This window comes from Balaenoptera acutorostrata, chromosome 9, assembly GCF_949987535.1.
Source record: "Balaenoptera acutorostrata chromosome 9, mBalAcu1.1, whole genome shotgun sequence".
NCBI lineage: Eukaryota > Metazoa > Chordata > Mammalia > Artiodactyla > Balaenopteridae > Balaenoptera > Balaenoptera acutorostrata.
The window spans coordinates 65,443,770-65,560,662 of NC_080072.1; the positions used below are offsets into that span (position 1 = coordinate 65,443,770).

Genomic DNA, 116,893 nt, shown 5'->3' on the forward strand with positions numbered 1-116,893 from the left:
AACCTTACACCTAAAGGAACTAGAGAAAGGAAAACAAACAAAATCCAAAGTTAGTAGAAGGAAAGAAACCTTAAAGATCAGAGCAGAAATAAATGAAATAGAAACAAAGAAAATAATAGCAAAGATCAATAAAGCTAAAAGCTGGTTCTTTGAGAAGATAAACAATATTGATAAACCATTAGCCAGATTCATTAAGAAAAAGAGGGAGAGGACTCAAATCAATAAAATTAGAAATGAAAAAGGAGGAGTTACAACAGACACCACACAAATACAAAGCATCCTAAGAGACTACTACAGGCAACTCTATGCCAATAAAATGGACAACCTGGAAGAAATGGACAAATTCTTAGAAAGGTATAACCTTCCGAGACTGAACCAGGAAGAAATAGAAAATATGAACAGACCAATCACAAGTAATGAAATTGAAACTGTGATTAAAATTCTTCCAACAAACAAAAGCCCAGAACCAGATGGCTTCACAGGCAAATTCTATCAAACATTTAGAGAAGAGCTAACACCCATCCTTCTCAAACTCTTCCAAAAAATTGCAGAGGAAGGAACACTCCCAAACTCATTCTATGAGGCCACCATCACCCTGATACCAAAACCAGACAAAGATACTACAAAAAAAAGAAAATTACAGACCAATATCACTGATGAATATAGATGCAAAAATCCTCAACAAAATACTAGCAAACAGAATTCAACAGCACATTAAAGGATCATACACCATGATCAAGTGGGATTTATCCCACGGATGCAAGGATTCTTCAATATACACAAATCAATCAGTATGATACACCATATTAACAAACTGAAGAATAAAAACCATATGATCATCTCAATAGATGCAGAAAAAGCTTTTGACACAATTCAACACCCATTTATGATAAAAACTCTCCAGAAAGTGGGCATAGAGGGAACCTACCTCAACATAATAAAGGCCATATACGATAAACCCACAGCAAACATCATTCTCAATGGTGAAAAACTGAAAGCATTTCCTCTAAGATCAGGAATGAGACAAGGATGTCCACTCCCACCACTATTATTCAACATAGTTTTGGAAGTCCTAGCCATGGCAATCAGAGAAGAAAAAGAAATAAAAGGAATACAAATTGGAAAAGAAGAAGTAAAACTGCACTGTTTGCAGATGACATGATACTATACATAAAGAATCCTAAGGATGTCACCAGAAAACTACTAGAGATAATCAATGAATTTGGTAAAGTTTCAGGATACAAAATTAATGCACAGAAATCTCTTGCATTCCTATACAGTAATGATGAAAAATCTGAAAGAGAAATTAAAGAAACACTGCCATTTATCACTGCAACAAAAAGAATGAAATACCTAGGAATAAACCTACCTAGGGAGACAAAAGACCTGTATGCAGAAGATTATAAGACACTGATGAAAGAAATTAAAGGTGATACAAACAGATGGAGAGATACACCATGTTCTTGGATTGGAAGAATCAATATTGTGAAAATGACTGTACTACCCAAATCAATCTACAGATTCAATGCAATCCCTATCAAATTACCAATGGCATTTTTTTACAGAACTAGAACAAAAAATCTTAAAATTTTTATGGAAACACAAAAGACCCTGAATAGCCAAAGCAGTTTTGAGGGAAAAAATGGAGCTGGAGGAATCAGACTCCCTGATTTCAGACTATACTACAAAGCTACAGTAATCAAGACAATATGGTACTGTCACAAAAACAGAAATATAGATCAATGGAACAGGATAGAAAGCCCAGAGATAAACCCATGCACCTATGGTCAACTAATCTATGACAAAGGAGGCAAGGATATACAATGGAGAAAAGACAGCCTCTTCAATAAGTGGTGCTGGGAAAACTGGACAGCTACATGTAAAAGAATGAAATTAGAACACTCCCTAATACCATACACAAAAATACACTCAAAATGGATTAGAGACCTAATTGTAAGACTGGACACTATCAAACTCTTAGAGGAAAACATAGGAAGAACACTCTTTGACATAAATCACAGCAAGATCTTTTTTGATCCACCTCCTAGAGTAATGGAAATAAAAATAAAAATAAACAAATGGGACCTAATGAAATTTAAAAGCTTTTGCAAAGCTTTTGCAAAAGCTGAGGAAACTACAAACAATTCAAAAAGACAACCCTCAAAATGGAAGAAAATATTTGCGAACGAAGCAACTGACAAAGGATTAATCTCCAAAATATATAAACAGCTCATGCAGCTCAATATTAAAAAAACAAACAACCCAATCAAAAAATGGGCAGAAGACCTGAATAGCCATTTCTCCAAAGAAGACATACAGATGGCCAAGAAGCACATGAAAAGCTGCTCAACATCACTAATTATTAGAGAAATGCAAATCAAAACTACAATGAGGTATCCCCCCACACCAGTTAGAATGGCCATCATCAGAAAATCTACAAATAATAGATGCTGGAGAGGGTGTGGAGAAATGGGAACCCTCTTGCACTGTTGGTGGGAATGTAAATTGATACAGCCACTATGGAGAACAGTATAGACGTTCCTTAAAAAATTAAAACTAGAACTACCATATGACCCAGCAATCCCACTACTGGGCATATACCCAGAGAAAACCATAATTCAAAAAGAGACATGCACCCCAATGTTCATTGCAGCACTATTTACAATAGCCAGGACATGGAAGCAACCTAAATGCCATCGACAGACGAATCGATAAAGAAGATGTGGTACACAATATAATGGAACATTACTCAGCCATAAAGAGGAATGAAATTGGGTCATTTGTAGAGACGTGGATGGATCTAGAGACTGATACAGAGAGAAGTAAGTCAGAAAGAGAAAAACAGATATCGTATATTAACGCATATATGTGGAACCTAAAAAAATGGTTCAGATGAACTGGTTTGCAGGGCAGAAATAGAGACACAGATGTAGAGAACAAACGTATGGACTTCAAGGGGGGAAAGTGGAGGGGTGGTGGTGTAATGAATTGGGAGATTGGGATTGACATATATACAGTAATATGTATAAAATGTATAACTAATAAGAAACTGCTGTATAAAAAAATAAATAAAATAAAATTCAAAATTAAAAGAAAATCAATATGCCAAAGCAGCATACTGCAGGTGGCATGTCCTGAACTCTTTCACCCCCCCGCCACTCTTCTCTTTGATTATAAATCCCCACCTATCCTTGCTGTATTCAGAGTTGAGCCCTGTCTCTCTCTCCTACTGTTATAGTCTTGACACTTATTACAATAGTCCTAAATAAAGTTCCTTACTGTTTTAACAAGTGTCAGAATAACTTTTTAACATTAGCAATAATGAACATTAACTAATTTCCATTTATTATCCCTGACTCATCAAATTTTTAAAATATCTCTCCAAGTTTTAATAAAACTAAATATTTTTAAAAATATTTTCTGCTTTGTTATGGATAACATGCATGCTGAAAGGCACTTTCCTTCCATATATCCTTTATCCAAATGTTCAGCACTTTTCTGATTTTATTAGTAGAAGGTGACTCCCACTGATCCCAGATACACAGAGTAATTTGGATTGGATATGCTTTAGTTAATTATCCTTTATTTGTAGAACTATATTCACAAACATCCTTATCAACAGATAAGTGGGGTATGTTTGTCTCTGTCCATGAAAATGTCATACCAAAGCACATCTTACTTTCTCAGTGGTGATTCCATACCAGTCTCATCTCTCTCTCACCAACTGAGGAGTGCTTAGCAGCGCCTGGCACATTAGGAGTTCAACAAGTGCAGTTACTGTTATTAAGATATGAACTTTAATTTTTTTAGCTTCGTTATTTTTCCTGAGTCTTCATTGCAAAAACTTCTTATTCTGCCCTGCGTTTGCTTTACCTTCCCTTGCTCATTCTCAACTGACTTCTCTCCTTCTCTCCAAGAGTGACTTGCAATCTGCAGTTAATGAAACAGAGATAATGATATTCTCTATGTTAAGGCATCATGCAGAAGTAGTTCTAGTACACTAGAATTTTATCGTGGGGCACTCTATACTGTTTATCCAACGGGTGATGTAATGAGGTCTAAAAGACAAAAAAATATATAATATCAAGTAAGTGATCAAGAAATATTAGGTCCCTTCCTATAGCTTCATTTTTACAGATGAGGACAATGAGGCCCAGAAATATAAGTTGTCACAGCTAAGTGCCAAAAAAGGGGGAGGGAGGGGGAACTGGCTTTTATTTCTTGTCATAGTTCTCCTTTTCTGGGCTATTCATTTGGTTATGTGTCTTAATCACCCATCTAACAAATCCACGAGGCTCACCAATGTATTTGGCACCTGTCAACCGCCCAGATGTGGTAACACAGCAAACATTTTGGTGAAGCATAACAGTTTTGTTGCCTTCCCCTAGAATTTTATTGTATCTGGTGTGCCAAAAAATATTGTCCGTCATTTGTCTCACAGTCTCATACATGCTTGGAGATGAGCATTGACCTTTTAGGCTTTGTCGTTGTTCAGGGCCTTGATAATCCTTTAACAGGTAAAAGAAGCACTTTGTAATGTTACTCATTGGAGTCTAGAATTATAATTTTTTTTAAAGGAATTCCTTTATTTTTATTATTTATTTATTTATTTATTTATGGCTGTGTTGGGTCTTCGTTTCTGTGCGAGGGCTTTCTCTAGTTGCGGCAAGCGGGGGCCACTCTTCATCGCGGTGCGCGGGCCTCTCACTATCGCGGCCTCTCGTTGCGGAGCACAAGCTCCAGATGCGCAGGCTCAGTAGTTGTGGCTCACGGGCCCAGTTGCTCCTTGGCATGTGGGATCTTCCCAGACCAGGGCTCGAACCCGTGTCCCCTGCATTAGCAGGCAGATTCTCAACCACTGCGCCACCAGGGAAGCCCTAGAATTATAATTTTATTATATTCCTACCTAAACCCTACCCAATATTGGTACCAATTGGACGAGGATAATCATTCATCGCAATAAACATTCACTAGAATAAATATTCATCAAGAAACTAGGAGGCATTCAGGGATTATGATTTTGTAGCGTTTAGAAATCCATCCTGGACTACGGAAACCCGGTGGAAGACTACCTGGTTCACAAACAAGATATCAAAGAGGAGGGGCTTGGAGGAGGCGGGTCCGGACAACCAAGCGCGAGAATACGCCCCAGCGCATGCGCACCCATTAGTGGGTAACTCCCATTTGCTAGGTAGGGGAGGAAAGTGAGAAGCAGTCTACAATTTTAAAATTTTTTTTCGCAAACGAAAATTAGATTGTGATCATTTCCGTGAATACTGTGAGAGCGTTATTCTCCGAGTTCAAGATTAAGGACACTTGGCATATACCGCTAAACCAAGAGGTGACTTCTCGTCTCGTCCCCCGTCTCCTGGGACATTGATAGGCTAGTCCATTCCACAGACTTTCGAGTCCTTGCAGCGGGTCGGGGATCGAAGGATTGGGCCAATTGCGGCTGAAACGTCTTTGGAAGGAGGAAGGGGGTGAGGGGGCATCCCTCTGAGTTCCGCCTCTCCTTTTTCGAGGCGGTGGTGGGGAAGGGGGACGTACGAAATATTGCCCTCGAAAGCCAAGGATCACACCTCTCCGTGCAAACTGCCGGGAGGGCGGCGGGAAAAGGGCAAGACGGGAGTGGGGAAAGGGAAGGATCCAGGAAGCCGCGCGGGAGGGCGCGCGCGCGCGCGCCCCTTTTTCAGCAGTGTGGCGGGGTCGCACGCACGCCCGCCTCGGCGGCTGGGCGCGGTTTGCGACAGTGGGGGGAGTGGTGGAGGTGGCGGCGGCAGTGGCAACTTTGCGGCAAGCTCCGGACGGGCTTGCTTGACGGCGGTGTGGCGGAGGCCCCGCCCTAGGCGGCAGGAACCTGGAGGGAGGCGGAGGAATATGTCCGAGAGGGAAGTGTCTACAGCGCCGGCGGGAACAGACATGCCTGCGGCCAAGAAGCAGAAGCTGAGCAGCGACGAGAACAGCAACCCGGACCTCTCTGGAGACGAGAATGTGAGTGCAGCACTGAGCAGTCCGGACGGGACTTTGCAGTGAAAGTTTCAAATTCTTTTTAAACTGTAGGCGCGGGGGCGGGCAGGCGGCTGTGGGGGGAGGGAGAGGTGTCACCCTCTACTCAGGAAAACGCGGGCGTGGAGGAGAGCATCGAACTTGTCTCTACGGGGATTTTGAGCTGCGGCCGAGAGCGAGCGGAAACTTGACGAAGGAGAGTGGTTTAAGAGAGAGAGTGGTGGTGGAGGTCAGAGGGCTCTGAGATCCTTTTGCGTGCATGCGGAGTGTCTGGGCCTTTAGGCAGATTTGGGGAGAGTGCGGATCTGAGATTCCAGTAGTTTAAAAGGCAAGTTAGAGGTTTTTCTAAGACAGTTGGAAGGAGGGGCCAGCGTGTGTTAATGGACTTTTAAAAAAGAATTTAGGGGCTGTGTCACTCTTAGACCCTTACCGACGGTCCAGGATGGGAAGAGTAGCTCTTAGACGTTAGAGATTTCGGTGACTCTTTTAAAGGGGCTTTTGTGTCCGCTCCTGTCTTGTCCGCGGAGAAGGGGCGTGCCTGACAGTCGGCTTCTCTTCAGGAGGAGGAAAATTGAGAGGGTCGTCTACTGACTTGGAGGGGGAAACGACCCTTGAGGAAGGAATGAGAAGGGACAGTTACTCTTTTGTGAGTTTTCACTAAGATAAAGGGGATGACCTGGAAGATTTTAGGCCACTGTGGTCAGGGTAGATGTCTTTAGGTGTGGGCTCGTGGCTTCGCATGTGTAAGGTGTTCTGGAATCAGATTTTTTTTTAAACTCTTAAATGGATCTTGGTAATACTCTAGTCCGTCCCAACAGTTGATCCCAGTGTTTTTAGGTGAGACGCCAGTAATGACCGAACTGACATTAATTTTCAGTTTCATGTTTTAAGTTTATATCCAATAAGGTCAGCAAAATGTCTTCACAGTTCATTCAACGAATTACTCTGAAATGTGAACTCTCCGAGGTAACAACATCTGATTATCTTTTTTAAACCTTTAAAGTGTTATAGGAGGGTGGTGTAAGTTCTTTTTTTTCTCAGTTTAGCTAGTTTTAAGAATAAATGTTTTATCTTACACACCCAGTTCCTAAGTTCTACATCACTGCATCACCGACTGAAGCATGTATATGGCATGGTGTCAAGACCAGAATTTTCACTGAACAGATGGGAAAGAATTCTTTTTGCAGATAGAAGAAAGATATTTGGGAGGTTGTCAGTTTGTGGGATTTGGACTTGAAATTTCTGGAAAGCTTAGGTGTTGAATGTTACTTTAAATCTGTTTTTTTTTTTTTCCTGTTTGTGCTTCCCAATCTTATTATATATTGGGATCTAACATTTTTGACCCTCTTCATTCCAGCCCTGGGTATCTGTTTTATTTCCACCTCTTCTTAAATTTGTCTGGCAGATTAGGTTAGTGACGAGGAGCACAAACTGGATCTGTTAGGTTAAAATCCCCCCTCTACTGCTTACCGGTTGCTTGGTCTTGAGCAAGGTGCTTGACCTAGTTGCCTTAGATTCTTATCTTAAAAATGGGGATAATAACGGTATTTACCTCATGGGATGTTTGTGAGGATTAAATGAGATAATATAGATAAAGTGCTGAAAAGAGTGCCTGCCCCTTAATAAGTACCATACAAGTGTTACTTACTATTCTTTTGTAATCACATTGTCTAGACTTATGTTTCTGGCCCTTCCACATATTAATCAGGCAGAAATGTAATGAAAATGTCAATAACCTATTAGACGGAGGAAAATTTCAGGGGACCAAATAAATTGAAAGGTTATATTCTTTTTACAGACCCTTAAGAGGAATGTACTCCTTGATGCATACTAAAGCTATTCAGAACTAGATGATTGGACTAAGCTGCTGTTTTGGTTCCTCCATTTGGCTGGGACTTTTAACCTTTTTTGTGCCTCGGACACCTTAATGAATCCTGTGAAACCTTCTCAGAATAATAGTTTCAAACGTATAAAATACAATATATAAGATTACAAACAAAATTAGTGATAAAATTATTAAAAAGTTACAGAATTTTTTAAAACAAATTTAAGATTTGTTTTAATAAAGTGCTTTAATGTGAAGTGCTTCTTTATTAGCACATTAAGTAACTAGGTCTAGCAGTGACTCTGATAGTAATGATGGGCATAGACAATTTTTGAGATCTGCAACAACTATAATGTGATATAAAAATACCTGATTTCATTGGTGAGAAAGTCACAGCTACAGTAACATTAGCATGTATGCTGCCTGCATTATAATAGAAGGAAGTAATAGATTTCACTTAAAGATAGTGAATATTAAAATGCAACTTTAAATTTATTTATGTATTTGTTTATATTGCCACGTAAGTTCACAGGTCCTCTGAATTGCATCCAGGGACCCAGATCTAGGACATAGGTTAAGGGAAGCGAGTAGAGAACTCTGTATAAAAATGAGTTCAGAAAAAGCTAACAAGGGCAGTGGTTTTACTCTTGAGGGAGCCAAATAATGACAGGAAGGCCAAAAGCAAGTGGAGGAAAGAATGTGATGTTTTTGAGTTGGAGTAGAGGTAGTCTGAGCGCTTGCTACTGTTAAAGTGAATCAAAGAATTGAAAGGACATTAAAATTTTTTTCAATTGAGGTATAATTGACTAATAACATATTATTTCTGATGCACAACATAATGGTTCGATATTTGTATACATTGCAAAATGATCAGCACAATAAATCTAGTTAACATCTGACCTATTTTAAGTTTGTTTTATATGTATCTGCCATTTTATTAACTTTTTCATATGACTGCAGAGTAGTTAGATTATGGAAGAACTGTTGTCTGGTAGTGAGATCAGAAGGCTGAATCTGGAGACATGTCTTTTGCTTAAGCAGCCTGTGGCAAGATTAAGGGCCAAATTACTATCCCTGTTTCCTTGTTGAGCAAATGCAGATGGTAGTGTCATATCTGTTGCATAGTACCAGTACCATTCTATATTTTGCGGAGGGACCAAGGTGGAAGTCAGCTTGTACACATATTAGATACTTAGGAAAGGTTTGAATTTAAGGATAAAATGAAAGCATTGTGACTGTATTTCATTTCCATTTGACTCTGTTTGATTTCCATTTGATCTTGATTTGCCTATTTCAAGAGATGGGTAAATTAAGTGGTTAAAAGTTTATACACATACACACACACACATACACATACATGTAATGTGCCCCAATTCTTAACAATGTTTTGTGTGGCTTCTTGATTAGCAGTTGGATTTTTAGAATGGAAAGAAGAATTTTCCAGACTGGGAAGAAGCTAGTGAATAAATGTCTAACCATTTTATTATTTCATTTCTCTAGTGTTGAAAGATAATTTTCAGAAAAAGAATAAATTTTCAGAAACATTTTACTCATGTGAGGGAACTGGGCAAGTGTAAGTCAAACGGTACAAATGTATATGGATTAAAGGAATGTAGAGATGAAATTGCAAATGGAGACAAAAACTTCTCTTCAGAGTGAAAGGGAAGACATTTTGAACCTCTACGTTTGGATTATGCACAGTGTAAGAGATGTAAGATTGTTCAAAGGCAGTGAAGGGGGCTAGAATCTGATAACATGGAAGAGCGTGCAGTAGTTACATAGTTTTCCAGTGAGACACAAAATTGTTTTCTACGCTAGGTTTTAACTGTGTAAATACAACTGAAAGGTAGGGAGAAATAGAGATTAACAGTGATTTCAGGACTTCCCCGGTGGTCCAGTGGGTAAGAATCTGAACTCCCAATGTGGGGGTCCGAGTTCAGTTTCCGGTCAAGGAACTAGATCCCACATGCATGCCACAACTAAGACCCTGGGCAGCCTAAATAAATAAATAAATAAATATTAAAGCAACAACAACAACAAAAAACCCAGTGATTTCAACCTAGGAACTGAACTCTTAAAGTTTTACATTTCTATATCTATAAAAGCTGATTATATTTACATTAAATTACAGTGTAGATATTGGGCATTACTGTGTGCCATCTATCCACTTCATTCTCTTTTTTCACCCTAGATAACCAGTATATTTTAGAATGATTTGTGTATTTTTTTTAAAAGCGTTCCATTTTGGTAGGAACCATTCATTTTGAAAAACCACCCCTAAGAACTACTGTATAATACCGTATAGTTTTTAAGTGAATTAATATGAATTTTTAATATACTTTTTGATACTCCAGTTAATTTTTAACGTTCTGTAATATCATAAAACCAACTTTAGGAAGCAGTAATTTAAAAATAACCTCTAAGACAATGGTTCCTAATAAGTGTTCTCATAGATGTTAATAGGCACTCCATGAAAAAAAGCTTCCTCTGGAATGAATTTAGTAACTACTGCCCTAAGGTGATATAGGTTTAAATAAATCTCTTTATTCCAAGGAACACTTTGGAATGTGTAATGAAAGGAGGTAGTGAAATCCTCTTCTCAGAGTAGAGGACCATTAATATAGCTTGTGGACTGGAAACAGGGTATAAATTAGGTGAATTTTCAAGGTTTCCTGCAGTCATTTCTACATTTGGAAGGATTTTACTTTACAGTGAGTTTTTGGAGCTCTGTTGTATGAGTATTTTAGAGCTATGAGTCAAATTTCACTTGTATATAGCACATAACATGTAGAACCTAAAAAAATTCTAAATGGTTTAAGTGTTATAAATAAGCAGAGTTTGAATGATAATCAGGATTTTCATCTAAAGTAGGAAGCACTAACACTGTAGCCTCAAACGGCCACCCACTCCCATGCTCCAAACTGAGCAGCAGTCAAATAAATTATGAAGACATGTAGGTCAGTCAGATTTAGGAGTCATAGCTTTTGGTTTTGAATCCCAGCAGCCCTAACCAGCAAGACACCATTTAGGCTCTCTAAGCAACACTTCCTTATCTAACAGTACCTTGTATGAAGAGCAGTAATGATGAAGTGAGGCAATGCAGTAAAGTGGCTGGCACAGACCAGTGCCTTGTTATTTAAAGGCAGTGTTATTCTTGCCATTAGCATCATCATGGTTAGCTTTTTTTGTTTATATTTTTGCTGAAATATCAAATATCCACAAATCCTAATGTGTTTGTGTTTTATTCTTGTTTGGAGACAAGAATAAATTTCTTCATTTCTTGCAGGATTTATTAATTAATTCTTTTAGGCCAGTCAGTAGCTACCCAGTATGAACTCATTTCCTAAGTACAGTATTGCTGTTTCATATAATTTTTTCTGATTTGCTGCTCATAGGATGATGCTGTCAGTATAGAAAGTGGTACAAACACTGAACGCCCTGATACACCTACAAATACGCCAAACGCGCCTGGAAGGAAAAGTTGGGGGAAGGGAAAATGGAAGTCAAAGAAATGCAAATATTCTTTCAAATGTGTAAATAGTCTCAAGGTATGTACAGAAAGACACAGTCTATGTGCTGAATGATGGGCTCCAGAGTTATTTCTCAGTGGTAAACATTTTATGCTCAAGATACTCTGTCAAGTTAAAAATATTATAAAATTATAATAACCTGAAGTTTTGTTTGTAGGGCAGACTGCATAGTTATTATAATCCATTCCACATTTGTTTAGCTTTTTTTTTGTTTGTTTTACATTAGATGGGTAGTACCTAGTATTGCATCTGGTTTTTCTTTACTGTTTTTATTGATTTTGAGAAATGTTACTCTTCATATTTTGGTAAAACTTAAAAGCATAAGCCACTTCCTGGTACCTGTTACTGAAAAAAACTGAATGTGACTCATTAACTTTGAGTTAACATAAATTGAAACAGATGTCTTACTTTGTGCAGTCTTTAAAAATTTAACTCTTTTATTTGTGATTGTTTTCAAAGAAAAAGTAGAAATTTAAAATTTTTTTGAATATTCAATATTTGGAAAAAATAATAGGTTGGAGTTATTTATATTACTGCCTTCCTCAATAATCTTTTTATTTTTAAAAAGGATTACTGATATTTACTTTAAATGTTTTACATGTATTCATTTCCTGTTTTTTAAATTTGGGGGTGTTTTTCCTGTGCTGAGCAAAAATATGCATTATATTATCTTATACATATGTTAGATAGATTCTTTTTAAAATATCTAAATATACTTTAAAGTCTTCGGAAAGCATAAGAAGCTATGGCTTTATGGAAATTATTTTCCTGTCTATGTAGCAAAATTCATTGCTCAGTGTGTCAAATTATACTGTCTTAAAAGGAGGAAAATTAATCTCAGTGGTGGTGGTTTTTTTTTTTTTTTCCTTCTTCTAAAGCAAAGTGTCCATTGTAGTTTCATGTTAATATTTAGGTATATTAACCTGTTTTTACGTAGTATATCTGGAAGGTGGTTTTAACTGCTATTTGGATATTTTGATTAAATATTTCCAAAGCCTAAAGCTATGGCTTTTTAAAGGATAAGAAATGAATGTTGTTATACTTTAAAAGTGAAAACAGTGCCTTAAAGTGAATATGAAAGTTACTATTAAACACCAGGAGATTGCCAGTATAATCCTAAGGCTGAAAAATAACTTTGTGAACAAAACTGAATACTTGTAGCACAGGGAACTCTGCTCAATATTCTGTGGTGGCCTAAATGGGAAAAGAATTTGAAAAAGCTGTATATGTATGGCTGAATCACTTTGCTGTGCACCTGAAACTAATACAACATTGTTAATCAACTCTACTCCAATGTAAAATAAAAATTTAAAAAAACCCTGAATACTTGTTTTTTGTACATCTCCTTATAGCCTCCTGGTAACTGTGACGTTACAGCCCACTGCCTCCCCTGGCCCCCACTGTTCAAGTATTCTTGTTCATTATAAAACTTCTTGGGTTGTTTTTCTTTTAGGACCCAAATTCAAGGTTATTTAAAGTTGTTTTTATAGAACTGTAGAAAGCAGTGATTTGAATGGAGTCTGATATGCTTCACTGTACGAGGGAAATTAAACCTAATAAAGTTTAATGAGTACTGGAGAAACTATATTAACTGTTAGGTTATTTGTTATTTCAGAAAAATAAATTGTGTCCTTATGTCCTAAGGGATTAAATGCCTTTGCCACAATTATCCATTTTATTTTGATTCAGAAGCGTGCAGTTGGGTTTAAGAATATAGAAGGCAACTATCAAAGTATTTTCATTGATGAATACTTGTTACCTAACCTCTGATTTAAATCTTTAATTGTTATAAAGCTTTATCATGCACCAGTATTTTAAAATGTGAAAACTGGACTAACAGATACCTTTTAAGTGTCAAAAGTCAGTTTATGTATGATATATAAAATTGCAGCTTGCATTTTAGAAAAAAGTTACAATGGGAATGGTCAGTTTAGTACCATTTTTGGTTTCTAAAATATATTAATTTTTCTTATTTCTTGGTTATTTTATAGGAAGATCATAATCAACCATTGTTTGGAGTTCAGTTTAACTGGCACAGTAAAGAAGGAGATCCATTAGTGTTTGCAACTGTAGGAAGCAACAGAGTGAGTGTTAAGGGGACTGTTTGGCATTTGGCTTATCAGAGTCTGGTGTTAATACAACATTGAAGTGTAATGATTTTGAAGTAAACTTTGTATAGCTGGTTTGACAATATTCCTTATGTAAAAGTGAAGCATTCTAGAAACTGACAAAATTAAAAGTAATATTCATGACTGAAAATATATCTTTATTTCATATATACTCCCAATTGTTCATGAAACAGGTTTCTATTTACATTTTGTACTCATAAATATTTTGTTTTGAGTGGCTGAAAAAATTGACCTTGCTTTTTAGAAGTGGCTGTAACAGTTGTTTGTCAATTTAGGGTAAGAAGTCTGTGATTTCTTAAAAATAATAAACATAATTAATTGCTCTCTGTAAATGGAAAGCGTAAATCCAGTGGATTTATGTAATAGTTACTGAAAATATTTTAATTATATGCAATAAACATTTGTTTTGAATTGTTTTTATTTTAGGAAGCCAGAGTATCTTGAACTGAGAGAATGCATGGAAAAAACCATGCTGGGCATGTTTTGATGTAAATGGTTATTTAACTTTTTAGTTAAACCTGGGGCTGAAACAGTGGATTGCAAAGACTTGTTTATTTCCATTCACTTCTAAATGAATGGGAAAAAGGATGATTCCCTAGTGCTTACCAGGGAGAATCAGGAGTTTTCTGTTTATCTGAAATCACTTCGGAAAAATTGTCCTCCGGATAAGTCTTTACTGTATTAGCTGACATTCTGCTTATTCATTAGTACTGTACTAAGAGTTATGAGAAATAACAGAGAAATAGATTGGCGTATTTGGAAAAGAAAGATGGAAGAAATTGACTAATTGGTATAGATTGACAATAAACAAAGTCACTTTTTTTACCTTTAGCACAAGAGGGGAGGGAAAGGAGGTGAATCTGAGAGGTGTTCCATAAGTTATTTTAATTGAGTGAAATTAAATTTTATGCTTCTTTAGTAATTGTGCTAAGCTTTTTAGAGAAATAAAAGACCATGGTTTTTAATGCACGCCGTTTCCTATATTTGTTTGCTGTTTTAGTGTTAGTATTCTGTTCTCAATCAAAACTAACTTGGGAGTTGTCAGCTGAGTATTTTTCAAATGTCAGCATATTTCCAAGCTTTTTTCCTTTTTTATTCTGAAAGTTTGAGGATCATACAAATACACATGCATCTATTCTGGGCTAGAACTTTGCTATTCCTGTTTTCTAAAAAGTAAAATTTGGCTTTAAGTAATTTCCTGGAAGTCTTTAAGGAAGTTTTAATTACATTTAAGGCTCTGTTGCTTTTACTGGTCATTGAAGTTATGAAAATTTGAAACTCAATACTCAAGTTGATAACCTGGGATAACAGGTTTTTTTGGTGTTTAGCCAAATATAGGTTATGATATGTAGCTTGACAACAACAATTCAGGGGGAAATTGATGTAGTTTGAAGAAGAAATTAAGGTTATTTTTTCCGAAAATTGGGAACATAATCCATTAATTCATTTGAATCCACTTTTAAGACATCACTGTAAGCCTGATTATACTTCACTAACTTCACCATCATATTAGTATAATTAGAATTAGTATAATTTGTGCTCCAGTATGCTTATTGTAATGTTCCAGGCTTTCTAACAAAAAGAATCCCTGTTCTCATTTAAAATGACATTGAATTATACATTACTGAATTATAAAAAGCTCTGCTGTTTGGACTTCTTTTTTTAAAAAAAGAAAGAAAAGTAAAACAAAATAATCTTTTAAGCCAACCTAGTTAGCATCCATATAAGGAATTTTTTTAGAATATTAATGTAGAAATTATCTTATTAATAGGTGATGATAGATGATTTAAAGGATCTTTATAGAGTTCTTATAGACTCTTATTAAGATTAATAACAGGTTATTGCTAACATGACTAAGCTGTAAGAAGAATGGAAAGAAATTTATAAAAAATTTAGTATTATAGAGTAAGCCTTCTGTATCTGTGGGTTCCACATCCGCAGATTCAACCAAGTGTGGATCAAAAATATTCAGAAAAGAAAATTCCAGAAAGTTCCAAAAGCAGAACTTGAATTTGCTTTGTGCTGGCAACTATTTATATAGCATTTACATTGTATTAGATGTCATAGTGGTCTAGAGATGACTTAAAGTATATGGGAGGATGTGTGAAGTTATATGCATACACTATGCCATTTTATATAAGGAACTTGAGCATCCTCGGATTTTGGTATCTGTGGGGAGTTCTGGAAGCAATCCCCGGCAGATACCAAGGGACAACTGTACATAATTGAATAAAGTGTATATATTATTAGAATATGTGACGAAAAGGCCACTGTATATCAGAAAGTTAATATTTGATGAGCAATGTCCATGAGAAAATTATTAGGCAAATTTTAGATTTTCTTTTTTTTTTTTTTTAATTTAATTAATTAATTTATTTTTGGTTGCATTGGGTCTTCGTTGCTGCGTGTGGGCTTTCTCTAGTTGTGGCGAGCAGGGGCTACTCTTTGTTGCGGTGTGCGGGCTTCTCATTGCAGTGGCTTCTCTTTTTGCAGAGTGCGGGCTCTAGGCACGCGGGCTTCAGTAGTTGTAGCACACGGGCTTCAGTACTTGTGGCTCCGGGCTCTAGAGCACAGGCTCAGTAGTTGTGGCGCACAGGCTTTGTTGCTCCATGGCATGTGGGATCTTCCTGAACCAGGGTTTGAACCTGTGTCCCCTGCATTGGCAGGCGGATTCTTAACCACTGCGCCACCAGGGAAGTCCTAGATTTTCTTTTTTTTTCTTTTTTTCTTTTTTTTAAAATTAATTAATTTATTTATGGCTGTGTTGGGTCTTCGCCTCTGTGCAAGGGCTTTCTCTAGTTGTGGCGAGTGGGGGCCACCCTTCATCGCGGTGCGCGGGCCTCTCACTGTCGCGGCCTCTCTTGTGGAGCACAAGCTCCACACACGCAGGCTCAGTAGTTGTGGCTCACGGGCCTAGTTGCTCCGCGGCATGTGGGATCTTCCCAGACCAGGGCTCAAACCCGTGTCCCCTGCACTGGCAAGCAGATTCTCAACCACTGTGCCACCAGGGAAGCCCTAGATTTTCTTATATGTAATTAATAATGCTCTAAAACTATCCAAAGACTTTATATCTTTAAAAGAGGATAAACCACGGGAATTCCCTGATGGTCCAGTGATTGGGACTCCCTGCCATAGGCCTGGGTTCAATCCCTGGTCAGGGAACTGGGATCCTGCAAGCCTTGTGGTGCAGCCAAAAAAAAAAAAAAAAGATAAACTACAATTTTAGGGAGTAGTTATACTTTACTGTGAGGTATTCAACTTTATTTACTTGGAAGAGTTGGTGCAATTACATGGATGAGATAAAAGTTGAAAACATTGGAAATAGAAACCATTATTATTACTGTAGTATTTAATATATTCTGGAAATTGTGTGATGCATTAGGCTTTACAATAGTTTCCTTAAGTTTAAAGGAGCTCTTTTAAAGCAGTAGTTTCTGTAGCAGCTTTGAGTTACATTTGTGACTAAAATATGTTCAAAAGCTGAAGAGTGTGTTTCTACATTTGAGATAAAATTTACTGTATTTTTGTTTTCATTAGGTTACCTTATATGAATGTCACTCACAAGGAGAAATCCGGTTGTTGCAATCTTATGTGGATGCTGATGTATCCTTTCCTGGGTTTTCAATATTGTTGGCTAAAGAAATTGACTTTCAATAAGTACCCCAAAACTTTTGTAAATTAGTTCTCTAAAGTTACATTGTCCTTTCTTAACTTTAACCAATGCTATTCCTTCACTGTCACCCAAAAGATTCTTAGTATCTAGTTTTCCTGATTCCTAGAAAGCCATTGTAGGGTGGATATGAAGGAGGACAGTGTGCGTGTCTGGAGATGAGCATTGGAAATCCTGTAATAGAAAATGATAGCAGAAACTTCCTGTTTCTTTGACCTTGCTTGGAATTTTATCATTTCAGGGCAGTTATATTGGTGAACTTGGGTTAATCAGAAGCTGTGCCTGGCAGTCATACCGAGTATTTGGTCATCAAAGCCTACAGGGAAAAAATAAACATGTGCAATTTGTTTAGGAAATACTGTAAAACATGGGTTTATGAAGAAAAAGCTTTAAAAAGCCAAAGGGTACAACAGTCAAAGTTTGGTGATAAGACTTCTTCCAGATCCATTTGAAAAAGCTAGCAAATAAGAAAAAGCAGGAACATTTAGTCTTCCCTTAGGTGATAAGAAAAGAAGTGACCTGTAGCCCGTATTGGGAAGGTCTCACACAGGAAAAGGTGGAAAACTGAACAGTTATTGATCTTTATCTAGAGGCACATAGAGTTACTGAGATAGAGCCAGGATCAGCAAATTACAGCCTATAGAGCTGGCCACCTGTTTTTGTAAATAAATTTTTATTTGGGACACAACCATGCCCATTCATTTACACATTGGCTATGGCTGCTTTCAAAAGACAGAGGTAAATAGTTGTGCAAACAGCAAAATAGTAATCAAATCTGAGTGGAAGGACTGGATTTGTTTGATCATTTGGTGTAGATTTTAGACCTAAAATCTCCATTGGTTAAACCTGGTAGTGTAAAGAAAAATGGGAACTTCTTTGTCAAAAACTTCAGCAGTTCTCTGGAGGTTTTTGTGAATAGTATTGTGATCATTGATGTGTTTGCTTTTCAAAAACAAATTATATTTCTTAACTGGCATTTCTTAGGCTGATGAGAACTTTTACACTTGTGCATGGACATATGATAGCAATACAAGCCATCCTCTGCTAGCTGTAGCTGGATCTAGAGGCATAATTAGGATAATTAATCCCATAACAATGCAATGCATAAAGGTGGGTTTTCTTGTTAAATTACAGATCTGCTTTTTGTTGAATGCACACCTGCAAAAGCTTGTCATGTTGAATTTAAAACAGAGTCAATGTCTGTGCAATTTCTAATTTGGTTTGTACTTTGCCTATTGCTTCATTTAGACAAGTCTCTTGAGACCTTTGTCACACTTGGGTAATGCAAATTAAGGAATAAATGGGAAAATTTTATCATTTGAACTATTTTCTTTTAAAATAATTTCTGTCCTTTTGTCTTGCTTTAGTCTGAGAGGCTTTAAATGAACAATAAGAAAAGAGTGAGCTCATTTTCCAAAATCCCCTAAATAGGGGGTATAGAGTCAAGAGCGCCTTGTAAAGAACTGAAAAGTGAAGCCTTGGAAGTTGATACTAAAAGAAATTTCACAAATCACTTTAACCTTGGGGGTACATTAGAATCATCTGATAATCTTTTAAATCCTTGCTGTGGCTCAGAATATCTGCAAATGGGACTTGAACATCTTTTATTTTTCCTTCAAGTTGGGTGCTTTTAATATGCAGCCAAGGTTGAGAACCGCTACTTCAAGTGAAACTATTTTTCCATTCTCCTAAGATTAATGAAAAAGAATTTATTGATTTTTATATGAAAGTTGAAGAAATGTTTTAAATTTATTATAGCACTATGTTGGCCATGGAAATGCTATCAATGAGCTGAAATTCCATCCAAGAGATCCAAATCTTCTCCTGTCAGTAAGTAAAGGTAAGAGAAGCATATGTTTCTTTAGTTCTATTATTTGGGAGTGAGTTTTTTATTTTAGGGACAAACTGTTCTCAAGAAAAAAGCCAAATTTAAAAAGAAGTAAGTTTTAGAAAAATCTTAGGCTACATTAGCATCTCCAAACCAAGAATTGGAGGATGGGACCTTGAAATACACTGTTAACATACAATGTAAATAAAATAATTGGTACTGAGGATTAAGTGTGTATTACCCTTATTTACCATATTGCATTATGATAGTTTTAGAACTTTATCTGCAATTGAATTATCATATTAAGCTTCATTAATTTTAAGTGGCAGATCACCAAAGTTATGACATTTTTAATAGTTTGAAGGTAGTTTTGCAAATGATCTTACCATTCTTTCCAATCATGTAGTAAGAAATAATGCATCTGAAGATCGATATTGCTTTTTTTTGACTCTCTCTATGTAAAACTTTTGTTTTATAAAGGATTCCCTGTAGAATTCCTTAAAATGCTAAGTTATCCAGCATAAGCTCTTTGAAATTTTTCCCTTATGTATAAAGAGAAAGCATTGCTTTGCTCTGTATGGCTATGTCAGCATTATAAGTTTATTCTGGGTTCAGACAGTCCTCTTAATCATTCTTAATCATTTCTGAGCTCTCTAAAATGATTTGGGTTGTTCTTATCTCTACATTCTGTTTTCGATTGCCCTTTCTCATTTCATTTCTACATTATTATTCTAGTCAAGTTTATTCTTTTAATGGCTTGTCACACCGATAACCTAACCCCCACAATCTGCTCATATTAAAAGATGTCCTCAAATTAAAACTCTTACATGAAACATGTTTCAGTGTGATTTTTCTTTAACTATCAAGGCTTGTTTGGAAATAGATACCTAAGAAGAGAGCTGATAACTTTTTCTCTTCTCTTAATAACATTAGCTGGGCTCAGGTATTCCTTTACAAGTAACATAGGCCATAATGCGTTACTTGTTCTTAATGTCACAACTTTTTAACCCTGTTCTTCCCCCACTGTGTCAGTAAGAGCATTTTTCAAACAGCTTTTCAAAATGAATAGGAATTTTTCTGTAAGTAATGCTCAAGGAAGGAAAAGGCAACCTATAGAAAGGAAAAAATATTTGCAAATTATCTATATTATAAGGAACTTGTATCAAGAGGTCATACAGCTCAGTAATAAAAAGACAACCAAATTAAAAACAGCCAAAGGTTTTGAATAGGCATCTTTCCAAAGAACTTGCACAAATGTCCAATAAGCACATAGAAAGGCACTCAGCATTATTAATCATTAGGGAAATGCAAATCAAAAACACAGTGATACAGGCGAATTCTATCAAACATTTAGAGAAGAGCTAACACCTATCCTTCTCAAACTCTTCCAAAATATAGCAGAGGGAGGAACACTCCCAAACTCATTCTACGAGGCCACCATCATCCTGATACCAAAACCAAAGATGTCACAACAAAAGAAAACTACAGGCCAATATCTCTGATGAACAAAGATGCAAAAATCCTCAACAAAATACTAGCAAACAGAATCCAACAGCACATTAAAAGGATCATACATCATGATCAAGTGGGGTTCATCCCAGGAATGCAAGAATTCTTCAATATACACAAATCAATCAATGTGATACACCATATTAAATTGAAGGAGAGAAACCATATGATAATCTCAATAGATGCAGAAAAAGCTTTTGACAAAATTCAACACCCATTTATGATAAAAACTCTCCAGAAAGTAGGCATAGAGGGAACCTACCTCAACATAATAAAGGCCATATATGACAAACCCACAGCCAACATCATTCTCAATGGTGAAAAATTGAAACCATTTCCTCTAAGATCAGGAACAAGATAAGGTTGCCCAGTCTCACCACTATTATTCAACATAGTTTTTGGAAGTTTTAGCCACAGCAATCAGAGAAGAAAAAGAAAAGGAATACAAATCAGAAAAGAAGAAGTAAAACTCACTGTTTGCAGATGACATGATACTATACATAGAGAATCCTAAAGATGCTACCAGAAAACTACTAGAGCTAATCAATGAATTTGGTAAAGTAGCAGGATACAAAATTAATGCACAGAAATCTCTTGCATTCCTATACACTAATGATGAACAATCTGAAAGAGAAATTAAGGAAACTCTCCCATTTACCACTGCAACAAAAAGAATAAAATACCTAGGAATAAACCTACCTAAGGAGACAAAAGAACTGTATGCATAAAACTGTAAGACACTGATGAAAGAAATTAAAGATGATACAAACAGGTGGAGAGATATCCTATGTTCTTGGATTGGAAGAATCAACATTGTGAAAATGACTATACTACCCAAAGCAATCTACAGATTCAGTGCAATCCCTATCAAACTACCAATGGCATTTTTCACAGAACTAGAACAAAAAATTTCTCAATTTGTATGGAAACACAAAAGACCCCAAATAGCCAAAGCAATCTTGAGAAAGCAAAACGGAGCTGGAGGAATCAGGCTCCCTGACTTCAGATTATACAACAAAGCTACAGTAATCAAGACAGTACGGTACTGGCACAAAAACAGAAATATAGATCAATGGAACAGGATAGAAAGCCCAGGGATAAACCCACGCACATATGGTCACTTTATCTTTGATAAAGGAGGCAAGAATATGCAATGGGGAAAAGACAGCCTCTTCAATAAGTGGTGCTGGGAAAACTGGACAGTTACATGTAAAAGAATGAAATTAGAAAAATGCCTAACACCGTACACAAAAATAAACTCAAAATGGATTAAAGACCTAAATGTAAGGCCAGACGCTATAAAGCTCTTAGAGGAAGACATAGGCAGAACACTCTATGACATAAATCACAGCAAGATCCTTTTTGACCCACCTCCTAGAGAAATGGAAATAAAAACAAAAATAAACAAATGGGACCCAATGAAACAAGCTTTTGCACAGCGAAGGAAGCCATAACAAGACGAAAAGACAACCCTCAGAATGGGAGAAAATATTTGCAAACGAAGTAGCTGACAAAGGATTACTCTTCAAAATATCCAAGCATCTCATGCAGCTCAATATCAAAAAAAAACAACCCAATTCAAAAGTGGGCAGAAGACCTAAATAGACATTTCTCCAAAGAAGATATACAGATTGCCAACAAACACATGAAAGGATGCTCAACATCGCTAATCATTAGTGAAATGCAAATCAAAACTACAATGAAGTATCACCTCAAGCCGGTCAGTATGGCCATCATCAAAAAATCTACAAACAATAAATGCTGGAGAGGGTGTGGAGAAAAGGAAACCCTCTTGCACTGTTGGTGGGAATGTAAATTGACATAGTCACTCTGGAGAACAGTATGGAGAGTCCTTAAAAAACTAAAAATAGAACTGCCATATGACCCAGCAATCCCACTAGGCATATACCCTGAGAAAACCATGATTCAGAAAGAGTCATGTACCACAATGTTCATTGCAGCACTATTTACAATAGCCAGGACATGGAAGCAACCTAAGTGTCCATCGACAGATGAATGGATAAAGAAGATGTGGCTCATATATACAATGGAATATTACTCAGCCATAAAAAGAAACGAAATTGAGTTATTTATAGTGAGGTGGGTGGACCTAGAGTCTGTCATACAAAGTGAGGTAAGTCAGAAAGAGAAAAACAAATACTGTATGCTAACACATGTATATGGAATCTAAAAAAGAAATGGTTCTGATGAACCTAGAGCAGGACAGGAATAAAGAAACAGACGTAGAAAATGGACTTGAGGACACGGGGAGGGGGAAGGGTAAGCTGGGATGAAGTGGGAGAGTAGCATTGACATATGTACACTGCCAAATGTAAAATTGATAGCTAGTGGGAAGCAGCTGCAAGGCACAGGGAGATCAGCTCGGTGCTTTGCAACCACCTAGAGGAGTGGGATGAGGAGGGTGGGAGGGAGACGCAAGAGGGAGGGGATATGGGGATATACGTGTGCATATAGCTGAATCACTTTGTTTTATAGCAGAAACTAACAACACTGTAAAGCAATTATACTCCAATAAAGATGTTAATAAAAAAATGATACCACTTCACACCTACTAGGATGACTATAATCAAAAAGACAGACAATAAAATGTTGACTAGGATATGGAGAAATTGGAACCCCCCTCATCCATTGCTGGTGGGAATGTAAAATGTAAGGACATTGAAAAACAGTCTGGCAGTCCTGAAAAGTTAAACATAGAATTACCACTCCTAGGTGTGTATGTCTTCAAGAGAAATGAAAATATATGTCTGCACAAAAACTTGGACACAAATTGGAATCAAGAAATCATTTTTGTAGCAATGTTAATTTCCACTAACACAATATATTATTGCCTCTTAGTGTTACCTGTGTAATATGTCAATATTCATGTACAGTATGGACATTGCTATATTTCAAGCTCTGCATAGTATTATATTTATGAATATTGCTGTCTGTTTATTTTGTTGCTGATGTTTAGTGGAAAATTAGATAGCTCAATTTATAGTTATAGCATGTTTGAAAGGTCTATAATACTCTAAAATTATGTCACTATGTATGTTTCAATCCTATTTTGGGATTTACTATAGAAATCTTATAAATCTACTTTGTCCTCTTCAATTTGTAAATGTGGATATGGTAGAGAGAAAAGCTAGTACCTTGTTCTATGGTATATGCAATAATCAAATTTAGGACCAGAGAAATATTTCTTTCTTATCTTGAAAGTATGAACTCATACCTAGTTAAATCTACAGGTGATATCAATATTTTAAGTTCCTATATGGTATGGATTCCTTCTTAATCTTTACTGTAAGTTTAGTCCAAACTTTGGTAGCTTTTTCTTCTTTAAAGAGCTTTTGAAAGTCCACAGTAAATGAATGATAAAAGTTCATATTAATTTTTTTATGTCTGTACTAGATCATGCTTTACGATTATGGAATATCCAAACGGACACTCTGGTGGCAATATTTGGAGGTGTAGAAGGGCACAGAGATGAAGTTCTAAGTGCTGTAAGTTGAAAGCTACAGGGCAGTGACCTTCAGGTGTACAAAGCTGTGAACAATACCCATAGAACTCTTTCCTTATAAGAAAGCATGTGGTTTGTTTCATCTAGTCTGGCAGACAGTTATTTCATTTACTTGTGACAGAGAAGGTTTTAACTTACAGATGAAGTAAAGCAAATAGGCTCTTTGTGTTTTATCTGTACTCAGTGCCTGGATTCTCATGAATGAGTACTATGAACTTGTTCTTTTCGTTTTTTAATCTAAAATCACCAAGTTAACTTTTGTTGTTTCTCAGTTATTAAAGGAAAAGGTTAACCTACTTGGTAATTAAGAAACTTTTTCATCTTTTATTTGAAGTTGAAATATAAGTTACTCATTTCTAGGAAGTGTTGTTCACACTGAGTTTTAGATAACTCTTCCCTTTGATGGCATGGTGTTATCTTTATACTTATGTATTATAATCTGTTGATCTATTGTAATGATATAAATGTTTTTAGTCAAGTTTCAGATTTTTATGTTATTTCAGGTTTACTTGTGTTCTGTGTAGAGCGTACTTATTTAGTAGCCTTATAGCTCATTTCTTTTCTTCTTTTTTTTTTAAACTATTTAAAGGGGCACCATATTTTGAAGCTTGTGACATTTTAATTGGAGGTACTAACTATTCCTATAGTTAGGGTTTGTATACTTTTGTGAGAATTATACCTACCTTAAAGGATTTTCTAGAACTTGCAACTTGGATTCTCTAGAAGTTGCAGTAGCAATCTCCACCTGGCTTTATGTGTGAAAAGACTACTGTCCTTCCTTAAAAACTAATGAGAGCTCCTGGCTCTAAGGGTGTCTTGTTGCTGTTGACAGTGAGGTTATTAGGAAAAGAGCAGCTACCAGACTTGTGGATTCAATAAACACCAAACCTAAAGCTCTCAGGCTGTGTAAAACAGTGTCCATGATTAATTCAAAGGTTGGATTAACAGAATATCTAGATTAGTGAGGAAAATACTCTCCTTAAATAGAACTCTCTACTGTTATTTCTTAAAATGAGAGCAGGAGTCTGTATCTCTTCTCTGTAACAATAGGAGTTCACTGCTAGAAGGATTGATGTGTGAGATTTTCCTTAACACATGTATGTACCATGTGCTAAATATCATCTCTGTGCCTCAGTGTCTTATCTATGAAATGAGGTGGAATAAGGTTATAATGGATGATCTGTTAGGAGCTTAGTAAAAATTAGTAAACAGCAAATGAAAAACTTTAAATATCTTATTTCCTTTTTTAGACATTTTTCCTTTATTCATTTAAAAAGTGAACTCTAAAACCAAGGTACCTGAAGTGTTGTGACTTAGGTGTACAAATAATCTAAAATTTCAATTGTTTAAGGACTCATAATTTCACATACAGATGTCGGTTTCATTGCTTGATCAGGGTTAGACAAAGAAAAGTAACATAACCATTTAGGTTTTTATGTCATAGAATAATTGTTTTAGCTCATCATTCGATTCACCTTCAAAATCAAGCAAAGGAAATATTTGAATAAAGATAATTGAATAGATAAAACTAAATTCAGTTTACTTTTTTGCCTTCCATATTATATAAGCTCATATATTGTGGTGGTGACACATCAGTTAAAATAAATCTCAAAAGCAGTAAAAACTTTGTGACTTATGGCCTACATATATGAAACCCAAAATGTTAGTATGGTGGTTTGAAATACAATTTTCACAATACTGGACATCAGATGAAAATTAGATAGCATAATTCGGGGAAATAATTTATATATTTAATTTAAGCTTTTCTGTTTTACATACAGGATTATGATCTTTTGGGTGAAAAAATAATGTCCTGTGGTATGGATCACTCTCTTAAACTTTGGAGGATCAATTCAAAGAGAATGATGAATGCAATTAAGGAATCTTATGATTATAACCCAAATAAAACTAACAGGTAACAGTTGTAGTACTTAAAACAATTTGCTATCTCATGCTGTTGAATAGCGTTTTACTTTTTCCAAAATTGTTGTATACGTCTCCAACACTGATTTTAGAATCCCCTTTTAATAACTTTAAGGTATAACTTATATGCCATAAAATTCACTGATTTTAAATGGAAGGCCTTTATTTTTGTCTAATATGTTTGTGGCTCATTTTTCAAAATCCCTTTCAGTTGTATTTTTATCTTAATTTAGTAGCACATTTCACTTACTTTTATTTAGGTATGCATGTGCTAATGTTATTAGCACTGCTTGTCAATACTGTAAGTTCTAATTCAAGACAGTAAATCATAATTTTTATTTTTATTTTTCACTCATAATGAAAGAGCTTTATTTTCAGTCCTTAAATTTCATATGCCTTGAAACTATTATATTGATTATGTTTCTAAGAAGATAAATTATTTGAAAACTCACACATCTGTGTAAGATGATTATATAAACAGAAGAAGTAAATCATAATTTTAAATGGGGTTCTTAGCTTTAATTCATGATAACATAATGCTTTCCTTTAAGTGATACTCACTTCATTAAATGGAGAAAATTCAAAAGCAGGAGCTTTGAACCAAGGGGAGGGACTAGCTGTGGGAACTTGGCAGTTTTCTTAGTATATTTTTTAAAAACCTCAACTCTTAATTCATTTACTATCTTTTTCAGAATCTTATCAAGCTATTATTAACACTTTCACTGTGACTATCATATGTTTGTAAATGTTAACTTTGTTTGCACTTTTCATTTTAGCAGAGTTAATTTTCTGGTTATCAAGCCAGATTATTAATAGATTGGTAGTTGAATTTGTAATTATCAGTAAATATTTTAATACACAGACATGCATCAGATCTCAAGCCTCTAAGAGTTAGTATGACTTCCAATTTTTATTTTAAAACACCAGGGCTTAGTATAATATTCAGTTTATGTTTTTATATTTTCTAGAGCTCTGAAATAAATAGAAGTTATATTTTACAGCTTACAGAAAATAACAGTGAATTATGCTGGTCTTCTTGAGAGAGGTTTAACCATAGATTATAATACATATTTGGCTAAAACGTAATTAATAAAATTATAGCAGTTAAGAATTTATATCAGATCATTAACAGCATTTTAATGTTTTAATAAAGAAAAAATCCAGGAGTTCCCTGGTGGCCTGCTGGTTAGGATTCCAGGCTTTCACTGTCATGGCCTGGGTTCAATCCCTGGTTGAGGAACTGAGATCCTGCAAACTGCAAAAAAAAAAAGAAAAAAAGAAAGAAAAGAAAAGATCCCAGAATTTGAATTGGAAAGAGTATTTGAAATGATTCAGCCCAACATCCTTTTTACATATGAGGGAAAAGCAAAGAGAGGACATGTGAGTTGCCCAAGACACAACTAATTCATGGTATATGATACTTCTGCAGTTACTTCAGTTTAAAAACTGAATCAGGGGCTTCCCTGGTGGCGCATTGGTTGAGAATCTGCCTGCCAATGCAGGGGACACACGGGTTTGAGAACTGGGCCGGGAGGATCCCACATGCCGTGGAGCAAGTAAGCCCGTGAGCCCCAACTGCGGAGCCTGTGCTCTAGAGCCCACGAGTCACAACTACTGAGCCCGTGTGCCACAACTACTGAGGCCCACACACCTAGAGCCCGTGCTCCGCAACAAAAGGAGCCACCACAATGAGAAGCCTGTGCACTGCAATGAAGAGTAGCCTCTGCTCGTCACGACCAGAGAAAAGCCTGCGTGCAGCAGCAAAGACCTAATACAGCCAAAAATAAAATAAATAAAAATAAATAAATAAAATAGAATCACTTACTAGATTAGAAATATTAGGTATACATTTAATTAACTTCAGAATTGGTAACAACTTCTCTAGTTTATGGTCTTCTCACAAACATTGTTAAGGAAAAGTTGCACCATATTTTACTTTTCTAAATACAGGAGAAGTTCTAACTAATAAATGTCAAATTCCTGTCAGATGTCACCTTCAGAAATTGTTGTTCTGGGCAGGATTCTCACCTAACTTTACCTTTAGCAGACTTTGAAATGATGTGTCATTGTTCCTAAAAGATAATTATCTTTTGAAATAATCTAGATGTGTTTACTTTCATAGACCATTAATGCTTAATTTTAAAGGATTGAGTAGGTAGCTTAGTATTTTCTATGAGAAATTTTCAGCTCTGTAATCAGGTGTTTTTGGTTATTGGTTAGGATAGCCAGAATTGAAGTGATTAATTTTGGCCTATATGTAGTAAGGCAGGAAGGTGCAATTTTTATAAATGAAATTTCATAGGATGAATACAAAATTCAGTTGAGAGCTAATAATGGCGTAAAATGTAGAAACAAAAATGGAATGAGATTTTAGCTCCGAGTAAACAGATAAGAAGGTATTTAGTTTTGTAGAAACACAAAAGAATTAGTATTCATATATTTTATTTTTCAAAGTTTTATAAATCCAAAAAGGAAAATTAGTGAGCTTTTGCTACACGTTTTTCTCTTAACTTTTGATATTTCCATTTCAGGCCATTTATTTCTCAGAAAATTCATTTTCCTGACTTTTCTACCAGAGACATACATAGAAATTATGTCGATTGTGTGCGATGGTTAGGTGATTTGATACTTTCCAAGGTATGGTAACTGCTGTTAAGCTGTATTTCCATTGTTTGTGTGAGTTGGAACTTTGCAGGGAGCACAGTTTTTTATGCAGTTGGTAAATTGGATAACAGATGGGAAATTGCTTTTTTTTTTTTTTTAAGTCTTATGATAACTTCAAAAGACTTGGAAATTTGTTTTAGACATAAAACATCCTGATGAATTATAATTTGTGTTCCAATAAGATGAAAAATGTTAACTTGCAAGTTGATACTGTTCTCTGATATCCAGTGTTATTGTAAAATAACCAATATCTAAAGCCAGTAGTGTGGTTGGTTTTTTTTGTTTTTTTTAATGTTTGTGTTCATTTCAGTAAACTTACATGTACAAAAACAGGCAGATGGAGTTGGTTCATGGGATGTAGTTTGCCAACCCCTGCTCTAGTATGTTGATACATATGTTTATATATATATTTTTTACTGATAATTTAGAGAAGTTGGTGGTGATGTCATCTGAACATTTAGGATTGTCAAATTTGGAGAAACTGCTATCTAGTTTCTTTTCTTGATACAGGTTTCAGGGCATTTCACATTTTCTTGGGCAGAGCCTGATTTATTTTTTCCTTGGCCATGAGGGTATAGTTTTACCTTTCTATTTTTTAACTTTTGATCTTGAAATTAGATTCACAGGAAGTTTCAAAGACAGTTCAGAGAGGTCCCATATTGCCCTTCACCCAATTTCCCCCATTGGTTATTACATCTTACATAGCTATAATACAATATCAAATCCAGGAAATTGACATTGTACAATGTGCGTGTGTAGTTCTATGTTATTTTATCACATGTGATTTTGTCATTTCAAGAATGTTACAGTATGGGACCTTTTAAGATTTTTTTTTTCACTCAGTATAATGCCATCCAAGTTGTTGTGTGTATCAATGGGTCTCCCTTTTTACTGCTGAGTAGTATCCCATGGAATGGATGTACCACAGTTTATTTAACCTTATGCATCTATTGTAGGACATTTTTATCCTTTCTAGTTTGGGCCTATTACAAATAAAGCTGCTATTGAACAATCGTGTATAGGTTTTTGTGTGGACTTAAGTTTTCACTTCTCTGGGATAAATGCCTAGAAGAGCAATTGCTAGGTCATGGTTAAGTTCGTTTAGTTTTTTAAGAACCTGCCAAACTATTTTCCAGAGTGGCCGTGCCATTTTACATTCCCACCAGCAATGTATGAAAGATCCAGTGTCTTCGAATCTTCGCCGGCATTTGGTATTGTCACTATTTTTTATTTTAGCTGTTCTGATAGGTGTGTAGTGATACATCATCGTGGTCTTAATTTGCATTTCCCTGATGGTTAGTGGTGTTGAACATCTTTTTCATGTGCTTATTTACCATCCATATATCCTTTCAATGATGTCTCTTCATATCTTCTCATTTTCTGATTGGATTGGTTTTTGTTTTGTTTTGTTTTTTACTGTGTTGAGTTTTGAGAGTTCTTCATATATTCTAAATATAAATCCTATGTCAGATAACTAGTTTGCAAATATTTTCTTCCAGTCTGTAGCTTGTCTTTTCATCCTCTTAACAGGGTCTTTTACAGAGCAAATGTTTTTAATTTTGATAAAGTTCAATTAATTTATTGATTTTTAAAAAAAATTATTATTTTATGGATCATGCTTTTGATATTGTGTTTAAACGCTCTTCACTGAGCCCTAGGTCCTAAAGATTTTCTCCTGTGTTTCCTTCAAAAAGTATTGTAATGGTTTATGTTAAATTTAATGGTCCATTTTAAGTTAATTTTTGTATGAGGTTTAGGTAGAAAGTTCATTTTTTGCCTGTAGTTATCCAGTTGTTCCAGCTCCGTTTGTTGAAAGCCTATCTTTCCTCCTTTGAATTGCTTTTGTACTTTTTTCAAAATTGTTTGGCCATACTTGTATGAGGCCGATTCTGGTTTTTCTATTCTGTTCCCTCTACCAGTACTACATACACAGGCTCGGTTACTCTAGCTCTATAATAAGTCTTGGAGTTGGTAGAGTGATTTCTTCCACTTTATTCTTTTTCAATATTATTTTAGCTATTCTGGTTGCTTTGTCTTTGCGTATAAATTTTAGAATAATCTTGTCTACATTTACTAAAAATCTCACTGGGATTTTTTTTGGGGGGCTGGGAGATTTTGATTGGAATTGTGTTAAACCTGTATATCAGTTTGGTGGGGAATTAATATCTTTACTCTACTTAGTCTTCTGGTCCTTGACTATGGTACGTCTCTCCATTTAGAGTGACTGTAATAAATGGTATTTCTGATTTCCATTTCTTTGTGTTCATTACTAGTATATAGAAATAAATTGATTTTTGTGTATTAATCTTGAATCCTTCAATCTGTTTGAACTACTTATAGTTCAGGAAGGTTTTTGTTTGTTTTTGGTTAATTACATGGGATTTTCTACATAGATCATAATTTCATCTGCAAATAAGGACAGTTTTTATATCTTCCTTTCTGAACTGTATTTTCCTTAATTTCCTTTTCTTGTCTTATTTCACTGGTAAGCTTCTAGTCCTGTGTTGAATAGCAGTGTTAAGAGCAGACATCCTAGGCTTGTTTCTGATGTTAAAGGGGGAAAGAATTCAGTCTTTCACAAGTATGTCTATCAACTATGATTTTTGTAGATGTTCTTTATCAAGTTGAGAGCTGTCCTTTTGCCTAATTATTTCAGAGTTTTATCATGAATGGGTGTTAAATTTTGTCAAATGCTTTTTCTGCATCAACTGATATGATCACTGGTTTTTCTTTTTTAGCCTGTTAATGCAGTGGATTGCACTGATTGTTTCTGAATATTGTATCACTGGAATAAGCTTACTTGGTCTTGCTGTATAATTCTTTTTATATGTTGCTGAATTCTATTTGCTAATATTTTGTTAAAGATTTTATATGTATTAATGAGATATGATATTGGTCTGAAGTTTTCTTATTTATATTGCCTTTGGTTTTGGTCTCAATAATACTGGCCTCTAGGCCTAGAAATTTTTGAGGAGGAGTTTAAAAATTAAACACTCAGTTTCCTTAAAAGTGAAAAGGTTATTCGAATGAACTGTTTCATATCGGGTGAATTGTGGTAGTTTGTGCTATTTGAGGAGTTAATCCATTCCATCTAATATAAAATTTATGTGTGGAGAGTTGTTTGTAGTATTCCCTTATTATCCTTTTGATATCTACAAGGTCTCTAGTGATAGCCCCTGTTTCATTCCTGAAATTAGTAATTTATGTCTTCTCTTCTGTCACTCTTTTTAAGGGTTTGTCAAATTTTTTTCTGTTATCTCCTGTCTTCCTTCTTTCCTTTAGTTTGCTGTGAGTTGTTTTTGTTCTTCTATTTTTACGACGGGAGCTTAGATTATTTAGTTGAGACTTTTCTAATGTAAGCATTTAGTGCTATAAATTTCCCTGTCAGCACTGCTTTAGCTGCATCTTATAAAAATTTTGATATGAAGTGTGTTGTGTAGTTTCTAGGTGCTAGGAAATTTTCTTGTTATCGTTCTCTTATTGATTCTAGTTTGATTCCATTTTGGTCAGAATATACTCTTTATGATTTTGATTCTTTTAAATTTTTTGAGATTTGTTTTATGACCCTGTTTTGGGTATGTTCCATGGGAGCTTGAAAAGAATGTATACTCTGCTGTTGGGTGGAGTGTTCTATAAATGTCAGTTAGATCCTGTCAGTTGACAGTGTGGTTGAATTCTTCTGTGTCTTTGTTGATTTTCTGTCCACTATTCTGTCTAATAATTAATAAATTATTGAGAAATAATTGTTGAAGTCTTCAACTGTAATTGTGGCTTTTTCCCTTTCTCCTTTCAGTTCTGTTAACATTTTGCAGCTCTGTTGGTTGGTGTATACACATTTGGTATTGCTTTGTCTTGGTAGCTTGACCCTCTTATCATTATGTAAGGTCCATCTCTGTCTCTGGTAAATTTTTTGCTTTGATGGCTCCTTTGTCTTACAGTAGTATAGCCATTCCTGCTTTCCTTTAATTAATGGTATATCTTTTTCAAACCTTTTTTTTTTTTTTAGTTTATTTATTTATTTTTGGCTGTGTCGGGTCTTGGTTGCTATGCGCGGGCTTTTTCTAGTTGCAGCGAGTGGGGGCTACTCTTCGTTGCAGTGCACGGCCTTTTCATTGCGGTGGCTTCTTTTGTTGTGGAGCATGGGCTCTAGGGTGCATGGGCTTCAGTAGTTGTGGCACACAGGCTCAGTAGTTGTGGCTCACGGGCTCTAGAGCGCAGGCTCAGTAGTTGTTGCGCACGGGCTTAGTTGCTCCACAGCATGTGGGATCTTCCCGGACCAGGGCTCGAACCTGTGTTCTCTGCATTGGCAGGTGGATTCTTAACCACTGCACCACCAGGCAAGTCCCATCTTTTTCAAACCTTTTACCTTTAATCTACATGTATTGTTATACCTGAAGTGAGTTTCTTAAAGACAGCATATAGTTGGGTCATATTTTTTTAATTCACTTTGCCAAACTGTGTTTTAGCTAGTATATTCAGACCATTTATATTTGAGCCTTAACTAACCAATTATTACATTAAGTTTACCATTTAATTTTCTTTCATTCTTTTCATTTCTCTGGGTTTTTTCACCTATGTGCACATATTTTAGAATTCCAATTTGATTTATCTATACTACTTTTGAGTATATTTCTTTGTGTAGGTATTTGCTCTGGGTGTTACTATATATATATATATGATATATATGTGATCAGTCAGTATATCAGCATTTTACCACTTCAAGTGAAGTATAGGAAGCTTACCTCTCTCTTTCTCCTCCACTTATAATTGTCTCAAATATTCCCTTTACAATTGAGAACTTCATCAAAGAGTATTACAATTTTTGCTTCAACCGCCAAACAGAATTTTAAAACTCAAGAAGAAGCAGAATGTTGTGTTTACTCATTTTGCTTTTTCTGTTGTTCATTCCTCCTTTCTGATATTCCAAGATTCCTTCTTATATCATTTCCTTTCTGTTCATCAAACTTCCTGTAGCCATTCTTTTAGAATGGTGACAAATTCTTTTAGTTTTTCTTAGTCTGAGGATGTCCTCATTTCCCCTTCATTCCTGAAGCATATATTCACTGAATATATGATTTTGTGTTGATGGTTCTTTTCTTTAAACATTTGAAAAATGTTGTTCCCCCTCTTTCTGGTCTCTGTCATTTGTAATGAGACATCTGCCATCATTGAATTGTTTTTTTCCTATAGGTAAGGTGTTCTTTCAGGATTTTTTTTTTCTTCGTCTTTAGTTTTCAGAAATTTGAATGTGATATGCCTGATATTGATTTCTTTGAGTTTATCTTTTTTGAGGTTCACTCACCATCTCGAATCTGTAGTAGGTTTGTCTTTGGGGGACATAATTTGTCCCAGATTTGGGAACTTTTCAGACATTATTCAAATTCTTATTTAGCCCCACTTTCTTCCCCCTCTCCTTTAGGAACTCTAATGATGTGAATATTATAATTTTTGTTTGGTCCCTGAGACTCTATTATTTAATAAGTCTGTTTTCTTTTGTCCAAATTGGGTAATTTCTATGTTCTAACTTTAAATTTACTGACTCTTTCATCTCTCTTTTTTTGCTGGTGAGCCCTTCAGTTGTTTTTTATTTTGGTTATAGTTTTTTTAGTTCTAAAATTTACATGTGATTCTTATCTTTTATTTCTTTGCTGAAACTTTTTTATTGTTTTAAATGTGTTTGTAATTTCTCATTGAAGCATTTTTATGATAGCTGCTTTAAAATCCTTGTCAGATAGTTCTAACATCTATGTCATCTCAGTGTTGGTATCTCTTGATAATCTTTTCTCATTAAAGTTGAGATTTTTACATTTCTTGGTATGACAAGTGAATTTTGATTAAGATATTGATATTTTGGTTACTGTTAGGAAACTCTGGATCTTACTGATATTTAAGCAGGCTTCCTTTGATAAATTTTCAGCTGGGGAAGGGGAGTGCTGCTTCATTATTGGCAGGTGGCAAGGGAAGTTCAGGTTCCCCACTTGGTTGACTTGGTGATGATGTCTCTTTACTACTGGGGTGGGAGTTCAGGCTTTTCACTGGGCCTCAGGTGATACCACCCTAGCAAGAGGGGTTGGGAGGCCTCAGTACTGCTCCCTGAGTGGTCTCCACTGACACTGAGAGTGGTGGGTGGTTGTGAACGTTCTGACTCTCTGCTAGGCTTCCTCTAATACCACCCCAGGCAGAGGAGGAGGAGGAGAGTCACCTCATTACCATGAGGGGTAGGGAGGAGACAGGGTGTTACGTATTTGAAGTGTTTAGTTATCATCTGAGAAGGGACCCCACTGGGACTTTGCTGGTCCACATGTGTGGACGGGTCCACTGTTTTTTCTGTGGTATTAAGTGTTTACCTGAAAATTTTCTTTCATGCTAGGTTGCCACTTTCCTGGTCCTTTGCAGAGAGTAGGCTTTTGTTGGGGCTTTTTTTTTTTTTTTTTGGTCTTCACTTGTTAGCTTTGTTGAGTTGCTACCTTCTCTAGCATCCAGTCTGGGATACATAAAGAGGCAAAAGAAAACCAAGCAACTCAATGTCCTTCATGTCCCAGGGCCCCTAACCAGTCTGCCTCCTCCCTACCCTTCAGACTTTTAAGCTGTACTTGACGAGATAAATAGGAAAAAGTACCTCTACTTCATCTGTTTTGGAAGCAGAATTTAAAAAGGAGTAGCTCTAAAATTTCTGCTCTTAGAACTTAATCAGATGATACAGGAAAGGATTTCTGCATTTTAGATGGGAAGCTGAACTGAATATTGGTGGTCTCAACTCTGGCTCCACATTAGAACTATTGGGAGGACATTGCAAAAATAGATTCCTAGGCTTCATCCCCAGATATTCTAAATCTGGCATAAGGACCTGGGAATTTGTAATGTTTAAAAACTCTCTAGATGATTTTCTAGTACAGCCATCCATTAGTGCAATTATTTAGTTCTCCATGAGGGAACTCCACTGATTAAGGATCCTTTACCAGTATAGTCAGTAAGAAGCACTTAAAGAAGTGTTTTACATTCTGCTGCTTTGGCCTCCCCTCTCAGAGTTTGTGATTCAGTAGGGTTGGGGTCAAGCTGAATTTTTAAAGAAAGCTGTACAGTCTATATCAATCCAATTGTGTACTTAGTTAAGAGTCATCAGACTAGGTGATCTCTAAGATACTTTACAATAAAGAACTTGTATAACAGATCCATATCCCTGGGATTTTATATAATCCAAAAAGGGGAGAGAAGAAAAAAAGCATATTGTCCACTCCCTAATCTCCCCGTGACCTCACAGAGCTACCACATGGGGCTGTTAGGCTGTATCCTGTAAAGTTCCAGGAGGCATTCTTTGCCTGCACCAGGATTTCTCAGTCCTGGCCCTGTGGACGTTGGGTAAGACAGTTCTTTTTTGTGGCAGGAGCTGTTCTTTGCCTTGCAAAGTGTTCAGCATCTCTGGCCTTTATTAACTAGAAGCCAGAGACATTGCCAAATATCCCTTAGCCAGCAAATCACTGACCTACACAGGAATATAAATAGTGCCCTCTGTTTTGCATTTTTTCCCTCCCATTCTATTCTTTACCACTTGCTGCTTAAAGAGAATGTATGTAAAGGTTCAGTGTTGCAGGACCGGGAAGGTGTAACTCAGCCTATTTTAATCCCATCCCCTTATCAGTGTCTTGATATTGAACCACTGCTTTTATTGCCTTCTGTATAATCTGATCTCTAAGGCCCCTTCTATGAATTCATTAGCTTTCCTGTGACATCTCTTGAGCACCTATCATGTAGTGCAGACAGAAGGATTAATAGTTAACCAGATACAAAGGGAACCACGGGGGTTTAGAAGTGGAATGGGGAAAGATGAAACTAGCGAAGTAAGCAGGGGCCATATTGAAGAGCTGTGTATTCTAATACAGTGTTTGTAATTTTACGTTTGCTATAAAATACTTCAAGTCTCTGGATGCCGAAGTATCTAAAGCTGAATTTGTTTTGGTTTGGAAGAGAAATTGTGACTTCAAAAATGAATATTCTAGACAGTGTAATGCTTTTGTACTGTCAAAATCTGTTGATAATCAGACTTCTTGTCCGTAAGTGTGGATACTGACTCTGTAAATATAAATGAATGTATATCGCTGGACTCAGTAGATGGATAACCAGGTTCTAAGAGCTGTGAGTTCTGAAATGATAGTAGAGAAAAAGCTTTGTTTTTAATGTTTAAAATTCAGTTCTTTGATTAACATTTCTTTTTTTCTCATTTCTGTCTTTTTTAAAGTCTTGTGAAAATGCCATTGTATGCTGGAAACCTGGCAAAATGGAAGATGATATAGATAAAATTAAACCCAGTGAGTCTAATGTGACTATTCTTGGGCGATTTGATTACAGCCAGTGTGACATTTGGTACATGAGGTTTTCTATGGATTTCTGGCAAAAGGTAGCAACATATTTTTACATTGTGAAATTATTTGACTTAAAACCATGGCAATTTTAGTTTTCTCTGTAGTGTACCTGTATTCTATTACCTCTAAGTTTAATCTACCTTGATTTTTTTGTATTAATTGCTTTGGCCTTTGATGTTATTTATTCTACCCTTGTGGCTCTGCACACCATCTGCAGTGCTTATTATAAATAAAATCGACAGGTGTCAATGGTGGCAGTTAGGTGTTTACTTTCCGTAACATCTGTTACTAAGATTTATTGTTTTGGATTAGGGTGTTAATCTTTTTATATAGAAAACCAACGTGGAAGATAGAGACAAAATATTAGTTATCTAAAATTTTTTAAAAATTTGGTGTTAGAATTTTGTGATAACAAATTACTTGGGTATTTATTTCTATATGAAAGCTTTGGAAATTTCCTATGGCTTTTACTACAGTTCTTTAAGGCAGAATAAAGAGTACATGCTAACTATGTAAATAAATTGTAAAGTTCTTTGTAAATTTGCAAAATAACCTCCTTATTTTACTCAAGACATCTTTGTGAAGCATTAGTTGCTCTTATCCTCATTTACACAATATAGGAAATATAAGATGCAAAGAAATAACTAAGAAGGTTGCCATAGGCTGGAGCTGATGTTTTTCTGAAATAAGAAAGATGTCTTAGGATTGTTTGAAATCTTTATAGCTTATTTTAATAATTTGATTTTTTTTTAATATATTTATACAGATGCTTGCATTGGGCAATCAGGTTGGCAAACTTTATGTTTGGGATTTAGAAGTAGAAGATCCTCATAAAGCCAAGTAAGTATTTAGAAATTCCTCTTCATAATTTCTGACTTTTTCTCCAAAGTGTTATGTCAGCACAGAGGAAGGCATTGCAAGTATCAATTACATCCTTAAATCATTTGTAACATTTACATTCTCAGAGTATTGTAAAGTATTTCTTTTTTATTCTAATAATGATTGTTTTTCCCAAGTACTTTGGTAATAAGTTATTTCTCTTTTTTAAGATAAGTCACATGGTGCCTCTTGGATTTAAAATATACCCAAATTTTATGAAATTTGAGATTGGGCTCTTAGTGAAGTGTATTCTGGTTTCAAGTGCTTTCTATATGACTTGGAACATCTATTCATTTTCTGATTCATTGTTTTAAGTTAGATACTGACAGCATTTTATATGCATGGTATTTAACCTGTTGTCATGTTTTCTCCCTAGATGCACAACACTGACTCATCATAAATGTGGTGCTGCTATTCGACAAACCAGTTTTAGCAGGGATAGCAGCATTCTTATAGCTGTTTGTGATGATGCCAGTATTTGGCGCTGGGACCGACTTCGATAAAATACTTTTTCTCAATCAAAATTAGAGTGTGTTTTCTGTGTACAGTAGAACTAACGTATCTTGCTAGTAAGGGCACATAGAGCATTTAGAGTTGTCTTTCAGCGTTCAATCAAGCTGAGCTGAATGTAGTGATGTTTACATTGTTTACACTCTTTGTACTGTCTCCTGCTCAGACTCTACTGCTTTTAATAAAAATTTATTTTTGTAAAGCTGTGTTGTATTTTAGTTTATTTTGTTTTGTTCATTGTGATGAAAAGAAATGTTGAAAGTAATAAAATTACACCTTATCTTTTTGCAGTGATTATTATTGTTTTATTTGTGTAACTGGAGAAAGCTATATAATATAGTGATTAAGTATAAGCTCTAGAACAAACTGAATTTTAATCTTGGCTCTGCCACTAACTGACCTTGGGTAAGTAAAAGAATCAAGTGATTTAATACATGTGAAGCAATTAGAACAGTACTTGACTACACTAAACCCTTATCTTTATTGGAAATTGTATTTCCTATGGTTTTATATTTCTTAATGATTTCTTCTATAATAATTTTGTAATAAGTAAATTCTGTAAGAGTTGTGACATGTAATGTTGTAATAACCTATCTTTATAGTTAAAAAATATTATTGCCATTCGATTTACAACTTGGTCATTAGTAATCTTAGGGAAATACTATCAGTAGAGCAAGGGAGGAGAGGACATAGAAGGTTAAATGCAGCGGGTTGAAAAATGAAAGAAATGGGGAGTACGTTTGTATAGTGAGTTATTGTCCCCTTTTCTAGAAGGGTATTGGTTAAGAGAAATAAGTAAATTGAGGATATCATAGGGTTGAAAGTAGTTGGTGGGTTTTCCTGGTGGCACAGTGGTTAAGAATCCACCTGCCAGTGCAGGGGACACAGGTTTGAGCCCTGGGCCGGGAAGATCCCACATGCTGTGGAGCAGCTAAGCCCGTGCACCACAACTACTGAGCCTGCATTCTAGAGCCTCTGAGCCACAACTACCGAGGCTGCGTGTCACAACTACTGAAGCCCGTGCGCCTAGAGCCTGTGCTCCGTAACAAGAGAAGCCACCGCAATGAGAAGCCCACGCACAACAACGAAGAGTAGCCCCTGCTCGCCACAACTAGAGGAAGCCCGCGCACAGCAACAAAGACCCAACGCAGCCATCAATCAATCAATCAATAAAAATTTATTTTAAAAAAAAAGTAGTTGGTGATTTTTGTCCCAAACATAGGGTGCTTTGTACGCAGTGGCAAGAACAGAATTAAAGGGACTTCCCTGGTGGCGCAGTGGTTAACCTGTTGTGATTTGTAGAAAATGACTATCATTTTGGAATTGAACTGGTGGATTTCTAAAGAGATTCTTGGTGTTTTGTGGTTATTTTCTGATGCAGAGCAAGACTTCAGATGAATAAAAGCAGACTCATTTCACCTTCCTTGCTTCAGTTACCCCAGGCTGATGTGAAATGTAAAACGTTGGGTGATTTCTGTTCTGTTTTGTGTAATGAGTGAGTGTGTATTTGTGTTTAATTCTAAAACCATTTAATCATGGGTTGTCAGAAAATCATTGTGAGTAATGTATAGCACTCTATTGGCCATTATTTGATTTTTTTTAATGCAAAATTACTTTTTAAACCACTAAAATTTTGTATAAAAAAACGTTTGATTTATCATTCTGAAAGACTGATTGCAAATCAAGGTTTTAATAATCCCAGTTCTGAGTAGCTACCTATGTTGCTGTATTGTTTTCCCTCAAATCCCTGAAAATAGCTGGCTGCAACAGGGTTTGTAATTCTTGGAAGTCAAAACCCTTTGTGAAGGGCCTTCTAAAATAATAATTTATTACCTTTGCCTTAAAATGTGAGCTCCTAGTAGACAGGAGAGAATCACTTATTTATAAACTTAATTGGCCAGGTGTGCAAAGCATTGCATTAATTAGGTCCCTGTATAAACCTGTGCCATGCAATGGTTCCCAGATGCTGGTCGGTGGAAAGAGTGAGTGCACCAGAATCATTAGGGAGCATATGACTGATCTCTGAGCCCCAACCTGAGAGATTTGAATTCAGTATTTTTTAAAAAACTCACCCAGATGATTCTGCTGCACAGATTATGCTTATTTTAACCCAGCCCCATACAACTTTCCACAGTCACTTGAAACTTCTCTGTGGCTAACTAGTATCTCTCAAACTCATGTTCAAGGCTACTGTTGGGAGTGGTGGAGAATTGTTAACAGTTCTTCTGTTGGGTCACCTCTGTGTCTGGGATTTAGCATTGTTTCTGTCCCAGTTCTCAGATGGGGGCCTGATTCAGCTTCCTGCCAGGCCTCCCCTCTTTCTACGGCCTTTCTCTAGTCTTCTGGGCCACAACCAAGATCAGGACATCCAAGAGAGACAGCTGTGAACAAACTGGGACTTGACAGGGGCTGTTCAAGACCCCATATAGACTGGAGTCTCTCTCTCCTTCCTGGCCAGGGCCCCTCACTTAGCCAATGCCCTTTCTCTTTTCTTCTGGTGGCCTTGCCAGGCTTTGGCAGAGGCTTTCCGGGTAGCTGAGCTGTTTTTCTGCATTCACATTGTAGGGGCTCAGTTAAATGTTTGCCCTCTGGAAAGAGATTCTACCTTTCCCAGTTAACTGCCTTTCTTCCACTTCCCTTCATAATATCTTGGTAGAAACTCTTATTTTAGCATCCCACTGAAATGCGTGCACTGTTGTGTTTTCCTATGTTATGAAATCAGTGCCAGAGTAAAAGCTATTGAAACAGAGAAGTGTTTCCTTATGTTTTTAATCTCAATCTCAACACACTGGCTCACACTAGGCCCTCAATGGGATGTTGAATGAAAAACGAGCTAAGAAATCTTTGCTTAAATGAATTTCTGATGGGTTTCGGGCATATGGAAAAACACACACACACACACACAATAGAGAGATGAACACCACTAGGCCTTATGTAAAGCTGTCCTGGGAAAAGAGAGGGAAGATTTGTGCCTTATTGGCCTTGATATTCTAACCCCTAGCACATACAGTTTCTGGCTTCTTATAATATTTTCTTTAGTAGTGTTTTCCAAATTCTAACATGCATCAGAATCATCTGGAAGGTTTGTTAAATCACGCATCGTTGTGCCCCATCCCAGAGTGTCTGATTCAGTACGTTTGGGGTGGGGCACAGAGAATCTGCATTTTTAACAAGTTCATGGGTCTGTTGATGCCGCTGGCCCAAGGACCACACTTTGAAAACCACTGAATTTTCAATAGTAGTAGCTATACTATTAGTTGAGTACTGACTATTTTATTCCCTACCAAGGAACTATGCTAAGTTCCTTATAGGAGTTATTTTATTTACCATTCAACAACCTCATGAAGTATAAATTATTGTCCCAGTTTTACAGACAAGGAATCTGAGGACTAAAGCTGTTAAATACCTAGCACAGTGTCGTAAGTGGCAGGGCTGAGATTTGAACTAATTTCTAACTGCAGGGTCCCTGTTTATAGCCATGGTGATAGACGAAATAGTTTATATGTCTTAAGTAAATACGTGACAATGTGCAGGCCAGTAACTTCTCAGATGGATGTCCAGTCATATCTACCCCCAGACAGCCACTAAACATCAGCTCTATGAGAGCAAGGGGCCCGATCATCCTTATTTCTTGTTTTATCTCTAGAGCCTGGAAAACAAGCTCTCACATAGTAAGTGCACAATAAATGGATAATTGTTTTAAAAAATTAGTGCATATTTAAAGTTTCTAGTTTTGGCACAAAACCCTTTTGTGAATGAAGGAGGAACATGTTCACATGTACAGACTGAGTGTTCAGATTCTTGAGTTGGGCTGGTGGGTATTCTTCCCAGCTTAAGACCTCTGAACTAGCAGAGCTCCAGTACGTAAGAGATTGTACAGGTCAGTGTTTCTCAAAGTGTGGTTCCTGGACCAGCAGCATCAGCATCTCTTGGGAACTTGCCTAAGGGCTGTCAGACTTAGAATGAAGTACAGGATACCAAATTAAATTTGAATTTCAGATAATAATGCAATACTTGGGACATACTTATAACTAAAAATCATTCACCATTTAACTGAAATTCACATTTAAGATATACGGGGCATCGTGTATTTTATTTGGCAACCCTAACTTCTTAGAAATTAAAATTCTCAGCCCTACTCCAGACCTACTGAAAAACTCAGGTGAGGCCTAGCCATAAATGTTTTAACATACCCTACAGGTGATTCTGACAAACCTTAAAGTTTGAAAACCACTGCCTTAGGCAGTGCCTGTTTACGTAAAGCAGGGCTCAGCCAAATCTGGCCAGCTGTCTGTTCTTGTGGTTTTTTTTTTTTTTTTGGCTGCGTCGGGTCTTAGTTGTGGCACGCGGGATCTTCATTGCAGGACCTTTCGTTGCAGCACACGGGCTCTTTGTTGCAGTGTGCGGGCTTCTCTCTAGTTGTGGCGCACCGGCTCCAGAGCACATGGGCTCAGTAGCTGCGGTGCCCAGGCTCAGTAGTTGTGGTGCGTGGGCTCTCTAGCTGTGGCACACGGGCTCAGTAGTTGTGACACACGGGCTCTCTAGTTGTGGCGCATGGGCTCTAGAGTGCATGGGCTCAGTAGTTGTGGCATGTGGGCTTAGTTGCCCAGCAGCATGTGGGATCTTAGTTTCCTGACCAGGGATTGAACCCGTGTCCCCTGTATTGGAAGGTGGATTCTTAACCACTGGACTACCAGGGAAGTCCTTGTCTGTTCTTGTTAATAAAGCTTTTAGGACAGAGCCACAGCCATTCCTTTTACTTATTTTACTTATTCTTTTATGTATGTACTTATTGAGTTTCCTGCCCTCTTGGAATTTTTATTCTAGTTGTGGGTGGTTAATTATATCTTCAGCTATAATTAACAATGAAGCCAGCTAAAACTGGCTTAAACAATAAAGGAATATATTATCTTGCATAACCAGAAGTACAGAGGTAGGGCAGTCTCCCAGGCTGGTTGGTTCCACAATTCTTGGTGTTATAAAGGCATGTCAGCACAGAGACCTTATGGCTTAGGAAGCCCAAAACATGTACTATCTGACCTTTTACAGAAAACATTTGCTTGACCCTGAACTAAAGAGAACTTTCTCTGTTTATAGAGCATGTTCTCAGCTTTGTCTAACAGGTGCTGGAAGCTGGGACAGGACAGACACTGAGGTTCTGAATATGGAAAAGTCCCTTCTCCTGGGCTTCCCCGTAGGCATTGCTGTGGTCTTTAGCTCCTTGTGGGGAAGGTGGAGGGGAAGGCAGCAGAGGAGAGGCTGATGAGCCGATAAAGGAGAGTACCTAGCGCCCAGAACACCTAGTTGTGTGCACCCCCTGCTGGAAAGTTGGCAGAATTCAGTATCATAGAACATTTATTCAACAAACGTGTAGAGAGGATCTACTGTACGCCAGGTACTGGGGAGCAAACATAGAGTCCTGTTCTTGAAGAGCTCACAGTCAAGAAGAGTCAGGCTCCCTAATTAGATGTTTATACTATCTAGTCAAGTGTCAACCGCGGATGTATTTAATGATCATTGATATACTTTCATTCATTCAGTAAATAACTATGAAATGCTTACTAGGGGGTAGATGCTGGGCTTGGCACTGGAGATACAGTGGCAAACAAAACAGACATGGTCCCTGCCCTCTCGGAGCTTATATTCTAGTAAGAGTTGTGTTAATTATAACATCAGCCATAGGTAACAACAAAGTCAATTAAAATTGGCTTAAGCAATAGAAAAAAATATATTATTTTGCATGACCATAAGTACAGAGGTAGGACATTGGCTCCAGGGCTGGTTGGTTTAACAGCATAAGACATTAATAAAGACTCAAGTTATTTTCATCTCTTTGCTCTTCCTGAGTGTGCTTTTTTACTTAGGTTGTTCTCAGGTTGTTTCAAGATGATTGCTACAACTCTAGGTGTCACTTTCAGATATATCAATGTAGAGGGAGAAAGTGACCATCTTTTCGTGTGACTTTCTTAAGACCAAGAAACCTTTCTCAGAAGCCCCCAGCAGACTTCCTCCCAAGTGCCATTGACCAGAATTGGGTTATGGGACTGATCCTAAACCAATCACTGCCAAGGGAATGGAAATTTGTTGATTAGATTAAGCAGGGTCTTCTTCTGGGGCTCCTGAGTCTCATGGAGGAGGGGTGCCTTCCTGAACAAAATTGGGGTTAACAAGGAAGAAGGGGGGAAATGGATATTAAATAGATAACTACCAGTATTTGTTACAGGGAAGGAAAATTAATAAATAAAAAGTAATCACAGACAGTGAAAGAACTATACAGAAGTTAGCTTTTGCTGCATAACAAAACATCTCAAATTTATTTATCTCATGATTCTATTTGGGCTGAGCTCAGCTGAGTGGTTCTTCTGGTCTTGACTGGGTTCATTCATGTGTCTGGTCAACTTTCAGTCAGGTAGCTCTGCTCCTGGGGTTTGACTGGTTGTTGGCTGAGGCAATGGGGCCAGGTGTCTCTCCTTATCCAGCAAGCTATCCTTGGCTTGTTCCTGTGGTAGACTGGCAAAGTTCCAAGGACTAGAGCAGCCACTTGCAAATATTTTTGAGGCCTGGGCATGGAAAGGGCACAACATCACTTCTGTTGCATTCTTTTGGTCAAATCAAGTAAGAAGGCCACGAGGGTAAAGAAACAGACTCTGTCTGGAAAGTCATACTGCAAGGTCATGGACACAGGGAGAGGAAGTATTTGCTTTTTTGCAATCTACCACAGGTGATAAGATGAGTAACAGGAGAAAGCCATTCAGATCTCCCTTCAGGACAGAACTATCATTTGGAAAGTTTCAAATCACCAATATGTCTTTTTCTGAGCGGAAATTCTTGTACCATATGATTGTTATTGATGATTTTCTGACAGCATTGGTTAGAAGAGGATTTTAGCTATCCACACTTCCTCTTCCTTTTTTCCCATCTTCTTTTTAAATTTATTTTATTGAAGTATAGTTGATTTACAATGTTGTGTTAATTTCTGTGTTAATCATAGCAAAGTGATTAAGTTATACATACATGCATACATATATATGTATATTCTTTTTCATACTCTTTTCCATTGTTCTTCCATCTTCTTAATGTAGTTAAATAATTTCTAGTTAACCCACATTTGGAGTTTTTATTAAGATAGTGTTGGTAGGCTAATAATGCCCTCCCCAAATAGTCAGGACCTGTGAATGTTACTTCATATGGCAAAAGAGATTTTGCCAATATGATTAAGCTAAGGATCTTGAGATATGGAAAATTATTTTGAATTATTTCATTGGACTTTAAATGCAATCACAAATATCCTTATAAGAGGGAAGGAGAGTGATATCTGACAGAGGAGAAGGCAATGTGAGGACTGAAGCAAGATGCTACACCGCTGACTTTGAAGATGGAATAAGCCAGGAACTCAGCTCTAGAATCTGGAAGAGGCAAGAAAACAGATTCTCCCCTAGAGCATCTGGAAGAAGTGCAGCCCTCATGGCAACTTGTTTGCAGCCAGGTGAAACTGATTTCAGACTTCTGAATGTGTGCTGTTTTAAGCCACCAAATTTGTAGCATTTTGTTACAGCAGCCATATGGGACAAATACATTCATGTAAATATTGTTCTGTGCTAAGTCATTTTATTGGCACTGGCCTAAATAATGGCCTCTTTTTCAGCTTTAGTTTGAATATCTGACTTAGGCTAAGTCTTCATCCATCCACCAGCTCCATGAAACACCTCTCTGTATAACTTTGCATGTTGTCAGACATGTCAAATAATCTATTCATTTTTTTGAGGATTCCTGAATTGGGTGCTCTTTGCATAATTTCCTGGGACTTCTGTTTGCCATTACCTTTGACATTCTATCACTCTCCTTAGTGGAAACTCTTGTGTTCTGAATCTTGTCTCATGTCTTCCTCTTTATTGGTTTCTTCCCTTGTTTGGGAGGAGCACATCCAGTAACTTACTGAGAAAGGACATATGGGAGGTAATTTTTTTTTTTTAGACTTTGCAGGTCCAAAAATATCTTTAGTTTGCCCTTTACTTGATTGTAATTTTGGCTGGATATTGAATTCGATATAGAAATAATTTACACTCAGAATTTTGAAGGTACCTTTCCTTTGTCTTTCAGTGTTCAGTGTTGCTGTACAGAGGTCAATTCACTTTGGCCTGCAATCATTGTACATAATTTTTTCTTTTACCTTCATGGAATCTCTATTTAGTTCCATATTCTGAAATTTCATGAGGATGAGCCTTGGTGTGGGTTTTTTACTCATATTGCTGGGTAGTCCGTGAGCCTCTTCTTTCTGGAGACTCATGTTCTACAGTTCTGGGATTTTTTTTTTTTAAGAAAATAGTATTTATTTGATAATTTATTGTCCAGTGTTTTCTTTATTCTCTCAGGAATTCCCATTAGGTCAAATATTGAACCTCTTGTATTGATCTTCTAATTTTATCATTTTTCTCTTCATTTCCCTTTCTTTCTTTCCCTCTCTTCTCTGGGAGAGTTCCTTGACTTTATCTTACAACACTTCTAAACTCTAAAAACTGTCTTTTCAGCCCTCATATTTTCAAGTTCCATGGGTTCTTTCTTGTTCTCTGATTTTCCTTTTATAGCATTCAATTTTTGTTTCAATGACACACTCTATTTCTCTCTCTGGATAATACCTACAGCATTTTTTTTTTTTTGCTCCTTGTATTGTTTTGTTTCTACTGAATTCATTCCCCTGCCCCTGCTGCCCCGACTATTTATTTGCCTTGGTCTTTCTCTTTCATGATAGCGATTTTCCTCAAATGTGTGTTGATCCTTAGTGGCATATTCCATTTATAAGCAAAAAATGTGGGGAATTCCCTGGTGGTCCAGTGGTTAGGACTCTGCACCCCCCATTGCAGGGGGCATGGGTTTGATCCCTGGGCGGGGAACTAAGATCCCATAAGCTGCACAGCACAGCCCAAAAAAAGCAAAAAACTGTGAGGAGGCTGTTATTTGGGAATAGAATGTTTCACTATTATTAGGCAGCCTGTCAGTTTTGTCACTGGAGATTTCAAGATATCTGTAGCTCTGGGGTGGTCACTTTTTCCTGAGAAGGATGCTTCAGTCTCCTACCTGGCAAATATGAGCCTTGATGTCAGTGTTGTGGAGGAGGGGGGGAGACTTTCATGTAATCCCCCTGTCCCCACTCCAGGACCACCCACTTGCTCATAGGTACTTTTGCATGAGCTGTTTTGTTTTGTTTTGTTTTTGATACTATTGTAATGGTACTGATTTTATTTAATTAATTAATTAATTTCTTTTAAAGTGAAAGAAGGTTTATTCAGGGAGATACATACTCCACAGACAGAGTGTGGGCCATCTCAGAAGGTGAGAGGCCAAATGGTACTGATTTTAAAAATAGTTTTCTTGAAATATAATTCACATACCATACAATTCATTCAAGATGTATAATTCAATGGTTTTTAGTATATTCACAGATATATGCAAACATCACTAGTGTCAATTTCAGATCATTTTCATCACCTCAAAAAGTCTAGAGGAGGGGGAATTGGGCAATTGTTCAACAGGCATAGAGTTTCAGTTTTACAAGATGAGAAAATCCTAGAGATCTGCTGCACAACAAGGTGATATAGTTAATACTACTGTACTGTACACTTAAAAAACTGTTAAGATGGTTAAAAAAAAAAACATGCTCTTTAGCTATCTGTCACCCCCATCTCCACATCCTCACCTACCCCAGCCCTAAGCAATCACTAATCTACTTTCCGTCTCTATAGATTTCTCTATTCTAAATATTTCATATGGGTGGAATCATATATAATAACATGAATAATTTTCCATTGTACAATGTACCACATTTTGTTTATCCATTCATCCATTGATGGACATTTGTCTCCACCTTTTGGGTATTATGAATAATGTTGCTATAATCATTCATATACAAGTTTTTGTGTGAACATCTGTTTTCATTTCTCTTGAGTATATACCTAGGAGTAGAATCACAGGGTCATATGGTGGCTCTATGTTTATTTATTTTTTTTATAACCTTTATTGGAGTATAATTGCTTCACAATGCTGTGTTAGTTTCTGTTGTACAACAAAGTGAATCAGCCATATGCATACATATATCCCCATGTCCTCTCCCTCTTGTGTCTCCCTCCCACCCTCCCTATCCCACTCCTCTAGGTCTTCGCAAAGCAACGAGCTGATCTTCCTGTGCTATGCTGCTGCTTCCCGCTAGCTATCTATTTTACATTTGGTAGTACATCTATGTTTAATCATTTGAGGAACTGTCAGTCTGTTTTCCAAAGCAGCTGCACCATTTTACATTCCCACAAGCAGTGTATGAGGGTTCCAATATCCTTGCTTCTGACTTTATGATTCTAGCCATTGGAGTGAATGTGAAGTGTACTCATTGTGGTTTTGATTTGCATTTCCCTGAGGACTAGTGATGTCCAGCATCTTTTCATATGCTTATTGGCCATTTGTGTATCTTCCTTGGAGAAATGTCTATTCAGATGTTTACAGTGGGTTGAATAGTGTCCTCCCCCAAATTCATGTCAGTCTGGTACCAGTGAATGTGATCTTTTTAGAAATAGGGTCTTTGCAGACGTAATCAATTTAAGTTGAGGCCATACTGGATTAGGGTGAATCCTAAATATAATGACTGGGTTTGTAAAAGAAGAGACCCATATACACAGAGGGAGGAACACAATATGAAATAGAGGCAGAGTTTGGAATGATGAGTCTTAAATCAAGGAATGCCAAGGACTACTGGCAACCCCTAGTAGTTAGAAGAGAGGCATGGAATAGATTCTTCCTCAGAGTTTCCACAGGGCACATGGCCCTCCCAACACCTATCTTGACTTTTAGCCTCCAGAATTGTAAGAGAATAAACTTATGTTGTTTTAAGTTACCTAGTTTGTGGTAATTTGTTATGGCAGCTTTAGGAAATTAATACAAGATCCTTTGTCCATTTAAAAATTGGGTTGTGTTTTTAAGCTGTAAAAGTTCTTTATCTATCCTGGATACAAGTCCCTTATCAGATCTATGATTTGCAAATATTTTCTCCCATTCTGTGGTTGTCTTTTCACTTTTTTGATGGTTTCCTTGGAAGCACTAGAGTTTTTAATTTTTATGAAGTTCAGATGATCTATTTTTTTCTTTTTTTTGCTTATGTTTTTGGTGTCATATCTAAGAATCCTTTGCCAAATCCAAAGTCATGAAGATTTACCCCTATGTTTTCTTCAAAGAGTTTTATAGTTTTAGTTTTTACATTTAGACCTTTGATCAATTTTGAATTAATTTTTATATATGGCATGAGGCTTTTCTTTTGCATGTAGCTATCCAGTTGTCTCGGAATCTTTGTTGAAAAGACTTTTCTTTCCCCCATTGAATGGTCTTGGCACCCTTGTTGAAAAATCAGTGGACCGTAGACCATATAATATATTTCTGGACTCTCAATTCTATTCCATTGATTTACGTATTTATTTCTGTCTCAATACTACACTGTCTTCATTATCATTGCTTTGCAATAACTTTTGAAGTTGAGAAGTGTTAATCATCCTAGTTTGTTCTTTTCTTTTTTTTTTTCCAAGATTGTTTTGGCTATTCTGGGTCTCCCTTCTTATACATTTTAGAATCAAGTGGTCAATTTCTACAAAAAAGTCAGCTGAGATTCTGATAGTGCATTGAATTGATAGACCAATTTAGGGAATACTGCCATCTTAACAATGTTAAGTCTGCAGACCCATGAACATGGGATGTTTTTCCATTTATTCAGATCTTTAATTTCTTATTTTTTATAGTTTCCGGAGTATGAGTTTTATGCTTTCCTTCTTAAATTTATTCCTAAGTATTTTACTTTTTGGTGCTATTGTTAATGGAATTGTCTTCTTATTTTTATTTTTGGATTGTTCATTCTAAGTGTTTAGAAATATAACTGAATTTTGTATATTGATCTGGTATCTTACAACCTTGCTGAACTTGTTTATTACTTCTAATAGTTTTTAGTGGATTCCTTAGGATTTTCTATATGCAAGCTCATGTCACAAATAGAGATAGTTTTATTTCTTAATTTCCAATCTGGATGCCTTTTATTTCTTTTTCTTGCCTCATTGCTTTGGCTGGAATCTCCAATACAATGTTGAATAGAAGTGCCTGGAGAAGACATCTTTGTTTTGTTACTGATCTTAGGAGGAAAGCATACAACTTTCACCATTAAGTATGATGTTAGCTATGGGATTTTTATAGATGCTCTTTATCAGGTTGAGGAAGTTCCCTTCTATTCTTGGTTAATTGAATTTTTTTTTTTAATCATGAAAGAGTTTTGTATTATTACATGAGTTTTTACAAAGTGACCCTCATCCCTTATGGATGACTTAATAAGAGATATCTCTCTCTGCATGGATGATATAGAAAAAGGCACCCCCATCCTCCAAGTGGATGTTTTAGAAAAGCCACCCCCACTTTGGGTGGCACAGTACTACGTTAGTGTGTTTGACTTGGTGAGCCAACTGCTCCTCTCTCACCCAGGCACTCTTATTCAGGACCTAATCTGTACATAGTGGCCTTGCCCCACAACACCTTTTTTCAGTATCTGGTTTCCTAGTCCCTGGGGCCTCTCTGATTCACTTTTTTTCCAGAGATTTCATACCAATGGCTGAGGTGTTGATGAGAGTAAGACACAAAATCTTACATCAGTTTTAAGCAATCTACATGTTTCAGTCTACTGCCTTACCCCTGCCTTCTGTGGGCCCTGGCATCTCCAATTCCTGAACTTCTCTGGTACTTATTATCTTTCTCTATAGGTACTTAAGTTTGACCTTCCTCTGCTCTGCTAAGTCACTTGTCTTTCTTCTATCCACTTTCCACTGATATCTTTGTGATTTGGAGTTATAGATATCGCTTAGGTCAAAGAAGATAGAGTTTGTGCTCTTATTTCTTTCTTACTTTTTTAATTGTATTTTTTTTAATTTTTAAATTTTATACAGCAGGTTCTTATTAGTTATTAATTTTATACACATCAGTGTATACATGTCAACCCCAATTGCCCAATTCATCATACCCCCACCACCCCTACGGCTTTCCCCCCTTGGTTTCCATATGTTTGTTCTCTACATCTGTGTCTCAATTTCTGTGCTGCAAACCAGTTCATCTGTACCGTTTTTCTAGGTTCCACATATATGTGTTAATATACGATATTTGTTTTTCTCTTTCTGACTTACTTCACTCTGTATGACAGTCTCTAGATCCATCCACGTCTCAACAAATAACCCAATTTCGTTCCTTTTCATGGCTGAGTAATATTCCATTGTATATATGTACCACTTCTTCTTTACCCATTTGTCTGCCGATGGGCATTTAGGTTGCTTCCATGACCTGGCTATTGTAAATAGTGCTGCAATGAACATTGGAGTGCACGTGTCTTTTTGAATTATGGTTTTCTCTGGGTATATGCCCAGTAGTGGGATTGCTGGATCATATGGTAATTCTATTTTTAGTTTTTTAAGGAACCTCCATACTGTTCTCCATAGTGGCTGTATCAATTTACATCCCCACCAACAGTGCAAGAGGGTTCCCTTTTCTTCGCACCCTCTCCAGCATTTGTTGTTTGTAGATTTTTTGATGATGCCCATTCTAACTGGTGTGAGGTGATACCTCATTGTAGTTTTGATTTGCATTTCTCTAATAATTAGTGATGTTGAGCAGTTTTTCATGTACTTCTTGGCCATCTGTATGTCTTCTTTGGAGAAATGTCTATTTAGGTCTTCAGCCCATTTTTGGATTGGGTTGTTTGTTTTTTTAATATTGAGCTGCATGAGCTGTTTATATATTTTGGAGATTAATCCTTTGTTGATTAGTTTGCAAATATTCTCTCCCATTCTGAGGGCTGTCTTTTTGTCTTGTTTATGGTTTCCTTTGCTGTGCAAAAGTTTTTAAGTTTCATTAGGTCCCATTTGTTTATTTTTGGTTTTACTTCCATTACTCTAGGAGGTGGGTCAAAAAGGATCTTGCTGTGATTTATGTCATAGAGTGTTCTGCCTATGTTTTCCTCTAAGAGTTTGATAGTGCCCAGTCTTACATTTAGGTCTTTAATCCATTTTGAATTTATTTTTGTGTATGGTGTTAGGGAGTGTTATAATTTCATTCTGTTACATGTAGCTGTCCAGTTTTCCCAGCACCACTTATTGAAGAGGCTGTCTTTTCTCCATTGTATATCTTTGCCTCCTTTGTCATAGATTAGTTGACCATAGGTGCATGGGCTTATCTCTGGGCTTTCTCTCTTGTTCCATTGATCTATGTTTCTGTTTTTGTGCCAATACCATATTGTCTTGATTTCTGTGGCTTTGTAGTATAGTCTGAAGTCAGGGAGTCTGATTCCTCCAGCTCCGTTTTTTTCCCTCAAGACTGCTTTGGCTATTCGGGGTCTTTTGTGTCTCCATACAAATTTTAAGATTTTTTGTTCTAGTTCCGTAAAAAATGCCATTGGTAATTTGATAGGGATTGCATTGAATCTGTAGATTGCTTTGGGTAGTATAGTCATTTTCACAATATTGATTCTTCCAATCCAAGAACATGGTATATCTCTCCATCTGTTGGTATCATCTTTAACTTCTTTCATCAGTGTCTTATAGTTTTCTGCACACAAGTCTTTTGTCTCCCTAGGTAGGTTTATTCCTAGGTATTTTATTCTTTGTGTTGCAATGGTAAATGGGAGTGTTTCCTTAATTTCTCTTTCAGATTTTTCATCATTAGTGTATAGGAATGCAAGAGATTTCTGTGCATTAATTGTGTATCCTGCAACTTTACCAAATTCATTGATTCGCTCTAGTAGTTTTCTGGTAGCATCTTTAGGATTCTCTATGTATAGTATCATGTCATCTGCAAACAGTGACAGTTTTACTTCTTCTTTTTCAATTTGTATTCCTTTTATTTCTTTTTCTTCTCTGATTGCCGTGGCTAGGACTTCCAAAACTATGTTGAATAATAGTGGTGAGAGTGGACATCCTTTTCTTGTTCCTGATCTTAGAGAAAATGCTTTCACTTTTTCACCATTGAGAAGGATGTTTGCTGTGGGTTTGTCGTACATGGCCTTTATTATGTTGAGGTAGGTTCCCTCTATGCCCACTTTCTGGAGAGTTTTTATCATAAATGCGTGTTGAATTTTGTCAAAAGCTTTTTCTGCATCTATTGAGATGATCATATGGTTTTTATTCTTCAATTTGTTAATATGGTGTATCACATTGATTGATTTGCATATATTGAAGAATCCTTGCATCCCTGGGATAAATCCCACTTGATCATAGTGTATGATCCTTTTAATGTGTTGCTGGATTCTGTTTGCTAGTATTCTGTTGAGGATTTTTGCATGTGTATTCATGAGTGATATTGGTCTGTAATTTTTTTTTGTCCTAGGTAAAATTTCCCAAGTTTTCTATGAATCTCCTTAACAATATAAGTGGATTTCAGCTTTGGTTAAAATATCAATGTGAATGGGAGAAATCACTATTCTATATCTACCTATTCTTATTTCAGAGAGCTCTGATTATTGGAGAGGTATTTTCCTCTGAAACACTTTTCTTCACTTCCATACATTGTATCTATTTCTGCTCTCTTTAGTTACAAAGAACTTTTGTATTTAAAAATAATATAGGTTGGTGAATAGAAGGCTGGCTTTCATAGTCTGGAGAAAGGATACTAAACTCACTGTCTCTAATTCTTTGTCCAATCTGAAGTAAATATTTGAGCCAGTTGGGAGGATGTAAGAAATTTCCAAGTGAATATTACAGGCAGATAAAACAAGTTGCGTTAAGCACAGAAAGGCTGAAAAATACAAGTTGCTCAGAGAATACAAATACATAGAATACATACTTACGGTATGTAAAGGAAAAAACCCTGTCTTCTTCCCATGTTTCTCCTTTACTCTCACACTACTACCATACTCACAATACTTCTAAAACCAGATGTGTGTCGGTTTTCCCTACACCGAGCAATTCTGTGACACCAGCTTGGTGTCCTACAATTTAACTCAATCTTGACACTGTCAACCTGGAGACAGCACCTGGAGATAGCATCAGATCCCACAGGTTAAGGGCTCAGTCCCACAAGACTGCCCCTACTTCAGATGCCAATTGCAAGTAGTTAAGTGCCCAGGTTATCTACAACTTCTGTCCAACACGGCTATAATTGGAGGTTCCCATTACCTCCCCCCCTTGGATTTGATTATTGGCTAGAACAACTCACAGAACTCAGGGAAACATGTTTACCAATTTATTAAAGGATATGATAAAGGATACAGATGAACAACCAGATGAACAGATACATAGGCAAGGTGTGGGAGTGCAGGAGCTTCTCTCCTGGTGGAGTTGGGGTGCGTCATCCTTCTGGTACGTGGATGTGTTCATCAACCTGGAAGCTCTCCAGGCCTCATACTCTTGGGATTTTATGGATGCTTCCTCATGTAGTCATGATCAATTAACTCCATCTCCAGCCCCTCTCCCCTCTCTATAGGATGTGGGGAGGGGCTGAAAATTCCAAGCTTCTAATCAGGCTTCATCTTTCTGGTGACCAGCCCCCATCTAGGAGCCACCCAGAAGCCCACCGGAGTCCCCTCATTAGAACAAAAGATGCTCCTAGTGCTCTTATCACTTGGTAATTTACAGGGGTTTCAGGAGCCCTGTGTCAGGTACATGAGGCAGAGACCAATATATTTATTTACTATTTCATAGTAAGGTGGGTATAAAGACATGAAAAGTTAGTCAGGAAAAGTAATAATGCTAAATGCTAACAGTTTATTAAGCTATATTCTGGCTACTACTTAGTACTTTACACGTAATAACCTTCATTACAACCTTATTATTATCCTGTTTTACAGATGGGGAAAAGGAGGCATGGCAGTGTTAGGGTAACTGGCCTAATATTTTACAGCTAATAAATGACAGAGATGGGCTCTGAATCCAAGCAGTTTGTCTGCCCCTCATGAAATGGTCTCATAATGAGTGGCCTTTTTATTCTGAAGATTCTGGGACTTCTTAGGTAGAAAGTTGGAGATATTGGTAGAAAGATCCTCTTCTATCTATTCATCTTTGGCTTTCTCAAAGGAGCATCTGAGACAAGATAGGTGGTCCAAGTTTATGGAGCCAGAGTGGAGACCAGAGGACTGTTCCAACATTCTGATCTTCCACATATAACCTGGGGTTAGGAGGACAGACTTGCTGGTGGCTGGTGGACTAAGCTCAGATATTTCAAGTTGGCCAGAGACCTTCAGGGAGGAGATATCTTACCTTCCTATCCAAGAGGAAAAGGAACTGAAGCTGTGAAAGGGAGAATGAGTACTGGTGGCAGTCAGTATTTGATGCCAGTTCTTCTTTTCTGCAAATGCATAGAGGGAAAAAAAGACATTTTACAATTAAACAGCCATTAGTTAAGTACTGCCAGGTTCTAAGTGGTTATTTATAAATTCATCTGACCCTCACAGCAACCCTAGGGGACAGGCACATTTATTATTCTTATTTTACAAATGGCGCCATTAAAGCACAAAGATATTATTATATAACTTGCTTAGTGTTGTTTGTTTTCGGCAAATTAATGGAGGAGTGAGGCTGGAAAGAACTACAATAAAGTTGTCATTAAGTACAAAACAGCTGATTCAAAATCAGTACTTTTCAGCTGCTGTGTAGCAGAAAGAACCCTGGATTTGAATCAGCGTTTGGATTCAAGCCCCATCCCTGAGTGCTGTGTAAAGATTTGGGGCTGGTCACTCTGGGCAATTTTCTCGCCTACAAAATGCAGATAATAATACCTACCTCCTAGGGTTTTTGTAAGGATCTAGCAAAATGACTGTAAAAGCGCACTGTAATCTCTAAAATGTTAGGCAAACGTGAGAAACGTTTCCTCCCGGTTCTGGATTCGTAAATTTGGGATACGGACTACCAATCCCAACAGGCAAATCCTCCGCGCTCCCTTACCGGAAACCGGCGCAGGCCCTTCTGGGACTTGTAGTTTTATACGGGATCTGGCCCGCCTTTCCCGTTTCGTAAGGGCGGCGCGGTGTGAGCCCCGGAACTAGTCGTCGCCTGAGAGGCGTTCTGGTTAGGAAAGAGAGGTCAGAGGTCGCGGGGGCAGAAGGCGTTTCTGCCGCTGGCCTAGTCGTTATGTAGCGGAGGGGTAGGCACCCCCCGTCACGTTCTGGAAGGTTCTTGGGCTCGACTAGGGCAGTAGCCCCAGGACTTCTAGTCCCCGGCTTCGGGTCCCTGCCGGCTGAGCGGAGCCGCCGCCGCCATGTTTGGCTGCTTGGTGGCGGGGAGGCTGGTGAGGATGGGGCCGGGTGGTCTCAGGAAGGGGGCAGGACCCCGAGGGCGAGGCCCCGGGAAGGGGAGGGTGCGTTGGTGCGCGGGATGCGGGGAAACCCCCTCACGTCTAGTTGACTGCTGAGAGTTTGAGGGTGGGGAGTGGGACCCTGGGATGTTCGCTCTCCTTTCCCCCCAGCGCTTTCCAGAGTAGCAGTCACACCATTAGCTGCCATTTATCGAGTGTGCATTATCTTAGGCAATGCACGCCTTTTGTCTATTCCTAGTCATCTCAGCCATCTCTGTAGCGCTTATTTGGCCCTGCAAACTTAACCGTAACTTGTGAGATGGTGGTTCTCATTCTCATTTTGCAGGTGAGGGACTTAAGCTCAGTTGGCAGTGGAAATACTCGCCTGAGCTCATAAAGTGAGTTCGAGGTAAATGTGGTGTTTGAATCTAGTCTGTAGCGTCCTGTTTGTCGAAGATGAAGGTACTCGGGCAAAGTATAACTGCTGGGTCCTTTTGGAAGGGCCCTAATAAAAATATGCTTAACGTAATTGGAAATTGGCTGATAGAAACGCCTGAAACTTAAAGCATGAGATGACCCCAGAAGGAGGTGAGCAGCGAATTTCCTTATTGGTAAAAAGAGATTACCTTCCTTGATGAATTGTTAGGTAAATGAGTTAAGTACCTGGGATTGTTCCAGAAGAATCTGGAGGGTGAATCTTGCTTGCCTCCGTAGAAGCCACTCAGAAATCCATTTCAGACCTGATTCCTTTCACCTAGAATTCTTTCTCTTTATTTTTTTTCTCCCTGCTTTATTAAATGTTGCAGCCCCTTTGTTGAATTTTTTCATCAATTTTTGATAATATAGTGTGTACACAGTTCTAAGGAACCACAGAGATAAATTGGAGATGGCTATCCTCAGATTTATTGTCTGTCCCTTGAATGACTGGGAGGCCCCTTTTGGTGATGGTGGTAATTGATAATACTGGTGGGATAACTTTGTATTACTCCTGCTCCGGATAGGAAGAATGAAAGGACCAGCCTGGGATTGAGTGTGGGACGAATTTCGTTAACGAATAACATTTAAAATGTGTGTGTTTTTCTAAAGAATAGGAAGGCCCTATGGAATCTGTGTTGTCAACTACTTTGCAAGGAATTTAGTTATAGCAATGCCTGTGTCTATTTACCTAACACCTAACCTACGTAATGGATATCCAGTAGGGGTTCCTTCATGACAAGATTTTCTTTGATGGTGTTTGACTTTTTAATTCTGGAGTATTTGAACTTGTTAATCAAAATGAAGGGCAAATAGACCTAGTGATGCCTCAACGTTTAACTACATTATTCTTTTACTAGAAAAATTCACCTAATCTAAAGTTATGGACTCAGTAAAAGATGTACCCTTTTTCCTAAGGTCGAGGATTAGTGTGTCATAATACAGATTAACAGAATGTCTGGTGTCTTTGACAGAGTTGACATTTAAGAAATATTTATTTTACCTGATGATTATTTCAAGACTTGTAGATACCATGATTTTATGTGCCTTTTAAGATTATGCATGCCAAAAACTGGTAAAATTGAATTTAATACTAATATAGGCATTTTGGTTTATATTTATGTTCTTTCTTTCTTTGTTTTATCCTCTGTATTTAAACCGGAGGGTTTAATAATTTGGGGATTACAAATATATTTCAGTGAGTAGGCAAAATGACAAATAATGAATCTGCAAATAATGAGGATTGACTGTAATAACTTCTGAATTTCTTACCCATTTTAATTACCCGAGGTTCTTTACCTTCAAACTAGAAGATAAAGCTTTGGTGGCATGGTGTTTTGAACAGCCTTTCATTTTTATAACATTCTGAAGCTGTAGTGATTTATTTATGTAAGTAAAATCCTTTCAGGGCACTTCTGAAATAATTTAGTTATGTTTTTGAAAGATTACATTCATTAAATCATTTTAAGGCTAAATGTATATTTTTAGATTTTTCTATTAAAATAAGCACTCTTTTTGGTGTTTTTGGTAATTCCGTAATTAGAGTATCAGATTGATCCAATGTTATACTTGATATAATGACTATAATTGACTATATTTGGTAACAGAGTTTACAGCAATACTAAAAGGGCCATAGAAACTTATCAAACTATTGAACTAAGGTGAGTTTCTTATATTCTAGGTGCAAACAGCTGCACAGCAAGTGGCAGAGGATAAGTTTGTTTTTGACTTGCCTGATTATGAAAATATCAACCATGTTGTGGTTTTTATGCTGGGAACAGTCCCATTTCCTGAGGGAATGGGAGGATCTGTCTACTTTTCCTATCCTGATTCAAATGGAATGCCGGTATGGCAACTCCTAGGATTTGTCACAAATGGGAAACCAAGTGCCATCTTCAAAATTTCAGGTCTTAAATCTGGTAAGAATAATATATTAAAATAGTTTCATAATTAAACTTTTTTCTTAAATAGCATAACATAGAATGTGGCTTTTTTTACTTTTCATTATATTTTCTGATTGCTGAAGTAATATGTAACATTATTTAAAAAAAAAAAAAAAAAATCAGGGACTTCCCTGGCAGTCCAGTAGTTAAGATTCCATGCTTCCACTGCAGAGGGCACAGGTTCCATCCCTGGTCAGGGAACTAAGATCCTGCATGCTGTGAGCATGGCACGGCCGGAAAAAAAGAAAATCAGATGGTACTGACACATTTGAAAAATGGTAAGTGAAGAGACCTCACACTCACACTCCCATCCATCCTCTGCCTCTGGAGAGAACCACTCACTGTGGTTTTCTTTGTATGCTATATACCTTTGTAAAGGGATTTTTCTGAATTAGTGGGTGTTTTAATAAAAATGAGAGGAATCGTCTCATAATTTGTAATATGCACATCAGTGTTTAAATAAACAGATAAACCAAGTAGACTTATATAGGAAATACAATGAGAGTCCATTTTTTCTACGAAGTTTTTTGAGCTCTTAGATTTGATTACCCCTTCAGTGTTCTTCTGTTGGTTGTATTGACATTGCAGGTGTTAGATCTTACAGGGACAATCCTTGCTTTGATGCTTGAGGTATTTTGTTTAGAAATTGAGAATGAAACTAGGTAGCATTTACTCCCATTGAATATCTGGTTCCTTTGAAAGTCTAGATAAAAACAGACATGAAAAGTCTTAGGTTATAAATATGTATTCTCCTGGAAATAATCTGTAAAGTCCAAGGCAAAGTTATATTTAGGTAACATGTTTATATATTTAACAAACATTTTGGTATCACTATAATGATTAAGTTCTTGCCTGAGATCACTCATATTCTTAAAAAGGAAGATAGTTCTATGGACCAATATTTAGAAGGGTGAGAAGTAATTGTGGATGTTTGTACAAAGTGCTGAGAGAGAATAGGTAAGGGACAATTAACTCTTAAGTAGGTTGGGGAAAATTTCTGGGAGGAGATGATATTGGACCTTTTGAGAAGATAAGTAGGAGTTTGTCAGGCCTCTGAGAGGCCTATTGGGCATTCTTTCCTAGGTAGAGGTAATATGGGTATAATGATGAAAGTTTGACATCGTGGTATGCTCAGAACGGCACAAGGTATGGTGTATAGGATAGGCAGGCACAGATCATGAAAAGCTGAAAAGCTTATGTATCACACTGACTCATTTGAATTTAATAGGCTAGCAATTTTTAACATGCTTAGATCACAGACCTATTTGATAGTGTCATAAAAAGTATGTGTTATATAAGCATAGTATAAATACTAAAAAATTTGCATGTACTCTGAAGCCCATCCATGTGTCCCTCCCCATAAAGAACTGTCCCTGTAGGTATAGAGGAGCCAGTGAACAATTTCAAGTAAGGGAATGATATGATCAAATTTAATTTTTATCCTAAGGACTGTGAAGAATGAACTGGAGCAGTTCTGGCCAGATGATGAACTGTTAGCTGCTGTTATTTATGTAGTTGGAATTCTACAAGAAGAAATGGGAAAGAGTAATATTTAAAGCTAAAAATTGTTTAGATTGATGATAAATACTAATCTCTAGATTTAAGAACCAGGACAGATTCTTACAGTCCTTCTCTGTGGGGGTTCCCTGAGATAATTATCCCTAATCCCTAAGGCAGTGGTTCTTAAAGCATGGGTCCCTGACCAGCAGCATCAGCATTACCTGGAAACTTGTTAGAAATGCACATTTGTGGTAGGACCCCAGACCTACTGAATCAGAAAGAGTCATTATCAAATCACTTTTTCTCTTTTCTGTAGCTGCACCTAAAAATAGAAAAAATAAGTAGAAAAAAAATGTGGACAACTCAATACACTTTAGTGAAGTTAAATATAAAGAGAAAGTAATAAAGGAACCAGAGAGAGAAGACAAGTCATTAATAACTGAACAGCAATGAGTCAGTTTAGCAGATTTATGAACAGCATGAATAGAGGTCAAAAGTCAATAGATGAGTATCTTCAAGGTGCCAAGGAAAAATAAAATAACCCTCAAAGCTATCATTGTAAAGTGAAGGAGAAATAAATGTGTTTTCATGTGGAGATGTAGAGTTTACTACTAATAGACCATTACTGAAAGAACTGCTGAAGGTAGTTGTACTTTAATAGGAAGGAACTGAATCCCTGAATGTAGAAGGGTATGCAAGACTCAAAGTTAGCAAAGAAATTGGTAAACATATAGACAAATCAGGACAACCTGATTACATAAAACAATACAACAAATAAATGCACAAGAATTAAATACTGTACTGGAAAACAGTGCATATGATAGTAGGGGTAGTGATCTGAGTAAGCTTTCTAAGGTCCTGTGGTTTAGAAGGAGTAATAAAATTGATTCTACTTTCAAGTAATCCTGTTAAAATTTTAAGGAAAACTTAAAAAAAAAGAAAAAGAGGGGAAAATACATGGTATGTGAAAAACAAAATGAGATGGTAGAAATAATTTTACATATATCAGTTATCAAAATAAATCTAAACAGACTAAACTTACCAGAGAAAGCATGGAGACTCCAGGATGGGATTTTTTTTTAAAGGCAGCAAACTAATAATTATAGTGATGTTTATCAGTAACACGTCTAAAATATTCTAACACAAGGAACCCCCCAAAAAGCTGTTATAGGTGTATTTTAGAAAAATGGGACTAAGGCAAAAGCATTATCAAGGATTAAGAGGTTCATTCACTAGGAATGAAATAATTCACTAGGAAGACTTAAATATTTCTAGGAAAAAGTGAATGTCATGAATTTGTGTGTATATAAAACATAACTTCAAATATAAAAAAAAATTGACTTTACAATGATAAGTGGACAACCTTACAATCAATATTTTAATATACCTCTTGATAATTAATACATCAAGTAAATAAAATACTAGTAAAGAAGGAAAATTTGAATAAAGAATTAACAAACTTGAGCTAATGGACACTATAGAACCCTGAAACTAATAATTAGATCATACACACTTTTTAAGTACACAGAACATTTATGAAATTTGACCACATGCCAAGTCATGAAGCAAGCTGTAGCAAATGGGAGATTATCAGTATGCAACCCACAATGCAGTATAATTACAAATCAAAAGATTAAACATTGCCATGTTTAGAAATTCAAAAATATTTTAACTAATGGGTCATAGAAGAAATGACCATGGAAATTAAACTTCCACAGAAACCAAAGCAAAATAAAACATCGCATATCAAACCTTTTGAATGCAGGTAAGGTAGTACTAAAGAGATTAACTCTTAGGCTTAAATGTGTGTATATGAAAAGAGATTGAAATGAGTGGGCTAAGTATTGAACATAGCAACTCAAAGAGAGTAGATGAAAAAATGGTAATGCTAAGAATAGAAATTAGTGACAGAAAGCAAAGAAATGATAGAGGGCCTTAATGAAATAAAATTCTGATTCTTTGAAAAGACTAATAAAATGATGAGCTATTGAAAAGATATATTTAGGAAAAAGAAGACACAATGTTATTGAAAATGTGAAAATGGAGACATAACTATAACTGTAGTAGAGACTAAGTAAAATTTACAAGAAATTTTATGCCAATACATTTGAGAACAACAAAGGAACTGATGAAATTGGTTATTTTCTAGAAAAATATACTAAAGAAAACTGACTCAAATAAATTTAAATCACGAATAGATACAATATCAATAAAGAAATTAAAATGAGTAATTAAAAATATAACTCTCCCGATGTGAATGGACCTAGAGTCTGTCATATAGAGTGAGGTAAGCTGGAAAGAGAAAAACAAATATCATATATTAACGCATATATGTGGAATCTAGAAAAACGGTACAGATGAAACTATTTGTAGGGTAGGAATAGAGACGTAGACGAAGAGAATGGGCATGTGGACACAGTGGGGGAAGGGGAGAGTGGGACGAATTGGGAGATTAGGTTTGACATAAATACACTACCATGTGTAAAATAGGTAACTAGTGGGAACCTGCTGTATAGCTCAGGGAGCTCAGCGTGGTGCTCTGTGACGACCTAGATGGGTGGGATTGGGGGGGTTGGGAGGGAGGTCCAAGAGGGAGGAGATATACATATACATATAGCTGATTCACTTCATTGTACAGCAGAAAAAAACACAACATTGTAAAGCAGTTTTACTCCAATTTAAAAAAAAAATACCTCTCCCTTTCACATACAACTATTAGACCCAGATGGTTTACAAAGTTCCACTATACCTTTATGAAACAGATTGTTCATATCTCATATAAAGTGTCAGAGAATAGGAAAAGAAGCAAAGTTACCCTAAGTTTAGTTTTTTTTTTTGAATTCTTTTTTTTTTTTTTTTTTTTTATTTTATTTATTTTATTTTTTTTTGGCTGTGTTGGGTCTTCGTTGCTGCGCACATGCTTTCTCTAGTTGCGGCGAGTGGGGGCTACTCTTCCTTGCGGTGCACGGGTTTCTCATTGCAGTGGCCTCTCCTGTTGCGGAGCATGGGCTCTAGGTGCGCGGGCCCCAGTAGCTGTGGCTCGCGGGCTCTAGAGCACAGGCTCAGCAGTTGTGGCACACGGGCCCAGTTGCTCTGCGGCATGTGGGATCTTCCCGGACCAGGGCTCGAACCCGTGTCTCCTGCATTGGCAGGCGGATTCTTAACCACTGCACCACCAGGGAAGCCCCTAAGTTTAGATTTTGACGCTAATATAACCTCCTTATCAAAAAGGACAAGAGCAATATGAAAGAGGAAATTTGGCCTAAGCCAGTTTTATTTATTTTGGATTTTTATATCTTTGTATGTATACAAGTTACAAAGTGAATTTAATAAGATATCTTTATTTTTAAAAACTTCATTATAGAAAATTCAAGATGTACAAAAGCAGACCAAATGGAATATTGAACCCTTCTCTAGTCATCACGCAGCTTCAAAAATGACCAACTCATAACTGAATCACTTTGTTGTACACCTGAACACTTAAAAACAAATAATTTCTTAATATCGGATTGAACATTTAATCAGTGTTCAGATTTCCAATGGTCTCAGAAGTCTTATGTTTATATATTTAAAGTTTTAAAATATTTTCAGTCAGCATCTGAATAGTAAAGTCCCTACATTGCAATTAATTGGTTGATAGATCTCTCAAGTATTTTTTATAAAAATCAAAGATTTAATGTATTCTGTCTCTATTTCCAGTAAATTATCTGGATTTAGAGGTTTGATCAGATTTCATTCAAATGCATTTTAAAAATTTTTTGGCAAGTTTATTATAGGCAATGGTGTGTTCTTTGATCAGGAAGTGTATTTTATATATATGTATACACACACACACACACACACACACATATATAGTTATCTCTTTGGGAAATTAGCAGCCATTTATATGCAATGCTTAGATTAGCTAATTCAAAATGATAATATTCTAATTGTCATTTATTAGCTGTAAAGAGACACTTGCTATGGGTAGCGTCATTATAAGGCAGGATAAATGCTTGATTATTAATATATCAGTGTTCAAAAAATGAGTTGATACCCTAACGTACTCTGGAAGTAATAAGTTTTTTTTTAAAGAATTATGATATCATTGATGTGTGTGTGTGTATTTATTTATATTTGATGTGTTCTAACCATTTGTGTATCATCAGGATCCATTGGACCTAATTTTAATTTTTCAGTTTCTCTTTTAGGCAGATATTGATATTTCATGACTTTTATTCTTTCTAAAGAAATCCCTCAAAGAACAGGGAAAATTAAGTTTTTTTGTGACTAACAATTTTAATAGCTTTATTGAGTTATAATTTACATACAGTAATTCGCATATATTTAAAGTATACAGTTTGGTAATTTTTGATATATGTATACACCTGTAAAACCATTACCACAATCAAGATAATGAACATATCCATCATCCCTAAAAGTTTCCTAGTGCTCCTTTGTAATCCCCTCTCCTATTTCCTCCTCCACCCCAGGAAACTACTGATCTGCTTTCTGTCACTATAAAATAGTTTGCATTTTCTAGGGTTTTCTTTCACTCAGCATGATTACTTTTACAGTCATCCATGTTGTAGTATGACTCACTACAATAGTAATTCATTCCTATTTATTTCTGGGTAGTTGTGTGGTATACCACCATTTGTGTATCCATTCACCTGTTGATGGACATTTGGATTGTTTCAGTTTTTGGCTCATAAAAATAAAGCCGCTATGAACATTTGTGTATAAGTCTATATGGACATATGGTTTCATTTCTCTTAGATAAATATTTGAGAGTGGAATGGCTGGATCATAATGGTACTTCTGTGTTAAACTCTTTAAGAAACTGCCAAACTATTTTGCAACATGGTGGTTCCATTTTACATTTCAATCTGCAGTATATGAAAGTTCCACTTCCTCCCTGTCCTTGTCAACGCATGGTCAGTTTTACGTGTTCTAATAGATATATAGAGGTATCCCATTAGGTTTTAAATTTGCATTTCCCTAATGACTAATGATACTGAGCATTTTTTGAAGTGCTTATTTGCTTTCTCTGTATCTTCCTTGGTGAAGTGTTTATTCAAATCTTTTGCCTTTTTTTTTAAATTGCGTTGTTTTCTTATTGAGTTTATTTTATTTTATTTTATTTTTTTGGCTGCACTGGGTCTTCGTTGCTGCTTGCGGGCTTTGTCTAGTTGCTGCAAGCCGGGGCTACTCTTCGTTGTGGTGCACGAGCTTCTCATTGTGGTGGCTTCTCATTGTGGAGCATGGGCTCTAGGCCTGCGGGCTCAGTAGTTGCGGCATGTGGGCCCTAGAGCATGCAGGCTTCAGTAGTTGCAGTGTGTGGACCCAGTAGTTGTGGCATGCGGGCCCTAGAGCACGTGGGCTTCAGTAGTTGCAGCACACGGGCTCCATGGCACACGGGCTTTAGTAGTTGTGGCTCGCGGGTTCTAGTGCACAGGCTCGGTAGTTGTGGCTCATGGGCTCAGTTGCTCCATTGCATGTGGGATCTTCCTGGACCAGGGATCGAACCCATGTTCCCTGCATTGGCAGGCAGATTCTTAACCACTGTGCCACCAGGGAAGTCCCCTCTTACTGAGTTTTGAGAGTTCTCTATATATTCTTGATACAAGTTATTTATAAGATATGTGATTTGACATGTTTTTCTAGTTTTTGAATTGTCTTTTCTCTTTATGGTGTCTTTTATAGAGCATATGTTTTTGTGTGTTTTTTTGTTTTGTCTTTTTGCAGACATCTGGTTTATTGATTTGTTCCCTTGCATCTTTTTAAAAATTATTTTATTGAAGTATAGTTGATTTACTTAGAGCATGTTTTTAATTTCGGTGAAGTTCAGTTTTTCAGTTTGTTCTTCTCTGGATTGTGCTTTTAGTGTTGCATCTAAGAAATCTTTGCCTTACCCAAGGTTACAAAAGTGTTCTCCTAGATGTTTTTAGTTTTAGACTTTACATTTGTATCTGGGATCCAATTTGAATGAATTTTCGTATTTAGTGCAAGGTATGGACTGAAGTTTGATTTTTTTTTTTTTGCAAGTGGATATCAAACTGTTCCAACACCATTTGTTAAAAAGAGGAAGTAATGACATATTTTTCTGCATTCATCATCAAATACATTCACTTGATACTCACTTGGGAGCTCTCAAAGTACTCCATTTTAAAATAAAACATAAAGTACATAAATGAATATTTATATAGATGTTTATATGAATATATATTGATTTAAAAAGGAAAGAGAAATGGAAATAGATACTGTTATACAGTTTTTTAAACAAATTACTAGTTGGAAAGCATGCTAGAAAATTAAATGGATACTGGTAGATATTAATAGTAATAAGCGATACAGGCGGAGGAGCAACTAACTTGGGACAAGAGAGAGAGATTTTTGGTTTGGGTGTGAGGAACCTTTGGAACATGATAGCAATGCCTTAAACATAAAGTGGTGGGTTTTGTTTGTGTAGCAATAGGCTAGTAGCCAGCCAGCTATTAACCTTTGCATAGTTGGAAAGTGCAGGCTTATTTTGTATCCAGACTCATATGCATTGATTAAGGTTAATATTGGCCACCATCTAGTATACCAGGACCCACTGGTTGTTTTTGGAGACATACTAATTAAATTGTCAATTTAATTGTCCTTACCTTACCTTACCTTCTCTTCTCTTTGCTCTAGCTTTGCCAACATTTTGAGTTGGGAAAGGGGTGCAACATCTCTTTTTCATTTATGATCATCACTATATTCCCTGAAGGAGATGCCTTGGAAATAGTGAAAAGTACTTTCTTCTGTCATTTTTGCACTGCCTTTGGCTGTCTTTTCCCTTTTCTCTTGTGACACCCAAAAGGTTGGGGGCAGTGGGCATAACATTCTGAGATCATAAAAACCCAGACACAAAAAGAAAATCCCACAAGGGCTCAGAGGCAAAGAACATACAAATCAATTTTCACTGCAAAGTAAAGGAGCTGTTACAGTGGAGGATTACTGGACTGAATGTCAATATTATGACATAGTATGAGTGTGTTTCATGTTTGGTAATTGCAATCATTGTTGCTTTTGTTGTGGTCATCCATGTACAATGCTTGGTGTCAGTCTATTTACCTCTTGTAAAAATAAAATACAGTGTGTGTGTGTGTGTGTGTGTGTGTGTGTGTGTGTGTAAAAAAAAAATGGTGAACATACCATTTGGGAAAACTATGAGTAAGAATTTTACCTGATTACAGAAATTTTAGCATCGATGACAAAGAACTAATAAATTCTTTTATAGCAGTTATAAACTGATCACCAGATACATTAAGTTCTATCAACATACCTGTGGTGGAGAGTCCTAGTCACCCACCAAAATACAGTTGTGGCTAGACCTATGGCTACCCAGCTACATCCTACATTTCTCAGTCTCCCTTTCAGTTGGTTGTAATTATGTGACTAAGTTCTCACCAATGAAGTGTGAGTGCCTGCATTATGTTCCACTCCCTGATCTGGGCCTTAAAACACTGAGACTGTGCACCCTTCTGTGATTTCTTCTCTTTCTGCTATGCTGGGAAACAAAGACAGTGCCCTAAAGGATGGTGGAGAGCAAGAAGGAAGACATCCCTGTCCTACTGTGAAAAATTCTGAGAAACAATGGTAAAAAGGTCACGAAAATTAATACTAATTGAAGATATATTCTTTGCCCTTAAGGAACTTATTATCTGGAATAAGGAACAAAAGACAAATACATTAAAAAAAATTACAATGTGACATACAAGTTACATTCATGATGATTTAGCACAGTCTATATGATTAAGAGATGTAAAAGTAAAAGAAGAGGTGAAGTAATCTCAGATGCCTCATAGAGAAGAATCAGACCATTTTAGGGAGAAGGAAAACTATGCACAATATGAACAAACACACAAAGATAGGGGATGTATGTTAGAACACCATAGGAAGAGCTGTCTAGCCAAAACAGAAAAAAAAAAAAAAAAACCAGACATTTCCTTATTGTGTTATTTCATCCAATCTGGAGAAAATTCAGCAATCAAAAATGAGTTAATACAGTTGCTCTAACCAAAACTTTAACAATAATAATTACTCAGTGACATATTTTCTGTTGTGGAGTTAGCTAAAACAGTCTAAAATCCAGTCCCAGAGTAATACTTAATCCATTATAGGAAAATGGATTTATTTCCATTATGATAAAAGTAATTCTTTTATTCTCCTGCCTTTTAAAAAATAAATTATTTCTCATCATTTCCATTATAACATGGATTTTTTTTAAAATTAATTAATTAATTATTGGCTGTGCTGGGTCTTCCTTTCTGTGCGAGGGCTTTCTCTAGTTGCGGCGAGCGGGGGGCCACTCTTCATCGCGGTGCGCGGGCCTCTCACTGTCATGGCCTCTCTTGTTGCGGAGAACGAGCTCCAGACGCGCAGGCTCAGTAGTAGTTGTGGCTCACGGGCCTAGTTGCTCCGCAGCATGTGGGATCTTCCTAGACCAGGGCTCGAACCCGTGTCCCCTGCATTGGCAGGCAGATTCTCAACCACTGCACCACCAGGGAAGCCCTATAACATGGCTTTTGATAGCTTTATCTATGAAAACAAAATGAAATTTCAAGGCAGTATTTTTAATGAGTAAAGCACAATGCTTTATTAAAGGAAAAACAGCTTAAAATATTTAGAGACTTACTGATTATCAACATTAAACAAATTATAAAATGCTGTTAAAATGTTTTGGGTGGTTCTTTCCAAGTGTGTTTGGAAAATGTGCTTTTCGGATGTTTAAAGTATTAGAATTCTTAATTTATACAGAAAAGATTAGACTTTTTATTCATATTAGGGAATTTTGTATTATTGAAATATAAGAATAGGTGGACTTGTAATGGATTTATATTTTTGAACCTTTGAGATGCCCTTAATAAGTTTTATTACATTGAGCAAACCTAGCTAACTAGCACATCAGGGTGGAAGAGAGACTTGCTGAAGTAACTTTAGGCAGTTGTGATTGAACTGAGAATTTATTAAGTAAGAAATCTAGAAGAATTTTACGGGAGTAGGGAGGGTAGAAGGTTAGTTGAAGTGAAGCAAATTTCATGTTAAACTTTGGCAGTATTTGTGGTTCTCTGCTGGTTGATGAACAGATTTCTTAATTTCGCACAGAAAGGTTTTGGTCAGAGAAGGTCGGGACTGCTCTGTTGAGAGAATTGCAGTTGGTAGGACATCTTAAAACAAGTTACTGTGAGTTTTATTTTGCTTGAGAGAAGATTCTTTGTAGCTCTTGGGTTCTGAAAAGGAGTTATACGATGAATATACTTTTAGGCTGATGATGGAACAATCTGGGGTGATGGTTGAGAATTAGGATAGGACTAAACTTGAAAATATAGAAGGGAGGGTTTGATGTTAAGAAACAAGAAGAAACTTCCCTTCTTCCTTCCTCCCTCCATGGGATCTAGAAATCCTAAAAAAAAGTAAATAAATAAAAGACACAAGCTTAGGAGATACAGTTTGGTGGTTAGAGACTTGGGGAAGTTTAAATGAGTCTCTTGCAATTTTTACCTTTAGATGCTGTGCTTGGTGTTTAGTGCGGAAGAGACATTTAATCAAAAACTTAGTAAAAATCATGAAATACTGGGAGTATTAATTATATAAAGAGATTCTTTGCTTTACAGAAATTGTATGCAAACTCAAATTAGCACATAAAAGGGAATATTAACAAAATTAAAATTTGTATGGAACTTATATTTTAAAAAGTGGGTAACTGTATGTCTTTTGCTATATCATGATTTTTAAGTTGTCTGTTTACATTGTGAATGCTTGGGAAATATACTAGAAATTACTGTAGACATTTCCATTAAACAGGTTACAGAAGAAAAAAGTACTTGCTTAGGTAAAGACTGTTGTATATCAACTTCATTCTTAGCACATACATTTCAAATTGATGACTGCTTTCATTCAGGGTCTCCGTATCTGTGTGTGAATATTAAGATCACTCCAAGACAGTATTCAAAGGAAGCAGGTTACTGAGCTGAGATAATTGAAAGTGGCTCTATAGAAGATTAGACTGGAGCATGAACTTGAAGTATGAATAGGTTTGGATGGGATGGAAGTGGGAGGATGGGAATTGCATTTGGAAATCATCAGTCATGAAAGTAGTAGTATACACTGCACCTTCAAGTGACAGTGAGGAGGAGACTTTTAAAGGTAGCATGATAGACTTCTATTTGGGACGTGTGGGGCGAGGGGTAAGGTTTAAAGGTAAAGTGGAGCTGTTGTGTGCTGGTTATGCTATGGGGGGTTTACATTTTTTTCTGGCAGGCAAGTGTTTGAGCAAGAGAATGATACTTTAAAAAATGATGTTTTAGTAAAATCATCGTCTAGGATGGGTTGGAGAGTCTTGTTGAGATTAGAGCCAGAGCAGCCAATTAGGAAAATTTTATAATGTTTGAAGGATGAAGAAAAGGGTAACATTGAATATCTGCTCATGCAATGCATTGTACTAGGCTTTCATGTGTATTATCTATTTAATCTTTATTATTAGCTTCTGGTTTTCAAGAGACTGGATGTCAGAGAAATTAAATATTTTGCTAGCATTTGGTGTTGTCATACAATTGATTTTTGTATATTGACTTTGTATCCTGGAGGTTGAAGGAAAGGGTAACACATTGAATATCTTGCTAAACTCCCTTATTAATAGTTCTAGTTGCATCCTAGAATTTTCTATATAGATGAACATCTATGAAAAAGACTTTCATAGATTGGAAAGACTTTCTTTCCAATATTTTGCCAAATTTTATGCCTTTCATTTCTTTTTATTGCCTTATTGCATTGCCCAGACCTTTGAGCATCATGTTGAATAGAAGTAGTAAGGATGCAGTGAGGCAAGAAAAAGAAAAGAAACATAACAGTTGTTCTCTCTTCCTCTGTTTTATGAGTGTCTAAGATTGAAAATGAATTGCCCCTTTCATCAATATGAAATACCCTTTATTATGGTAATGCTTCTGTCTTGAAGTCTACTTTGTCTAAAATTTATATAGCTTCTCCAGCGTTCTTTCTCTCCAGTGTTCACATGCTGTATTTTTCCTGTATTTTTACTTTGAGATAAATCTAGGTATCTCTTGTAAACAGTGTGTAGTTAGGTGCTGCCTTTTTTTTTGGCCTCTGTCTCTGCCTTTTAAATGAGGTGGTTAGACCATTAATGTTTAATGTTACTGATATGGTTAGGTTTAAGTTTTTATCTTGGGGTTTTTTTTTTTCCTTTTTTTCCACCTTCTTTTGGATCGAGTATTTTTTTTTTTTTTAAATCACAAGAAACTCTTTTTTTTTTAAATTTTTATTTATTTATTTATATTTATTTTTGGCTGTGTTGGGTCTTCGTTTCTGTGCAAGGGCTTTCTCTAGTTGCGGTGAGCGGGGGCCACTCTTCATCACGGTGCGCAGGCCTCTCACTGTCGCGGCCTCTCTTGCTGCGGAGAACAAGCACCAGACGCGCAGGCTCAGTAGTAGTTGTGGCTCACGGGCCTAGTTGCTCCGCATCATGTGGGATCTTCCTAGACCAGGGCTCAAACCCGTGTCCCCTGCATTGGCAGGCAGATTCTCAACCACTGCGCCACCAGGGAAGCCCGGATCGAGTATTTTTAAAATCCCTATTTCTTCTATTGGGTTTTTACTTTTACCTTTGCATTTTTTTTTAGTGGTTCCTCTATGGATTATTAAATGAATCGTTAACTTTTTACACTGTACCATGAATTAATATTAACAAAATAAACATCTGTGTTTGACAACTATGAACCTGGATTTGGTCATTTTTATAGCGTGTCATCTCCACTTTTCCTTGCTATGTCAGCCCACTTAGTGAAATTCTGAATATGACAATGAAAACTTTAGGGCAAAAATCACATTTTGGTGATTTATTTTGAATTAAAAATATTTATCTCCATTCTCACCATCTCCATACTGAAGTTAAACATTGCATCTCTTAGTAGCATGTGAGAGAATCAGATATGTATAATAGGAAGCCAAAAGATCTGTTATAAATACTCTACATTATTTCCCCAAAGTTCAGAATTTTCACATCCTTCAGAGTTGAATAGCAGAGGCAAAAGGATTATTTGCTCACCTTTGCTTTGACTTAATCTCATCCAGAGAAACATTTCATGGTTTGTACTGGGAATTTTCTCAGTGGACTGCATCTTTAATTTTCTTAATGAAGTCTTTTGGGAGATAGGCTTCTTTTTTGATGTATGTCCAATTTTGATGTATGTCCATCTCATTAACACAAAAGGTATCTGTAATTAGAATTAGAAACTCATTTTCCACATAATTTTAGTATTTCTAGTTCTATGATATTAAGTATTATCAGGTCTCACAGTACTTTTTGAATTTTTTTCACAGTAATTTTGGAAAGTGTTTCTTAAAATGTCTTACCTGAGTTCTGAAGTTGATATCTAGCCTTAGTAGCATTATTAAACTGTAAGATGCACAAAAGAACTCAGCATTCACATAGTAGGTCAGCTGAGTGCTGGTGTTCACTTATAACAACTTAAACATCTGTTAAAACCTGTTATATATGAATAATTAGATGCCAGGTAATGTTAACATGAGCACAGTATCTTTTAAATTAAAGTTTAAATTTTTAATTCTGAACTTGGAAGGTGGAAGCAGTTTCTTTTGCCAAAAATATGTAACTGATAGAATTTATATTATTCATATTTATACATGTTTATATGCATATGTCCGTCAAAGGTAATTATTTGTAGAGTTCATATCCTATTTGAAGAGTTTGTTTAAGCCACATCCACATATTCTTTCATACACGTACTTAAGTTCAACTTAAAACCTTCCTTTTCTCTGTAGGTTAACTATTTTAAAGTGTTTCAAGATACAATGAGGAAATGGCTCAATGCCTCAGTTCAGGGAGAATTCCAGTGACATCTGCAGTGGAGAATTATGTGGAGAATGGGAAACGGAAGAGGCCAAGATTGGAAGAGCAGGTGGGGGAGTAGGACATTAGGTCAGATATAATAAAAACACTTATGTGGAACTTAAATACTTTTTATTGTGTCTTTAGCACTTTAATATGTGATTGTACTTAATAGAAGAATAAGAAATAGTTGATTAAATCACCTGTGGTATAAAGAGGGATTATATATTTATATGAATAAAATAGAGTAATGAATGCAGTAGAGCTTTGTAGAACACTCTTGTTATGAGAAAAGGCTGATATTTTGTGTTTTAGGTACCTGAACTATGCACCTTATGGTGGGGTTTTACCTTTTTTCTGTTTTTTGTTTTTTTTGGCCAGGGCCCTACTGTGAGGTAGTGTTAGTTTGGAATAAAATTCTGAAAGTATCACTTCTGATACTTAAAAAAATTTTTTTGCACTAGGGAATTAAAGCAACTTTATTTTGAAATAATTTTAAAATTAGAGAAAAATTACAAGAATAGTGTAAAGAATTTTTTATATTCTTCTCCCATATTCATTAATTTTGTTACTCTTTATTTATCATTCTCTGGATATTTTTTTTTTCCTGAAACTTTTGAGAATAAGTTGTAGATATCATACCCCGTTACTCCTAAATACATCAGCATATATTTCCTAGAACAAGGATATTCTTTTATAATCACAGTATAATGATCAAATTCAACAAATTTAACATTAATACAATACCTTGTCTGGTATACATTCTGCATTAAAGTTTTGCCAGTTTTCCCAATAATGCCTTTTATAGCAGTTTCCTGCTCCCTCCATCTAGGGTCCAGTCAGTATTGTAATTGCATTTAATTGTCACACTTCTTTAGTCTTTAATCTGACACATTGCTCAGCCTTTCTTTGTCTTTCATGGCAGTGACATTAAAAATATCTATGAAAAGAAGGCTTAGCACCAAAAAGGAATTTTTAAGAAATGTTAAAATTAGAGTTTGTTATAAATCATCACTTAACTTTCTTCTTTATAGTTCTGCTCTTTTCTTTTTGGGCTTGCTGCCATATTTTAATGTCATTGCTTTGGCTTCTACACATGACATCTACAGTCTCTCATTTCATCTAGCTCAGTTGCCAAGAAGAAACTTTTAAACTTATTCTAGTTTTTATTTTAAGATTGGGTTGAGCTTGTCAAGGGGATTAGAAAGGACAAAACAACACCTCAAGATACTACTATTAGTCTGTTTGCATGCGGTGGAACTAGAGCCAGAATGGGAACCTTTTACTTCCTGACGTTTCTTGATTTCCTTTCTTGAATGGCTTATTGTGAAGTAAGTAATTAATAAAAAGCAGTTAAGAGTTCATACTACAGAATTTGGTGTAAACAGGATAATGGACGGGAATGAGCATCAACCTTGGAGTTTGCTAGACCCATTTGAATTCCAGTGATACTCATGACTAGCTGGGTAGTCTTGACCAAGTTCTTTAAGCCTTAGAGGAGAATCCAGGTAAAACGGGGATAATAATACCTACAGTGCATGTGTTTTGCGGAGCATTAGAGATAATGCAAAATGCATAATAGTGCCTGGCACATAGTTGGTGCTCAAGGAATGGTTATTACGTTTTTATAAAATCATAGTCAGCTCTAGGAGGGATCTTAAAAATCACCCGGATAATGAAACCTATTCAGAAAGGTTAAGTAATTGTTACTGACTTATTAGAGTGTAAGCTCCTTGAGAGTAGGGACTGTTTGTATCTTTTACCTTGTGTTCTTTAGAGTGTATAGAGCACAGTGATGGACTTTAGGTACTTCGTAAATATTGATAGTTTAAATACATTTCAGACATCCAAATTCTAGACATATTACAATGTCAGGTAAGTTATTTTTGTCTGGTTTAAAATACTTACTACTGATAGACCTTTGGAAGTCACATAGCTCTTAGAATATGCATGATTAAAAAATGTAATTTCAGGCTTGTCCGGCTATCAATAGAAATAAAGCAGAGGTTTTAAGGATATATATATATACACATATATATGATTTCTAAATATTTATATTCAATACTAAGAGGATTTTCAGCAGGCATAATTAGGTTGTTTTTCTGTAGCTTTTTAGCATATGTCATGTTCAAATGCCACTTCATAGTGAATTGCTTATTTTTGGCATAACAGTTTTCTTTAGTCTTCATCCCTGCTGCTGTGCACACCAAAAGTATCTTAACCAGTGGACTCACTTTTAGTTTTTTGGTTTCTTTTTGGGAGCACTTATAACTCTTAGAAAGATTGATATTTCATGAGTTTTATTCTTCTGTAGAGGTCTTCCAGAGAAAACATTTACTTATATATTTTTTAAACTCATTCTATCTTGCAGTTACCATAGGGGTCCACTGGACCATTTTATAAATTTAATGTGCATTTGAGGATATTAGTGATCTTATTTTGTCTATATCTTGAAACATTTTGCTGTTTCATCCAAGGAATTATTTCATCGTTACTCATTAATTCTCAACTGTGGAAGAAAAGAAAGGCTGAAACAATAAGAAAAAGGAAAAATGATGGAATTACTTGAAGCAGAGGTTGGCAAACATTTTTGTAAAGCTTAAGATAGTAAATATTCTAGGCTTTGTGTACTACATATGGTCTCTGTGACATATTCTTCTTTAAACAACCCTTTAAAAATGTAAAAACTATTGTATGACCTATCCTAGGTCATACAAATATAGGTTATGGGCCAGATTTAGCATGTGCACCTTAGTTTGCTATTGCCTTATCCTACGGTTTTCATATTGCATTGTCCAAAGGATTATGTCATGTTTTAAGAAGTGTAAAAGGAGACTGGAGACACCATCTTCATTGTCTGCTTTTTGCTTTTATTGGACAGAATTAGGAATTAATAATTTTTCATATTTTGTTCATGATGGCAAAGAGAAGAAAATTGATAGGGGAACAAGTTTCACAATTTTGTGTGAATCAGAAAATGAATACAGGGACTTCCCTGGTGGCGCAGTGGTTAAAAATCTGCCTGCCAATTCAGGGGACATGGGTTGGAGCCCTGGTCTGGGAAGATCCCACATGCCACGGAGCAGCTAAGCCCATGAGCCACAACTACTGAACCTGTGCTCTAGAGCCCGCGAGCCATAACTACTGAGCCCGTGTGCCACAAGTACTGAAGCCCACGTGCCTAAAGCCCATGCTCTGCAACAAGAGAAGCCACCGCAGTGAGAAACCTGCACACCACAACGAAGAGTAGTACCCACTCGCCGCAACTAGAGAAAGCCCGTGCGCAGCAACGAAGACCCAACGCAGCCAAAAATAAATAAATAAATAAGTAAATAAATAAATTTATTTTTAAAAAAAGAAAATGAATACAATGAGGCAAATAGCAGCATTCTAGACTCATGATGGTGGTGAAGTTGATCATATAAGCAAAATCTCAAGATTGAATCTTCAGATTATGGTCTCTTAGGTGAATTTTCTCAAATAAAAAAATGGATGATTGAACAGTATATTTCTAAGGACCAAAAGAAAATATGGTATTCTTATCCATTTAGTCATTCAGCAAGGAGGAATTAATCACGTAGTATTTCGTGACAAAATCTTGGACATGTGGTAAAAGGATGTGTGCTGGTATTCTTTCATCTCTTATGTTTGGGCTCCAAATTTGATTGGATACAGTTTGTAAGTGGACATTGCTGAAAGTGGGTGTGTATACAAAGGTGATGAGAAGATAATGTAGAAATGAATGAAATTAATTGGATTGATTCTAAATAATGTTTATAAGTCTAAAAATGACAATGTTTTGCAAATTACAGATCAAAGAAGATGGCCATTCTTTCTTCAATAAATTATGAGCCATTAAAAGTTTCAAAATTTCAAGGTTTCAAGTATTACACTTTGACAATGCAATTGCCAGAAGAAAGACCAGAAGTGATGATAAGCTTGAATCTATTAGAGATGTGTTTAAAATCAGGAGTCAGATTTATAAAATGGATATGTTCTACATTTATTAGTGACACTTGAGGAACAGTTGTATTCAGAGAACATGGCCCATTTTGGCTATTTATAACTTAAAAGCCAGGCAAATGTGGGAAATCTGGAATGGATGTTTGAGTTTGCTGTACTTTAGTACTTATTAAAATTCTAATAAGGTTTTTTAATATCTCTTTATTCTTCTGAACATTTTTTGTGAAATGAAGTGTATATAGTTTTAAAAAGAGTCACACCCAGATAGTAAATGATGATGACTGCTTTTCCTTGTATACTGACAGTAAAGCACTAGTTTCCTGTAGGATTTTCTCCTCTGAGTTGTGCCTTGTGTTAGGCTAGTGAAGAGGGATACTTTGAGAAACAACCTTAAAAGATTTGCTGCTGCTTTTACTATTGGAATGTTACTGAGAACTTTCTGTAATGTATGTTCTTTTTTAAAGACCAGGTCAGATGTTTTACTTTCCCTGCTGTTTTTGTTTTTTAATTTTTTGGTTATAAGACTCAGTGTAACTGATCATGTTTTTCTTTTTACTTTGGCTGTCAGGAATTCATATCCAAAATTAAACACTCACTGTAAGTTTGTACATTATGTTCCAATGTTTCTTTCCAATATTTTATGGTTTGCAAACAAGAACCTTTGTACTTGGAGGGTATCAATTACTGTGTCAAGCCCGTTTTGAGAATAAGATTGACTAAAGGAATGGTTTAACTGCACAGTAGATTTCTTTGAAAATATAGATTAAAGATTACTGAAGACTGAGGGGTTTTTTGTTTTTCCCATCTTAAGTTGTCTTAGTCCCAGAGAGCTTTAAAATAAAAGAGTCAGAATATTTCCTTAGCCCCAATTTTTACAACAGATCTTAGAGAGTTTTCCTTAGGGCTTCACTCATTTGCCAAGAGCTTGTGTGTGATAAAGGATGGAGGTTAGAGATGACAGGGCTTTCTGCTTGGGCCGATCACTCTCTGGGTAGTTATAACTAAGGCAGTAGTAGGTTGTATTGAACTACTTTCCTTGATTGAGATCGTTGGAGCCTGTTATACAGGCAAATAGCAGTACGTTTTCTGGACTTAGCATAATTCTAGGCTTAAAACAATTAAAATGATGGAGTAAGGAACTCCAAAAGTTCATCCCTCCATAAAAACAACAACAACAAAAACTGGCAAAAATTCTCAGAATCAACTTTTTCAGGACTCTGGAAACTAACCAAAGACTTGTCGAAACCACAGGGACATTTAATCAAGATAAAACACTGAACCTCTGTAAGAACAGTGAACTTTGTGGCAGTTAATCTACCCTGATCCCAACCCTTGTTCCTCAGCTCAGTGGTAGCCTTGAAAATAACAGACCATGTTCTTGGTACTGGTACTGATACCAGAGGGAGCAGAATGGACCTTATTCACAATTAATTGTAATTAACTTGTTTTGTTCTGTGGTTCCCCGGAAGACTGATTTAAAAGGCTCGCCTTTATCTCTTTTAACTTGGAATTCTTCCACTGCTAAAATGACTTTCTGCATGTTTGTCAAAAATGTTTACAGGTAAATGTATTAGTCACTGCTGCCTGAGGCAGTGACAATGGTTGGGGCAAATAACAGACTAACCAAAAAGCTTGGAAGGAAAGGCTGGGAATAAGATACTTTGGGGAACAAGGGTTTTGAAATTCTCCTGGGGATTCCTGGGAATCTAAAAGACCACATGGGTGTCCAGGGCTGTGCACATGCTTGGGAAAGACCTAAGAAGGTCCTAAGCTCTTCCTGCTGGCTGACCTTGAAGGCATGAGTATTTTTTTAAATAAATTTATTTATTTATTTATTTATTTATTTATGGCTGCGTTGGGTCTTTGTTGCTGCGCAGGGGCTTTCTCTAGTTGTGGCGAGTGGGGGCTACTCCTTGTAGTGGTGTGCGGGCTTCTCATTGCAGTGGCTTCTCTTGTTGCAGAGCACAGGCTCTAGGCGCGCAGCCTTCAGTAGTTGTGGCGCACGGGCTTAGTTGCTCCACGGCATGCGGGATCTTCCCAGACCAGGGCTCGAACCTGTGTCCGCTGCACTGGCAGGTAGATTCTTAACCACTGCACCACAAGGGAAGCCTGAAGATGTGAGCATTGAAGGCATGTCTCAACACACAAAGCCCACCTACAAACACTGGGAGAATTTTTTGGTTCCAGGCTTCTAAGGAAATCTCCATTCACTAGCTAACCACTAACCTAATAGAACAGAGACTTCAGTGGTCACAAATGACAAAAAATACAGACTTTATAGTATTAGTTCAGAAAAATCTTTAAACAAGGAAACAGCCACAACAAACAGTAGCAATAAACCCTAAGGAGAGGTGAAACATCTGATTGCTGGAGTTGTCACATTATTCAATATCCAGTTTTCAACAAAATGCTATGAAGCATGCAAGAAACAAGGCCCTTTCACAGAAGAAATGAATAGAAACTGTTCCTAGGAAGTATAGACATTGGACTTAATAGTCAAAGACTTTAAGGAAGCTGTCTCAAATATTCTTGAAGAGCTAAAGGAAATCAGGAGAATGATGTATCATCAAATAGAAGATACCAATAGAAAAAATTTTTAAAGGAAATAAGTTATGGAGTGGAAAAGTACAGTAACTGAAATGAAAATTTGACTAGAGGGTTTCAGAAGCAGATTTGAGTAGGTGCAAGAAAGAATCAGTGAATTTGAAGATAGGTAAAATATCTAATTTGAAGAGCAGAAAGAAAAAAGAATGAAAAATGAACAGAGCCTTAGAGACCTGTGAGACACCATCAGGCATGCCAACATACGCATAATGGGAGTCACAGAAGAAGAGGAGAGAAGGGGTAGAAAGAATATTTGAAGAAATAATTGCCCTAACACTCTAAATTTGATGAAAAACATTAATCTACACACTTAAGCAGCTCAGCAAACTCAAGTAGGATAAACTTCACTCCAAGACATGATAAACTGCCCAAGACAGAGCATCTTGAAAGTGGCAGGGGAAGCAGCTCATCACATGCAAGGGTCCTTACTAGATTATGGCTGGTTTCTTGTCAGAAACATTTAGTCCAGAGGCAGTGGGATGACATGTTTAAAGTACTGAAAGAAAAAAGGTCAATCAAGAGTTATCTAGCCATCAGAAATGGAGAAATGAAGACGTTCCCAGATAAACAGAAATTGGAATAGTGGCTAGAGGACTTACCCTGTAGGAAATGCTAAAGGGAGTCCTTCAGGCTGAAATGAGAGGACCTGGGATAGTAATTCAAATTCATGTTAAGTAAAAAAGAACACAGCTAAAGGTAACTATACGGGTAATTATAAAAGCCTTAATACATACATTGTAACTTTGCTTTTTTTCCTATCTGATATAAAAGACAGTGGCATAAAACAAAAACTCTTAAGTCTGCTTATGGGCATACTAGGTATAAAGATGTAATTAGTGACAATAACAACATAAGGGAGAGAAGCAGTTACATAGGAGCAAAGTTTTTGTATACTGTTGAAATTAAATTGGTATTAATCCAAACTAGAGTTGTTCTATGTTAAGATGTTAATTGTAGTCCCCAGTGCAACCATTTAAAGAATATAAAAAATATATATATAGTAAAGGAAATGATAAGGGAATTAAAATGATACTCTGGCAAGTATCTATTTAACATGAAATTCAGCCCTTCAATTAAAAGGTAGAGATTTGCAGAGGGATTAAAAAACATGATACAGCTATTGATTCAAAGATATAAATTGGTTGAAAGTAAAGGATGAAAAAAAATTATGCAGACTGAAACCAAAGGGTCACTCTATCAAAAAGATACAATTACAAACTTTTGTGTACCTAATAGAGCCTCATGAAGCAGAAATAGACAGAGGTGAAAGGAGAAATAATCAGTTCAACAATAATAGTTGGAAACTTCAATACCTTACTTTCAATATGGATAGAACAACTAGACAGAGGATCATCAAGGAAACAGAAGACTTGAAAAACACTATAAACCAACTAGACCTAATAGACTTATATAGAACATTCTATGCAACAAAAGCAGAATATACATTCTACTCAAGTGCCTATGGAACATTTCCTTGAATAGCCGTATGTTAGGCCACAAAACAAGTCTTAGCATATTTTAAAAGATTGAAATCATGCAAAGTATGTTCTCCGACCACATTGGTAGAAATTAGAAGTAACAGAAGTAAACCTGGAAAATTCACAAATATGTGGAAATTAAGTAAAACAAATAATTTCAAAATACCAAAAATATCTTAAACCAGTCATGTTTAGTGAAGTGTGTGTATTTTTAAAGCACAGAAAAATACAGTTATGTTTGTATTCATATGCTTGAAAATTTAATGAGTTTTAATACTTGCAGTAAGTGTTCTAGTTATTAGGAATGTGTGTTGTCCTAGAGTTTTGTTCTGTAGTATTTGTTTAGACATTTTATAGTCATATAAAAAGAGCAGGTAAACCAAAAATCTATTCATTGTATGATTTTTTTTTCTTTCATTAGACTAACTTCTGATTATGTCTTATGTGGATTAATAAAACTGGTCTATTTTTTCATGTATACGTTAGCTGACACTTAGAGGCTCAGATATATCAAATATACATTTGATATATTTTATATATTTATGATGTATTATATATTTTACTTGTAAATAAATATATTGTAAAGGCGAAAATTACTATTTTCTGAATAAGCTGCAAATTTCTTTATTGCCTATCTGATAACAGATCATCAGGTGTTGAGTGGGGTGATTTATGACATTTAATAAAATATGCCATGTCGTTATCAGTATTATTGGCAATGAAAGCTCTTTCTTTAGTGGAATAATCAGAAAATATTAAAACTAATTCTAAAAATCTTTAAAAATATCCTTCCCTCAGAGTTAGCATTGAGAATCTTTTATCTAATTAATGCTCATTTATTTATTTTTCTCTTATTCTCTTAATTTCCATTTCTAGCTGCAATAATTTTGTAAGTTTTAGAAGAGTAACAGCTGTTTTTCCGGTGGGGAAAATTTCGGTTTTCTTAATTATTTGTTAATGTGGTAAAAGCTAGGCATCCTTTTACATTTATCTGAGAAGAGACAAACTTTCATGTAACAGAACTTTTTAGTGCATATAGATCAGAGGTTCTTCACATCTTTTTTTTTTTTTTTTTTTTTTAATTTTATAGCTACTTTATTTATTTATTTCTTTATTTTTGGCTGTGTTGGGTCTTCAGTTCGTGCGAGGGCTTTCTCTAGTTACGGCAAGTGGGGGCCACTCTTCATCGCGGTGCAGGGACCGCTCTTCATCGCGGTGCGCGGGCCTCTCACTATCGCGGCCCCTCCCGTTGCGGGGCACAGGCTCCAGACGCGCAGGCTCAGTAGTTGTGGCTCACGGGCCCAGCTGCTCCGTGGCATGTGGGATCTTCCCAGACCAGGGCTCGAACCCGTGTCCCCTGCATTAGCAGGCAGATTCTCAACCACTGCGCCACCAGGGAAGCCCTCTTCACATCTTTATAAAGGAATTTGTGTGTATACAAGTTAAATTTAAAATATGTGGCACATGTTAATTTTTTTCAGGAGAAGGAAGCCAGCACCCTTTTGGAGCCATGAATATTGTCCGAACTCCATCTGTTGCTCAGATTGGAATTTCAGTGGAATTATTGGACAGTCTGGCTCAGCAGACTCCTGTAGGTAATGCTGCTGTGTCTTCAGTTGACTCATTTACTCAGGTAATGGAATGTACATTTCATTATTTTCTAAAATAATTTAAAAATCACATTCTGTACTTCAGAAATTAGCCTGGTGGTAGAATTCATGTAAAAATGAAGGTAAACACATATGACATAAGTTATTGGCTTCCATGAATATTTTCAGTTTGTCTCCCTCTCTATAGGTATTTTAAAATTTATAAATGCTTTGATGAGACTTAAGTTTTTATAGTGATAAAATAGCTCAAAGTGATTTTTTAAAATGGGTTTAAATATTAGCTTTTCCTCTTTTCCTCCCACAATTAGTATGCTAGGCTGTGAGTATACAGTTGTAAACCTGATAAGCAAGATCCTTGTCCTCGTGGAGCTTAAAGTGACACAATTCCATAAGGGTTGACTTTTAACCTGTCTGGCAGAGGCCTGAAGGGGAGAATGATCTAGGCAGAGTTATAGCTATTACAAAGGCCCTGTTATGTTTGAAGAATAAAGTGACACTTCGTGTCTGGAGTAGAGTGAACAAGGGTGAGAGATGGGAGATGAGGTTGGAGATTATGGGGGAGGTGGCTGCAGGATAAATCATATGCGACCTCATTGGCTTTTGTAAAGATTTTGGCTTATATTCTGTTTGGAAGAGAAAACATAAGAGAGTTTTGAGCAAGAGAGTAATATGATCTAACTTATATTTTTAAAGGATCACTTTTGCATCTTTGGAGAGAAACGGTAGTGAGGCAAAGAGGGAAGGAGGAAGATCAGTTAGGAGGCTCTTGTGAAAATCTAGGTGAGAGATTTTAATGACTTGAACCAGGAAGTATGGGGAAGTAGAAATGGAGGTGATGAAAAGTAGTTGATTTCTGGAGATAATTTGAAGATGGGGCCAATAGTGTTTCATGTTGTGGATCACATGTGAGGTCTGAGATAGAGACATCAACTATGGCTCCAAGGGTGTTGGATCCAGGAAGAAGAACACAGGAATATTGTGAAAAGAACAAGTATGGTCTGGGAGTGGAATCAGGAGTTGAATTTTGATTGTACTATGTTTGGGGTGCCTGTTAGATATCCAGCTGGAGAAGACAAGTTTAGAGTTCAAGAGAAGTAAAAATCTGGGAGTCATCAGTGTAGAGGTGGTATTTAAAGTTGGGAAGGGGATGTGATCACTGAGAAGTAACTGTAAATAGAAAAATTGGCCAGTGACAGAGCTTGGGGCCATTTCAAAGTTGAGATGCTTAAGAGATAAGGAGAAATAAAAGGAAAGGAGCAGCCTGAAGTAGGAGGAGACCCCAAAAGTGCTGTTTTGGAAGCCAAGCAAAGACTGGATTTTAAGAAGGAAGAAGTGATCAATAGTATTCACTGCTGATGGGTCAAGTAAGATGAAGGCTAAGAATTAACCATTGGATTCAGCAAGGTAGAAGTCATTACAGATTTTGACAAGAGTTCATAGAGGTGGAAAGGGAGTTTGCAGCGAGGTTGAGTGAATTGGAGAGGAGGAAATGCAAACAGTGAATATAGATGACTCTTGACGAGTGTTGTCATAAAGGACAGCAGATGAATGGTCTGGTTGCTTGAGGGGGCTATGGGGACAAGGAATTTTTTTTTTCTTTCTGTTTTTAATCAGAGATATTATATCGTGTTTGACAGGAATGAAACATTAGTGAGAGAAAAATTGTTGATGCAGGAGAGTGGGGAGGCTTGTGAAAGTGGTGTCCTTGAGTAGGAAATAAGACCGTATTGGGAGGTTTTCGATAGGGTAATGGACAGTGTTTATAGTAATGGATATATGGGCACAGACAGACACAGAAGGTTGGTAAGTGTGCTGATGAGAAGTTGTGCAAGTTCTCTCTCTCGATTCCTTCTCTTTGCTCAGTGAAATAGGAAGCAAGGTCATCAGCTAAGATTGAGGGGAAAGGAAGTATTGGAAATCTAAACCGAAAGGATTATTAAACAAGTCCTCTAGGAGAGGAGGAGGTTGAATGGACTAGGGAAACCTTCTGGGCTTGCTGGGCAGCACATTTTTGAGGATTGTGGCCATGAATTTAAGCGCTGACTTGTCATATGATCTCTTGAGAATGGGCCAAATTAAAGAATGGCAGGGGCTTCCCTGGTGGCGCAGTGGTTGAGAATCTGCCTGCCAATGCAGGGGACACGGGTTGGAGCCCTGGTCTGGGAAGATCCCACATGCCGTGGGGCAACTGGGCCCATGAGCCGCAATTATTGAGCCTGCCCGTCTGGAGCCTGTGCTCCGCAACAAGAGAGGCCGCGATGGTGAGAGGCCCGCGCACCGCGATGAGGAGTGGCCCCCGCTTGCCACAACTGGAGAAAGCCCTTGCACAGAAACGAAGACCCAACACAGCCATAAATAAAGAAATAAATAAAGAAATAAAGAATGGCAGAGTCTGGGTTTTAAAAATTTTGTCAGTAATTTAAAAAATAAACCATGCTGAAAAAAGCAAGTTGTAAAACAATACTTAGTGTCCCATATAGATTGTATTTGAAAAATGTCTGGAAAATACATGACAAAGTGATGTTATCCCTGGGGAGGGGCAAGAAGACTTTTTACTCTATAATTATCAATTATTTGAGCTTTTTAATGAAGCATATGTATTTTTTATTAAACGTTTTACTATGAAATATTTTAATATATAGAAAAGTGCATTCCACAAATATTTATTGTATACCTATTGTGTGCGAGGCATTTTTTTTTTTAATTATTAGCACGTTTATTTATTTATTTATTTATTTATTTATGGCTGTGTTGGGTCTTCGCTTCTGTGTGAGGGCTTTCTCTAGCTGCGGCAAGGGGGGGCCACTCTTCATCGCGGTGCGCGGGCCTCTCACCATCGCGGCCTCTCTCGTTGCGGAGCACAGGCTCCAGACGCGCAGGCTCAGTAGTTGTGGCTCACGGGCCTAGTTGCTCCACGGCATGTGGGATCTTCCCAGACCAGGGCTCGAACCCGTGTCCCCTGCATTAGCAGGCAGATTCTCAACCACCGCGCCACCAGGGAAGCCCCGCGAGGCATTTTTTAAGAACAAACAGATAAAAATAGGTAGACAAAATAAAATAATACCCGTCCTTATAGAGCTCTCTTTATAGTGGGGTATATTTGAAGACTTCCATGTGTCTTCCACCTAGATTTAACTGTTACATTTTGCTATATTTGCTACTAATTAAAAAATTATATAAAGTGTTACAGATACAGCCCACTGCTCTCTGCTTCTCTTCTTCCCTTTCCTCTCCAGGTAGCTACTCTTCTAACTTTATATATCTTTCCTATCTGTATTTCAGTACTTAAAAAAATTTTTTCATATTTATTCACAAAACATGTATAGTACTATTTGTATGTGTGTTTAAACATGTTTCTAATTTATGCTCTTAGTTATTCTTACTTCACTTTAGTTTTTATCAGTAGTACATGGTTTAGAAAGTCAAATGGTTTTACATGTAAAACAGCTGTCCTCTATTATACCTTTTATATTCTGCTTTATTCTGCCTCTCAGCAGCAGTCACTTTCAACCTCCCCCTCATATTTTTTCCCTCTTTCTTCTTGTATTTATTTCCATGTGTCAGAAGAAACTTGATTAATCTTTTTTTTTTTTTTTTTTTTTTTTTAAATTTTTTTTTTTTTATTTATTTATTTATTTATTTATTTTTGGCTGTGCTGGGTCTTCGGTTCGTGCGAGGGCTTTCTCTAGTTGCGGCAAGTGGGGGCCACTCTTCATCGCGGTGCGGGGACCGCTCTTCATCGCGGTGCGCGGGCCTTTCACTATCGCGGCCCCTCCCGTTGCGGGGCACAGGCTCCAGACGCGCAGGCTCAGCAGCTGTGGCTCACGGGCCCAGCCGCTCCGTGGCATGTGGGATCTTCCCAGACCAGGGCTCGAACCCGTGTCTCCTGCATTAGCAGGCAGATTCTCAACCACTGCGCCACCAGGGAAGCCCTGATTAATCTTTATTAATTTATTTGTTATAGGTATTTTCCATTGACTTACCAATGCATAACATGATTTAGCTCTCTTAATCCTCTGTTCTCCAAAATACACAGATATCGTTTCTCCCCACCTTTCCAATATAGATTTTCATTAAGTTAGTATTCAAAGTTTTCAGTATTATGACCTGGTAAATGTTTTTCAAAACTGAGCCAGGTATAGTGCTATGATTATATTTCTTGTTCTGTATAACTTTTCATTTATCCTGGTTAATAAATTTCTCATTTTTTTTCCTTTGCATTGATTTCTGTATTTCCATTTCTAATAATTTATGCCCAAACTCTGCCAATTGTAAATTCCCATTCAATATATTTAAATATAGCAATTTAAAATTTGTCTTGGAAACATTCCTCTTGGAACTCTCTTTTTTGTTCCACTGTGGACTGATTATTCTCTGGGTCTGTTGCATAGCTGTTGTTAAGGTATTGTTTTCTTTCACCATTACTCCAGAAATTCCTTTTATTTCTTTTCTGTGTTGAATCTCTTTTTTTCTGGTTCTTCTGTTTTTCCTTCTTGTTATTTACCCTTTCATATGTTTTTAAAATGGATATAAATGTTTGTATCATACTGCACAAACTTCTACAACTTACTATTGTTCACTCAGCATTATTTTTAAAGATTTATCTGTGTTGACACATGGAATCGATTTAGTTTGTTTTAATTGTCATATGTCATATGTACGAATGAGCCGCAGTTTGTTTTTCCATTTCCATATTGGTAGATGTTTTTATACATTCTTAGTAATATTTATCAGACCTTAAATTTTTGCCAAATTTGATAGGTGAAATTAGAATATTACTATTGTTTTGGTTTGTTTTTTGGACTGGTGGTGAAGCTGAGCATCTTTTCAGATTTTTGGCCTGCATTTGTATTTTCTTTTATAGGAATTGACTGTTTATATAATTTTCCCCAATTTTCTATTGTGTTATTTTTGACACTTTTTAATTTTAGCTTTTTGGGAAAGGCCTTTATGTGTTCTGGATAATAATCCTTTGTTGTATATGTTGTAAATTTTTTCTCCTACCTTGTCTTTTAGTATTGTTTTATGGTGTCTTTTGCATACAGACATAATATATTTTTCTGTAGACAAGTTTTATCAGTTGTTTCCTTTATGATTTGTGGGTTTTTTGTATTTGAGAAATTCTTCCCTATGCTGATATGTAAAGATGTTATGTTCTCTTATAGTTCTTAAGGCTTTTAACGTTTTACTTTTTGAATTGTGTTTGTGTGTGGTATGGGAAGGGATCTAAACTCATTTTCCCCCCTATGGAAAACTAGTTGTTCTAGTCCCATTAAATGAATAGTTAGTCCACATTTTTTTTTATTCTGAATAATAGCATCTTTGTTATATATCATGTGTCACATATGCTTAGGTTTGTTTCTGGGCTCTGTCTTTTATTCCAGTTAGTTTATTTGCCTGTCCCTTTGCCAGGAAAAATCGTAATATCTGGAAGGCCAAGTCCCTCCTCCTAGTCATCAAAATAGGCTTAGGTATTTTTCATTATAATTTTAGTGTCAGCTTGTCAAGTGCCATGAAAAATCTTGTTGGAATTTAGTTGAAAATAACATTGGATTTATAGGTTTAATGTGCCTTTATCACATTAAGTATTCCCATCCGTGAACATATTGTATCTTTCCACTCGACATGGGGTATATAAGTCCTTTCATTTGTTTTCTTTCTTATCTCTCAAGACAGTCTTAAAATATTTTCCACAGAAGTCTTAACTATTAGCTTGTCTTAGCATTTCCCCTAGGTATCTTACAGACTTTGTTTCTGTCATGAATTGGATCTTCTTAAAGTTACATTTAAAAATGTTTTTTGCTTCTATGGAGGGTTGCTGTTGATTTTTTTTCTCCTGATACTGATCTTTTAGTTAGTGATCTTATTGGTTCAACTCTGATATTGGTTCAAGTACCTTAACAGTAGAGTCTCTTGGACTAAACTACCTCGATATTATTAAACAAACAAAAACCCTAATAAGATGTTTCTTCCATGTAGAAAAGAGACAGCAAGAACCTTCATGGCTAGTGTTGTGTTTCGGAGAAAGTGATGTTGGGAAGATTATTTTTGAGTGAATAAAAGGTAGTATTATCGTTAGTAGTTCATTAATTTTGGGGTTTAGTGCTTAAACCCATTTGATTCTCAAGGAATGTGAATCAGTTTACTTCTTGCTTCTACGAAGGAGTCTTGGAGGTTGTTAGTGGATTTGCCCATTTGAGGGTCAGTGAGAACAAACAGACCAGGAAATAGAAATGGAATCGTGTTACCTTTCTCTTCTTTGTAATTGATGGCAAGTAACCAGTTGTTCCTTTTTTATACTTAAGTTTTTATCTTTCTGGTAAGAAAAAGACTTCTTGGATATGGTTACTATTTTATATGAGAGAATAGGTTGATTTGATGAGGGTGGTATTTGAGGAGAGGGGCATCTCCAAAGGTGGAGATAAAAGGAGATATTTTGAATGAAAAAACATCTTTTCTTTTTTTTTCCCAAAATGAATATGTTATAAACTTTAAAATATTTGATAATCATAGAAATTCTTTGCGATATAAAGAAAGTACTAAAGGCAGATTATGATTTTGTGGCATAATGTCATTTTATGACTTGCCTTAATGTTCAGCATTAGACTGTCTCAGAACTCACAGTCCTTAAACCAAGTTAATATGACAACATTTTTAATTAAAAATATTAAGGTCTAAATGGAGTATTTAGTGTAATCCATTAATCTATTTATTATTAACTTTTAGTTCACCCAAAAGATGTTAGACAACTTCTACAATTTTGCTTCATCGTTTGCTGTCTCTCAGGCCCAGATGACACCAAGTCCATCTGACATGTTCATTCCGGCAAATGTGGTTCTGAAATGGTATGGGGCATTTTGTAGCTCTCATATTAAGGCTTCTAGTAACCTACAAAAAATGTGTATTTTTTGCTTGTGAATGTATTTCTTCTTTGACATTTAAACATATTCTTTTATTGTGGACATCAGCATATATTAACATTTGCATACAATTAAAAAGTATGCACTTTAGAGTTCACATTAGGAATAATTTTTACCCCAAATAATATTTTGTTATATAGTAGCCATTTTGGCTTTATAAAGACAGGAAAATAAAATTGCTTATGTTTTAGGGACCACAATTAAGGGCTTTACATTTTTTTATATTTTGAATTGTAAGTACTGTATATGAGGCTTGAAATATCAATGAAATTTTTTTTCATAAGTAGAAAGTCTTGATCTAAAATAAACATGTATAAAACATCAGAGTGGTTTATACTGCACCCTGTACATGAATCTATTTCTTCAGCTTTTCTATGTTTCTGTTTTATAGATATTTCTTTTCACTTTGAATATCCCAGTGTTGGGGAGATACATAAGGAGAGTTTGTTGAGAAGTGGTAGCATGGTATAGCATGGATTGTACTAGAATGTATTAGGTTTGAGCTTTGTAATAATGTAGCTTTGTGACCTTGAGCAAATTATTCTCATCTATGAAATGAGGGAGAAGGAGTTAGATTTCATTTTTTCTTAGGTCCCTTCTAGCTCTCAGATTTGCAGAAGATAAAAAAATTAATAAAATTTATTATGATTTGTGCTTTCTGATACAGCCAGTTAAATCACTATGCTTGCTGTCTTTTATAAATTAATAATTAAGCTCCCAGATTAACTTTTAACTTTCTAAGTTTTTAATCTTAGCATTTTAGAAATGACATGTAAAGTTATTTGCTTTTTGATGAGTCATTTGTCAGATTATGAAAGATTCTAATTAAATTTCTTATAAATATGTTTTTCTTTTGTAGGTATGAAAACTTTCAAAGACGACTGGCACAGAACCCTCTCTTTTGGAAAACATAATTTGAATAAAATAATTTTTAATGGATTCTGAAATTTGTCATATTTTAAAGATAATCATTCTATTTGAAAGCATGAAGTCAAAAGGATCATGAAGCCTAAGTTTAAAAACTGCTTAGTGACTATGAAGCTTAATTAAAATCTTTATAAAAAATTAAAAACATTGAGAAATGAAAATATGTTCATCATTAATGACTTTTTTCCCTTAAGCTGAAAATATTCAGAGGCAAAACATTTTGTTTTGGCTATGATTCATTTTTTACTTAAAAATAAAGCATAGTCACAATAGTGTGCCAAATGCATTGCATTTATAATCTTTCATTTATATTTACAGTGGTTTGCTAGAATAGTTAACTTAAAATCAACTATATCAAAATTTGGGGACTTTTGGAAAAATATATCAAATATACATTTTTACATATGGAGAAATTATTTTCAGTTAGTATTTCTTTAGACTAAAAGTTTTTTCAGAGGAATTCCCTGGCAGTCCAGTGGTTAGGACTAGGCGCTTACACTGCCGTAGCCTGGGCTCTATCCCTGGTTGGGGAACTAAGATCCCACAGGCTGCGTGGTGCAGTCAAAAAAAAAAAAAAGTTTTTTCAATTAACAGATTGGTTGTCACTTTTTATATCTGCAAATTCATACGTTTTTGATTAACAAAATTGCCATAATACTGATCAGGTTTTGTTTAATATTGGTAATGTTACACATTTGTGTATAGACTATAGGATTCATTACTTCTTTGTATGAAGGTAAAGCCTTTGTGTCTCATTCAAAGGGAACCCTTTGACTTTTACTGGTGATGCCCATTGACCAGAAACCACCAGGATCTCACCAGTCCAGTGATCTTTGTAGAGATACAACAGGAAGTATTAACTAAAAACAAAGTGTCCCTTGGCTTGCCAAGAGGATATAAAGACAGTGTGATTGTCCATGACAGTCCTGGGTAGTGTTTTTTTTATTATTAATTAATTAATTAATTATGGCTGCGTTGGGTCTTTGTTGCTGTGTGTGGACTTTTCTCTAGTTGTGGTGCACGGGCTTCTCATTGCGGTGGCTTCTCTTGTTGCAGAGCACGGGCTCTAGGCGTGCAGGCTTCAGTAGTTGTGGCTCGTGGGCTCTAGAGCACAGGCTCAGAAGTTGTGGCGCACGGGCTTAGTTGCTCAGCGGCATGTGAGATCTTCCCAGACCAGGGCTCGAACCCATGTGGCCTGCATTGGCAGGCGGATTTTTAACCACTGTGCCACCAGGGAAGTCCCCTGCGTAGTGTATTTAAACTGGTTTGTTGGGCTTTCACAGCAGAGGATGAGGCAAAATTTGGACCACTTTTCTAATTGTATTATTCTTGCTGCTGGAGTAGTAGTCTTGCACAGTATGCATAAAGAGATTCAGTTATCACTTCTGAGAGCTCTCCCGAGCAGCCAATACCTGCTTCATTTTGGAAGTCTCTTGTTACCCTTCTAAAGGATACATGCTACACTGGAGAGAAAAGGGCTTTAAATATCAGAAAGCCTCTTAATTATTCCATACACCCAAGGTAGGTTTGGGTGTAGGAGGTGGGCAAAAGCCTGGTGTTGATGTTGCAGTTCCTGGTGAGTTATGGATAATATCAGGAATATAGATTTTTATCTATATTTTATCACAACAGGAGTAAGCCAATAATTGTTTCCTTGTGGTGGGCACATTCTCAGTGGAGCTTAGTTTCTTCATAGACGTCTGGAAAATCTTGGAGAAAATGACCAGTGCAGTGAGAATAACTCCAGCATTTGTTCCTCCCTTGGTGACGTTGGTTCTGCTGACAGTGCTATAATGATTATAGCGGAAGTATTTTGCTGACTTGGAGTAAAGTTCCAATTTTTACAATAATGAAGACTGGGGCTAATGGTGTGAGGAAAGTTCAAATATCAGAAGGAGCCTTTAGGAGGAAATTGGTCTCAGGAGTTTAAAGGAACAACCATTAAATCTTCTACAGTGGAATTTAGCAGGTTCAGAGTCAAATTTCACCGTAAAAGATTTAATAGCGGGCTTCCCTGGTGGCGCAGTGGTTGAGAATCTGCCTGCCAATGCAGGGGACACAGGTTCGAGCCCTGGTCTGGGAAGATCCCACATGCCGCGGAGCAGCTGGGCCCGTGAGCCACAATTACTGAGCCTGCGCGTCTGGAGCCTGTGCTCCGCAACAAGAGAGACCACGATAGTGAGAGGCCCGCGCACCGCGATGAAGAGTGGCCCCCGCTTGCCACAACTAGAGAAAGCCCTCGCACAGAAATGAAGACCCAACACAGCCATAAATAAATAAATAAATAAATAAAAATTAAAAAAAAAAAAGATTTAATAGCTATTCTTTTAAACTCCTGAGGAGACCAATTTCCTCCTAAAGGTCTGTCCCTTCTGCCATGTGAGGATATATGGAGACCTCTGTGACCTGGAAGAGGGCCCTCAGCTGACCATGCTGACACCTTGATCTTGGGCTTCCAGCCTCCAGAAATGTAAGAAACAAATTTTGGTTGATTATGTGAGTCTGGTATTTCGTTACAGCAGCTTGAAGGGACAAAGACACATTGAAGCATTTTATTAACAAATTTTACTTGCACATAGTTTAACCTAGGAAGGCTGAACTCTGGATTTGTCAATTTCTTTTTCTTTTAAGTTTGATTTTTAAAAAGGGCTTTTAGAATAGTTTTGAATTTATTAAAATTTGGAGAATGCCAAACAAACTTAATTTTTCCTATTATCATTTTTTCCATAAAGTGAAGGAAACTCAAGAGAGTTTAGGCAAAAAAGACATCTTAACAGTGTTATTATGCCTCAATATGGGAAAGGCAAAATCAGAGAGAGTGGTCAGAGGAGACAAGATATGAACATGAGTCAAAAATATCCAAAGCCAAGAAATAGTCTCAGTCAATATCTATACTTAGTATACTGGGAAAAATAGTAACACCATTTACCATCTGTGCCCAATGGATCCACTTTTAAAAATGCTTCTAAGTCACTTTTTGAATAATTTACTGAACAAAAAAAAAGAATAGTAAGGGACTTTATTAGAATTTTAAATAATGAGAAAATAGCAAGCTTAAACATGTGTTTCATATTTTCATAGTTTCATGATATTTGCACCTGATAAGGGCATTGTCTTCTGAGTTTAACTAACTATACTTGAGTTGTCATGTATGAACTGGGAACATATCCATCTTGTAAATGCTGATTCTAGATTTCAAATACATGTCTAATAGATTCTACCTTATCATTATGTTTTGGTTCTTGTATTGTCAAAATGCAATACATGAAGAATTAATTGAAAACTGACAGCCAATAATTTTGTCGAAGAGAGGATAGCTGTCTTCTTAGGTCAATAGTTGTAAGCCATTTTCATTTTTAGATTTTAGATTTATGGATTTATTAGAATGATCAAATAATTTTTTATTTCCACATCTTCTATTTCCATAACTTTTCTATATATACCTGCTTTCAGCATTTGCCTGCTTAAAAATCTTAAGGTATAATTCACATAACATCCAATTCACTCGAAGTATACAATTCAGTGTTTTTTAGTAACAGGATTGTGCAACCATCATGATCTAATTTTAGAACACTTTCATCCCCTCAAAAGAAACTCCATACCCATTAGTATTTAATCCCCAGCCTCCAGAACCCCCATCAGCTCTAAGCAACTATGAATCTACTTTCTGTCTCCATGGATTTGCCTTTTCTGAGTATTTTGTATAAATGGAATGATATAGTATAGTGGTCTTTAGTGACTCACTTCCTTTATTTAGCATAATTTTTCAGGATTCATCCATGTTATAGCATGTATCAGAGCTTCATTCCTTCTTATTGCTGATAATATTACATTGTATGATTATATCACATTTTATCCATATATCAATTGGTGGGCATTTGGGTTATTTCCAGTTTTTGGCTATTATGAGTCATGCCCATATGAATATTCATGTATCAGTTCTTATGTGGGTATATGCTTTCATTTCTCTTGGGTATATACCTAAAAGTGGAATTACTGGGTTACATGGTAACTATGTTTAACTTTTTGAAGAATTGCTAAACTATTTTTCAAAGCTTTTACTTTCCCATGAGTGGTGTATGAGGGTTTCAATAGCTCCACGTCCTTGTCAACACTAGTTTTTTTCTTTTGATTGAAGCCATTCCAGTGGGTGTGAAGTGGTAATCTCCTGGTTTTGATTTGCAGTTGTCTAATAACTAACGATATTGAGTATCTTTTTGTGTGCTTATTGGCCATTTGTTTATGTTCTTTGGAAAAATGTCTATTCAAATCCTTTGCCATTGTTTGGTTATTTGTCTTTTTATTGTTGAGTTCTAACAGTTCATTATATATTCTGGATACAAGTCCCTTATCAGATATATGATTTTGCAAATATTTTTCCCATTCTGTGAATTGTCTTCATTTTCTTGATGAGAGTAATAGTTGCAGCATAAAAGTTTTTAATTTTGGTGTAGTCTAATTTATCTCTTTTCTTTTGTCACTGATGCTTTTGGTGTCATCTAAGAAAAGATTTTTTCTATCAATCTGTAAAGGTTTATTCCTATGTTTTCTTTTAAGAGTTGTATAGTTTTAGCTCTTACATTTAGGTCTTTGATTTATTTTGAGTTAATTTTTGTGAATGGTGTGAGGTAGGGCTCCACTTCATTCTTTTGCATGTGGATATCCAGCTGTCCCAATACCATTTGTTGAAACATAGTCTACTTATGTTAATTTTGATGCATAAGCATAAAAGATGAAAGAGTATGTGACTGAGATTATTAGGAACTTTAATATTTTCAAAAGTGGGGAACTTTTTTCAAAAATGATTTGAGTATATCAAAATGTTCAGAGTGGTATTCTTTTTTTTTTTTTTTTTTTTTAATTTATTTATGGCTGTGTTGGGTCTTCGTTTCTGTGCGAGGGCTTTCTCTAGTTGTGGCAAGCGGGGGCCACTCTTCATCGCGGTGCGCGGGCCTCTCACTATCGCGGCCTCTCTTATTGCAGAGCACAGGCTCCAGACGCACAGGCTCCAGACGCGCAGGCTCAGTAGTTGTGGCTCACGGGCCCAGTTGCTCCGCGGCATGTGGGATCTTCCCAGACCAGGGCTCGAACCCGTGTCCCCTGCATTGGCAGGCAGATTCTCAACCACTGCGCCACCAGGGAAGCCCCTGGAGTGGTATTCTTTAATAATGAGAGAAGACAACTCTCAGCTAAGCACAGAGATAGCTTTGCTGTTTTACCAGAAAAAAAAAAAGAAAATCTAAATTATAGTTTTACTCTTTCTGTTTATTTTCTATGTAACAACATCTAGTAATGGTTTCATGAGCCTATCTTTGTGAATACATTCATCATACTTAACCAACTTTGTCAACAGTTTTAACATATTTCTTAATCATTTCCAACCTATTATTTGTAGCTCATTATGAACCCAGACAAAGTTCACCCCTCAAACCTTCTACATTTTCTGTATACTCTTAAATTTCTCTTTACAAAACGTACTCTTGTATTCTAGCACGACCAGACACTTTTTGTTTTAAGGCAAAAAAAAATTTTTTTTAATCTAGGTAGAAAAAGTGTTTATTACTCTGCATGGACATCCCCTTACCTACAAAAATTCTTTTATATTCTTTCAAAATGTATATGCATACCAACATAATATAAGGGCATCTGAATATCCTTTTGAACCTGGTAGCTAAGAGTTACTCCAGTTATTAAATAAGAGCACATGTATAGTAAAATTATATTGTCTATTTATCCAAGATTATGTTTCAATTAAATTGATGTTCATTAATATTCTTAAAGATAACTAAGGCTCTGGAAATTACAAATTAGGCTGACACAGGAAGTCCTTATGGCAGTCTTATGGAAGCATAAGAACTCCACAAATTTAAAACCTCTCAAAAGACACTTATAACCATTCCATTTTGTTAAGCACAATTTTAGTTTTTTTGTAGTAATAAATGATTTGTGGAAACAGTGTTAACCCATAAAACCTATACAAGAAATTTAGAGACTTTAAATCGTGGGAAAAACAAAAACAAAACACCTAGGCTTGTACAAACTAGAATATTTTTACATTGTGATAAGGGAGAAAAGTGATATTATTAACTCTGATTTGTGTAGAATCATCTGTATTTCAGGAGTATTTAATGAACTTTTTCTTGAATACAATTTATTAACCTGTGTACGTAAATCAAATTTAAAAGACTACATTTAAAAGCTCTGAATGCCTTGCTTTTCTTCTTGTAACTATTTTCTTAACTAATAGCAGTTAAAATTTTTTCAAGCTACAGTTGAAGCAGAAGTGTTTTCCTTAGAAGAGCCAAAATGTAAAGTATTAGGAGGTTTTCCCCCCTTCTGGAGTTTCTTGAATTATTTCTTGAAATTTATATGAACATTTCATGTAGGCCAATTAGAACAGGAGCTCCTGTAGATTTTAAGAGCCCTTATCTTCTGATTCATTCCTCTTTTGATTTTAATGTACCTCTCAAATGAGCAAAAGTTTCCCTCAGTGACCACTTGTAATTCTAAATTGCCTTTGGTGAAGTTGTCATGGAGAAAGGTATATGCAAAAATGAGAAAATATAAGTCAGAGTTCTGTTCGGAGATACCCCAAGTCTTTTGCGATGAACCATAGGACAAACAGGCTGTTTAGGTTAAAAGGGAAATTATTGCTTGTGTGAGTCTCTGGTCATTAATCAGCAGTCTCCTGGCAGAGAGAATATACAGAGAATATCTTTCCCGAAGCCAATTTTTCACACACGGACAAGACTGAAGAACATTGCTGTATTGTCTTAAAAAGTTCAAACTCTTTAAAAGTTTGCCCAAATGATGCCGGGTTATCAAGACCTTGTGAACTTACCAGTCCTTGGAAAGCAAGCCTGGAGGACAGGTTTAATGGGTCTGTAACTGTCTTCTGTGAACTTCTTTAGACATGTAGCAGTACTGTAGACAATAGGCAGGATGACTAATGGTAAATCAAAGATCTGGCAGACCTTCACCAAGGAAAATGAGTACATATTTAATCAGATAGGCAAAGAGTCCCAGGGGAATTTATTCCCAGGACAAAACCCAAAAACACATCACTGAAGAACTCATTGAAGTTGAATAATGGATTCAATTTCAGCACAAGGGTGGCTCTAAGGGGGAAACCAAAGGGATTTCAGATGTTCACATTACCATCCAGTTGAGGGTCCAGGCTAGAGTAGCAAGCTCAGTGGGATCTAAACTTGTTAAGCTCTGCGATACAAAGACCACCAGGAACAAACCCTTATTCAAACAAAGTTATGCTGCAGCAAGGGAGACCGTAAACTAAGGGAACAATGGGGCTTCTCAAATGGGAAGAATTAGGGAAGGGTTTTGGGAGCCAGAGTTAGTCTTGGAGCATCTTGGCAGGGACGCATTGTTGGAAGTCAGTGATCTCTAAAACACATGAGCCTGAGTACTGTTAATGTTAGATCAGTTTGTTTGGGGTCTTAGAATATATGGGTCTGCATGTATTTAAGATGGTTTGTCTTGCATGTTAAGGTTTGATACAGTTTATCTCTCTGCAAGTCACATGCAAGTTGGAGTTTCTGTCTCAATTCTTATTACTTTAAGAAAATATCCATAGTTCAAAAAGAAAATCTTTATAAACTAATACATTTATTGCCTAAGTTAGAGTGGTGGTCTTTAGTTTCTATATTTTGGTTTTTTATTGACTTAGTTTAATCTTAGTTTTTTAGTTGGCTCTTAATAATACATCAGGTCATGGAATTAGGATCAGCTGTTTGTGACATTTGAGGATATCTCCTTTCACTTTATTTATTGTTAAAAAAAAATTTTTTTTTGGCTGCGTTGGGTCTTTGTTGCTGTGCGCAGGCTTTCTCTAGTTGCGGTGAGCAGGGGCTTCTCTTCATTGCAGGGCATGGGCTTCTCCTTGCGGTGGCTTCTCTTGTGGAGCTCAGGCTCTAGGCATGGGCTGCAGTAGTCGTGGCCTATGGGCCCTAGAGCATGCAGGCTTCAGTAGTTGCGCACGGGCTCAGTAGTTGTGGCTCACAGGCTTAGTTTCTCCATGGCCTGTGGGATCTTCCCAGACCAGGGATTGAACCTGTGTCCCCTGCATTGGCAGGCGGATTCTTAACCACTGGACCCCCAGGGAAGTCCCTATTAAAAATTTTCATAAGCAATACATAATTTACTGGAGATTGCATAGAGCTGACAGAGGGTTTGTTTTTTTCTTTTAATTGAGGTTCATTTGGTTTTTATTAAGCACACTTTTCCCTTAACAGGTTCTATTTTTCTTAACTGAGTTTTTGTTTGTTTGTTTGTTTGTTTTTTGGCCTCACCACATGGCACATGGGTTTAGTTCCATGACCAGGGATCGAACCCATGGCCCCTGCAGTGGAAGGGTGGATTCTTAACCACTGGATCTCCAGGGAAGTCCCCTTAACTGAGTTTCTGTTACTGAAGCTCGCTCATACCAATTTCAATATTAGTTTTTCCTTTGATCATTACAATAGTGGTCACATGTTAAATCTAGACTGAAAGCATGTGAAATTGTTTGGGCTCATGCACTTTATTCATCTTGATTTCTGGCCCACATTAATGGAAATTGAGAGGACTACTATTCAACAGTGACTGTGTTTAAAATAGGCTTATAAAAGTAAGCTGGCAGAATTGTAGTGTCTGTTCCTTGCCAATTTTTATTTGATTTAAAAGATTTTTTAAATACTTATATATTGAAACCAGTCTAATCTCTTTAATTAGTTTTTGGGAAAACCTCAGAAAGTTACCCTCCACAATTGTACAGTGTATTGCCTCCTTTCTTGCTCAGCATTAGAAGGAATCAGTGTAAAAATAAAAAATACACTAAAAACATTGTTTCTTGAAAGCATATTGTGATATCATTTTGCATTATATTGTAGCCTGTAGAGTTAGATGTTCTCAGGCATTTTTTACTTCCACTGATTATTTAGCATATATTCCAGACTGATATTCAGTCCCCTTGTCCCATTCCTTTTCTATCACCTTGACCAGAAAAACCTGAGTTCTGAATAAGTTCAACCACATGTACTTTTTTTTTTTTTTTTTTGGTAAAAGGCCACTGAATATTGCATTAAAAAAATCCTGTAACCACAATCTCTAACTTCACCTTGGTTGTCAGTGCTGCTCAGCAATCTTATGTTTTTTGATAAACTCTTCCATCTCATTCACCACAACTGTTATTTTTCCCCTCTGGGTGCCTTTAAGATTTTCCCTTTGTCTTTTATTTTCAGCAGTTTGAAAATGATTTGCCTTAAATGGTTTTTGTTTTTGTTTTTTAATCTTGCTTGGTGTTTTCTGAGCTTCTTGGATCTGTGATTTGATGTCTATAATTAATTTTGGAAAATTCTTGGTGGTTATTTTCTTCCAGTTTTTTTCTGTTTCATTCTTTCTGTCTTATCTTTCTTTAATTCTAATTACATGTATGCTTGACCACTGATATTGTGCCACAGCTCTTTTATTTTATTTTTTTCTTCACATTTTTCCCTCTTTGTGTTTCAGTTTGATTATTTTCAACAGACCTATACTCAAGTTCACTAAATTTTTCTTTGGTTGCGTCAAGTCTACTGATAAGTTGGTGAAAGCATTCTTCATCTCTCTTACTGAGTTTTAAAATTTCTAGTATTTTCATTTGATTTTTTTTCTTATAATTTCCATCTCTCTGCTGAAATTACCTATCTGATCTTACATGTTGTCCATCTTTTCCATTAGTGCCTTTAACATATTAATCATAGTTATTTAAAATCCTCTATCATGGGCTTCCCTGGTGGCTCAGTGGTTAAGAATCTGCCTGCCAATGCAGGAGACATGGGTTCGAGCCCTGGTCTGGGAAGATCCCACATACCGCAGAGCAACTAAGCCCATGTGCCACAACTGCTGAGCCTGCACTCTAGAGCCCACGAGCCACAACCGCTGAGCCTGTGCACCACAACTACTGAAGCCCGCACGCCTAGAGTCTCTGCTCCGCAACAAGAGAAGCCACCACAATGAGAAGCCCACGTACCGCAACGAAGAGTAGCCCCCACTCGCCGCAACTAGAGAAAAGCCCGCATGCAGCAACGAAGACCCAACACAGTCAAAAAAAAAAAAAAATCCTCTATCAGTTCCAACATATATATGTCATATCTGAGTCTAGTTCTGATGATTGCTTTGCCTCTTAGGAATATGTTGTTTTTTTTCTTGCCTTTTCCCATTCTTTGTCATTTTATTATTGAAAGCCAGACATCCTCTTTAGGTCTAGAGTCTGAGGTAAATAGTTTTTGTGCCTGGCAGTAGGCATACCTTATCTTCTACTAGGTCTTTATTCCAGGGTTAGTAGTTGGCCTGGGTTTGAGGCTTTGAGATTACTGTCACTGCACCACAGGCTTAAAATTTCCCTAGCTATACCTTGTGTTTTAGGTGGGGTTAGTTTGCAGAGGTTTTCTTTTTAATGTTTCTCCACCCTCACCTTTAGATTTTCCCTTTGTGTTGCACCTTAGAGAGGGTCTCTCTTGCAAGTTGCTTATTGCTTGATGCTAGTTAACTGGCAGTAGGGATTGGGGGTTGAGGGGGTGGAGATGTTCTCTGGTTTAATGAAGCCTCAATCTTAAGCAGTCATCACGTTCCTGGGTCTTGGGGATGTGGTCTTCGTGCTCCTGCCTCTGCCAACATAGTTCTGAGCCCAGCACGTATTTCTGCCTCTGCCCTTGGGAACAGATTTTTATTCTCTCAGCCACAGTGAGTTTTCACCAGTGCCCTAAGAGTGACAGCTTTTGTCTGCCACAGATTAAGACTTTTTTTCCCTAGGCAGGTAGGAGTGAAGAGTCCCAGCAAAGTATTTTCTACCTCCAGCAAAGACTGTTGTTTCCGTCCCTGACTTTTGCACAATGAGGACTTTTCCAGTACTCTCAAAATCTTTTATGTGAGCACTCAGTGGGATTCATGAGGAAAAAGCCTGCACCAGGGTGGAGACTCTCCTTTTTTCAGTAGCGGAGACTTCACCCTTTTTGCCAGTCACCCTAGCTGAACTCTTCTTTTCTTTGTACACCTATGCCTTGTCTATGTAAGCCACTGTCACACTTGTTTTCTTGGTTGGTTGCCCTACAACCTCAACACTTGGATGGATTCAAGAAAGTTGTGAACTTGCTCTTTGTTTGTGCATTGTAAGTTTGGCAGCATCTGTTTATCCAGCTTTCTTCATCCCTAAAAGGAGATCAAAAGTCCCACAACAGTTTAAAAAATCCCCTTTTTCTCTTTTTATAAAATTCCTGCACACTACATCCCTCTCATCAGCTGGCAGTTGGTCACTTTCTGAGAAAGTAGACACTATCAGATGGGAATGATTTCCACTTCCTGCAGCCCAACATCTATACCTATCCTCTTCTCCATTCTTCTGTCTATCACTGTGGATGAGGTATTTGTTCCACTTACCCAAGGCTCATCTCTGTTCTAAAGGCCATACTGAGTTAATTTCTCAGGGATCTCCCTTTATCAGTATTCCCTTTCTCTTGTATATCTTATCCCTCTCTTGGCACCTTTCCAACAACACTTAAACAGATTCAAGTCTCTCCTCTCAAACAAAAAGCCCTCTATGACACATCTGCGCCCTTTCTTGGTCCACTCTTCTTCATAGACAGATTTTTCAGTGGAGTTGCTATCTCTACTTCCTTACAGCTCAGTGACTCCTCAACCTCTTGCAATCTGACTTTAGTCCGCACTCTTAAATTAAATTAATCCACAAAGTCATTATTGGCCTCTTTGGACACTTCAATCTTAATTTTACTTAGCATTACATGTTTAATCATATCCTTCTTAAAATGATTGAGCTTTGTTTTGACTGTCTACTTATGGCATCCCTTGGAAACCCATGGAATTCTATCCTAGTCCCTCTAAGTTTCACACTATATACTTCTAAAGCAGTGCTTTCCAATATAAATATAATGTGAGCCATGCATATAATTTAAAACTTTCTAGCAGCCACATTAAAAAATAAGTGAAGTTAATTTTAATAATATATTTTTAATCCAATATATGCAAAAAATTACCATTTCAACATGTAATCAATTAAAAAATTAATGAAATATTTCACTTTTTTTGTACTAACTTTTCAAAATCTGGTGTGTATTTTTTTTTTAATAAATATTTATTTATTATTTATTTATTTATTTATTTATTTATTTTTGGCTGTGTTGGGTCTTCGTTGCTGCGCGTGGACTTTCTCTAGTTGCGGCAAGCAGGGACCACTCTTCGTTGTGGTGCACGGGCTTCTCATTGCGGTGGCTTCTCTTGTTGCAGAGCATGGGCTCTAGGTGCGCGGGCCTCAGTAGTTGTGGCACGTGGGCTCAGTAGTTGTGGCTCACGGGCTCTAGAGCACAGGCTCAGTAGTTATGGCGCACGGGCTTAGTTGCTATGCAGCATGTGGGATCCTCCCGGACCAGGGATTGAACCTGTATCCCCTGCATTGGCAGGCAGATTCCCATCCATGGCACCACCAGGGAAGCCCTGTGTATTTTGTATTTACAGCTCATCTCAGTTTGGATGCCAAATTTTCAAAGGCTAAAGTGAAATGTAGTATTACCAAAACAATGAAGTTGTATTTATGGGAAAACATTTTACTCTGCTTTAACTTTTAAATTTAAATTCATTAAAACCAAAATATAAAAATTCAGTTCCTGGACTTCCCTGGTGGTGCAGTGGTTAAGCATCCGCCTGCCAATGCAGGGGACACGGGTTCGAGCCCTGGTCCGGGAAGATCCCACATGCTGCGGAGCAACTAAGCCCGTGTGCCACAACTACCAAGCCTGTGCTCTAGAGCCCACAAGCCACAACTACTGAGGCCCGCGCACCTAGAGCCCGTGCTCTGCAACAAGAGGAGCCACTGCAATGAGAAGCCCGCACACTGCAACAAAGAGTAGCCCCCGCTCTCCACAACTAGAGAAAGCCCGCGTGCAGCAATGAAGACCCAACACAGCCAAAAATAAATTAAAAATAAATAAATAAATAAATTTATTAAAAAAAAAAATTCAGTTCCTCAGTCACACTAATCCCATTTCATGTGCTCAATGTGCTAGAGGCTGCCATATTGGAAAGTACAGTTCTAGAGTGATCTAATCTATTCCAACACATTTTGATGATTCCAGATCTCTTTTCTGAACTCCTGAAAAGCCTTATGTCCTATAAGAACTTCAAAATCAATATATACAAAACAGAACTCATCTCTTTCTTCTGCCTCTTCCCATGTCCCTTTTCTTAGGAAATGGCATTAAGGAATTCCCTGGTGGTCCAGTGGTTAGGACTCCGTGATTTCACCACGGAGGGCCTGGGTTCAATCCCTGGTCAGGGAACTAAGATCCCACAAGCCGGGTGGTGCAGCCAAAAAAAAAAAAAAAAAAAAAAAAAAACGGAAATGGCATTAATTTCTATCAAGCTAGTTGCCCACAGCTTAAATATCACTATTGATTTCTCCTTCCTTCCCACCTTATCCATTCAATGATTATGCTAAGTACAATCACATCTCCCTCCAAATAGTTCTTAAATTTGTTCACTAGTCTACTTCTGCATCTACTAGGCAGTTTAGGCCAGTGTTTCTCAAACTCTACTGTACCAGCTAATCATTTGGGGAGCTTGTAAATGTGGATTCTGATTCAGTAGGTCTGGGGTGGGTCTGCACTTCCAGCAAGGTTCCAGGTGATACTGCCATTGCTCCTGCTGCTACATTAACCATACTTTGAATGGGAAGGGTTTAGGCTGTCCTTGAAAGAGTCTCTTCAAGAATCTCTTTGCTACTTTTAATCCTTCCTCCCTCTAATCTATTTGCTGCACTGCTGCCGCAGTGATCTTTATAATGTGTAAATCTCATCATCTCCATCCCTAGCTTCATATCCATCAATAATTTCTCATTGATTTCAGAAAGAAGTAGGGAATTTTTACTAATCCTCCTTAACCTCTTCAGCTTTATCCCTTAATACTCATCCCCCCTCACCGCCCCCCCACTTCAACTTGCACATGTTCCGCCATGTGTATATAGCTAGAAGGCCTTTGTACATGTTTTTCTGCTCTGCTTGGTATGTTCTTCTTCCATTCCCTTTGCTTTGGTAATCCTTCCTTAAGTCTTAACTTAGATTTCACTTCCCCTGAGAAGCTTTCTCTGACTCCCCAAAACTAGATAGTCTTCTTTTTTCCCCTTCCTATAGGATTTTGTGACACCTAATCACACTGCATTATTACTGCCTATTTACTTGTCATTTTTATCTTCAGGTCAGGAACTATCCTATCTTTTTAATTGTTGACAAATAGTCGATGCTCAATAGATTTTTTTGAAAGGCTGAACAAGATATGAGGGCAGTATGCTTTGTGGAGAAGTAAGTGCTCCCCTCATTAAAATGGCCTTATATCCCTTGTGGCTTCCAACTTGAGGGTTTCAGAAGGATCTGCAAAGGAAGAAATTGAGGAGTGAGAGGTATTTTGGATTTTGTTTTTCAGTAGGGAATGATATTTCTCAAGACTTTAATTTATCCCGTTTCTTGAATATGCTATGTGAATATCATATGTAATATGAACATTAATTTCTTGAATATGGCATAATATATTATTTAAAATGCATTTCATAAAGTACTAATCTGCTAGATACTGTGAAAAAAAGTTTCTGTGGTCAAATAATTTAAGAAACAGCATAACCTCCCCCCTTCTTAAAATTCATAGCACTACATACTTGCATAATAAAGGCTCTGCAAAATCCTCAGTAAAGAAACCTGTTTAAGTTTGTTTAACTTAGTGTTTTTCTAGCTTATTGGACTATAGAATTCCATTTCAATATCTCTTTGGCAAGTGCAGTGGTGTAAGGGAAATTTAATTGTTGCTGTCAGACACTTAATAAGTCTAAATATGGTGAAATCATTTAAACATGTTCTGGCTTAAACATTTACTGAAACAGTTTCATGGCCTGCCGTTCCCTTTTTTTTTCCATTTAGAACCTGTTGTGGACCAAATATGTATCAGAGATCTGAGCCATCACCAAATTCAACTTTTCTGTATTTAATTGGTCAAAAACTAATACTTTCTAACAGTTATCTTAGATCTCAATAGCACTAGCAAATAGCTTTTTCCCCCAAAAAAACAAAGGTTTTTTTTTCTTTTTGCAAAGGTGCGTAGAGAACAATAAAGCTGCACTATATAATTTTATTATATAAAGGTCAAGGTAATGGCCTCTAGAGCCAGATAGCTGGGGTTCAAAACCTGGCTTTACCATTAACTTACTGGTGTGACTTTATCAAGTTACTTAGCCTCTCTATCTTAGTTTCCTTAATCTGTAAAACAAAGTGAGAGTAGTATCTGCCTTAGAGGCTCATTATAAGGTACAAATGAGTTGATTTACACAAAACTCATAGACTAGTACCTGGTATATCCTATGTGTTCACTAAGTATTACAAATCAGATTATTAAAATCTATCAGGTGGGATATCAGCCAGGGTCACACATTGATGAAGTGACCTACCATTACATACCAGCTTCAAAGAACAATCAAATTGTTATATACCTTTGGGATTTCTTATGAATGATGAAATGACCAATAACTATTTGAATAAAAGAGAAAATCTTGATGACTTTGGGTGAACCAATGACTTTTTTTTTTAAAGGAATTCCTTTATTTTTATTATTTTTAAAATTTATTTATTTTTGGCTGTGTTGGGTCTTCGTTTCTGTGCAAAGGCTTTCTCTAGTTGCGGCAAGCGGGGGCCACCCTTCATCGCGGTGCGCAGGCCTCTCACTATCGCAGCCTCTCCCGTTGCGGAGCACAGGCTCCAGACGCGCAGGCTCAGTAATTGTGGCTCACGGGCCTAGTTGCTCCGCGGCATGTGGGATCTTCCCAGACCAGGGCTCAAACCCGTGTCCCCTGTATTGGCAGGCAGATTCTCAACCACTGCACCACCAGGGAAGCCTGGCAATGACTTTTTATGTATACCAAAGGCATGATCCATGAAAGAAAGACTTGATAAACTGTCAGCAGCCATGGAGCAGGGTTCTATTTCCCTGTTCCAAATAGGTTTTTTGTGTACACACTAGACCTTTATAGAATGTTAAGCTGTTCTTTACTAACTAGTCAAATGAGTCTTCCAAAATCATATGGAGTCCATAGGCAGGGAGCAGGCATCCAGCTTTCAGTCTAGTTAACTCTCCCCTGCCCTGCATGAGACCAGAGAAGGACCTCATTGCATAAGTCATCAGGTGACTAAATAACTCACGAGAGATTCACCATATTTCTTTGTCTTTTGGGCAAGCCACTCTTCAGCCCACAGAATAAAGATGTTTTAGCCCCTAGTTTCTTTTGTGTCTCATAAATTCTCTTGCATGATATACTCAATGAATGTATACATGTGTTCCTTCTGCTTTTCCCTCCATTTATCTTTGCAGGGAGAGAGGTTCTGTTAAGTGGTGAATTACAGGGGGTGTCCATTGAGTGCTTCCCAGCTGCAACTCGTTTTCTCCTAAAATAACTTGCATTAGTGTGCTATTATGAAGATTAATTTTTATTCCAGGACACTCTGATCTAATCTGCATTAGAAGTGTCTAATCTTCCTATTGACATTTGCCCCTTTCTTTTTCTGGTTTTCATTTCAAAGGACCCTCACATTGCCTGCACATGGCTCTGTTTAAGCCCCCTGATTAATTAAAGCTAGGATTTAAGTGTTTCTCTTTAATCCTCAAGTTTATTCCCTGATAAAGGGATGAGAGGATGGGTGGTACCATTTTACACCACCACTCTAGTGATATTTAGTTGTTTTACAAACTTGTAAGCAGACAAGACCACAGATATTAACTTGAGCTAACTTAAAGAGAAGGGAGTTATTGGAAGACTATTAAGAAGCTCACAGAGTAATGGGAGCTGGGAGAATCACACTTGGAAATGGGCAGGAATCATACTGTGGAGGGCTGGGCATTAGGAACCCTGGCCATCTTTGTAAAGTAAGATAGTGAGGAGAGCATGCCACCCCTGTAGTGCATATCCTCCAGACTTTTCTATTGTCTCTGTCATTGGCTCAACTGTCTGAGTCTAAGAAAGAGCATCTGATAACTGAGTTTGGGTCACATGCCTGGGCCCTGGTCCTGCTGAGTGAAGGAGGGCAAGGATCTGTTTCTGTCAGCTCTGGTAACGGAATGTGCTCACCAGGAATTACTGCCCCATCAAGATTGCCCACAGTCTGGATGTATGAATTCCAAAAGGAAATCTGGGTGTTCTTGAGGCAGCCAAAACAAAACAAATGCCAACTGAAACTGTGTTTCAATGAACCAGTTGTAATGTAGTAGAAAGGGATTGAGAACTAAGGATGGGAGGAAATAGGGAGGAGGTGAAAGGGCAGGAAACATTCACTCAAGAAAAATTAATTTTTGAAAATAGGGCCGTCTACATACGAGTAATCATGGCTTTTTGTCTAACATGATATTTAAAGCTCTCTGAAAGCTCAGAGTATGTAAAACACATCTTGGTGACTTAGAAGTATGGTCACCTTCTTTCACCACCAGATGGTGCTTTACATATAAATAGTGTAACATGGATCCTGGGAAGTTCCCAAGCACCTGCTGTTTACAAAGTGCTTTCGTGTAACAATCATTCAAGAAATATTGAGCTCCTATTGAAGATGAGAAATTTAAGTCCGGATGAGAGACACCAAACCTACCTGAACAGATTGGGAGGGCCAGGTTTCCCAATAACAGCTGAGGCTTGGGCACAAGGACATGATAGAAGTTTGGAGGGAAATTCTAACTTAAGAGAGAACCACCAAAGAGGTAGGGAGGCTTGAGAAAGCATAAGGTGTGAAATATGTACACATAAGTTTAGATTCAACTATGGCTATATGTTTAGTTTGTTATCTGGCTCATCTCAATTCTGTGTCCTATGACCTGAACTTGGAAAAATTAGCTACCTGTTTAAAATAAGTATTCTGATTCTATCCCCCCAGAATTTCCACTGCTTTCCTTAGCCAGTTATTGTTCTCCAGCTTCCCCATTTTCTCATCCTCTCTTTTTCTGTGCTAGAGCTGGATTGGAACAGACTCATTGCAAAACAGGTGTTACATTAAAATACACAAGACCCCAGATGTTTATGGAACATCTACACTGTATATATAGAAGACTAAGAAAAAGCCCATGCTGTGTTACTGATGCATTCATTCCGTTTGTAACTTATTCCATGATTTAAGCAATTATTATTTATTGTGTTCTTATGATACATCAGCTACTGTGTTAACATTTTACCTGTTATCTCATTAAATCTAATACAGTTAAGAATGATTATGATCCCCATTTTACCGATGATGAAACTAAGACTCACAGAAATTAAGTAGCTTGCCCAAGTTTTCCAGAATAGAAAATTAAAGGCCCCAGGCTTAGTTTTCCACTAAATATTCCCATGGCTGACTTCTTTATATCATTCAGGTCTCTGTTCAAATGTAGCACGTAATAAGAAGCTCAGCAAATTTTTGTTTAAAGATTGACGCTCATTCCCAAACTCTTTTTTCTTTTAATTTATTTTTTGGCTGCTTTGGGTCTTTGTTGCTGTGCACGGGCTTTCTCTAGTTGCGGCGAGCGAAGACTACTCTTTGTTGTGATGCATGGGCTTCTTATTGTAGTGGCTTCGCTTGTTGCAGAGCACAGTCTCTAGGCGCATGGACTTCAGTAGTTGCAATACGTGGGCTCAGTAGTTGCGGCACGCAGGCCCTAGAGCGCGTGGGCTTCAGTAGTTGTGGTGCATGGGCTCAGTAGTTGTGTCTCATGGGCTCAGTAGTTGTGGCTCACGGGCTCTAGATCGCAGGCTCAGTAGTTGTGGCGCATGGGCTTAGTTGCTCTGCGGCATGTGGGATCTTCCTGGACCAGGGATCGAACCTGTGTCCCCTGCATTGGCAGGTGGATTCTTTTTTTAAATTTTATTATCTTATTATTTTTTATTTTTTAACATCTTTACTGGAGTATAATTGCTTTACAATGGTGTGTTAGTTTCTGCTGTATAACAAAGTGAATCAGCTATATGTATACACATATCCCCACATCCCCTCCCTCTTGCATCTCCCTCCCACCCTCCCTATTCCACCCCTCTAGGTGGTCACAAAGCACCGAGCTGATCCCCCTGGGCTATGCGGCTGCTTCCCAAGCTGTCTATTTTACATTTGGTAGTGTATATATGTCCGTGCCACTCTCTCACTTTGTCCCAGCTCACCCTGACCCTCCCCATGTCCTCAAGTCCATTCTCTACATCTGCAACTTTATTCCTGTCCTGCATTTAGGTTCTTCCAAACATTTTATTATTATTATTTTTTTAGATTCCATATATATGTGTTAGCATATGGTATTTGTTTTTCTCTTTCTGACTTACTTTACTTTGTATGACAGACTCTAGGTCCACCCACCTCACTACAAATAACTCAATTTCATTTCTTTTTACGGCTAAGTAATATTCCATTGTATATATGTGCCACATCTTCTTTATCCATTCATCTGGCAGGCAGATTCTTAACCACTGCACCACTAGGTCAATCCCAGACTCTTAACCACTATGCTATATTGTGTCCCTAGATGAGATTAAGAAGATTTAACTTTTAAATTCCCTGATACCAAAGAACATGCTGTGCAAAGGCTGTGCATGCAGTGTGCCAAATAATATGTGCATTGCTGGTCCATACCTTTTTTTTTAAATTAGAGTTTAATTTGCCTATAGTAAAATAAATATTAAGCATGTATGTGTTTTTACAGGTGTATATACCTGTGTAATCACCACCCAGATCAAGATACAGAATATTTTCAGCCCCCAAGGAAACTCTCGGTGCTACCTTCCGGTTGATACCCCATCTCCCAGAGGTAGGTTTTCTGAATTCAATCACATAAATTAGTTTGCTGGTTCTTCAGCTTCATATAAATGTAATCTATAGTTAGTATTCTTGTGTTCTTCTTTTTTGCTCACCATAATATTTTGAAGATTTATCTATGTTGTTCACGTCAGTAGTTTCTTCTTTTTTGATTGTTATCATATTGCTTTGTATGAAGATACCACACTTTGTTTATCCATCCATTAACCCATTAATGGATGTTTAGGTTGCTGCTAGTTTTTGGCTATTAGGAGTAAAGCTGCTATAAACATTCTTATACAAGTTTTTACAGACATTTCCACTCAATATGTTATTTGGGGGAGGATATACTTAGGAGTGAAACTGCTGCATCATAAGGTAGATGTATGTTTAGCTTCCTTTTTGAAGAAGTGCATGTTCAAGTATTTTGCCAAATTTAAAAGCTTTCTTATTGATCTGTAGAGTTCTTTATATAAATATTATGGATATAATCCTTTATCAGATATATCAGATATATGTATTACAAATATATTCTCTCAGTTTGTGATTTACCTATTCAACTTTCTGCTGCTGTGTTCTGATGATAGAAGTTCTCAATTTTAATGAAGTCAAATTTATCAGTTTTGTCTTTAAAGGTTTGTGCTTTTTCTGTCATGTTTAAGAAATCTTTACCTACCCCGAAATTGTCAAGTTGTTCTCCTGCATTTTCTTCTAGAGCTTTATTTTTTTAGCTTTCATGTTTAAATCTATGATCCACCTTGAATTAATTTTGGGGTTTGATGTGAGGTAGGGTTTATTGATTTTCCTATGTGAATATGAAATTGTTGAAGTGCCTTTTAATGAAGAAGACTATCATTTCCCTGCTGAACTGCAGTGATACTTTTGTCATAAACCAAGTGACTCTATAGGTATAGGTGTATTTCTGATCTCTGTTTTGTTACATTGGTCTATTTGTCTATCCTTGCACTAATACCCCACTGTCTTAATTACTGCAGCTTTATAATAAGTTTTGAAACTCTGATAGTATAAGTTCTCCAATTTTATTCATCTTTAAGATTATCTTGGCTATTTTAGGTTCTTTGTATTTCCATATAAATTTAAGATTCAGCCTGTCAATATGCACCAACTATTCATGCTGGGCTTTCGATTGCATTTCCATTGAATCCACACATTAAATTGGGGGAAACTGACATCAATATTCAGCCTTTTGATTCATAAACATGATGTAGCTCTCCATTTATTTAGGTCATCTTTAATTTCTTTCTATAGTACAAACTTGCAATATTTTGTAGTTTTCAATATTAGCTTTATGGAACTTTTCTTAAACTTGTTTCTAGATATTTGACTTTTTTCATCCTACTATAAGTGGTATTTTTAAAAATTTCATTTTCTGATAGTTTCTTGCTAGTATATAGGAATATGGTTAACCTTATATCTAGAGAACTTGTTGCTAAATTCACTTGATTTTAACAGTTGATATATTTTCAGTTTTTCTTTTTTTACAATCACATAATATGTAAATGAAAATTGTACTTTTTGTTTCCAGTAGTGTACCTTTTATTTCTTTCTAGTCTTATAGCACTGTCTAGGGCCTCTAGCACAATGGTGAATAAAAGCCGTGGTAGTGGACATCCTTATCTTGTTGGGGAGAAAGCTTTGACTATTGCACCACTGAGAATGATTTAGCTGTAGTGTTTTATTACTAGATAACCTTTTAAAAATAAAAGATTTTTCCTTTCATTTCTACTTTTTGAGGATATTTTCCCCCTGAAATCGTGAATGCATGTTTAGTTTTATCAAATGTGCTTTCTTCATCTGTTGAAATGATTGTGCTTTCCCCCTATTTTTAAAATTCTGTTACTGTTGTGAATTACACTGATGGAATTTTAAAATGTTAAACTGTCCTTTTATTCCTGGAATAAACCCCTCTTGGTTATGATGCATTATGTATTTTTTATATCCCTGGAATCCTATTTATTAATATTTGGTTAGGATTTTTACATCTACATTCAAAGGAGACACTGGCCTGTAATTTTTCTTTTTTGTAATGTCCTTTTTAGGTTTGATATTAATGTTTTACTGGCCTTAAAAAAGTGAGATCAAAAGTATTCCCTCTTTTTCTATTCTTTGGAAGAGTTTTTGTAAATTTGGTATTATTTTGCCCTTAAATATTTGGAAGAATTCACCATTAAAGCCATATGGGTCTGCTATTTTTTTTGTGGAAAAGTTTTTTAAAAATCTGGAAGTAATTTGTTTTGGGTCAATGCATCAGATTTTAGTCATGGGTAATTTCCTTTTTCAAGATAAATATTATTATATCTTAAGTGAGGAATTAAAAGTTTATATAAAAATAATAAGCTATAGATATGTCTTTATATTAAGAAAATAAAAAACTGGTAATCCTCAACTTAGTTTTTGCTTCATGTATTTTGAAGCTCTGTTATTAAGAGCATAAAAGTAATAGGATAATTAGGATATAAAAATTAGGATTTTTATGTCTTGTTCATAAATTGACCGCTTTATCATTATGAAATGACACTGTTTATCTCTGGTAACACCCTTTGCTCTGGAATCTAACTTGTCTGATGTTAATATAACCACTACAGTTTTCTGTTGATTAGTGTTAGCGTGGTATACTTTTTGCCACCCGTTTAGTTTGTTCCTATTTGTTTGTATTCCAAATGTGTTTCTGGTAAGCAACCTATAGTGGGGTCTTGTTTTTTAACTAACCTGACCCTCTGCCTTTTTATTAAGGGTGTTTAGATGACTTAGATTATGTTTAACATGATTATCGATATGGTTGGGTTTAAATCTACCATCCTGCTGTTTTCTATTTGTCTTACCTGGTTTTTGTTTCCTTTGTTCTCTTCTTCTGCCTTTTTTGGATTAACTGATTTTTAAATTCCATTTTGGGGGGCTTACTTGTTATAATCCTTTGTTGTATTATTTTAGTGGTTAAGTACAGGGTTTATAGTATATATATTTAACCTATCACAATCTATCTTCAAATGATAACATACCACTTCACGTATAGTATAAGAACCTTACAAGTGTATAATTCCATTTCCCCCTTCCAACATTTGTGCTATTGTTGACATACATTTTACTTTCATATATTTTATAAACCCTGCAATACATTGTTATAATTTTTGCTATAGACAGTCAATTTCCTTTCTAAAAGAAGTATCAGTCTGTTAAATTATGTAGAAAACTAAAAGTGAAATCACAAACTGTTGTTACAATAGTACTATGTTGTATAATTGCCCATGTATTTACCTTTACTGAGATCTTTATTTCTTCATATGGCTTTGAGTTACTTCAAATGTCCTTTCATTTCAATTTGCAAGATTCATTTTAGCATTTCTTGCAGGGCAGGTCTAAAGGTAATAAACTTCCTCAGCTTTTGTTTATCTGGGAATATCTTGATTTCGCCCTCATTTTTTTTTTTTTTTTTTCTGCACTGCACGGGTTGTGGGATCTCAGTTCTACAACCAGTGATTGAACCTGGGCCCTTGACAGTGAAAGCACGAGTCCTAAACACTGGACCGCTGGGGAATTCCCTCTCCCTCACTTTTGAAGGACCATTTTGCCAGTTAAAGGATTCTTGGTTGATTGTTTTTTTGTTGTTGTTGTTTTCTTTCTTTTAGCAGTTTGAATATATTGACCCACTGCCTTTTGGCCTCCAAAGTTTCTGATGAAAACTCTTTTAATTTTATTGAGAATCCCCTGTATGTGATGTGTCACCTCTCTCTTGTTGCTTTCAAGATTCTATCTTTGTCTTTGTTTTTCAAAAGTTTGATTACATTGTGTCTCAGCATGGGTCTCTTCCAGTTCATCCAACTTGGAGTTTGTTGAGTTTCTTGGATGCTTATATTCATGTCTTTCATCAAATTTGGGAAGTTCTCAGCCATTATTTCTTTAAATATTCTCTCTGCCCCTTTCTCTCTCTCTTCTCCTCCTGGGACTTCTAAAATGCATATGATGATCTGCTTGAAGATGTCCCACAAGTCTGTTAGGTTCTGTTTACTTTTCTTCAATCTTTTTTTCTTTCTGTTACTCAGACTCAATAATTTCCATTGTCCTATCTTCAACTTCACCCATTCTTTCTTCTGCCTGTTTAAATCTACCTTTGAATCACCATAGTGAATTTTTCATTTTAGTTATTTTACTTTTCAGATCCAGAATTTTTTTGGTTTCTTTTTAGCTTTTCTATCTCTTTATTGATATTTCTATTTTGTTCATACATTGTTTTCTAGACTTCCTCTATGTCTTTAGTTCTTTGGGCATCTTTAAGACAGTTAATTTAAAGTCCTTGTCTAGTATATCTGCCATAACGTCTTTTCAGGGACAGTTTCTGTTGATTTATTTTTCCCTTTCAATGGGCCATACTTTTCTGTGTCTTTGTATGCCTTGTGATTTTGTTGTTGTTGTTGTTGGAAATTGGATACTGAATCTAATAAAGTGGTAACTCTGGAAATCAGATTCTCCTCTTTTATCAGAGTTTGCTGTTTTTTGTTTTTGTGAATTATTTTTGTTTTTTTTTCTTATAGGCTGTTTCTGTGCCAAGAATCAGCCTGAGGAGAAAACTTAAGATCTTCTAAGGTCTTTTCTGAGTGTTTGCTTTTCCCTGGGCATGTGTAGTGACTTGCTGATTTCCCCCATACATGCAGTTGCCTTTGAATGTCCTAGTCTTTAATGCATGGCTCCCAAAAGGGGGAAAAAGAGAAAAATGAAGCAGGGGAACAGGGTGCTGGCCCTTAAATCTTGTGGAAGTCACTTCACCTGGAGGGAGAGGGCCTTGTAACAGTGGGGTGGGAGAGGAGGTGTAACAATGATTGGTTGCCTCTTTGTCAGCACCTTTGTGATCAGAAGCAGCAATCAGTGGTCAGAGAACAGAGCACTGATTTTTGGAGGACAGGTTCCTTTTTGCCCACCCTGACTGCTGCAGGAACATAGGTGCCTTCTATGGGATGGGGGTGGGGTGTAGATAGCAGCTACTGTGCTAAGAGCTGAAACTGACCAAAATTACCTGCATTTTACTGTCCAAGCCTTCACCTGGTAGATGCAAGCATTTAATAGACTCCAGAGTTCCAAAATAGAGATAGATTCTGAGATAGATTCTGCATTGTCTAAGTGAGGAGACAGATTTCTGGTGCTTCCTACTCCACCATCTTCCCAGAATTCTCTCCAGCTGATTGACTTTTAAAGAGATTTAAATAATAAGAAAAAAAGTCTTTATGTTTACCCATGTAGTTACCATTTCTTGTGCTCTTCATTCCTTTGTACAAATTCAGGTTTCCATCTGGTATTATTTTCCTTCTATTTGAAGGACTTTCTTTAATATTTCTTGTGGTGCAGGTTTTCTAGTGAGGATTCTTTTAACTTTTGTATCTCTGAAAAAAGTCTTTATAGTTACTTAATTTTTGAAAGTTATTTTTGATGGGTAAAATATTTTAGGTTGACAGATTTTGGTTTTAGCATTTTAAAGACATTGCTTTAACTTCCATTGTCTTCTAACTTACATTGTTTCCAACAAGAAATTTACTGTCATACTTATCATTATTTGTTGTGAGTAAGTAGTCTTTTCTCTTTGGCGGCTTTTAAGTTTTCTCTTTGTCATTGGTTTTAAGTAATTTGAATATGATATACCGCAGTGTAAATTTCTTTGTTTCTTGTGCTTGATGTTCACTGAGCTTCTTGGATCTGTGGGTATATCATCTTCATTAAATTTGGAAGAAAATTTGCTAATTATTTCTTAAAATATTTTTTTATGTCCCTACCTTTCTTCTCATTCATGGACTCCAGTTATGTTTTTCTGCTTGAGGTTGTCCTACAGCTCACTGGTACTCTGTTCACTTTTTTTTCCAGCTTTTTTCTCTCTGTACTTCATTATGGATTTTTTTTTTTTTTTGGCTATTTTTTCAAATTCACCAATCTTTCTTCTGCCACTAATCCCATCCAATATATTTTTCATCTCAGGCATTGTAATTTTTATCTCTAGAAGTTTACATTGAGTCTTGTTTTTTTAATCACCAATGTCACTACTTAACATGTTCTATCTTTTTGAACATATAAAATATTTTAAAAAATAACTGTTTTAATGTCCTTGTCTACTAATTCTACTATTTTTGTCACTTCTGGG

General features: G+C 36.6%; 2 protein-coding genes across 6 annotated transcripts; both read left to right on the forward strand.

The window, feature by feature from the left end:
* The first annotated feature begins 5,499 nt into the window (after positions 1-5,499).
* EED (embryonic ectoderm development) lies at positions 5,500-39,821 on the forward strand. Of its 3 annotated transcripts, XM_028163139.2 has the most exons (13): positions 5,500-5,991; positions 11,227-11,379; positions 13,353-13,445; positions 17,028-17,093; positions 18,145-18,270; positions 18,919-19,000; positions 23,912-24,003; positions 25,802-25,935; positions 28,475-28,580; positions 29,744-29,818; positions 36,844-37,002; positions 37,734-37,807; positions 38,223-39,821. In XM_028163139.2, exons 1-13 carry the CDS (start codon positions 5,878-5,880, stop codon positions 38,347-38,349), a joined length of 1,401 nt encoding a protein of 466 aa, XP_028018940.1. In that variant the 5' UTR covers positions 5,500-5,877; the 3' UTR covers positions 38,350-39,821. The 3 variants fall into 3 exon arrangements, with proteins under 3 accessions (XP_028018940.1, XP_007168556.1, XP_057409314.1); XM_007168494.3 differs by lacking the exon at positions 29,744-29,818 and having other exon boundaries at positions 5,503-5,991; XM_057553331.1 differs by lacking the exons at positions 17,028-17,093; positions 18,145-18,270 and having other exon boundaries at positions 5,728-5,991.
* A 16,568-nt stretch (positions 39,822-56,389) lies between these two features.
* Positions 56,390-90,946, forward strand: HIKESHI (heat shock protein nuclear import factor hikeshi). Of its 3 annotated transcripts, none has more exons than XM_057553786.1 (6): positions 56,390-56,632; positions 56,985-57,226; positions 58,794-59,031; positions 82,959-83,110; positions 89,814-89,932; positions 90,867-90,946. In XM_057553786.1, exons 3-6 carry the CDS (start codon positions 58,881-58,883, stop codon positions 90,919-90,921), a joined length of 477 nt encoding a protein of 158 aa, XP_057409769.1. In that variant the 5' UTR covers positions 56,390-56,632; positions 56,985-57,226; positions 58,794-58,880; the 3' UTR covers positions 90,922-90,946. The 3 variants fall into 3 exon arrangements, with proteins under 3 accessions (XP_057409769.1, XP_007168554.1, XP_007168553.1); XM_007168492.2 differs by lacking the exon at positions 56,985-57,226 and adding an exon at positions 58,403-58,501; XM_007168491.3 differs by lacking the exon at positions 56,985-57,226.
* Positions 90,947-116,893: the final 25,947 nt, after the last annotated feature.

Coding starts and splice junctions, on each gene's coding strand:
- EED (XM_028163139.2), top strand. CDS start 5,878: ATGTCCGAGAGGGAAGTGTCTACAGCGCCGGCGGGAACAGACATGCCT. Junction 24,004..25,801: donor GAGATGAAGTTCTAAGTGCT/GTAAGTTGAAAG, acceptor TTTTACATACAG/GATTATGATCTTTTGGGTGA. Junction 37,003..37,733: donor CTATGGATTTCTGGCAAAAG/GTAGCAACATAT, acceptor ATATTTATACAG/ATGCTTGCATTGGGCAATCA.
- HIKESHI (XM_007168491.3), top strand. CDS start 56,603: ATGTTTGGCTGCTTGGTGGCGGGGAGGCTG. Junction 59,032..82,958: donor AATTTCAGGTCTTAAATCTG/GTAAGAATAATA, acceptor AATTTTTTTCAG/GAGAAGGAAGCCAGCACCCT. Junction 83,111..89,813: donor CAGTTGACTCATTTACTCAG/GTAATGGAATGT, acceptor ATTAACTTTTAG/TTCACCCAAAAGATGTTAGA.